Raw genomic sequence first — 144,179 nt, 5'->3', positions numbered from 1 at the left:
CTTTCACCAGTTGAAAACGTTTGGTCAATGGTGGCCGAGCAACTGGCTCGTCACAACACGCCAGTTACTACTCTTGATGAACTGTGATATCGTGTTGAAGCTGCATGGGCAGCTGTACCTCTACACGCCATCCAAGCTGTGTTTGACTAAATGCCCAGGCGTATCAAGTCCGTTATCACGAAAAAAAATGGCTCTGAGCAGTATGGGACTTAATTTCTGAGGTCATCAGTCCCCTAGAACTTAGAACTACTTAAACCTAACTAACGTAAGGACATCACACACATCCATGCCCGAGGTAGGATTCGAACCTGCGACCGTAGCGGTCGCGTGGTTCCAGATTGAAGCGCCCACAACCGCTCGGCGGAGTGGCCGTGCGGTTCTAGGCACTACAGTCTGGAGCCGAGTGACCGCTACGGTCGCAGGTTCGAATCCTGCCTCGGACATGGACGTGTGTGATGTCCTTAGGTTAGTTAGGTTTAATTAGTTCTAAGTTCTAGGCGACTGATGACCTCAGAAGTTAAGTCGCATAGTGCTCAGAGCCATTTGAACCATTTGAACTTCGGCCGGCGCCGTTATTACGGCCAGGGGTGGTTGTTGTGGGTGCTGATTTCTCAGGGTCTATGCGCCCAAATTGCGTGAAAATGTAATCTCATGTGAGATCTAGTATAATATATTTCTCCAATGAATACCTGTTTATCATCTGCATTTCATCTTCGTGTAGCAGTTTTAATGGCCAGTAGTGTATCTCAACTTTTCTCTATTTCTTTATTAATCACTCTCGAAACAAGTTGGACTGACGGGGTGGAGCAGCAATGCACCTTCATATGACACAGTGGTTGCTGCATTAGACGCTTCCGGTATGGTCAAGGAAGACAGACTGACAAAGAACGGAGTGGTAGGTCATTCCAAAAGACTGCCAAACACAGGCAACTATGTCAGGCCAATCTAGATTGCTCCTTTAGTCTCCTGATCGCTATGCTTGAGTGGTGGGTTCTTTCTGTTCCACGGCAATACCCCAGCTCATTCTGCTCAGGATGCAGCCAAAAACGTTTTTGCCTCGGTCTGTATAATTTTACGTCCTCGCCATATTATCTTTGAGTCAACGGCCTTGCCGCAGTGGACACACGGGTCCCCGTGAGATCACTAAAGATGAGCGCTGTCGGGCGTGGCCGGCACTTGGATGGGTGACCATCCAGCCGCCATGCGCTGTTGCCATTTTTTGGGGAGCACTCAGCCTCGTGATGCCAACTGAGGAGCTACTCGACGGAATAGTAGCGGCTCCGGTCAAAGAAAACCATCATAACGACCGGGAGAGCGGTGTGCTGACCACACGCCCCTCCTATCCGCATGCTCAGTTGAGGATGACACGGCGGTCGGGTGGTCCCGATGGGCCACTTGTGGCCTGAAGACGGAGTGCCTGCCTGAGTGCCATATTATCTTGACGTGCCACCCACTGACTTCTTTCTCTTAGCCCGGGTGAAGCGACTATTGCGTAGCGGGCATCGCCAGAGTGATAAGGTAGTGAGTGACCTTCAATGTAGAACGTTTCCTCAACAAACTGACGCGACGTATAAATATGGCAGCGAATTAGTCTGCTCCCGTTCCTTTTAGTTTACAAATTTAACAGTTCTTGGTGATCTGACAGTAAATTGATGAACATAAGGCGGGAAATGTGCAAAGATATAAAATTGATTAGGTATTCTAAGTGGGAAACTACCGCACGCATTTAATATATTTTTTTGCTATGGCACCCACTAAGATGAAAATGTACCTGTATTTCTAAAACCCAGGTCTCCGCCAAGTCATCCAGCGTTAGCTAAAATGAATTGCATTGACAGGTGAATAGGCAGAGAAAGACTGACAGCATCACTAAATCTCATTATAGGAGCTGGATTTTTTGGTGGTGATGATTAAATCTGTATGACTAACTCTTTGACCACGTTAAGTTGAAATTGCTACTGCGGTCGCAGTTTCCAAACCTGCCTCGGGCATGGATGTGTGTGGTGTCCTTAGGTTAGTTAGTAATTCTAAGTCTAGGGGACTGATGAACTCAGATGTTAAGTCCCATAGTGCTTAGAGCCATTTGAAGTTCCCTTCCCCGTTACATGAACGGCGTTCAGTAATTAGGTTAGTTGGTTAGGTTAGGTTAGTTAGTAATTCTAAGTCTAGGGGACTGATGAACTCAGATGTTAAGTCCCATAGTGCTTAGTGGCCATTTGAACAACCATTCCACGTTACGTGAACGGCGTTCAGTAATTTGTGAAAGCAGGTTGGTTTTATTCAGAATTCCAATTCAACGTATTGTTCCTCACTGTTTGGCTACAGAACCCTGTTTTTAAACATAATCTCCTTTCAATGCGACGGCCTTCGGCCGCCTTACTGCAGGGGGTGGGGGGGTGGGGGTGGGAGGGGCAGTGAGCCCGTATGGTACCATTCAGCCGGTCGACATTGGAACTAACGTCTTGCCGCATCAATAACCTTCCCATCACGCATGTATTGCTTCCCGTGGAGCCAAAGAGGTGAAAGTCGGAAGGTGCAGGAGTCACAACTGTGTGCGGCTGGCCCGGCCGGCACACAGCAGATCGCATAGGTTTGCGCGAGTTGGTTGCGAAGATGACAGACGCCTCGCCGAATGACTCGCCGTGCTTTTGTTCAGTGTCAGGTCTCCGCAGTGCCTGTGAATATCTGCGATGCTCTGATTTTTCGCAAAAAGCTCTCTGCTTGGAACATACCTCCGTTACAGATAGCATTTCGACGGCTATACATAGTGCCACCACCTGTTGGAACTTCATCTAACTATTGGGACTAAAGCGGAAATGTTCCATAATACCCCACAAAAAATTCCGCATTATCTTCAGCCGAAATTAGCCGAGGAAGAAAATGTAAAACGAAACAATAAGCAACCAGTTGCATAAAAGAAATTTAATTTCTTTACCGGTTTCGGCCAATTTGTGCCCTCCTTCAGAAGGTTATACCTATCGCATTATTTGACCTTCTGAAGAAGGGCACCAAATGCCCGAAACCGGTACAGAAATTAAATTTCTTTTATGCAAACTGGTGGCTTACTATTTTGTTACATACAATTACAGTTGCTGAGTATGGATCAAATACCAAAAAAAAATGTTGCATTACTTATTAACCCACCTCGTACTATAAAAAAGGATGTCCCAGGAGGAACGGGCAATATTCATGTATATGGCGGGAAGACCATTCAATGCAAAAAAATTCAGTAAACATGTGATCCAAAACGCATACCTAATGGTTACGGTCATTTTTCCATCTTTGATACTGTGCGACCAATCTATTCTGTTGCAAGCAGTTTGCTTTACATATTTTGAGAGCTGCTGGTACGGACAATAACAAGAGAAAAATGTCCAATAAACATGTGCTTTAGCTGCGTACCTTAAGAGCTATGAACACTTGTTTAGTGGAAGAGATGTGTTTCACATTAGCGAAAATAAACATGTGTTCGTAGCTTCAATACAAACATTTTGGAACCCATGTTGACTGGACTGTTTTCCTTGTTTTCGTCTATAATACCGCCTCTCAAAATACGGGAAGCAAAGAGCTTGCAGTAGAAAAGATTTGTTTCACATTATCGAAGATGAAGTAGTTCTCAAAGCTATTAAGGTAGGCATTTTAGAACCCGTATTCATCAGACTTTTTTCCTTCGAATGATCGTCCCTGTCATATCCCTAAAGACTGCACATTCCTCCTGGGAGACCTTGTACATGTCATACTCTTACAAAAGCTGCACTCGTCCATATGGAGTGCCAATGACCATACAAATGTCGTTAGTTTTTGATTATTTTGAAGCGTCATCTTCTTCATACCTGTAGTTCGCCCCTAAGTGTGCTAGGGGAATTTTCCCTACTTCAACAGAATTTGTTTTCTGGATAGTAATTAATATAAGCATCAAGTATGGTTGAATTTCTCCAGGCGGCAGAGAGGTATGCTCTCGTCACTAGTTTCGCAATCTCACAGACAGGGGACCGGTATACAGCTACACTCACAGTTTCTTTTTTTCTTTTTTTACACAGAGTAGTCGGTCACCAGGTTCTGATAACTGCAAGAACTTAGTTAATTACTGGTCAGAATTAGAAAAAAACGACCTGCAGACATTTTTTCGAAAGGATATACATCTACATCTACATCTACATATACATGATCACTCTGCAGTTCAGAATTAATTGCCCGGCAGAGTATTCATCGAACCGCCTTCAAGCCATTTCTTAAATCTCTCAGCGCGAGCTCTGATGATGATGATTTTTCCCTATGTAGATGGGCGCCAAAGAAATGTTTTCACACTATGAGAAGAAATCAGGTGTTTGACATTTAATGATTAGAAATGGCTGCAAAGAAAACCTCTTTTGTTTTAATGATAGCCATCCTAATTCGCGTGTCATATTCGTGCCACTGTCCTCCTATTTAGCAATAGTACTATTTTTCGAACTTGTCCTCCATAAGTCCTATCTAATGTAGATACCCCCGGCTCAGCAAGCAGTATCTTTAGTAGACCTTTTTAATTATCTAAGTGTTTCATCGATAAACCGTTTATGTAGATCAGGAACAGTAGAGCACATGTGACACCTCCTTGGAGAACGTCAGATATTACTTCTGTTTTAATCGATGGCTTTCCGTCACTTACTACGAATTATAACCTTTCTGACAGGAAATCACGGATCCAGCAGCACAACTGAAGTGATACTCCATAGGTACGCAATTTGATTAGAAGTTGCTTGTGAGGAACGTTGTCGAAGGAAGGCCTTCTTGAAATTTAAAATCATGGAATCAGTTTGACATCCCATGTCGATAACACTCATAACTTCGTGAGAATAAAGAGCCCGTTATGTTTCACGAGAATATTTTCTGAATACGTGTTAGCTATTTGTCAATAAATCGTTTACTTCGAGGTAATTAATAATGTTCGAACATATTATATTTTCAGAAATGTTGCAAATCGACGTTAGTGATATAGGTCTGGAACTCAGGGGATCACGCCTATTTCGTTTCATGTGCACTGATGTGACTTATGCAACAATGCAGTCTTTAGGTACGGCTCTTTCGGAGAGTGACTGTTTGCATATGACTGCCAGGTATACAGCTATTTTATCAGAATATTCTGAAAGGAACCTGACTGGTATACAATCTGGGTCGGAGGCCTTGCCTTTCTTAAATGTCTTAAGCTGCTTCACTACACTAGGGATATCTGTTTCTAAATTACTTGCTGGCAATTGATCTTGAGTCTAATTCTGAAATATCTACTACATATTCTTCGATGAAGGAATTTCGGAAAACCGTGTACAGTAACTCTGCTTTAATGCTACAGTCATCAGTAACCTCACCATTGTTATGGCGGAATGAAGGTATCGATTGCGTTTTGCCGCTGATGTACGACGACCAGAATGTCTTTGGGTTTTCTGCCAGATTTCAAGACAGAGATCCGTTGTGGAAGCTGTTAAAAGCATCTCGCATTGAAGTTCGTGCTAAAATTCAAGCTTATGTAAAACTTTGCCGATCTTGGGGATTTTGCGTTTTTTTAAATTTTAACGTTTGTACTTAGTCTTCTAACAGTTACGTTTTCAGAGAGACAACGGTTGTGGTTTATCCACAATCTGGAAAGACGTGACACAACTCTATTTTCCACGCCTCATACAACATTGCCTAACGTAAACATTTAATGAGCGATGGATTAGCCGAGAAGATCCAGTAGCATCCTGTTGCCTGCCACCTGTCTTTAATCCCTTATATTTCTTGCTATGGGGTCATTTATGCCACACTCATCAACAACGTGCACGCAGCAGTGCGTGTACAGTGCATATGAACGAATCCGACGGCATTCACTCGTTTTCAAACGAGTTCAAATTCTTTGAGAGAAATGTTTATGAATAAGTGCTACCACAGTGAGCATCCCTTATAGTGTCGAGAGATGGATACCACAGGACGAAATAGGCCACAACTCAAGAAGTATTTCTCGGAACGTATATTTATTCGCCTTTTTTCTCGTTTGTACCAGTACTATCTCCCGTAACAAAATGGAACACTTTATTTAAACACTCTGCACATAAGCTAAGACGTGACTCAACGAATTTCGTTAGTAAGAACACACCAACTGATTTGTTTATTCAATGATTTGTATTTTGTATAAAATTTCATTCCCTGTTTTGACTTTCGATCCATCTACCACAAGAGTATCGACATGTGAAGCATAACCAGGAGAATAGAAAGTGGGAAATAAGATATACCGAACACTGCGGGTACTAGACAAGGCTTTTGATTCTGAATCGTGAAGAATATGTTTGGAGTGCTAAGGAGAGTCGAAATGCAGCCTGCCAATCACCATCGATGACTCTTCCTGACGTCTTTTCTATGAACCAAATACGTGTATCTGCCGAGACCTGTCCCTGCGAATTATATGTAGCAGCTAGGAGTAGCCATACTCTCTGTTAACAGTCTAGCTGCTGTCAAAGGGGTTATTCCGTGACCACTTTCTCCTATTTTTTACAATCCGCAGCTTTAGCTACAGAACTTTTCTCATTGCCTGTTCCATACGCCGTTGTACGCCAAATAACTTGTGATTCTGTAGCCACTCCGATGCCCTTTTGAAGAATTGTACTCTCGTTTCTTGATTATGCTCAACTTTTGTGCTCTAATACGTGTATGGTGTATCAAAACAGAGAGCTTTGCATACTGAGGTAAGGAAAAATGGATTAATCAGTTGTAACAACAGATCACGTGCTTCTGCCAGGTGAGAACTGAACATGAAACTTTGTCCAGGCTAAAACAGTGTGGTGTACTGGGTCTCGAATGCAGATCCCTGTCTTTCGTGGCCATATCTCAGTGACTTATCTAAGTATTCCTTGCGGGATGGCTTTAAACAGAGTGTCTTTCTCACATTGCGCTTTTTTTTAAAAAGTTATCTTGCTTTGCCGCCTCACAGTCAGTTCAACCATTTATTTGTATACTATCACACGCAAAGATATCACCATATTTATTATTGTTTCAGCAGTTAGTAGGAATAGACAGACAGTAATGGCGCTTTTTGAAATTCTCCAAACGAGTGACCCCGCCGCTTCACGAGGTAGCGACGCATTCCTGAGAGCACGCAAGAGTGTCTTCTACCACTTTCCAGGGCACGCGGAAGTTCTCCTGCAGAACTAGCTTGGCTAGCACCCCTGGGACAAAGGATGCGGCAGACAATGGCTTAGAGCTAGCCCACGAGCTGCTCTCGTATGCAGCCGCCTCTATAGTTTAGTGGCTGTTGGAGACAGGTACTGGCAGCATGATGCGTGACGCTCTCGTCGCTGCAAAGTAAACTGTTCGTTGCAGATCACCAATGGCGATTCTTGGAATTATTATTATTGCTGTCAAAAATAATAGTTTTCTGTGTATTGGCGTCATCGAAACTCGTATCCGAATCATCATAGACTATAAAAGAAGAATATTTCATGCTATACGGCATCTCGTCGTTTCGGGATAAATTAATTGCCTCCCTACGAATTTATTACCTGGTATTCTCAGTTATCGATGTTGCCCAATTCAAGAAGTCGAAGACAACGCCTGTGCGATACTGTGATACGACGGGTGTATATAAGACAGAAACAATGTGGATTGTCGAATGACAGCGTAAACGCCTTACCGAGTTTGCAGAAATTTAAATATCACTCCAGCATCTTAGGTGTCACTGCTGATACCTTCGACCACAGCGGAGACCCAACAACTACAAATAATACGAAAACTTCCGTTCAGTAACGCACAGCCAAATACGTAAAGCTCTAAGCGGAAACAAGTCAAGGGATCCATGTGGTTAACGCCCTGCCGAGGTCGAGGATATTAAAGACGAAGAAAGTGCTTGTACTGTTGGAATGATGGGATACGAAATTTGAAGCAACCATTCCTGTATCAGTTTTTTCTTGATTAACTTAAGTAAATTGTGTATAAAACTAAAATCACGGATCTAAAGCGATTTGAGCTTCAGTTCCTCCGAGTACGAATCCACTGTACTAAAAACTGCACTACCTCAATCACTTAGAGAAATCACTTTTCTGAGACTGTGGTTAAAGCGGCTCCAAATCGATGCTATGTGGAACTAAAATAATTCATTAACCATCCCTCTGCAAACCTAAAAATGAAGGTGGGGAAACGGACATCTTGAGTTGTTCATTTATAAGATAATGACATTTGTTTCCGACACTTTTCTAACCGGAGCTGGGCTAATCACTTACAGCTGTTATCTAATTTGACCGCAGCTCGTGGTGGTGCAGTAGCGTTATCGCTTCCCGGGCCCGGGTTCCCGGGTTCGATTCCCGGCGGGGTCAGGGATTTTCTCTGCCTCATGATGACTGGGTGTTGTGTGATGTCCTTAGGTTAGTTAGGTGTAAGTAGTTCTAAGTTCTAGGGGACTGATGACCATAGATGTTAAGTTCAAATGGCTCTGAGCACTATGGGACTTAACATCTTAGATCATCAGTCCCCTAGAACTTAGAAATACTTATAACTAACCTAAGGACATCACACACATCCATGCCCGAGGCAGGATTCGAACCTGCGACCGTAGCAGTCCCGCGGTTCCGGACTGCAGCGCCTAGAACCACACGGCCACCGCGGCCGGCAGATTTTAAGTCCCATAGTGCTCAGAGCCATTTGAACCATTTTTTTGTTATCTAATTTATTCCTCTGTCATAAACTTGTTCAGTTTTTCACACTAGACTCGGTATCACCAGGACGATAATAAAGGTAACACTGAAAATAATTCGTGTGCTTGCTACCACTGTGACGCCCTTATACACATTCCTAGCTTTCTAATTTTGTGCCCGCTTCAGTGATCACTGTGGACCAGACAGTCGTGTAAACGTGTAACAAAAGTGACACTAGTTCCGTAACTAAACGGGTATATAACATTTCTCTCAATCTGAAGTCTAGAGAATCATGGTGAATTTGCAGCAACCAACACTGCTGTCAAAAATTTGGGTAGATCCCATATAATATAATTTTTGTTGCAGGAGCACATTGATGCTTACGACATTGAGAAAAGAAGAAATAGAAAATAGCAAAAGGAAGGGATAGAGAACGAAGATAGCCAGAGGCCCAGTGGTAACGGACATTTTTTTGTGAAGACTGTAAGACAAGATGTAAAAGAAAGATAATACTTATAACATGAAATGCTACTTTCTTTTGTACAGGGTGAACCAGAACTCCACCGACAAACATTTAGAGATGGTAGTACGAGAAAAGAAACAAAAAGAAATCTAGTGAACTTCGGATCCAATTTCCACACCTTAACAGCTATGGGCACTTTTTCATCTTCGACATTCTGAAACACATCTCTTCGACCGTACGCTCTTTGCTTTCCAGGTTTTGGAAGGAGTTAGCATGAACCAAACAAGGAAAGAATGTCCAGTAAACATGGACTCTAATATACATATCCTAACAGCTATGAGCACTTGTTCAATTGGAAAGACGTTTCACAGTAACGAAGATGAACGAGTCTCGTAGCCTTTTAGAGCCTATTTTCACTGGACGTTTTTTTCTTGTTTTGGGCCATGTTTCCGCTTGTCAAAATATGGAAAGCAAAGAGTTCTCAGTAGAAGAGATGTCTGACAGTAGCGAAGAAGGATATGTGCTCTCAGCTCTTAACGTATGCATTTTAGAGCCAATGTTTACTACATACTTGTTCTTCTTTTTTTCGACCTAAGAGTGTGTGTGGCTGTTGTAGAGGGAAGGGATTGGTGGGGGTTGTATTTACAGCGTTTCCCTGGAGGAATGTTCCATATTTAGCGATCTGATAGAAGCGACCATTCGAAGAAAGAAAGTCTAGTAAATATGGGCTCTAAAATGCACACCTTAAGAACTACGAGCCCTTGTTCATCTTCGACACTGTGAAAGACATCTCTTGTACTGTAAGCTCTTTGCTTGTCTTATTTTGTTCAGTAGAGGAGATGTTTTTCACCGTAGCGAAGATGAACAAGTGCTAACCCTCTTAACGTACGCACGTTAGTGCCCATGTTCACTGGTATTTTCCTTCTTTTGTTCCATGCTGCCACCTCTGAAAGTTTGTCGGTGGATTTATGGTTCAGCCTTTACAAATGTACGTGATTAACACGAAGGCAGTGTCACCTTAAAAGGAACGATGTGGACTGACACACTTAATAGTGAGCTTTCGTTTGAGGATCGGCACAACAGGACCGAAACCGCGATCATAGTGGATAAGTACATTTAATAACAGCCCAGGCGGCAAAATGTTGTCTTCTCTAAAACTGAAAGGAGATTTTAACTCTCCGTCTTGTATTCTTGTGTGTACTGGAGACCTCATATCAGCACCTAAATAAATATTGTTGCTACGAGGTACCCTTAATTCTGCAGGTTCCCATTCGTTGTTTCTCTAAGTGGACTCATGATTTGCTGATAAACATTCAGCATGGAAAATCATCGCAGACTGTCAAAGGGAAAGAAAGAAAGTTTTGCTGAAGAGTAGCTTGCGGGAAACAAAGTACATCATTACCTTCTCGAAATAGTCCTTAGTTCTCTTACTTAATTTTTTTTTTCCTTTCACTGGAGGGCACTTCACGTGCCGCTGGTCAGACGCTTACAGGTATAGTGCGAGTGACTGTTGTAGAGTAATATGTTTTAAGTACATTGATGATTCTGGAATTGAGACAATGGAAAGGGTGAAACAAGTTACCTGAACATAAAATAATCCCCATAATAAAACAGCCGCAAAAAAACACATCAACATCCGTCGGACAGTACGCCATACTTGATGAGACACTGCGGAGAGTTTTGGGATGTAAAAGAGGACACTGATACACAACAACTGATCATACAGTAACGCCGATGATGACACGCTGCAGAGGCTTCACAAATGGTTCAAATGGCTCTGAGTACTATAGGACTTAACATCTGAGGTCATCAGTCCCCTAGAACATAGAACCAATTAAACCTAACTAAGCTAAGGACATCACACAAATCCATGCCGGAGGCAGGATTCGAACCTGCGACCGTAGCGGTCGCGCGGTTCCAGAAGCGCCTAGAACCGTTCGGCCACAACGGCCGGCGCTTCTCAAATAATGATGATGAATAATTTATGCTGCGCGACCATTTCTAGCTTCCGCTTGTCACTGAAAGAAACAGTCCAACGGTATCCACTCCCTGAGCATGAAATGTTTTTTATTGGGAATGAGCGGTATTGAAAACATATTTCGACCATCCTCATTTAAGTTTTCAGTGATTTACATAATCAAGTAAGCTACACCCCGTGTTCCACCCTTGTTGAAATCGACCTTGTAGTTTCTGACTAACGACCTAGTTGCCGACAAAAGTCCGAACCCATTTCCAAACACATTCACATATACAGTCGCTGATTTACTTTTACTTACCTACTAAACAACAGAAAACGGATTTGTGTGTATTGGAAACCATATCTAGATTTCGACTCGGTCGTTTTGCTAATAACTCATCCAACTTTTTTACTCGTATTACATGTCTTCAAACCGATACTTAGTTGCCACTCGTTATTAACCATCACCAATATTGATAACATCAGAAACACCGACAGCACATTGAAGAGGAGAGATATGGCTGTGGCACTATTGATGGAACCGTTCCATGAAGCACTCAGAGTGGTTTGGAACATCCATGGAAAACCCGAGAGTAGCGGGACGGAGTACCGCAGTCAGCTCCACCCGATTCCATATTTTATGCAGACACTTCTGGAACAACTCTTAGCATCGGTGCTAAAGCTGTTCCCTTTGTCTACCTAAGGCCTTAAAACAATGTGGAAAATAGAGTTATGGTAAAGATCCCTGAACATACGGGAAGCATAAGAACAAAAAGTATCATCATTATTAAATGAAAGTTTTGAAGTCATATCACAATGTTCTTTCTTCTAAGAGAACACAAGAGTGGTGAAGTTTTCTAGATAGTTTTAGACTCAGTGTGCTTCGTTCACACACTGCTCTTTTCCATGTAGACGATTCTAAAATGATGATTGCTCTAATAAAGCAAACTCATACTATTTCTTATGATGAAATGAAATTTTTGCCTGTCATTCAGAAAGGTCTACAAAGGAAACCAGCGCTTTGCGGCGGAACAAATGCCAGTGCTGCACGCGGATCTAACGAGTTACTGATTACCTGGACCATAGCTTAGTTAATATATCTGCTCTGAAAACATGTTCTGGAATTCAGATATTTCAAAGATTGTCAGTGTGTTTGTGCAGATAGTGAGGTATGTCACTCAGCTGCAGTTCAGGCGATCGTTTGTTGGTTCGTGATGTTTTGCATGCTTAAGACTGAGAACATGTACGTGTAGGCAGCAAATATGGGTGGAAATAAGGCCATCGCTCAAAGGACAAGTATAGTTCGACATGCTCTGCCATCCACTCTCAAAGTACTACGTATGATAAAAAAGTGAACTTTCAAGTGTATGGACACGTTTTGGTGGAAATTCTTATGAGTAGATCTAATCTCAGTCTTAAGAGAATTGTCAGATTTAAAAGACGGGTCTCGTGAGGCGATTGTGTAATGACATCTGAATTGCCTTTCAGTAGTGAACGAACGTTTTCAGACGATTGCGATGACTAATCTGAAGCGACTGAGAAATTTCGTAACATATTTTTGTCTAGTGATTACGCTTGGGAGGTGTGAAGAAGATATTAACTACGTTCGTTCCCGTACGAGTACAGATGGAAATGAGATTAGACCCGTGGGGAAGTATAGCGAGGGGATAAGCACAATGTAGATCTATTGGGAAGCTTCTACAGAAATGTAAAACTGCTGAAACGAAGACCACGTACGAGAATTATGTGTAAGCTATTATTTATTCCTTAAATAAATATCTGGAACTCTCACCAGGCCACACTAAAGCAAGATATCACAGGAATGGTTCTAGACTGGGAAAGCGTTGGTTGTGACGTACTAGTGATTACAATTTCAGAGACACTGGATTATTTATTCAAGAGAAAATGGCTCGCAAATTGAGAAAGTCAATAATACGTCAGTACACCCGTGGCTCTTATGCAAGCAGTTATTAGGCTTGGCATCGATTGAGTTCTCCTCCTGAGGGATGTCGTGCCAAATTATGTCCGATTTGCACGTTAGGTCACCATAACCCCAATATGGTTGGAGGTCCTGGGACAAAATGCTCCAAACTTTCTCAGTTGGGAAAGGGTCCGCCCACCTCGCTGGCACGAAACGAAGCAGTAGAAACTTTTAACGTTTGCCGGCGGACAGTCTGTTGTTGAAATATAAACCCAGAATGGCCTGTCACGAAGGGCAACAGATCGGGGCGTAGAACATCGTCGAGGTACCGCTGTGCTTTATGTGTGGCACGGATAGCAACCAAACGTTTCCTGCTGTGAAAATAATTAGAGCCCGAGACATCACATCCGGTTGGACTGCCGTACTGTGAGAGACAGTCAGAATGGTAGTCAACCGCTGTCCACGGGCATCTCCAGACACGTCTTCACTAATCATCGGGGTACATTTCCAAGCGGGGCTCATCACTGAAGACAATTATACTCCAGGTAAAGAGATTCCAAGCCAAAGATGAGTCTGGAGGTGCCTCGGACAGTGGTGGGGTACTGACCTGATAGTTGCCCGACATGCAGCCTGGCAGCCGGGATTAATGGTCTGGTAAGCGGGACCCCTGTGGTTGTCATCTGCGGCACCCCTACAGCACAGCGGTACGTCGAAGATATCGTACGCCCTCTTTTGTTGCCTTCATGGTCTTAAATTTCAGCCCGTCTGCACACGGCGAGAGTCTCTACAGCTTGTCTTCTTGCTTGTCAAACCCTACGTAGCCCGGCAAATTTGCCGGACCCCTCCACAACTGAGAACGTTTCAGGCATTATTGGTAGGACCCTCCAACTCTCTCGCAATTTTGACGATTTAACTTTCCAAATGGACAGAATTTTGCACGACATCCTTCAGGAGGACGTCAGTCAATGCCAAGCCGAATAACTACTTGCGTATGGGCCAGAGGTGGACCAACGCGCTATTGACTTGTTCTCTTGGATAAATCATCCAATTTTTTGTGGAATTGTAATCATTTGCTTGTCTGTACGTGTAGATGAAGTCTACCGATTTCCGTCGAATTCGGATAATCCTTTCGTGGTGCGTCGTTTTCTTTGCCTTGGAGTGTATTTTACAACAAATTAAAGTATGAGGAAGAAGATAACAATCTTTGAGACAAGTATGTCTACTACTCTCACCGCAAACCTCCCGGAAATTATTATTAAGAATAAGATGAGAGATTAGGAATAAAACCGAGGGATGCTGAGACATTTTTCGCAGCCCACATCGCAAGTGAAAAGGCGAAGGTGAGAAATACACTCCTGGAAATTGAAATAAGAACACCGTGAATTCATTGTCCCAGGAAGGGGAAACTTTATTGACACATTCCTGGGGTCAGATACATCACATGATCACACTGACAGAACCACAGGCACATAGACACAGGCAACAGAGCATGCACAATGTCGGCACTAGTACAGTGTATATCCACCTTTCGCAGCAATGCAGGCTGCTATTCTCCCATGGAGACGATCGTAGAGATGCTGGATGTAGTCCTGTGGAACGGCTTGCCATGCCATTTCCACCTGGCGCCTCAGTTGGACCAGCGTTCGTGCTGGACGTGCAGACCGCGTGAGACGACGCTTCATCCAGTCCCAAACATGCTCAATGGGGGACAGATCCGGAGATCTTGCTGGCCAGGGTAGTTGACTTACACCTTCTAGAGCACGTTGGGTGGCACGGGATACATGCGGACGTGCATTGTCCTGTTGGAACAGCAAGTTCCCTTGCCGGTCTAGGAATGGTAGAACGATGGGTTCGATGACGGTTTGGATGTACCGTGCACTATTCAGTGTCCCCTCGACGATCACCAGTGGTGTACGGCCAGTGTAGGAGATCGCTCCCCACACCATGATGCCGGGTGTTGGCCCTGTGTGCCTCGGTCGTATGCAGTCCTGATTGTGGCGCTCACCTGCACGGCGCCAAACACGCATACGACCATCATTGGCACCAAGGCAGAAGCGACTCTCATCGCTGAAGACGACACGTCTCCATTCGTCCCTCCATTCACGCCTGTCGCGACACCACTGGAGGCGGGCTGCACGATGTTGGGGCGTGAGCGGAAGACGGCCTAACGGTGTGCGGGACCGTAGCCCAGCTTCATGGAGACGGTTGCGAATGGTCCTCGCCGATACCCCAGGAGCAACAGTGTCCCTAATTTGCTGGGAAGTGGCGGTGCGGTCCCCTACGGCACTGCGTAGAATTCTACGGTCTTGGCGTGCATCCGTGCGTCGCTGCGGTCCGGTCCCAGGTCGACGGGCACGTGCACCTTCCGCCGACCACTGGCGACAACATCGATGTACTGTGGAGACCTCACGCCCCACGTGTTGAGCAATTCGGCGGTACGTCCACCCGGCCTCCCGCATGCCCACTATACGCCCTCGCTCAAAGTCCGTCAACTGCACATACGGTTCACGTCCACGCTGTCGCGGCATGCTACCAGTGTTAAAGACTGCGATGGAGCTCCGTATGCCACGGCAAACTGGCTGACACTGACGGCGGCGGTGCACAAATGCTGCGCAGCTAGCGCCATTCGACGGCCAACACCACGGTTCCTGGTGTGTCCGCTGTGCCGTGCGTGTGATCATTGCTTGTACAGCCCTCTCGCAGTGTCCGGAGCAAGTATGGTGGGTCTGACACACCGGTGTCAATGTGTTCTTCTTTCCATTTCCAGGAGTGTACATTTCACCCTGATCCTTACGGTGCCTTTTAGAAAATATATGTGAATGTAAACCATGAAGTTCATAGGGAAATTGTGAGTAAAGAAAAAATGACATTTATTTGGAGAAACGATACTTACAGAGACGGATAAATCTAGTTCCTGGTCTGTCCCTCTTACGAGACATTAGACTGTGCATCACGCTTTGATTAGATGATGCATCTGATATGTACCACATTGCAGCGACATCTTTATAGGCGTTATAAGTAATTCAACGTACCTTCTATTGTTGTAGTCTCAGACTAAATTCCACATACATAATAAGCCACGAACATGGCATACATTACAAAAAAAAAGATTGTTTTCACTTTTGTGTAGCACCATCTTTGTTGGTTAGAGTGAAACAGTAATGCTTTGTTTACTTGTGATACATAACTGAGGATATTAGAAAACGATGCATAACTTATATTTTGGTGAGCACGGAAATAACAACACACAGAAAGCACGGGGCTGCACAAAAAAATGGCTCGAAGCACTATGGGGCTTAACATCTGAGGTCATCAGCCCCCTAGACTTAGAACTACTTAAACCCAACAACGTAAGGACATCACACATAGCCATGCCCGAGGTAGGATTCGAGTCTGCGACCGTAGCGGTCGCGCGGTTCCAGACTGAAGCGCCTAGAACCGCGCTGTCACAGCGGCCGTCGGGGCTGAACAAACAGTGATCTAAATTCATAATGGCATAACGCTTTTAAGTCTGCCTCAGAAGCTGTGTGATCAGCACAGATGGCTGCCATACGAAGTACTCGGGTTCGATTTCCGGGACTGTTGAGGATATTTCCTTGATGGGAGGACTGGTATAAGGTGCATTCAGTTTGGAGTGTATCCACCCTCCGCCTTCATCACGGCCTAACGCTGCTGCAAACACTTTCGATAAGAGTCTGAGTGTCTGTGGAGGATTGGCCGTCCAACCTGGACTCAGCAACCTGTCTACGAAAACATTAGAAAACCTGTACTAAGAAATTTTACAATTGGTTCTTAAATCTCCACCTTGTTTCGAGACGGTCATCAACCGCTGACATGTTACTCTGGTAACAAATATGGTGTAATGATGTGAATTTTAGGATTTGTTTCGTAATTACGTAAATAATATTCTACCCTTTCTTTACCGTTACTGGCCACCAACCTAACCTTTCTAAGGAAGCCATAAACTTGTTGTGTAGCTGCCTATGTTGTCTAAGAAACTTTTAGATAGTCTTACCGAATCACAGTGCGTCGTTACCGTAACCATCTTCCCGTTTAGGTTTCTGAAATTTAAAAGTAAGGGGCGTGCACAGTTTTGAAACTTCGTGGCGGACTGACAGTGCATGCCGAAACAAGATTTGAACCAGGAAACATGCCCTTACTGGGAGTGCTCGTACCGACCGAGCTACCAAGGCAAGATCCGTGCTCGCAATTTCATTTGTGTCAGTACCTCACTAATACTTCCAATATTTCACAGAAGCTCTCCTTGGTACCTTGATATACTACAATCCTAGAAGAGTCGGTTTACCCTCTTGCCTAAGGGTTATACGCCAAACGAATCTTTCATCTTACAAAGTAATGTATGCTATTTTGAAACTTCCTGGAAATTTAGAACTGCATGCCGACCGGGACTCGAACCCCGCCTATAGCAGCACTGCCTGTGAAAGGCAAGGACCCAGAGTTTTAAATCTGCAAGCAAGTTTCAGGACAGCTCTCCGTTTCCCTTTTAGAAACTGCATTTTCCGCATTTCCGTGTCAGGTGACGTGAAATGGTAGTTTTGTAACCGGTAATTCCTAACATAACTATAGTTGGAGAGAACATTTTGCTATAGGAAGATCTTAGATGTTACCATTTTAGGTGGGTTGTGTAAATAACTGCTTAAGACACCTTTCCACTAACGTACTAAGACGAATTTTGTACGAAGCCGCTGTCATAATCAAGTAGTTCATCCTTCAACAAAGCTAATTTTAATATGTCAGCTATTAACAAGTGACGGTCAGGGAGTTCGTCATGCTGTTCCCGAGACGATCCTTGACATACTTCGTTCTAGAAAACAGTTGGTGCAGGTGCCCAGTATACGCACTAGCTCCAGTTTTCTGCTCATGTTCTGGTAACTAGGATTATTTCATGCTTTCTGTCTTGACTGATCCCACTAGAGCACTTTGATTCTCTGACATCGGAGCTCACATCTTTTACCTGCGGTTCCAGTGCGTTAGTATTTTTCGTTTATTTTTAATTTGTTAACTGTTAGTCAACTCATAGTGTAAGTTCACTTTACAGCCCACGTTTCACTTCTCTGAAATGAAGGAACAGTACACAATATTAACCTTGGCCTAGGGCGTCAGCGTGTTGCACCAGTATATCTTCAAAGTGTGCAATTGCGAAAGGAATACTAACTGGAAAGATCATAATCAAAAATATTAAATAATGTCCTTACGTGGCTCTTACGTCCTGTCAGAGTTCAGCAATCATCACTATGAAGTGCATAGCAACGGGTACTTTACATTGCACCAAGTATTAGGGGTCCTTCTCATTCCACGCGTCTACAGAAAGCGGAGAGAATAGCTATGTAAGCGCTTCTGTCCACGTGATAGTCGAATCTTGTTTTCACAGTGCTTATGGAAGCGATAGGTAGGTGGCTGTAACATATTCCCTGGTTTGTTAATACTGGTTCTTGAAAAGTAGCAAGCAAGTTTTCACAGTATAGTAGATGTGTATCTTCAAACGTCTACATCTACATGGATACTCTGCAATCACATTTAAGTGCCTGGCACAGGGTTCATCGAACCATCTTCACAAGTCTCTATTATTCCAATATCGTATAGCGCCCGGAAAGAACGAACACCTATATTTTTCCGTACGAGCTCTGATTTTCCTTATTTTATCGTGGTAATTGTTTCTCCCTATGTAGATCAGTGTCAAAAAAATATTTTCGCATTCGGAGGAGTAAGTCGGCCATTGAAATTTCGTAAGAAGATTCCGTCGCAACGAAAAACTTCTTTCTTTTAATGATATCCAGCCCAAACCGTGTATCATTTCAATTAACTCTTTCCCATATTTCGCGATAATACAAAACGTGCTGCCCTTCTTTGAACTTTTTCGATGTAGTCGGTCAGTCCTATCTGTAAGGATCCCATACCGCCCAGCAGTATTCTAAAAGAGGATGGACAACCTAGCGTAGGCAGTCTCCTTAGTAGATCTATTACATTTTCTAAGTGTCCTGCCTGTAAAACGCAGTCTTTGGTTAGCCTTCCCCACAACATTTTCTATGTGTTCCTTCCAATTTAAGTTGTTCGTAATTCTAATTCCTGGGTATTTAGCTGAATTTACGGTCTTTGGACTTGAATGATTTATCGTGTAACCGAAGTTTAACGAATTCCTTTTAGCATTCATGTGCTAAAGTTCAAGTTCAAGTTTTTCAGCGTTTCCGCGAAACTCGACCGCGGTTGATGCGAACCTGTTACCATTCGTTCTGTCCCTTCTTTTTATACGTTCAGTGCACCCGGTAGATTTATTTGGTATGGGTTCTGCACACGAGAAATATACTTGGCAGGTGCACTCTCGTGGCTATCCCATGCGCCCAGACAGCAAATTAGTACGTCAGTCTGGTGATTCGGTCTGTTGTGCTGCCGTTCATGAACAGCATCCCAGAGGGCGTTTTCCAACAGGATAAGACTCGCCCACATACCGCTGCTGTAAGCCAATATGCTCTATAGAGTGTAAACAAGTTACCGTTGCCTGCTCGATCACCAGATCTGTTTCCAATCGAGCACTTATTGGAAATCATCGGACGATAACTCCAAAATCATCCACCAACTGCATTAACCACCCCTGTATTTATCGACCAAGTGCAAAAGGCATGGAACTCCGCCACAAAAACTAACATCCGGCATCTGTACAACACAAGTGAACACTCTGGCGGTTACGCCGGTTGCTAATGTAACACATTTGCAATGGTTTATTTCGCGCTTATATTAAGCTGTGATATCGCAATAATAGTTTGCAAAGTTTGCAAAGTAATATTTCAGAGCTAGATCAGAAATGTAAGGACTATGGTATGAAGATTAGCATCTCCAAAACGGAAGTAATGTCAGTGGGAAAGAAATATAAACGGATTGAGTGCCAAATAGGAGGAACAAAGTTAGAACAGGTGGACGGTTTCAAGTACTTAGGATGCATATTCTCAAAGGATGGCAACATAGTGAAAGAACTGGAAGCGAGGTGTACCAAAGCTAATGCAGTGAGCGCTCAGCTACGATCTACTCTCTTCTGCAAGAAGGAAGTCAGTACCAAGACAAAGTTATCTGTGCACCGTTCAATCTTTCGACCAATTTTGTTGTATGGGAGCGAAAGCTGGGTGGATTCAGGTTACCTTATCAACAAGGTTGAGGTTACCGATATGAAAGTAGCTAGGATGATTGCAGGTACTAGTAGATGGGAACAATGGCAGGAGGGTGTCCACAATGAGGAAATCAAAGAAAAACTGGAAATGAACTCTATAGATGTAGCAGTCAGGGCGAACAGGCTTAGATGGTGGGGTCATGTTACACGCATGGGAGAAGCAAGGTTACCCAAGAGACTCATGGATTCAGCAGTAGAGGGTAGGAGGAGTCGGGGCAGACCAAGGAGAAGGTACCTGGATTCGGTTAAGAATGATTTTGAAGTAATAGGTTTAACATCAGAAGAGGCACCAATGTTAGCACTGAATAGGGGATCATGGAGGAACTGTATAAGGGGGGCTATGCTCCAGACTGAACGCTGAAAGGCATAATCAGTCTTAAATGATGATGATGATGATGATGATGATCTCAATAATAATCAGTTAAATATGTTACCTAGAAATATTTGTTCCAGAAAGTTCGTTATTCCACAATAAATAGTTTTGGTGTTGCGATTTTCTTCCCTCAGTGTAGTTGACATACCTGTTGCCATTCACTGACATTGGAGTCAAAGGACACCATGTTTTGACTTTTTGCGAAGTGCACAATTTAATATTTCTATGCGTTTAAAGAAAGTCGTTGACCTTTTCATCACTATGAAATCTTATCAAGATATACCTGAATATCTGTACAACTTCTTTCTGATGATATTTCATTACATATAACTGCATCATCTGTGTAAGGTTTCCCTGTGACCATTAGTAACGGATACACGGAGTGACTCAGCTGCCCCTACCGATGTCTTTAATGTATCCCGCAATGTTATATCAGACCTTCAAAAATGACTTGCTACATTTTTATATTCTCTCACTCTCTACTCGGAAACTTTTAGTCCAAGGACCATGTTGAAGGAGGTTTAATGTAGTTAAATTTTGTCCTGAGTTACCGTTTTCACTGAAGGCCACGGTTACCGAGTCATTCAAGAGAAACGTAAAATATGACCCTCAAACTGACCTCTGCCCCCACACTCATCCCTCACGAGTCGGGAATTCGTTACGCTGACAGCTCGACACAAACTTAACCCTTACAAACACAGGTACTGACGAATACAAAGCAGAGGTACTGACGAATACAAAGCTGTAATTATTTAATTTATGCTGTTAAAGTTAACAAAAATGTTAGATCAAATTTACACAGAAATGAGTTTCACAATTTATAAGTGCTCGACTAAGACGGTGGCCCAGTTACGACAGTCAATGAAGAGCAAAGAAGGTGTAATGCGGGAAATTATTCGTGCTGTCGCAAACATCTGTACAGTGGTAGGAGGGAGTGCCACGATTAACATACTACAAATCCTGACCGATGGGGGCTGAGTGTGGGAGAGGGGGCGCTTTTGAAGGTCACTTTCTTACGTTTTTCTTGAATAACTCGTAATCTACGACTTGTAGCGGAAACGTATCTCAGTACAGGTACTGTTAATTTTTTTCTGTAGGGCTATCAGTCTGCGCATAGCAAGCGATAGAATATGAAAATCTCGTTTGTGGTTTTTAAAGGCCAGATATAACATCGCAGGCTGCATAAAACGACATCGTAGGGGCAGATGACTCATCCTATTCATAATCCCAAAAATACGAATTGCAGGTTATGTAAGATATATGGAATTACTTAATGTGGTCACTGTGGCTATTGCTTCTGAAGTTTCTTAGTTAATGTGTGCGCTTGTGGACTGACTGGTAATGAAAGTCTGAAAGCCAAAGTGGTGCAGCTACAGGTTCTCGCAAAAAACGCCGCCGAGCTCAATGTACCAGTCTGCGGGAAGGGTCAACACTGCGACTTCCACAACCCTTCAGTCCATATGACAGCGAGAAGAGGTTAAGAACCCATCTGAGAACATATGGCATTATCCACATTCTCTCTCCTTATTCTCAGAGTTCTGTCGATCAGCATTTCCCTTTCCATCTCATGTCCATATAAATATGGCGGGGTACAAAGCCATGTCGTTACAAAGACTACATGATGTCGGCTAAAAGGGCAGCTTTTGTAGTTTGGCACGACCTAAAGCAAAGACCGACGAGAAATCAGTTTTATAATTATATTCACCTTAACAAGAATATACTGATGTTCTACACTGGCGGAGTAACGGTTCTGAATCGTTGGTGTTGACTCGTCTGCGTCCTGAGATTCAAACTCATTCACTTTTCATTTATTGGTTTTTGGGAGTTATCATTCCTTTCATAGTTTAGTGATTTGAGCTCTTTTAGTTCCACAGTGAAAGCAGAACAGACTTAAAAACAGCTAAAAACTGAGAGTATTACAGAGTCAGTCATAAATCGCCTTGAAATGTCATGATATAAGATATTCTCAGTAACACCTGAAAACTAGAAATATCATCAGTTATTATTTATCATTCATTTTATTTTATGGCACAATATCCTGTTCCTCATGTTCGATAACACCACTTGGAGATAAAAAAAATCACAAATCGATGTAAAAGTAAAACTATAATTTATATCTGCCGAACAAGCATTTTTGCATTGAAAGAGGGATATTCCTTTTGGGAATACTGTCCAGATTGGTCTTAAGTGTATTCCTCAAGTCAGTTGTAGTCTTGTTGTTTGTTTAGAGCTGTAAATTGACGCAATCTTACACAAGAAAAGTGGATCCACAATCTTTCAAAACGTGTTCAAATGTGTGTGGATTCTTAAGGGACCAAACTGCTGAAGTAATCGGTCCCTAGACTTACTTAAACTAACTTAACGCGAAGGACAACACACACACCCATGACCGAGAGAGGACTCGAACCTCTGGCGGGAGGGGCCGCGCAGTCCGTGACATGGCGCCTCAAACCGCACAGCCACTCCACGCAGCACAATTTTTGAACTGAATTTATGAACTTTCGATTAATATACCATATTCCTTTTAGATAATTACTTTATTCCACAGAAAGCTCCATTTACCGGGATGTTGTATAGTAAATTCTTTAGTTCATAGCGAAAACGTTTATTGAGATGAAACGATCGACACAGTTTTCTCTTTTACCCATCATTTTAAGAGGAGGGAGAAACTTTGTAAAATGTATCGAAAAGCAAGAAGGCAACTAGCCACATCTAACGAGGAAAGCAAGTAAAGCACCCGAGCAGAACTTTGTAAATGCTGTGATCCAGAAACAGAAAGCCTGAAATATCAAAACAGATGCTGCACGACGGTGCAGGTTCCTAACTTTTTAAAGAATCTCACGGAGGATCCAGTTCCAGTCGTTAAGTGTACAATGTTCTATAAGCCTTGTTGTTGCACTTGTGAACATGAAGAGGTTTCTGAAGCAGAAGAGGCTTTCATAACGGGATTATGATGCTAATGTGAATTTGCTACTATCACTTTCTGTCGGGAGCGTAAAGGGTTAAGAATTCACTAACTCGATGAATTAACCGAACTATCATGTAAAGGGAAGGTAGAAATTATGGCGACAGCATTTAGAGAAATGTGTAAGCTTTGTCGCCGAGCTGAAAATCTGTTTCAGCTGTGAAATCTTTTAATAAGTGTTAAGAACCGTGTTATGCAATACACAGTTGTAACGGTATTTTGTGTTAGATACCATCGATTTCACTCTAGAATCAGACAATAAACAACGAGTCCAAAAACCATCGCAGACCCGAAGATGGTCTGATCCTTGATCTATATCGATTGTATCTAATAGAATATACTTTTAATAAATAGTGTGCTGAAGATGGTATCCTCTTGTCTTTAAAATCGCAGTAACGGGCCATATAGATCTTAACCCTTATTTCCTATGTTAACATTGTTGATCAGTAGGTATGAGCAACGGTTTTTAAAAAATGGCTCTGAATACTATGGGACTCAACCTCTGAGGTCATCAGTCCCCTAGAACTTAGAACCTAGAACTTAGAACTACTTAAACCTAACTAACCTAAGGACACACGCACATCCATGCCCGAGGCAGGATTCGAACCTGCGACCGTAGCGGTCGCGCGGTTCCAGACTGTAGCGCCTAGAACCGCTCGGCCACTCCGGCCGGCAACGGTTTTTACTTTGAAAATATGAGATGTGCTAAGTTCAAACATGAGTATGCTGCTAATAGCTTTCTGAAACATACTTGGTTCAGATTTTAGGTACGTTTTTGTGTTTTTATTGTTTCCATTCATTTTTGGCTACACTGCTCTTTTTCGACATTCATATCACTTCATTATTTCAATTATCCCTTCGACTCCACCACTGCCTGTCCAAGTAGATAAGAATGATCTGAAAAGCGTAACAGGTAGAGACATTCACAAAGTTGATCACTGGACGCAAAAAAAAAGGGTCGTCAGTCGCCACGAGAGCTGCTTAGATAAAAGGGACGCTGCTTGCGGCTTTAACTGAGACGTATCTCACATGTTACACTTGTGTCACGGTGTTTTCTTACCGAGTGAATCAGGACGTCACGCACCCCATAGATTTTTACCACAGAGTTACCCATCGACGGGCATGGTAGGGCACAGCAGGGCAGACTATGTGAATCCTGCTTCCTTTCCCGGCCCCTATAAGGAACTTCTTTTTCTGAATATCGCACCCTGACACGCCAAAAGGACGTATCGATTAAGTATCAGTCTGAAAAATACTAGAACATGTATAGCATATTAACTAGTAGCAGGGGATACCGAGGCCCATTGCTCGTGGAATCTCAAAACTATTTCTTCGTCCACGGCGTAGCTAACGTGGTCTCCCCATCTGTTCGCGACCTTACCCCCACCCCCCACCCGCGCCTCACCACGGCCAAAACCACCAGCTCCCTAAGGCGAGAGCCAGAGCACCCTCTTGAATGCGAAGTTTGTCAAGCGTTAGTAACCGTGCGACATGCTAGTTTATTCCTTCGAAAAGCACATATAAATATGGTCAGGAAATGCCTAATGGCTGCTGACTGACTGAGCACAAGTGATGATGGGCAGAATAGTCCTTTCTGCAACAACGTAACACATTCAACGTACAACATAGTGTTGTATTGGAAGAAAGGTAGCATATTAAAGTTAATTTTACAGCTGAACATGTCGCATTATGGGACTGAAATTTACACTTCTATTTACGACGACTTATGTGTTTCACAAAAAATCTCCACAATTCGTTGAGACAATATTACAATTCGTATCTACATAGGAGCCATTGCTTTTGGAAGATAGTGTTTACGGTGCGTCGCAGATAGTATTTTCGGTAAGCTGAACTTCTGAGAAATTATTACTGCTCCTCAAAGGCCTGGTTGATATCCAAATGAGTTTAGGTAAAATGTGGGATATTGCCACAAAATGTGTTTACGTTTGCGTTAGGGATAGATTGATCATACATAACACTACTTTGAATTTCTTTACGTTTTTTACAGCATTGATTCCTTCTAAATAATTCTGAGCAGTGGAAACGTATATTTTCCATTGTAAAACCAGCAGTTCACCAGTTTAGATGGTCACCGACAGTGTGTTCCTCCACTGCATTTTCGCGTTCACTTAGGAAGCACTATCTTACAGTGAAACAAGTATAACATTAACTGAATTAACATAAGGAGCGATCATAGGAGGATGTAGAATCAAACTAAATAATGCTAGTAATTGTAATGAAGAAAGGAAGGAAGAGCAAAGAGGAGAAATGAACCAAGGATATTGACAGACTAGGCTGTGGTTTCTGTTTCAAGGAAACAAGCCACCCAGAATGTTCACCTAGGAATTTAAAAAATTAGGTCCCGCGAACACGTGTCTAACTAGTGCCTGGACCTGTTGCCCACCTCATTGAGGGGGCGTAGAGGCAAACCCACTATACAGAAGTATACACACAACATTATTTGTCCTCCTCGGTCCTGCGCTTACATTTTTTGAATGAAACGTTTGTATTGGTGATCAATGCGTCAACGCATTATTCTTGGACAAAATAACATAAAATACCAACCTTTTAAAAAAATAGTGCGATTAACCTAAATTATGGAACATGCTCAAAGTGAATACTGTTACCGTTAGAAAATAACTAAAACATGCCGCGCGGAATTAGCCGAGCGGTCTACGGCGCGCAGTCATGGACTGTGCGGCTGGTCCCGGGCATGGGTGTGTGTGTTTGTCCTTAGGATAATTTGGGTTAAGTAGTGTGTAAGCTTAGGGACTGATGACCTTAGCAGTCAAGCCCCATAAGATTTCACACACATTTGAACATTTTTTGAACTAAAACATGTGCAGCACGCAGAAAACTCAATATTAAACCTCTAAAAATTATAGAAATAAGGTCACTGGATTTTCAGATTGGAACTGCCACATGTAGTCCCAGTGCTACATCGAAAAAAAATGTATCGCTGTATTATTGTAATTAAATAAATAATTTATTATTCGGTAGTGCACGTTCTAAACACAATGATGTCCAAAATTACTAAAAACAAACAGAAATTGCCTTTGTATCTCTAAAACACGCTAACATTGCGCTTAACAGTTTTCTTTAAGCAGCTGCTGCCACGAACTGGTAACATGCAGCAATGAAAACAAGTGATACAATGAAAGCACATAGTGTAAAGTATAAGCTACAATCAAGCATGCAAGTTAAGTTTATTCCCTGAACTAGACAAAACAATTTTGATGTAGCAAATATGGTACATACGCCAAGAAAAACTGTGGAGCTTATACACCGTAGTAGAAAAACATTCCCGTACGTTCCCTAGAAAATTACGAAAATTTTAGATATCGGATAGAGGAAAATTGCATACGTTTTCGTTTCTTGAATGTATTTCACGGAAGTTGATACAAAACATGAAACGTTAGAAGGCTGAAGGAATTCAACATTTTTCCACGATGTTCTGTTGAGTTGCAGCATAAGCTCTCCCAAACGTTAAATTTGACAACTCGTAATCAAAGAAAATACACACACCCATGCCCGAGGTAGGACTCGAACCTCCGACGGGGGCAGCCGCGCGGACCATAACAAGGCGCCCAAGACCGCGCGGCTACCCCACGCGGCTAACCAGTGAATCATTACACAGTTTCATTTCTTGAGATTCAGAGATTCACTGTTGGTTCCACAGCAGGTGAGTGCCATGTTGTTCTCTGATCAGGACAGGCTGCGAAATGCAGACAGCTTTCCAAGCAATAGGGCGAAAGTTGCATAGAAAATCGAAAGAGCTGCAGTAAGACGACATCAGTATGCGTTTGAAGATGAAGACCGCAGCATAAAGCAGAGCAGCTTTAACTACGAAGTCAGCTTCCTGGCACAGTCCTTTTTTCATCTTTACTTTTTCTCAGCTCCCAAGGAAAATAAAAACCTTAACTACTATGAAAAGTTTAATTCAGACACTGCAGATGTACTGAACCGCTTATATGATGATTACTTGAATAACAAAACTTTGACCGATGATAAAAGACAATAATCTCTCTTAAAAACAATGCTTATATGGAAAAAAGAGAACACGAGACTATAAATAGTATTTGTCAGCCTTTACAGGGTACACAGAATATAAAGAAATAGCTTTCGAGCTGTATTCCAACCTGATTATAGTGTACGGCTGTCAGTTCTACTAGTTTCTGTCTTGTTAACCAACAGTGCTAAAATTTTCTAAGTCATGTGTAACTAAACTTAATCCCGATTATGTAACAAGTAAAAAGGGGAAGTCCGTCTTGTTCTTTACTCCGGCGTAGAGCAAAAATTATGTCCGCAGGTCATTAATTACTACGGTATCAACAAGTACGAACTATTAGGGAGATGTGTATATGGCTGTCAAATATTTCCGGAACTACTGAACAGTTTGCGTCAAGATGGTTAGTAAGAATGTCCTCAGTAAATAACCAATAATGTAAAATCATGGCAGGATTATATAATATACAGATTTCATTATCAACTTTGTCTTTTTTCGAAATGGGTTTACAGTAATTTATGTGTTCATCGTCGTATATGACATGATATCAAGGGTGTGCGTGTTATCTGTCGACATCCGGAGAAATTATAGTGTTTAGATCTTGAGAGTCCACTGTTTTGAACAATAGGTTCATTGCCGTATTATGTGGATGTTCGAGGTTTTACACCCAAACTGTAAAATACATTGCTTCGGTTATTTAGAGAATGGGAAGTTGCGCTTCTACGAGACCGAGGTTCAAATGGTTCAAATGTCCCTGAGCGCTATGGGACTTAACTTCTCAGGTCATCAGTCCCCTAGAACTTAGAACTACTTAAACCTAACTAACCTAAGGACATCACACACATCCATGCCCGAGGCAGGATTCGAACCTGCGACCGTAGCGGTCGCGCGGTTCCAGACTGAAGCGCCTTTAACCGCTTGGCCACACCGGCCGGCGAGACCGAGGTAACGGGGACAGAAAGGAATTGCAGACTTGTATTCTATCAACTGTTTCAAAATGGCTCTGAGCACGATGGGACTTAACATCTATGGTCATCAGTCCCCTGCTCAAATAGCTACGTCAGTCCTAACGCTATCGTTCTGCGTATCATAATCTAATAAACAAGACAAAAATCTGCTTGATGTTTAAAACTAAATTCTAAAACCTTATTACTAAAATTTCTCCGATACGAGTTATTCGGTTACGGAGAGTGGAACGTTACTGAATTCATGTACTTCATATACACGATAATAGTAGCTTACATTTGTATAATTTTATTTTAAAAATCAAGGTTGATTCTGACATCATTATAATTAATCTATTGTTACAACATGAGACAGCAGTCGTTCAACTAGATCTTTCTTACAATTTGGGTGAATATGAAATCGCTGTATGGTGGACGGTTCCAGTACTGTTTTTGACCGTTACTGTATTTTTATGCCAAGTACCAAACTCGTATAGCAGTTGACGATTTTTCTGCTTACCACATATAAGATACGTATAATTTCGTATATGTGCGCATGTTTCGTGCTCATCTGCCTACTCAGTAGCGTAAAGTACGAACACAATCAACCTGGACACAGAACTATTTTAAAAGGACGTTTCGTAATGCAATAATATAACGGTTCATTTATTTCATGGTGCCACGTTCATGTTTTTCTCTTTTTAATGCCAGAATCGTTGATTCTGTAACTTCGTTTTTTTTTTCTTATTCAGGGGCTTGATAGGCTAACCAAATCCGGTGAAGTTTCAGTAAAAATTTAATTTGCTCCTGGTCTGCCCTATCGACCAGAAATTTTGTCCGTAGATATCAGTGTTTATGCACTTTTACGTACAAGTGTTACAAACTTTACTCTAGTGAGGAGTGATCGTGGGAAACCAGTTCTGTCGTTAGAAAAATTGTAAATTGTAATTCCGTACAAAACATGCCTTCCTGTTCTCTACGTTTTGGCTTGAAATACGGATACGTACTTACATATTTTCATAGAAAAATCGTAATCCTATGTAGATGAAGAATAGAGCAAAATCGACGTTATGGTACAGAACATTACTTATTACATGTATAAATGGCAAAAGACTATAGTTTTTTGGTAGAGGGATTATGTTTAGTTACAAATGACTTAGGAAACTCTAGCGCTTTTAGTTAACAATACAGAGAGAAGTTTAACTGCCAGCCTTACAGTGTTACATTGTTTGTGCTACTAAGTGACTACATTCTAGTCTGAATAGAGCTAGAGAGGTACTTTTTTACGTATTTTTTTTACTGTGTCAATGCTGAAAAATGCTATTTTATAGTCTCGTTTTCTCTTTTTTTTCAGATCATCAAATTCTTAAATAAGTTTGTTGCTTTTTGTAGCTTTTCAAATTTTTGTTCTACAGTGAGTAAATTATTTAGTACCTCTACAGTTTCTGAATAAAACTTCCAGAGGTAGTCAAGGTTTTTAATTTTTACGGGAGCTAAGAATAAGTAAAGACGAAGAAAGAAAAGCTTCAGGAAGCTGACTTTATAGTTAAAGTAGCTGTGCTTTATAGCTCGGGTTTTCATCTTCAAACATATCGTGATGTCTTCCCACTGCGTCTCTTCCGATTTTCCGTGCTTTTTTCGCCCTATTTTTTACAGAGCTGTCTGCGTTTAGTAGCGTATCCCGATCAGAGACCAACATGGCACTCATATGGAACCTACAGTGAGTCTTTGAATCTCAAAAACTTTGAGCTCTGTAATAATACATTGGTTAAATGATGCCATAGCATCGTATACATCAAAAGTTAATACCGACAAATATTGATCTTTGGGAACCATACTACATTTCATTGTTGACACACCCTAGGGTTCTTGTGCTCTCCCGCGAACAAATTTTTTCTGAAGGTTTGCTGCACACAGATCACTAAGCCTTAGTTTAATTTCTTCTTTTATAGGTTTTAGTAAATTATGGTGACAACCTGATGATGAGAGCATTGGCTCTCGAAATGTGTCGTTGTGTTGTGTCTAGGACATGAAATCGATGACTGCGACCACATATTACTGAAGAAGAAAATTCCGAAGAGGCCCTGGACATCATTGTGATCTGATATGCAAGAGCGAGGCTGATGAAAGTCAGTGGAGTATCCGTAAAGATAAACATATTGACTATTTGATTATCGAATAACTACAGGATCAAAATATAAAACTATGCTGAAACATATTTTTATGCCTTTGTCTCCCAGTCATGTACTTTGTGATCATCCACCTCTAATGGTATCGTACATATCGATGTTCTGATCTACGTTCATCCGAAAACTAATGAATAACGCTTACAATTACTTCATATTCTCGTGACAGAATAATTACTGTTTGCTTCTAACTAGAAGCCCTTACATAACTCAATACATTAACTATGACATTTTAGCATCTCATTCCATAAATACCGGTAGTTTAAATATTGTAACTGAGCCTTCTCATGTTTTACCGTTTAACTGAGTAAGTCTTTTCTAATTTCGCGAAAAGTGTTGCTTATCTTAAGTTCTGAGGTTGTATTCTTAGCATTCGAGAAGACGCCAGTCACAGAACGCTACAAGTTTTGGATTCCCTTTTTCATCACATACTGTTGAGGATATGTAGGAGTCGTCTGACGAAATGAACCATTCAACCGTGGCGGTTAGCCCATGGGACACATCGCGGTTAGCTGATTTTTAAGCCCGCCGCAGTCAGGAGAGACATCTGGGGGCCGCTACTGGAACTGCAGAAAGACGCTCTGCGGCGTCGGCACGATGCGCTCCCCTTTCCCTCGCGCACGAAGTTCATATGCGTGTCGCCGGAGAGCACCACAATCGCGCTCTTTTTATAGCACGCTTTTTAAAAATGGGGAACTTCTTGACAAACTTTGTATTATCCACCTATAGCGACCGAGTTCTCCAGATTAAGACACTCCGCCTGTTATCATTCTGGGACAGACGTTTGGAGCTCTGACATATTTTGAAAGTGCATGTAAAATAACTCGCGTGATTAAGTATACGCTTATTCTTCTAAAATTTTCGCCTCGCCACAAAATGTAAAACTTCACCGAAAATATTCTTTATGTAAATAACAGCATTAAGATACTGCTCATACACTTCGTGCAAGGGGAGAATAGGGGATATTGACTATTTTCTTATGTGTGCTAATTACACTGAGAAGGCAAGCCGTTTCCACGGCACTGCGAACAGTTACGAATAATGTCAACTGCGCATTATCTCTAATTGATCTCTCCCCGCCCCCCACCTCCCCTTCTCAAGTCGGCGAACGTTGTTCATCCAATCCCTTACGAAGCAGTAGAACGTTCAGAAGGTAACAGAATATTATTCCCTGTATTCTATGATTGAGTACTACATGTCAGTCACCAATGATTTTTTGTTTGTTGTGTTTTTTACAGTTCACAGGACTCTGTTCTATTTGATGGGTAGTTCTGTCTTTATGAAGCTTCTGAACGAAAACAGGAGGTTTAAGAGCCGTGCTGATTATTTGTAACTACGATTTCTCGTCTGGAAAACAACGCGATGCCGACCGTTCGTTGTGTCATCCTTTGTCATATTGCGCGGAGGGGCATGTTATCAGAAAATAGATTCTGCCATAGTTGTTGGCCTTCCAGAAATTGGAGCCCCTACTCCTTATTCAAATAACCCTCAACTGGCCTAACGAAGCTAGGTAAATCTCATTTCCCTCCTCAGTATTTCATTTTGAGTTTGAAGCTCTTCTGTCTGTGGTTGCTTACAATTATATTTACTTCCGGAGGGTCCATCTTGACCAAAACATAATTATATCTTTTCTCCTATTTCCCAGACATGTTTAGCTGAAGTTTCAGCGTCGTAAATGGGCTTTTATTTTCTTTCTATTAAATAGAAAAACTGCTCTTGACTACTTGTACACATATAAATTTGAGTTTTTTAGATAGTGTTTACAAATTTGAAATATACAAAGTTTTGTATGTGTACCCTGTTCTTAGATGCTGTGGTTTTTCTCTTTTCTTAAAAAAAGTTTTTTGTTGCAGTTGTTTTCTTTAACACTTTGTCATCTGCAAACATACGAAGAAAAATTGTTCAGTTCGAAGTTTCACGACTGGAACTATTGTGGTTAGGTTTAAAATTAACTAATTCTATGTGGAAGATTTTTTTTTTTTTTGCAACATATTTCACTTACTTTTCACTGTGACGACTTGCACTATGTATTCATGTACTGACGTAGAATTGGTGTGGAAGATTTGTTAACATTCTTCGCTTGGGGAAGTAATGGTGTAATGATGTATCCATCGGTTACTAGTGTACATGGCAATAATCATTTTATTATGATCAGTCCGGACTGCTACGCTTACGCTGAGGTAGAAAATACGAAAATGGATCCCAAGACAACCGATTAGTGACGACAAAGGCTCATACTTGAAACATTATATCGCACTGGTGATAAATACGATTCCTAACGGCAGAAAAACATTAGTATTTTACTAGAAATTTAAGATGAGTCTAATTTTACGCTCCAGTAACACTACTAACCGATATGGAAGATCTCAAAAATAAAGGGGACGTGTTTACTGCAGCAGCTGTTGTCTTACTAGCACACTAATCCTGGGACATGACTAGGAGAGCTCGTATTAGAATCTGATCGTTTATTTGGAGTAAGAGATGACAAGAGTCATTAACAGAGTAGGAATATTCGTCGGGTAAATCTAAGATTGTTGTAATTTGCAAACGGTTGGAAGTTTAAAAATTAAAGGCTTGTAGGAAGTATAGAATCCACCGTTGTGGTGTTTCAAGTCTCCATCATTCCAGTATTCGTTCGAAGGCCTTAGATATGAACAGAAAACCAAAATCAGGATGATACAACTGAGGTTTGAATTACAATCCTCAGAAATTACGGAGCCAATATCCCTAAAATTCCACAGTTCACAAAATTCAACGCTTCACTTGTCCCAGATCTTTAAATAACTGAATTAGGAACGAAATGATTAAAATGCTTTGGACACTGTGAAGTTAGTAAGTGTAACCATATTTCACAACCAAACAGCATCGCATTGTCATACGACGTTCTGAATAATACGACTGACGAGCCAATGCTCATAAAAATGACTGATAAAGAAGCTGAAAGTCTATAGCCTTCATTTAGTCTGAAGGAATTACCAGTGTTAAGTTGTTTTGTTGTTAATGTAAAACAACAGACTGCTTTGACTCCGCTGCTGTCGTTTCCAAAGATATCTTGTGCAGTTTAAAGACGTGTAAGATCGTGTGAAGAAATCAAACGCTACGTAGTAATATTGGAATCTGTAAAATCACGCAGTACACTCCGACATGCCGCGGAGGCGGAAAAACAATTTCCATTAGCGGAAGAAAAAGAAATGGAGGGTTGTTATTTTTAAAAGCCGTAACGTTTATGGGATCGGAGAAGATGGCATATTCGAGCTGAGCGTACCGGAAATGAAGGTTCCGTAGAAGCATTCGGTGCGATCTGCTTCGGGCAAAGTTCTAACAGCTGCAGAAGGAACCAGCTTTCAGCAGGAGCTGAGGGAGGAAAACGAAACGGTAGCGCGACCAGAGGGACGTGAGGACATAAAAGGGGGGTGGGGGGAGGGAAGAGGGGAGAGGGAGGGAGCGATGACTGAGACCACTCTCTATAAACGGCGCTATAAAGAAATAAATTTCTTACTTCGTTATACCGTAACACTTGCAAAGCATCGGCTGCTATTCCTGTGACTGGCAGCTGACATTCGAACATGTAAATGGAACGCACATTTCATAAGTAGGCAGAAACACCCATTATTGTACGATCACACTGTTAGATGAAAATCATTAATAACAATAAAGACCATAAAATGTCTTAGATTATGGATCCTCAGAGTGACATAAAGTGGAATGGTCACACCGAGCGAGGTGGAGCACTGGTTAGCACACTGGACTCGCACTTGGGAGGACGACGGTTCAGACCCCCGTTCGGTCATCCTTATTTAGGTTTTCCGTGATTTCCCTAAATCGCTCCAGGCAAATGCCGGGATGGTTCATTTGAAGGGCACGGCTGATTTCCTACCCCATCCTTGACACAATCCGAGCTGGTGCTCCGTCGCTAATGACCTCGATCTCCACGGGACCTTCAACTCAGTCTTTCTTTCTTCTTTGTTCTGAATGATCGCATAAAACTCTTTGCAACAAGAACAGGTGTCGTACTGAGAATCAGTGCTAGGAACCTAAAGAAAGATGCAGCTTACAAAATCCTCGTTCGGCTGATACTGGGTTATTCCCTTTCATTTGGGCCCGTTATCAAGTAGCTCACGCCGTACGATGGTTTTCTGAGTATATACGTAAATCTTCGCTCTGTTTCCTATTTATGTGTCTGTTTGTAGCTCGATCATTATACAGTAGTTCCACTTGGATAGATAGACCATTTTGAGACTTTTGAGCTGTTTGAAAGTAAAAAAAAAAAATCAATATAATGGTAGTTAGATGGTCAGTGCTACAGCCGGCTGCTGTGGCCGTGCGGTTCTAGGCGCTACAATCGGGAACCGCGCGACCGCTACGATCGCAGTTCGAATCCTGCCTCGGGAATGGATGTGTTTTATGTCCTTAGGTTAGTTAGGTTTAAGTGGTTCTAAGTCTAGCGGACTGATGACCTCAGATGTTAAGTCCCATAGTGCTCAGAACCATTTGAACCATTTTGTGAGTGGTACTGTTTCGTGAGAACAGTTTAAGTTGTGTTACTGTGAATGAGTTACCCCAAGTGGTTCTATTATTGCACTGAACGTATCGCAGTGCTTGAGTAAACAACAAACATTCGACTAAACGACAGCCGGCCGAAGTGGCCGTGCGGTTCTAGGCCCTGTAGTCTGGAACCGCGAGACCGCTACGGTCGCAGGTTCGAATACTGCCTCGGGCATGGATGTGTGTGATGTCCTTAGGTTAGTTAGGTTTAACTAATTCTAAGTTCTAGGGGACTAATGACCTCAGAAGTTGAATCCCATAGCGCTCCGAGCCATTTGAACCATTTTTTTGATTAAAGGACAGTATGATAAACAACGGTATCAAGATACCTGGTCCAAACTTAATTAATTCTGACTTCATGAAAAACTATCGTCTGTTGGGTCACGTTTCAATTAGTCGACTCATCACAACTCGCTAGTATATTTACCCTAACAGCTGACATCGCTCGACTTGTAACGTTTACGACTATTGTCAGACATTCGGCAAGGTGCTCATAAGCATTTCCTCTGCCGAAATGTTACAGATTCCTTGCGTATTCCACATAGCTTTTCTCTGAAAATAAGTCGCTCCCGAGTACAATGCAGTTAACAACGAATGATTAAATCCAACTCTGGAAGCATTGGACCTTTTATAATTGCACTAGTAACAACAACAACATTGTGAATTTTCTTGATGAAAAAGAAATCTGTTTAAAAAGAAAAAAAAGCAAGATTTACGTATTTTCGTGGCCCTTATTAACTCCAGCCATGGTACAACATGCTTATTTGTGAAACATTAAGCTCCACTTAGCTCAAGCGAGAAGGATATTGGAAATCCGAAGCGTCCAAGAGCATGCCGGTAGAGCAATGAAGGACTACATTCAGCTCTGTTTACGAGCAAGGGTATCCACAGAATTAATATTCGATTGTCATTAGCCTAACCACAAAAGTGGTTTTTACAGTCGGGAAAGTTCAGACTAGAATTTCACCCGTCTTTGCGTTCGTGATTTCCAAACACAATTCTACACAGTTGGAGAATGCTTCAGTCTCGAAGAAGGATACCAACTTCTTTCCCAACGCTTCCCAGGACAAAACGACCTCCTCACTCCTAATTTGGCATTGACGAAAGTGCAGACACCGATAGCGAGCAACATATCTCCCTACGGCTGTTTCTAAGATTTCTTGCAAGTCGCAGCTATTTGCAGATAGCTTTTATTCTGACGTACACATAGCAGAACTATACATGTAACATATCTTAGCCTAAAAGATAATAACAGTACCCAACGGAGACAGAACTATGAACGTTTAGAATAGTAGCCATTCACTTATATGCACGAAAAAGGAAAGATATAGCAAAACGTTTACCTGGAATTTAGAAAACAATTCTACAGGATGAATCTAGTTATAAGTGTCGCGAATAAGGGTTTTCTACTGCAGAAGACAGTGATCCCGAAGTTCATGTACTAGGCATATATTTGGCGTTTAATCTATTTATGGATATCATCTGGGCGAAGAAGATGTGGAAGACTGCCTAGAAGCTAGTTGGAAGTTACTAAAGATCCGCTACATCCAATGGATATTCAGGAAGAAGAGTGGACAGGTAGGAAATCGAGGACTTGAGAAGCAGACGGCGACGATCGTCGTAAAAGCGTTGTTAAAATATAGTTAGTTGATAGAAAATTTAAGAAAGGATGTAAACAGGTTTGCAGTAGTATATGCGTACAAATACTACATACAGTGACTGTAGATTAAAGCTTTCCATTCTATAAAATCTAGCAGTCATGTTTTTCATTATTCTCGAGACGCCAATTGAAAAAGCAACTTACATCATAGGGACTAATCAGTTCCACTCCACAAGCTCAGCATGAAATACGTGCTCCTGTCACGGGGTGATGGGTCACTCTGAAGAAATGTGACCCACACTACTCTGAGTTCCGGGTTACAAAAACACTTCCACTCGTTTCACTCGCACAAAACCTGACGCAGATTTCTACATCCTTGCATTTCTTCAGAACTCATAATGCCGCCTATGTGGTTTCATAAAATGTTAATCGTGAGCCATTAACGGTGTAGGGTTGGAGTGTGGCAACATTTATTTGCGTCCCTACGATTCACATGCAGTGTAAATTTAGCTTTTTTCTTTCAAATCCTGTGCAATGGGAATTCCGTCAGAGTTACCCTGTCTTTTTCAACGACACAGCCTTTCCAGAATGAGATTTTCACTCTGCAGCGGAGTGTGCGCTGATATGAAACTACCTGGTGTAAGTAGGCTGTTTATGTTTTCTTTATGTAAGTTTGCTGTTTATGTTATCTTATTGGCAACGTTACGTAGCGCTCTCTGTATGAAAATCACTGGCTGTGCTGTGTGCAGTATGTGGCTAGTTTGCATTGTTGCCTGCCATTGTTGTCATGAACTGCTATAGCTGGATGTGAACAGCAGATTGCGTTGCGCAGTTGGAGGTGAGCCGCCAGCAGTGGTGGACGTGGGGAGAGAGATGGCGGAGTTTTGATAATCTGTAAGACTGAATGTCAATTATGAATATTAAGGTAAATACATTGTTTGTTCTCTATTAATATCTTTCATTTGCTAACTATCCCTATCAGTAGTTAGTACCTTCAGTGGTTTGAATCTTTTATTTAGCTGGCAATAGTGGCGCTCGCTGTTTTGCAGTAGCTTGAGTAGCGAAGATTTTTGTGAGGTAAGTGATTTGTAAAAGGTATAGGTTAAAGTTAGTCAGGGCCATTGTTTTGTAGGGGTTATTGAAAGTCAGATTGCGTTGCGCTAAATAATATTGTGTGTCAGGTTAAGCACAGGCTTGTACAATTGTTCTAAGTGGACATTTCATATGTACAAATTGTTCAAAGGGGACGTTTCATATGTCGACCCTTAGCCTAGGATACCTCACTGGAATCTTCTGATTTTTTCTTGTAGTTTGTGTATTTAGTGCAGCTTTTGTTTATTGCTAGCGCGTAATTGTAGAGAGAATCTCCTTTGTAGTTGCAGTCTTTCATTGTTGTACAGTAAAACAGTTGTGGCATGCATGCAGCTTTGCGCCAAGTATTTCGCTGCTGCAATTAACTAGATATTATTTTCAGTGCTATGTTAATGTGTTCTCTTATTTTTTGCTCTTCAAATTGTGTTTTTGTGTGTTATCGTGTGAAACATTGTCTCAATAATGGCGTGTGAAAAACGTAACACTCGGCTCCAAAGTAAAATGAGAAACGACAGTGAAGACGAAAGCAATGTGTTAGCGCCACTGTGTAATGAGTTAACTAATGTTCAAAGTAGTAATTTGGTAACTGTGCATAGGGAAATGGAGCGGGCGTCAAACAATGGCGTAGACAGTCAAACAGGTAGTGAACAGGGAAGCATTATCGATCGATCGGTCGGCAACAGCTCGCCTCAGGAATCCGAAATGATAGGACACAATTTTGCAAATACTGTAGATTCAGGTTTTGCGTCCTCACCGTTTTCTCAAATGAGTCAAGACACATTTTCTGCTTGTCAAAATGTGAATGTTGCTGGTGCAAATGCACTGCCGAAAAGCGTAGAGGAACAGATTCCAGACACTAATGCATTGTTATTACAATTAATGCAACAAATGGGACAAAATCTCCTAAAGTTAGACACAATGGAACAAAATCTTAAGAAGTTAGACACAGTGGAACAAAATCTTAAAAAGTTAGACACAATGGAACAAAATCAGAGACAAACACAGCAAAAGCTTCAAAAGTTAGACACCACACTTGAACAAACACGTGAAGATTTAACTACTGAATTACATAACATTGAATCGAAATGTCAAAAAGTCTGTAATGACGTAAAAACACAAATTTGTGAGCATTTTCAGCCTATTTTTTCGCGGCATGAAAATGCATTACAGAATCACGAAGCAGCCATAAAAGAACTGCAAACTATTGTTCATGAAAATCATGAGACCTTGCAAGCTAAAATGGACTCAGTTGCATCTACCGATTCGGTTACGCAACTTGCAAAAACTCAGGAAAACTTAAAGGACACAGTAGAAAGACACATGGGGGAAATTAGTTCATTATCAGAGAAAGTAGCCGAACTTTCGGATCAGGTCACTAATTTATCTACAAAGGTAGATGATGATCTGAATGACACAAGACCCGTAGCCTTCACTGACACAGAAGAGTATGAACAAATAAGAAAATTCAAACAAAATCAGAATCAAATTAATACGCAATACAAAAGAGAAATGCGGGAAGTACAAGATCAGCTGACACAGGTAATACAAGAATTACGTATTTCAGAGGACACTCGCGCCCCAATAAGGGAAGAGGGACATAGAAATACGGAACAGCCACAAAATAATAACACAGAGCATTTCGGTAATTATGAAAGGAATTGGCAAGGTGCACCGAATTTTGAGATGGAACCGCCGACACGACGTAACAATGACCGATATGTGACTCGCCGACATGAGGATTTTGACTATAAGCTGTTCATTACTACACGTAAATTCAAAACATTTAAGAATTCTGCCAACGACATTCATCCACAAGCGTGGCTCCATCAATTCTCTCATTGTTTTCCTCCCAACTGGTCATTGGAGCACAGATTAGAATTTATGTGTGGCTACTTGGAGAATGAACCAGCTGTAAGAATGCGATCGGTCATTCACGATTGTCACAGTGAAGGAGAATTTTACCATGCGTTCCTCTCAGCATATTGGTCACAAGCTACACAAGATCGCGTAAAACATAGCATCATGATGATGAAACACTTCGAGCAATCTGAATTTTCCAGTCTTGTGAAATATTTTGAAGACATGTTGCACAAGAATCAGTACCTGTCAAACCCATACAGCCCCTCAGAACTCATCCGCATTTGCTTAATCAAACTGCCTGAACATTTGAGACATATTATTTTAGCAGGACGTTGCAAAGACGACATTGAAGCTTTTCAGGGACTGTTACAAGAACTGGAAATTGACACAGACAGTCGCGGGATGCGAAAACAGGAAAACAATCATTACAGGTCACATCTGTCACAACTCCGTGACGACAGAAACAATAAATGGCCACGACAAACCTATTCTTACAACGTAAATCGTGACCAAAACAGACACCACCCATATGACAACCACTGGCAGAGTAATAGTTACAGGGAAAGATCACCTTTCCGCGGTAATGACTATCACAGAGACAATCAGAGAAACAGACAATATGGGAACCAAAATAACTATTATCAAGGGAGACAGAATAACTTTAGACGCAACGGTCCAGCGCGTAGTTACGATTCAAGGAGAAATTCTCCACCATGTGACCGACAAGAAAGAAACTATGGAAACTACCGACATGACGACAGACGATATGATCGTAACGACAGACCTGAATTGCATCAGAACTGGCGAGATTTAAACAGAGCAGAGCACTCTCGTCACGATGAATTTGTAGAAGTTAGGTCTCCAAATCCCAATAACGACGCGCGCCAACAAAGAGAAAATAGGCGATGACTCACACCACTGGCAGCCACAAGACGTACTTATGAAACTGATGACGCAGCTGCCGTAGCTAGTAATTACGTAAAAATGGAAGACATTAGGGACATCTTACTCCAGGAACACGACGTAACACGTAACACCATTGCATATCCTGTGATTCACATTACTGTAAATGACGTAAAATTTACGGCAGTACTTGACTCTGGCAGTCCCATTTCAGTAATTAGTGAAACAGCTTTTAGTAAATGCAACAAATCGAACGATTGCCCCACACTTCCGTTACGTAAGATTAAATTACAAGGTGCAATCTTTGGAAAAAGTGTAGATGTACGCCAACAAACCAACTTAGAATTCTTTTGTCAAAGCCACAGCTTCTCTATGAACTTCCTTATTGTTCCATTATTGTCGACGGAAATTATACTGGGAGTAGACTTTTTGAATGAATACAAAGCAATCTTAAGCTTTCACGATGCTGAAATAAGTTTAGAGAAAGAAGGTAAGTCAATAGCTTTGAAATTTGAAGACTGGCTCTCAAACCATGATGAGGAAATTAATCGGCTTTACGTTCTGTTAGACAACAGTTCGGAATTTTCTACGGAACTAGACACCAACAATCACTCTGCAAGTACTGACAGGGATGACATCGACGGCATATTTGAAATTAATGAGTTAATTCAGAATAAAATTCAGACAATTGAGAATTGTAATGACACTGATAGGCAGGACCTTTTTGAGATTTTACAAGCACATTCCACAGTTTTTACTCACAAAACAGGAACAATCAAGGGATTTCAATACCAATTTCGTGTTCGTGAGCATACTAAATTTTGTGTTAGACCTTACGTAATTCCGGCGCATTATAGGGACCGTGTTAGAACAGAAATACAATCTATGCTTGTCGAGGGCATTATTGAGCCTGCAGTAAGCTCATACAACAACCCATTACATGTTGTTGAGAAGAAGAATGGATCGATCAGGCTTGTTTTAGATTCGAGACAAATCAATACTATCATCATTCCTGAAACAGACAGGCCGCAGACGATGGAAGAACTTCTTCAAAATTTTAATGGTGTAAAAGTGTTATCTTCCATTGATCTCAGATCCAGCTTTTATCAGATCGAACTTCATCCAGAATGCAGAAAATACACAGCTTTCCTTTGTTTCGGCGTTTGTTATCAGTTTCGGAAACTTCCTTTTGGTTTGAACATTTCTTCGGCAGCATTCATTCGTGGGTTAAATTCCATATTACCTGAGTTCTTAAAACGTCACATCACTTTATATGTGGACGATATTCTAATAGCAGAAGCTTCATGGGAACAACATAACCGCATCCTCAACAGTTTGTTACGTATTTTTGCAGAATCTGGAATTACAGTTAACTTGGAAAAGTCTGAATTCGGTAGGACAAAGGTGAAGTTTTTGGGACATATTATTTCTTCTGAAGGCATTCAGCCGGATCCAGAAAAGTTAGAAGCAATCAGAGCCATTCCTGTTCCATCCACAAAAAGACAAGTCCGCAGTTTTCTAGGTCTCGTAAATTTTTACCGTCGTTTTCTGAATATGCAAATTCTAGTTACACCAAAACTTTGTTCTCTCACTGGAAAAAATACTATTTGGAACTGGGACGAACAAGCACAGTTGGAATTCAATTCTTTGAAAGAAGCGTTACTTCACGCGCCAATACTAGCTCATCCAGATCTGTCACAAGATTTCTGCCTTAGCACTGATTCTTCCAAAGTTGGTCTTGGTGCCCATTTATTTCAAGAAGCCGTAGAAAATGACACTACTGTTCAGAAAACCATTGCTTTTGCTAGCCGAGTGCTAACAAAATCTGAAAAAAATTATTCCGTTACTGAATTAGAAGCTTTAGCTATCGTTTGGGCATTTAACAAATTCCGTTTCTTTCTTTCTGGTAAGCACGTAAAAGTATACAGTGATCATCGTGCATTACAATTTCTTATGTCTTCAAAATTAAATCATGATAGGTTAAAACGTTGGGCATTGTTTCTGCAAGAATTCCGCTTCACAATAGTCTACATTCCTGGCAAGGAGAACATTGTTGCGGACGCGCTGTCACGCGCACCGGCTGGGCTTGAGAAAAGTAACACAGAAGGCAACCTCGAGAAAAATTTCAGTATTCTTTACATTCAGAAAGTCGCCTTTGAAAACTTCATCACCACATCTTTAAAGGACATTGCTCATGAACAAGATAAAGATCCGATTTGGAAAGATATCAAAAGTAAATGGCATGAAAAGACACACACTCAGATTCGGCATTATTACCTGGTTAGAAACAACATACTCTTCAAACGCTGCACTGTTGATGACAAGCTATGGGTACTTTGCATTCCAGACGATTTTGTTAATAAGCTCATTTGGTACATTCATTTCAGCTACGCACATTTTGGCCCACGAAAATGTTATCATATTCTTCGAACGACTTGTTATTTTAACAATATGGAAAAGCGAATTCGAAGAGTCTTGTCTATTTGTAAACTTTGTCAAAAGGCGAAACCATCTACTATCTCACATCGTGCTCCGTTGTTTCCTATTATTCCTTCTAAATTAAAAGAATTTGCTGCTGTTGATCTCTTGGGACCCCTTGTCAGAACATCGAATGGATTTTCGTACGTTCTAGTCGCTGTTGAACTTACTTCAAAATTTGTTTCTTTCACTCCGTTACGTAAAGCCACTGGACGGTCTGTATCCAACGCCTTTGTTAAAAATTTCTTACGTGAAGTTGGACACGTTAGTAAAGTCATTTCAGATAATGGACCGCAATTCAGATCTGCTGTTTGGTCACGCATGCTTCGGAATCATAAAATCAAACCTGTTTTTATTTCATTGTATTCACCACATTGTAACCCGTCTGAACGGGTTATGAAAGAAATCAATAAACTTTGCAGACTTTATTGTCACAGAAAGCATCAGCATTGGGACAGATATTTACACTTATTTCAAAATGTGCTGAATGAAATGCCTCATGATTCCACTGCTTTACCACCTACTCTTGTGCTGAAGAATGAAGAACCTCCGAACAGAATCAGAGAGCTTGTACCTTTCCCGAATACACGTAAACTTCGACACAAAGACATAATTGATTTTGCTCTAAAAATATAAAATCTGCAGCAGACAAAAGGAGAAAACTACACGGTAAAGCAAATGCAAAGAAATTATATATTGGTCAGAAAGTTCTCATTAAAGCTCATTCATTGTCACATAAGAAGAAACACTTGAGTCACAAATTCTTTCTAGTTTACAATGGACCTTACAGAATCCGACGTATACCACATGATAATTGCGTTGAAGTTGAAACTCTGCGTACTAGGAAGAGTAAAGGTTTACACCACATTTCTCATGTAAAACCATTTATTGACAGATAATCTGCTTTTTAACTTAGTCTTTGCAATTTTCACTTCACGCTACTTGTACAATTTGTCACACTGAGAAACTGTTAACATGCAACATTTTGGTTTGCTTACGAGTGGATTCTGGATTTGAGGTGCTTTCTGTGAAATGCCAGATGACACAGTATTTGGTTTCTTTGACAGCTACACGATTATATCACGATGTTACTAATGAGTGACAATTTACAATGTGCTTTTGCGGTGTATCTGTTTTATATCTGCACAGTTTTTCCTGAATTCTTCTATAAAGTGAGACATGTTTTAGTGGTGACTTTTGTGCTATTGCTACAAGGAGACAGCCTTTTCCGTAGGACAACAATACGTTACAGCACAGTACTTTCCTCATCACGGCAATAAGCGTAATAAGTATGTTATCTATACGCAAAGCATTTCACTTTGTTTATCATGAGGTAAGTACATTGACTTCTGCAGAACTTAGCTTTCGGAGGACAATAACTACGACACTTCCCAGAGATTATCTTACAGCAAGACGCATATTTAGCGCTACAGGACACGTATTTGAGTGATTAATTTTGTACTTAAAACATCTATTTTTAAAGATTTTTGAATTACAAAGAAAGTTTTTCGTGATACATTTCATTCCATTGCTGTAATCTGTAACACCTGAGGGTATAATTACAATAAACCTCAGGGGGGTACACGCCTACTTGGTGTACCATGTGTTTGGCAAGCACAAGGAGCCCTAGCTAATATGGTATTTGCTTATACAATTTAACACATCGGTACCATATTTCTCTAACACATAAATTACACAGCTATCTGATCATTTAACAGAGAAACAAACATCTTTTTTACTACGTCAGTGACACATGTTTACACAATTACAGAGTTGGATAACTTCACACTTACGAAATTATATTTTGTCTGTACTGTGTGAACTCTTCATATTTTTTCGGAAACATTGTGATACTATGAGAGCTTTGAATGATGTATTTGGTGTGAGGTCATGATTTTTAAAGTACGTTTGAGGTAGATGACACTAATGAAATGAGCAGAGAATTTTCTTTAGGTTTTGAAATCATTGGAGGAAGCTACGACGTTTTTGACATTTGACTGAGGTGTTATGATGTAATTTTTACGACGACGATGTGTATTATGCTGTTGAGGTATGTTTATGTCAATAAGATGATGCTACCATATATGAGGAATGTGATTACGTGTTTATATGTATATGAATAATGAATAGTAGTTAGGGACTCTTGACTTGTGAAAAAGGATGTTTGAAACCAAGAATCGTACTTTAAGAGTTATGAAATGTGTGTAAATGCGTGAATGTATCACAATGCCGGCGAAAATTTTTTGGACACTGTTATATTCATAAGATTTTGTTTATACAGATTTGTAACGCAAATTCTTGACCTGTGAAGACTGTCACTGTAGCGGAAACTGCTGTCGTAAATATTTCCGTAAGAAAGTTAATTGACCACCTGCACGTGCGTCGTCGGGACACAGCTGTGTCAAACACCTGGAGAACAAGCCATTAGGGTGTGCCTTTCATCGCTAATGCGACACCCTCGTTACTTAAAAATTTATGATATTTACTGAAATGCCTAACAAAATGACAAGAAATATTTTTACATCTGCACACCTGATTATGACAAGAGTCTTTGTACGAGAGTTGAGAGCAATTAACTTATGAAATGAAATGTCACATGACTACTGAATGACATTTTTATGCTTTGGTTTGTGTAATTGCTTATTTCATTTGATGTCTGGTTTCCAGCTGTGTTGCAGCATTAGTTTTATAAAATAAAATAAAATGCATTTGCTAATGTGAACTCTTTCTGTCAACAGATCTATTAAATAATTATTTTATGATCCACATTCTTTAAAAAAGGAGCACTTGGAAAGGAAAGAACAATAAGAAGGAACTAGTAACTGGACACATAGTTTTCTTTTCAAGTACATGGTAGTATTTTTTTTACAATAAGTTGTTATGGTGCACCACTTTAATTACATAGACATTAGGATGTGAATAGACATTTCCCTTTTCTGCATTGTTGTTTTTACTGTAATATTTTTCTGCTTGAGCTATGTCATGTATAGATATAAGTTTTATATTTTTTATATTTTTATATTTGCTGCTGCTGTTTGCCAGGCATAGTGTTATTGAATTTGATTTTTGCTAATTTCTTAATGCTGCTTGCTTCGCAAATCTGCGTTTTTTTCATTGCTGTTTATATTAACTGTTTTATGTGGTGCTGCATTGGCTCGTCCCTTGATATATATATCTGAGCTCAGTAGATTTAAGTTAGCTTAAGAGGGGGTAGACTATATAAGACACTGACTACGGAGAATAGGTAAAGAATGCAATGCGAAGTTATATGTAAAAGATTTGGGCCCAAATGAGTATTGTACAATCAGAAATAATTATTTTGAAAGAAATATGAATAGAATACAGGAAGGAGGTATAGATAGGACCTTTTGGGAATAATGATGAACGAAGGGAGATCTCCATGCAAAATACTGCAGTAAAACAAACCCTGTCCTTTCCTTTTGTGTTATCCCACTATGTGTTTGGGTACCCTTGTGTATTTGTGTTTTTCCTGTCTTTATGTGTTTAGCTGATGAGAGCTCTGTTGTAGACTTTTTCTAATAATATGTTATTTACTTTGTAAAGATGCTTAGACATTATTTATTCTGTGTTGTTTTAATGCTCATGTGTGAAGTTGATGTTTCAAAAGTGATTCTGATCTTTTATTTTTGTACTCATGTCATAATTCCTGTAACACTGATGTATATGTTTATTTCTATTCTGTTGTAAAGCCTGTACTACAAATGTTATCTGTATTGTTATGTTTTTAATGATGTATTTTGTACCTTTGTAATCGTATTCTTATGTTATAAAATTGTAATTGACAGCAGTTCATCAAGTAACTTGTAAGTTCCATCTCACTGCACACATATCTGTTGGTCATAGTATATGGACAATATGTGAGAAGTAGGGACTGATAGTGTTTGCACGTGTGTTGATAATTCAGCAAGGGACTGGATAACAGCATTGCTGGTTCTAAGGACAATTCCACAAACTTTGTGAGTGCACAAGTGGGGGTATATGGACTTGCTATCTTCTCTGCAAGACTCTTCGATGGTGATTGTGCACCTGCACAGTCGCAACAGATGGCTGCTGGCCATCTCTACAAGGACTACAGTGGGCCTGTCCACAATTTCTACAAGGACTACAGTGGGTCTGCACCTCTGGTGGCCCACAAATACCACAATCTCTACCAGGACTACAGTGGGTCTACTCTGTGATGACCTACCTACTAATATTCTTCGAAACGTCGACTGACTCTGCTGTGGGTTTGCTCTGTTGTGGCCCATTACCTGTCAGCATGTCAAGAGTCAGCACTGTCTTACCGTTGGAAGGACAATACTACTTCTTCAAGACTGCATGGAAATCCACTACTTCTGTGTGCATTGTATTTTACTGCTCAGACTTTGAGCAAACAAACTGCAGGTTTACTCTTATGATGAATGATCAGGACTGTCTTTATTGACTGTGAAAAAAATTTTAGCTGTTGACCAACATTGTATCAATAAGTGTGTGCATTTGATATCTTTGTTATTGTAATTATGAAAAATTTTTTCAAATCTGTATTGGCCACTGGCCCAAAACATTTTGTAAAATTTTTTGTGGGGAGCATGGGGGCTATGTAAGTAGGCTGTTTATGTTTTCTTTATGTAAGTTTGCTGTTTATGTTATCTTATTGGCAACGTTACGTAGCGCTCTCTGTATGAAAATCACTGGCTGTGCTGTGTGCAGTATGTGGCTAGTTTGCATTGTTGCCTGCCATTGTTGTCATGAACTGCTATAGCTGGATGTGAACAGCAGATTGCGTTGCGCAGTTGGAGGTGAGCCGCCAGCAGTGGTGGACGTGGGGAGAGAGATGGCGGAGTTTTGATAATCTGTAAGACTGAATGTCAATTATGAATATTAAGGTAAATACATTGTTTGTTCTCTATTAATATCTTTCATTTGCTAACTATCCCTATCAGTAGTTAGTACCTTCAGTGGTTTGAATCTTTTATTTAGCTGGCAATAGTGGCGCTCGCTGTTTTGCAGTAGCTTGAGTAGCGAAGATTTTTGTGAGGTAAGTGATTTGTAAAAGGTATAGGTTAAAGTTAGTCAGGGCCATTGTTTTGTAGGGGTTATTGAAAGTCAGATTGCGTTGCGCTAAATAATATTGTGTGTCAGGTTAAGCACAGGCTTGTATAATTGTTCTAAGTGGACGTTTCACATGTAAAATTGTTCTAAGGGGACGTTTCACTGGCAGATTAAAACTGTGTGCCCGACCGAGACTCGAACTCGGGACCTTTGCCTTTCGCGGGCAAGTGCTCTACCAACTGAGTTACCGAAGCACGACTCACGCCCGGTACTCACAGCTTGAGAGTTTCTATAAAGTTTGGAAGGTAGGAGACGAGATACTGGCAGAAGTAAAGCTGTGAGAACCGGGCCTGAGTCGTGCTTCGGTAGCTCAGATGGTAGAGCGCTTGCCCGCGAAAGGCAAAGGTCCCGAGTTCGAGTCTCGGTCGGGCACACAGTTTTAATCTGCCAGGAAGTTTCACACAGCCTTTATTATACATACTTCTAGCAGTGGGCACATAGGTAAGTGATTCGTATATGTGGTCTTGAAAGTCAACTGTGTCTTACTCGGCACAGGGGCCTCCCGGGCACTTGAATTAAAAGCTGCTGTTGAGTTCTCGCATGGAGGTACGTAATTATCATCCCGCCCCTGTTTCCTCCGACACCCGCTAGATGGCAGCTCTTATTACTGGAAAAGACTTCACTACTTAACATGTGTCTTTCCAGAACACTTTATGGTATTCCTGCCTGTGTCAACCGGAAGAATTGTCAGTTCTAGATACAAATTGTAAATCATCTACATATACATGGATACTCTGCAAAACACATTTTAAGTGCCTGGCAGAGGGTTCATCGAACCACCTTCACAGCCCATCTCGTACAGCGCGCGGAAAGAGCGAAGACATATCTTTCCGTAAGAGTTCTGATTTCCCTTATTTTATCGTGATGACCGTTTCACCCTATGTAGATCGGTGTCAACAAAATATTTTCGCATTAGGCGGAGAAAGTTGGTGACTGAAATTTCGTGAGAAGATTCCGTCGCAACGAAAAACGCCTTCTTTTAATGATGTCCAGCCCAAATCCTGCATCATTTCTGTGACACTCTCTCCCATATTTCGCGATAATACAAAACGTGCTGCCCTTCTTTGAAGTTTTTCGATGTACTCCGTCAGTCAGTCCTATCTGGTAAGGATCTCATACCGCGCAGCAGTATTCTAAAAAGAGGACGGACAAGCGTAGTGTAGGCAGTCTCCTTAGTAGGTCTGTTACATTTTCCAAGTGTCCTGCCAATAAAACGTAGTCTTTGGTTAGCCTTCCCCATAACATTTTCTATGTGCTCCTTCCAATTTAAGTTGTTCGTAATTGTAATACCTAGAAATTTAGTTGAATTTACGGCTTTTAGATTAGACTGATTTATCGTGTAACCGAAATTTAACGAACTTCTTTTAGCACTCATGTGGATAACCTGTCTCTTTTCGTTATTTAGGGTAAATTGCCAATTTTCGCACCATTCAGATATCTTTCCTAAATCGTTTTGCAATTTGTTTTGATCTTCTGATGACTTTACTAGTCGATGAACGACAGCGTCATCTGCAAACAACCGAATACGGCTGCTCAGATTGTCTCACAAATCGTTTATGTTGATAAGGAACAGCAAAGGGCCTATAACACTACCTTGGGGGACGCCAGAAATCACTTCTGTTTTACCCGATGACTTTCCGTCAATTACTATGAACTGTGATCTCTCTGACAGGAAATCACATAACTGAGACGGTATTCCATAGGCACGCAATTTCACTGCAACCCGCTTCTGTTGTATAGTGTCAAAAGCCTTCCGGCAATCCAGAAATACGGAATAGATCTGAAATCCCTTGTCAATAGCACTCAACACTTCATGTGAATAAAGAGCTAGTTGTGTTTCACAGGAACTATGCTTGCTATACGCATGTTGACTGTATGTCAGTAGACAGTTTTCTTCGAGGTAATTCATAATGTTTGAACACAATTTATGTTCCAAAGTCCTGCTGCATATCGACATTAACGGTATTGGCCTGTAATTTAGTGGATTACTCCTACTACCCATCTTGAATATTGGTGTGACCTGTGCAACTTTTCAGTGTTCGGGTACGGATCTTTCGTCGAGCGAACGGTTGTATATGGTTGTTAAGTATGGAGCTAATGCATCAGCATACTCCGAAAGGAACCTGATTGGTATACAATCTGGACCAGAAGACTTGCTTTTATTAAGTGATTTAAGTTGCTTCACTACTCCGAGGATATTTACGTCTCTGTTACTCATGTTGGTAGCTGTTCTCGATTCGAATTCTGGAAGATTTACTTCGTCTTCGCTAAATTTCGAGCCTTTGTAAAATACCGCTAATCTTGGATATTTTGCGTCTGTTTAAATTTGGCATGTTTGTTTCGTTTTTTCTGCATCAGTGATCTAACCCCCTTTTTTGTACCAAGGAAGATCAGCTCCATCGTTTGTTAATTTATTTGGTATAAATCTCTCAATTGCTGCCGATTATATTTCTTTGAATTCAAGGCTCATCTGGTCTACACTTATATTATTAATTTGGAATGAGTGGAGATTGTCTCTCAGGAAGGAGTCAAGTGAATTTTTATCTGCTTTTTTGAATAGGTGTATTTTTCGCTTATTTTTGGAGGATTTTGGGATTACAATATTCAATCTCGCTACGACAGCCCTGTGTTTACTAATCCCTGAATCGGTTTTGATACTCGTTATTAACTCGGGATTATTTGTTGCTCAGAGGTGAAGTATGTTTTCACAACCGTTTACTGTTCGCATTGGCTCATGAACTAACTGTTCGAAATAATTTTCAGAGAATGCGTTTAGCACAATTTCGAGTGATATTTTACGCGTACCTTCGGAATTAAACATGTTGTTTCGCCAACATATCGAGAGTAAATTTAAGTCACCACCAACTATTATCGTATGAGTCTAGTACGTGTTTTAAACCAAACTCAAGTTTTCTTTGAACCTTTCAGCAACTGTATCATCTGAATGAAGTTATAGCTTCAAATGATTGTTAAGAGGCAGTGACAAATACTAAAACTAAACTCCTCCAGAACAGGCCATGAAGGCCTAACGGTACCGACCGGTCGCCGAGTCATCCTCAGACCATTGGTGTCACTGGATGCGGATATGGGAGGGGGGGGGGGCATGTGGTCAGCACACCGCTCTCCCGGCCGTATGCCAGCTTACGAGACCGGAGCCGCTACTTCTCAATCAAGTAGCTGCTCACTTTGCCTCACAATGGCTGAGTGCACCCTGCTTGCCAACAGCGCTCGGCAGACCGGACGGTCACCCACCCAAGTGCTAGCCCAGAACGACGGTGCTTAACTTCGGTGATATAACAGGAACCGGTACTACCACGGCGGCAAGAAGGTTGGCAGTGACAAATACGGGTGGCTATAATTAAAGTACTGCTTACTCACAGACGTCCAATGTGATCTGTAATTATGGTGTGGCAGTAAAACGTGGTATAATTCTAATGACTTAATGCGGAACCGATTAACTCTGGAAAAACAGTTGCAAACTGTTGTAGCGTTGCAAGACAGCCACGCCACTCGGAAGTAGCCGAAATGCACGCGTTAACTCACGCCGGCTTGCGTGAGGTCTGAAACAGGATACGTTATGAATGCTATAAAGAAAAGTACGTAGCTTCTTTAATACTTAACTTTAATTAATCCTTGTGGTACATCGCTCTTGATAATACAAGTGAGACTCTCAGATATGGTTAATGGCGCCTTGCTAGGTCGTAGTCATGGACTTAACTGAAGGCTATTCTAACTGTCTCTCGGCAAATGAGATAAAGGCTTCGTCAGTGTAGTCGCTAGCAAAGTCGTCGTACAACTGGGGCGAGTGCTAGTACGTCTCTCTAGACCTGCCGTGTGGTGGCGCTCGGTCTGCAATTACTGACAGTGGCGACACGCGGGTCCGACATGTACTAATGGACCGCGGCCGATTTAAAGCTACCACCTAGCAAGTGTGGTGTCTGGCGGTGACACCACACAAACAGTAGCCATTAAGTGCAAATCTGGAGCTGTGAACGCAAGAAAGACGTGTAGAAATGTTTCCATGTGTTGTGGACTTGAAACGGGACATGTGCAGAAAAGCTCAAGCAAGTTGGAATGGCATAATGTTGATTTTATTATTAACCAATACTGACAAATTTGTTCAACATGACCACCGGAGACAGCAACGAAATGCTGCATCCGTAAATATAGTGATCAACATTTGCTCGCTGCGGCTCAAGTCCAGTCTGAGCAACGTGTTCCTGTGTACTAGCCTTCAGATCAGGTAGAGACCAAACGTGTCCCTGGTAAACGCATTATTTTAGACATTCCGAGAGTTAAAAGTCTCCAGAGCAGATGATACTGCAGGCCATACATCTGGAAAACCTCTAGAGAGAATACATTTGTAGAAGGATGCATTGGACAAATGTTTCACTGGGCGAGTGGTATGAAGTGTTGCCCCATTTTGCATGAAAACAGAGGTTTCCACACAGTTATAGGGCGGATCCCCTCCACGCCCACATCATATTTGCTGGTTACTAATATAAGACTTCATGGGATGTGGGCCCGTCATGTTATCCGTACGTCTGGATAGGATTACACACTAAAACTTTCGCATGGGGAGATAGATATTGGATGAAAACCGGAAAGAGAGCCGGCCGGTGTGACCGAGCAGTTCTAGGCGCTACAGTCTGGAACTGCGCGACCGCTACGGTCGCAGGTTCGAATCCTGCCTCGGGCATGGGTGTGTGTGATATCTTTAGGTTACTTAGGTTTAAGTAGTTCTAAGTTCTAGGAGCCTGATGAACTCAGACGTTAAGTGCCATAGTGCTCAGTGCCATTTGAATCGGAAAGAGAACACCAGAACACTGGATAGTCTGGTCGGGCAGTAACAGCACTGGAATATTCAGATATATTTGTGATTTTAAATGAATGAATCCTAAGCGTCAGACAAACGTAGCTGATGATGTTTTAGGAAAATTCATGAGGGTTTACCCTCATAAAGTTTTTATCTCGATCTGATATTATCTATACTTGTTCTTGTTTTTATGCGATGAAGAGTAAGTAAGTAAGTAAGTAACAGTAAATACTGAAATCCTTTTGTAAGCTAATTCTAGATCTGACCCTAGTTGCAGATCCTCTCTACAGTGCACTTTGGTTCAAATGGCTCTGAGCACTATGGGACTTAACATCTTAGGTCATCAGTCACCTACAACTTAGAACTACTTAAGCCTAACCAACCTAGAGACATCACAGACATCCATGCCCGAGGCAGGATTCGAACCTGCGACCTTAGCGGTCGCGCGGTTCCAGACTGTAGCGCCTAGAACCGCTCGGCCACTCCGGCCGTCACAGTGCACTTTGTGCACTTACAGTTCCTGCAGGTTTTATCTTACTGTCAGTTGTCTGAAAGTAAGATGTCTGACTCTGAACCACTGTAGCGTTCAATCGTGAATTGCAAAATGACAATGTTCCTTTCTCTCACAATATAATTCTCCAGACAGACTCCAAAAATGTGGCAGCGGTATTCAGCGTTCGACATACTTCAAGAAAAGGTTATATCCTAAGCTGGCCAGAATCTTGACCGTCTTTAAACTAATATCAATTATGACACTCTCAGCTATTACTTGATGGTCTACATTTCAGTAATATAGCATACCTTGCAGCTTGAGGAAAGACTTTCGAATCGATAATATTTCGTTATCATGCTTGTCACCTCTGCTGCTTGCTTAATCAAGAAACGTTTCATTTGGTCTCAGGTCGGTTGCCCCAGCTCCAGGCCGTTCTACGGCAGAAAACTCTAACCTTGGTAGTAAATGAAAACCAAAGATAATCGTTAATTCGTGGAGATAACGTCCCCGTCGCAGCAGTCGACAGCATGAGCGTTTCCCAGCAGCGTTTTCACACAGAAAACAAGGAAATTTGGACGAGCTATGATATTTAAATGGTTTATGAAAAACTTGATACGACATTGCTGTACAAGAAGATCACATATTACACCATGCTGCATTTTAAAAGTTTTGGAACGATGTTTCATGACAATAAGGTAATATTTAGAGTTTTTTTCATTATGATTATTTTATTTTTGCACAAATCAAGTAATTACAGGGTGGCGCACGAAATGTGTTACCAATTGTTTCTTTCACAATTTACGACGCACATTAGATGTCCCGCTGGGATCTCTACAGCAGTACCAGCAGAGCTTGGAAAAACAAATGAGTTACGAAATGACGTGTAATTCACGATACTGCCGCAAGGAGACTAGTAAGCAGCAATGGCTAACAATGGAAGACTGACGACACAGCAACGATCGGCAATTGTGTTACTTCTTCATGAAACGAAAAGCCTTGCTGTGACTCAGAGGCGTTTTCGACAACAATTTAACACACGATGGGTCCCTTGCAAGAAGACCATCCACAGGTTGTACGATAATTTTGTACAGGAAGGAACAGTATTGGAAGCGAAGCGACCTCGGCCTAAGCCTGTTTGTTCGCCGGGGAATATTGAAGCGGTTCGAGTTGCTGTACAGAGAAGTCCAGGGAAATTGTGCAGAGAGGCAGCAGTACAACTGGGAATATCCAGACGCTCCGTTCAACGCATTCTTAAAAGTGACCTCCATATGTACCCATACAAGATGACCTGTGCACAGAAGCTCACTGAAGAACACAAGCAGCAGAGACTACTGTTTGCTCAGTGGGCGGAGGATAGGGAAGAAACTCTCACCAACGTTTGGTTTTCAGACGAGGCGCATTTTCATTTAGACGGTGTGGTTAACAAACAAAATGTACGCTTTTGGGCCACTGAGAACCCACAAGTACCTCATGAACGACAACATTATGCTCCGAGGATTACAGCGTGTGCAGCAGTTTCCAGTCACGGACTTAATAGACCCTTTTTCTTTGAAGAAACTGTGAACAGCGAGCGTTATTTGAGCACGCTTCGCAATAGCTTCATTCCACAGCTTCTTTCTACTGCCTTGCCCTTCAACACGCAGTGGTTCATGCAAGATGGAGCAAGGCCACATACTGCAAACACTGTGTTAGAGTTTTTACACGAGCATTTCGACATGCGGATCATTTTACTCAGGTTTCCAGGTCGCTTCAATGACGGACAAATTTGGCCCCCCAATGGTGCAGACCTCAATCCATGTGACGTTTTTCTTTTGGGTACCTAAAGGAAAAAAATTTCCCGAAACGTCCACGTGATTTAATGAAGCTCAGAAGACTTATTCTTCAAGCTTGCAGTGAAATTACGGAAGACATGTGCCGTAAGGTAATCACTAACTTCAGTGCTCGTTTGAAGGAAGTTAGGAAACGAAACGGTGGACATATTGAGCATGTGCTGAGTTAGAACAAATCTCCGTGGACGGCTCTTCATTGTAGTATACGTGCCTTTCAGATTGTATTGACAATAAAGTTTATACTCAAAAACAAAATGGTAACACATTTCGTGCGCCACCCGGAATTGGGAAACAGCAGGATACCATTGAATCTATGGCACTAGGTGCTCACTGAACTTTTTCTGTCTCATCCCAACCTGCAGAAAACGTTAAATCCGTACCAGCCAAAAATGAGTAGCTTTTACAGCTATCTTCGGTACCGCCAGTGCATTTTTGAAGAACGCGCGAAACAAAAAATTGTCTTTACAAATTACAATATATTAATAATTTTCATAGTCAAGGAAGGAATGCTACGCACTGTTGGTTGGCGGGTTTCTCGCCGCTCACAGAGGAGTCATCGTGACAGCGGAGCAACTGGTGCATTTCCACGGGTGACGTCACGTGCTGGCGGCCTCTTTGATGCAGCGTACCACAAGGCTCCTTCCTGTGCCCTATACTGATACTAACTGAAGCGGCCTAATCGCCAGTCCGACAACCAAATACCTCGGAGCACGAAGGAGGAGAATTCCTAATTTGGGATCTTACTATACAAGTTTCCACCGAATGAACAAACTCCAATAAACATAAAAACTAGGAGTCATTTGAAGTATATTACTTCTAACGCAAAGCAAAATCTTTGAAGCGAGGTGATGAGACGTACAAAAACAGCGAAATAAAGTATTATTTGAAATGCGGTGCTAGGAAATGGCGTATAACATTTTAGTAAGTGCACAGAAATGAAGAGGAGATTATGTCCGACTTTATAAGGAAAGGAAGCTCTCATAGCTGGCTTTCCAAAATAAGAGAAAGACTGATAGAAGTAGCAGGACGGTGAACATTAGGTACCACTTCGTTTAAAACATCAAATTTTATGCATCAGTTTACTCTGTGTATCACCGAAGTCACCAACGCACGCTAGTGACGAGGCATTCTTTTCGGCAATAACAAATCTAATCTAGTTGGGAGTAAAAATTTTTCCTATTAAAATTTAGCAAATAAGGGTAGGCGAAGTGATCCTGTCGTCACTCTCTGTCGCAATGTATTGGGATAAATTACAAACTTCCCTACAGTATCTCATGGAATGGAAGCATACGACACATTTGATCACGACTGCTTGCTAGGTGGGATTGTTAAGCTAAGTGGCGCTTACGGTGCTATTTCAGAGGATCAGTGTGCAGTGTATATTCTGACACCATCTTTCAACCATCCCTTCTTTCACGTATCATGTTCAGCAGAAACACAACGGTACAGCGCTTCAGCAATCGACAGTCATCCACATAGTTAAATTACATGTCTTACACTTTGCAAAAGCCTTTAGCAAACCACTGCCATTATAATGTTACATGATAAAATATAGAGGATGTTCAACATTGTCCCCATACTAACAAGGGATCCAAGACTCACGTGCCTACAAAGTGGCTCTTGCTGAAATCGTCCCTGTATTCGCCACAGCATATGGTTTAGAATGACAAAGTTACAGTAAATAAATAGAGGAATGATGCGGATTTACCTAACGTAATGGGCGATAAATGATGTCGATAACAAAACTTAGCAGACGCTTTTAAAGATTCGTGAAGCTTTCAGAGGACTGAGCAAAGAACAGCCGTTATAGCTATCGAGACAACAATTACAGATGGTGTAATTGCCTGAAATTTCGTACACACCCCTCAGAAAATTTTCCTAACAGTGGTAAACCTCCCGTAGTAACGCGGGTAATATATGTATTGTTCTATGAATCCAGCAACAATAAAAGCAAGTTGTTTCGCTCTCTGTGCCTTCTGTAAAGCACTTTATGTCGATGAATTAACTAACTTAGCATACTGTGGGTAAAGCAGCGCGTTAATGCTGTTCCAACGCTGCAAAAGAATCCAGAGCTATACGTGAAATTCAGCTCGGCCTCCAGAATAATGTTCCATTAACTGACGTTGCGTCAGAAAGCATAATTAGCTAAGTACAAGCGGCGTGTGGGCGGACTCGCGCATTGACACAGCTTCACTTGTTTCTCTCGGTTTGTGTTTGCTTTTGTGATTAATTTTTTTCACAGATGTTGATGTACTACAAAATGTCCTAAACGTGAGATTGTATTCTTTCGATGACCCCGTAGAATAACGATATTGGGTACTGTAGTGGAAGTGTGAGTGTGGCAGTAGGATTGTGCAGCAGGTATTGTTGAGACTCCACCTCTGATCACTGTGTGCCACTCCTAAGCCTAGCGTACACTCGAGGATACGAACTTTCATATTTTGCACTAATACTTTCGCCCTCACAAGAGTCGCAGCGCGCTAGCTTGAGAGATAGAAATGTGAACCTGAAGTAGATAGAAGCTGGGCGGCAGTTTGTGTGGTATATCTGGCAGCCTGATGTTTGTAGGCAGTTTCCCAGACTGCTCCCCAGTCACTGTCTTAATTAATCTAGGTGTACACGTGACAGTTTTCACTCTCAGAGAGCTTTTGAGAGTCATACTTGTCTTGCAAGCAGTACCGACAGTCAGCTCGCCGGCAGTGTCGGAGAGTGGGGACTACAGATCAGTCACTCTCTGCGAGTTCAGGTTTCACCCGTACACTGCAGCTCCAGCTTTCAAGAGCTGCTCGCCGTAGCTCTCAGAGAAAAACTAAATCGTCAATGTTGAGGCAGCTGAGCGTGCTCAGAGAGTGCTGAGCGGCCATATTGCACTCCAGATTTGTGTCGTATTTCACAGTTTCAACAATATCACACCATGGTAATACACTTTGCCGTAATCAGCCACAAAGAGTACTCACGAAATTGCGTGTGCTGAGTCATAAAACGTGGCTGAGACATGTTTCTGAGTGACTGTCGTCAGTTTTACCTCATAAGCGAACAGCTCAAGCAGTTAGCCTATTTCGAAAGTGCTGGACTTAATGCTGCGCCAGCAGTTAACACTTAAAAATATCATAGAGGCATTATACAGAATTAACAAAAGACATTGTCGACGAAGAGATTCAGTCCTAAGTCGACATCAAAATATGAGTGAATGACCAGGACGTTACCCGCTGCACCACCAGATCACTGCGACGAGCTGCCCTATAAACGTGTACCGCCATTGTAGCCACAAGGAAGTGAACTCAGGACGAAGTTGTGCGTTTAATTAGTTTGTGCGAGGAAAGGACAGCGTTGTGGAATGTAGGCCCACATACTCTGGGCTACAGGAACTGAGCAAAGTTTTTTGGCTGAAATGGCTCCAGTTTTGAAACCTCTACAGAAGACATTTCACTTAATATATACAATTCAAGGAATCAGTCAAGATAGTTTTATAGGACCAGATTAACATCTAGAGACAAGTAAAGTTAAGTTTGAAAATGTGGTTTAGGAACTCGGAAAACTGTCATCTAACTTCAAGTACTATAGCTATATCTATAATTTTATATGATGTATTAATTGATCATACTAGTATATGGGTTGCTGAAACACAGACTTTCAGGAGTTTATGAGTCGTCCCCTAAGTCAATAGCAGTAAAAATATTCAAATAAATGTCTGTTCTGAGATACTTCATTTATCAGATATCCCCCCCTGTTTGACTTTTGAACGTCTATGGTTATCAAGATGAAATTTATGTAATGTTATTTCATCGTAAACGTTATTTTAGCAGTTATTAAAAAGAACAAACGTACCAGGTGCTAGAAATATTAGTATCACAAGCAGTCTGTCTTTAATACTAATGGAATTATGCGTAATATTATCTAGACGCTCAATTTTGGATCAAATTATAATGAGTTACTTCCATCTCCACTACCGACAATCCCTTAAAATTTCGATATTGTGGGTTTTCCATCACAAGCTTTACAATAAGATTCTTGCATGCTCTAAAACAATCCCGCCTCTTAATCCGCTCTGTTATCCAACACGAACACGGTGGTTAACGTTCTCTCTTTGCTAGTAAAAGTATGAAAAGTGCAGTTGCAACCCGACGCTCTTCCATCGCAACCTCTTCTTTCACGCACAGAACAAGAACAGAAACATGACGCGGAGAGAGTTCTCTCAGCTCTCACAGACATTCTCTCTCTGCTGTGTGTAAATGTTTCCGACATCAACTCTCACAGGACTCAGACATCACAGAAAGTACACGCAAGGAACTATCAGACACTATCACTGAAAATTCGCGCCTAGTGTAAACCGTGTGCTGTCCTTAGGTTAGTTAGGTTTAAGTAGTTCTAAGTTCTAGGGGACTTATGACCACAGCAGTTGAGTCCCATAGTGCTCAGAGCCATTTGAACCATTTTTGTAAACCGTTCTGCGAATACTATCTGGGAGTACCAAACTATCTGAGATCAAAAAACTCTCAAGTATATCCCACCCCTTGATAATGCGACACAGTTAATGAACTGCCAAAGTACGATAATACACAGAACAGTGTTTACACGAATCACAGACAGATGTTGCACTCGACTTCTCTCGTCTACGTTGGCTCTGCTAGACAACTAACATAAAATAAATTTGCCAGATCATGAAAACAGCGGTATGAACGCTAGGAAAGAGAGCTTCCTGCCATGTCAACTCAAGACATCAATCTTAGCATGTTGTTCCTCCTTTGTACGTATCCACCTGAAACATAATTATTATAGCTCCCACTGCCCCAGATTCAATAAATGCGTGACTGTGACTTACTTTGTCTTTAAGTTTACTAGCCTATTGTTGTCCTGTAAGGGGTGAGTCAGTTTACAGTATTTTAGTCGTTTACGTTAGAGTAATTTTTTTCACCTATAAAACAAGAATTAGTCACAACGCTTACTTCTTCTTTTATTCGTGTTTCTGTACTGAAAAGATACACTTGCACGTCGGTCTTGTCTCTGTTTTCGAAGCGTAGGTAATGCTAATGAGTGAAAACATCCGACTTGGGAGTGTTATCCGCGTCTGTGAAAAAAATTAATCACAAAAGCAAACACAAACCGAGAGAAACAAGTGAAGCTGTGTCAATGCGCGAGTCCGCCCACACGCCGCTTGTACTTAGCTAATTATGCTTTCTGACGCAACGTCAGTTAATGGAACATTATTCTGGAGGCCGAGCTGAATTTCACGTATAGCTCTGGATTCTTTTGCAGCGTTGGAACAGCATTAACGCGCTGCTTTACCCACAGTATGCTAAGTTAGTTAATTCATCGACATAAAGTGCTTTACAGAAGGCACAGAGAGCGAAACAACTTGCTTTTATTGTTGCTGGATTCATAGAACAATACATATATTACCCGCGTTACTACGGGAGGTTTACCACTGTTAGGAAAATTTTCTGAGGGGTGTGTACGAAATTTCAGGCAATTACACCATCTGTAATTGTTGTCTCGATAGCTATAACGGCTGTTCTTTCCTCAGTCCTCTGAAAGCTTCACGAATCTTTAAAAGCGTCTGCTAAGTTTTGTTATCGACATCATTTATCGCCCATTACGTTAGGTAAATCCGCATCATTCCTCTATTTATTTACTGTAACTTTGTCATTCTAAACCATATGCTGTGGCGAATACAGGGACGATTTCAGCAAGAGCCACTTTGTAGGCACGTGAGTCTTGGATCCCTTGTTAGTATGGGGACAATGTTGATACACAGCGGAGGGTACACCGTATCAGTATTATCAATTCCGTATCCCGTCCCATGATCCTGACGCGAAATACCCAGGGAGTGGAGAAAAATATTGTCACGTAGAAGAACGAACACTAACTTCACTTAACGAAGGTTTATTCAGCACTTGCACATACATGAGCCCGGAGCGAACTGCCTCTGGCCAGAAACATACGATATATATACAGCTACAGAACGTTCCAGTACAATGATTCTTGACATTTGTGGATACTTCTAGAACGTACTGGAACCGAATATAGAAATTAAAATTTTACAATTGAGGGGAGTTTTGAACTCACAACCCTCCATGCAGTCTATTATCATAACCACTCCACCACCGTGACCGTGCTGTTCAGATTTTTCTACGACATTACCTGCTGCTTAGGAGAACAGCGACTGGTGTCACGTCCTCCTTGTCCGGGAACGAGTCATCGGTGACTGATGTTCGCCCTGGCGGTGATCTTGTTAGAACTTCCTCTCCCACTATCTGACGAAGAACACTTGTGAAATAAGTTCCTTCCTCCATCACAGACATCGATACGATGTTTGGAAGCCGTTAACTTCTTGCGTATAATTCTTTTTTGATGCATTGTCTCGATATACTGGCATCATTTTATGAAGTCTTCTGCTGTCGAAACGTCCTTCAGGAGTACGGCTTGATACATGTCCTCACCAACACGCTTCATGAGATGTGCAATCTTATCTTCCTCCTACATTCTAGGATCCACTATTTCACACAGCTCCAAAAAGTCTCGAATGTAGGATGCTGTCATTTCTCCTGGACGCTGTGCCCTGCACTTTAATTTATCTTCAGCCTTGCACTTCTGTCGTTGTGTGTCGCCGAAATACTTGTGTAGTTCCGCCAGGAATACTTCCAGCTTGTGAACTTCTCCTCGTTGTTCTCATACCGTTGCTTGACAGTGCCCTCCAAATAGAAAAATACTTTAGCCAAACACACGGTGTCACTCCATTTATTAAATTTGGCTATACGCTCATATACCTCCAGCCACTTGTTTGGACCTTGTTGAATATGACTCTAACCCGGGTTTCTCGCCACGTAAACGGCGGCTCTGTCGTGGTCTGACAGTAGCCACTGTGTCATCGATAATGTGCGCTATCACAAGTTCCAATACCCAGCGTCTCCGCCAGAATGATGTCACGTAGAAGGAGGTGTAATAAGATGAATGACGAACACTAACTTCACTTAACGCAGGTTTATTCAGCGACTGCACGTACAAGAGCGCGGAGCGAACTGCGTCTCTTCAGAACACATGCAGTATATATGCGGCTACAGAACATTCCAGTACAAGGATTCTTGACATTTGTGGATACTTCTAGAATGTGCTCGAACCAGAAACAGAAGTTTTAGAGTTCAGGTGAGTTTTGAACTCACGACCCTCCTTGCAACAGTCTCCTATAATAACCACTACGCCACGGTGACTGTGCTTCTCAGCTTCTTCTGCGACTGTATGGAAGCTCCAAACATACAATACCTTATCATGCCTAATACGATGTAGAAAACCTTTGGCATTCAAAATAGCTTCCATTCGTCTCGTAAGGAGTTAATTTTTTTTTTTTTTTTTGTCGTCAGTCTACTGACTGGTTTGATGCGGCCCGCCACGAATTCCTTTCCTGTGCTAACCTCTTCATCTCAGAGTAGCACTTGCAACCTACGTCCTGAATTATTTGCTTGACGTATCTCTGTCTTCCTCTACAGTTTTTGCCCTCTACAGCTCCCTCTAGTACCATGGAAGTCATTCCCTCATGTCTTAGCAGATGTCCTATCATCCTGTCCCTTCTCCTTCTCAGTGTTTTCTACATACTCCTTTCGTCTCCGATTCTGCGTAGAATTAATACGGGTCCTGCATGGGTTCCAAGGGAATCTTACACTATTCCTCCTGCAAAACAATGGCTAGATAAGGCAACAATGATGAACGTGGATAGCGACGATGCGCCCTCTTCTCCAAAGCAGGCCATATAATGTCTATAATAGTGAGATCCTGTGACTCTGGCAACCAGGCGATATGCGACAATTCGTCTTCGTGCTCACGAAACTAGCCCCGCCCGATGCGTAATCGAACAGGGGCCCTGTCGTCTTGGATCACAGCATCAGCATTGGGGGACAAGTATTCTACCATGGGATGGGACTGACAAGTCAAAATGGTCACATAATACTCGACAGTAATGCGACCTTGCAGGTTGCCCGTGGGACCCACGGAAGCCCACGACATCGCTGCCCATATCACCACCGAAACCCTCCGTCTTTTACTCTTGGGATGTAAACCCCGCCAATGATATTCTTCCTTTGCTCCATAGTCCAGATTTTGTGACTTCGATAGGCCCGCCATATTTACCGGTTACAGGTACAGGGTGTTTCAAAATTTCAAAAATGACCGGTATATTTGAAACGGCAATAAAAACTAAACGAGCAGCGATAGAAATACACCGTTTGTTGCAATATGCTTGGGACAACAGTACATTTTCAGGCAGACAAACTTTCGAAATTACAGTAGTTACAATTTTCAACAACAGATGGCGCTGCGGTCTGGGAAACTCTATAGTACGATATTTTCCACATATCCACCATGCGTAGCAATAATATGGCGTAGCCTCTGAATGAAATTACCCGAAACCTTTGACAACGTGTCTGGCGGAATGGCTTCACATGTAGATGAGATGTACTGCTTCAGCTGTTCAATTTTTTCTGGATTCTGGCGGTACACCTGGTCTTTCAAGTGTCCCCACAGAAAGAAGTCACAGGGGTTCATGTCTGGCGAATAGGGAAGCCAATCCACGCCGCCTCCTGTATGTTTCGGATAGCCCAAAGCAATCACACGATCATCGAAATATTCATTCAGGAAATGAAAGACGTCGGCTGTGCGATGTGGCCGGGCACCATCTTGCATAAACCACGAGGTGTTCGCAGTGTCGTCTAAGGCAGTTTGTACCGCCACAAATTCACGAAGAATGTCCAGATAGCGTGATGCAGTAATCGTTTCGGATCTGAAAAACGGGCCAATGATTCCTTTGGAAGAAATGGCGGCCCAGACCAGTACTTTTTGAGGATTTAGGGACGATGGGACTGCAACATGGGGCTTTTCGATTCCCCATATGCGCCAGTTCTGTTTATTGACGAAGCCGTCCAGGTAAAAATAAGCTTCGTCAGTAAACCAAATGCTGCCCACATGCATATCGCTGTCATCAATCCTGTGCACTATATCGTTAGCGAATGTCTCTCGTGCAGCAATGGTAGCGGCGCTGAGGGGTTGCCGCGTTTGAATTTTGTATGGATAGAGGTGTAAACTCTGGCGCATGAGACGATACGTGGACGTTGGCGTCATTTGGACCGCAGCTGCAACACGGCGAACGGAAACCCGAGGCCGCTGTCGGATCACCTGCTGCACTAGCTGCGTGTTGCCCTCTGTGGTTGCCGTACGCGGTCGCCCTACCTTTCCAGCACGTTCATCCGTCACGTTCCCAGTCCGTTGAAATTTTTCAAACAGATCCTTTATTGTATCGCTTTTCGGTCCTTTGGTTACATTAAACCTCCGTTGAAAACTTCGTCTTGTTGCAACAACACTGTGTTCTAGGTGGTGGAATTCCAACACCAGAAAAATCCTCTGTTCTAAGGAATAAACCATGTTGTCTACAGCACACTTGCACGTTGTGAACAGCACACGCTTACAGCAGAAAGACGACGTACAGAATGGCGCACCCACAGACTGCGTTGTCTTCTATATCTTTCACATCACTTGCAGCGCCATCTGTTGTTGAAAATTGTAACTACTGTAATTTCGAAAGTTTGTCCGCCTGAAAATGTACTGTTGTCCCAAGCATATTGCAACAAACTGTGTATTTCTATCGCTGCTCGTTTAGTTTTTATTGCCGTTTCAAATATACCGGTCATTTTTGAAACACCCTGTATTTGCATCAATGCGAAGTATTTATGGAATCCCAATTCGTGTTTTCGCGTTGTAATTCCCTGCTTCTGCAACTACCTTCGTGTTGGTTTGGTGCTGACAGTGTTCGCGAGTGCGTGATTCAGTGCTGCAGTGAGTTTTGTAGTGACCGTACGCTTAGTTTTCGCCACAGTCGTCGTCAGTGACTGCCCGTCACGACCGCTCTACACACATTTTCGCCCGCTCTCTCCCTGTATACAGTCTAAATCTTCGAAATGGTGCCTCTTGGAGCACCCAACACTTCGGCTACTCGGTTTCGGAAGCAACCAGCAGACGAGCACCAACAATTTTCTCACCTTCAAACTCACTGAACTCCGATATAATGCACTCAGTAGTACACAGAGGTGGAGTCGCAACAATACCTTGCGACTTATTGAGGTCATAGCACAGGTGGCGTTCGTACACAAATACAACAACGCAACCTACAGGTTTGGCTAGCATTTGAATTTATTTTCAAACACGCGTTTCTCGCGCTTTTTCCAACTTTTTGTCCAACCGCCGTACGTTTGTGTCAGTGTAAATGTGTAGCCAGCGGGTAGCTGGGAACGCTTAGGTGCTGCGTAATAAAACGTAAAATCTGTACCAAAAAGGACAACCATAAAAACAGATAAACAGATCTATGCAGTTACTGTTACTGTTGCCTGCATTAGCTTTTTTGTTATTTTTTTATTATCTAATTATTATATGTTTATCTATTTGTTGTTATATCTGCTCATGGCAGGCAATAATTCGAGCGTAATTGGGAGCTTTGCTGTAACAAATATGCAATCCAGCGCGGCTTCGTTGCGGGTATATAAGCGCTGACACGCAGACGAGGGGTTAGTGCATCTGAACTTGTGCAATATAAGACCACCACCCAGAGACTCAGTTTCCAGCTGTATTGGACACGCACATACACACTTCATTAGCCAAACTACTTGCTCATGAAAGTAACGGAAAAGAAGGTTTGACCATCAGCTCAGGTCAGACAGTGAGCCATAATTACGAAACACTATGAAAGCAATGTACACTAATAAAGATATGTACAAGTGCAGGTGAAGAAATGAGACCACAGTGGTAGCAGTAACACGTATGGGCACACAACAGGGGAATTTGGGAATGGTAAAATGTGTATGAAATTTTCCAGGAATGACGCCTAACTGATAACCATTAGTGAGCAATAACATTTCGCTTAACGATTAGCTTTGGAATCAGTTTTCCAATTAAGAAATCGCTATTAAAAAAACGAGCAAAACTGAAGAATGTATCAATAAATGAAAACGAAAGGCCTAGCTGGCTTCCACTAACAAAATGTTTTTACACAAACCAACAACAGCAAAAATCCAAACTAAATAAAAAAGGGTATATAAATACAATTAGAAGCAGAATGCTTCAGTAGCCTCAACTAAGATACGGAAGTTGAATTTGTCTGCTGAACACGTGTTTCAATCAGAACTCGAAGTCTTTGTGAATTATCCACAATGCACAGGTGTCAAACGCTACAGATGCACATAAGCGTGAAGTAAAATCAGATACCGGTAAACACTCCTTTGCAAATGGGTCAACTAAACCATATAGTGCAACCACCTTACAGCAAAAAATAAGTTGTTGACCAAGAACGTCCTTGTGCTTCCACTAATCCACTCTGCTTATGTGTCTACAGGGGTCAAAGAACAGACACGAAGCAAGGCCGTGTTATGTTCAATTGCCGTGTTTCCCAGCTGAGTGAGTTTGGCACTCAAAATAGACCTGATTCCTGCAGGCGCTTGTAGCCTTCATGACCCACGTAGTCGACACTCGTAGCTGCTCTGTGTCCTTCCTAGGTTAGGCTGTGCACAGCCAAGCATTCACGTTTCCTATCTGCCTTGTCCGGACGCCTCCACTCTTAACGACTGTCGCCCACTTTCCTCTCCGCGACCCAGCTCAGCCCCCTTCGGCCGAGTGCCACCTGGCAACTACGCAAATATTATTCTTTATACCTGGAAATCAACTTGCAGCCGCGCCGCCACGGCTCACACATTAATTCTCAAAGTTCAGTTGTGAATATAGAGTTCTTGTTAACACGCCGCTGGAGGGTATCGGGAATAAAATGACGTAAGAAAATGTTCAAATGTGTGTGAAATCTTATGGGATTTAACTGCTAGGGTCATCAGTCCCTAAGCTTACACACTACTTGACCTAAATTATCCTCAGGACAAACACACACACCCATGCCCAAGGGAGGACTCGAACCTCCGCCGGTACCAGCCGCACAGTCCATGACTGCAACGCCTAGACCGCTCGGCTAATCCAGCGCGGCATGACATAAGATGACGAAAAGATGGTGTAAGGTATCATCAATGTGGACACCATTATCAGCCAGGATAGTCGTTTCTGCCACAGAAAGATATGTACAGTAAGGATGTGTAGCGTTCTAACACTACCACAGGTAACGCACAATCAGGACAGCTTATATGTGAATGTAGGCTTTCCCGGTGTATACTGCTGATGAAAACTTCTCGGGCTTCCATCCGGGCAGAAGTCACTTCACCAGAAGATGATGAGAATGATACTAATCGAAACGTCGCGTATTTTCGACGCAGCTACCCGGATGGAAGCCCGAGAAGATTTCATCAGGAGAGCTCAGTTAGTAATAAGTTTTTTTTTATTCTGTATGACAGCATCTCGGTGGCGTGAATGGTTTTCCACGCAGTGGTTTCTTCTTCAGTCCCACTTGCGAGCTCTGCAGTGATGCTGTCTCAACGGAAGCCTGTATTCGGCGTGGCTGCCGTGATGACTTAGGGCAGGTGCCTTTGGCAGCCAGCGGGCTTACGCCAGAGTGGCCGTGAACCACAGATCAGACGCACAGATGCCCCGTGCCCGACTCTGGAGATGCCTGGAGGAAGACGCCCTAGAGGAAATCGTGGCACCAAGGGACGTCCTGCCACCGCTTAGCAGATGGCGCTGCTACGCGAAGGTGGTAGAGCAGCTTGCTCCCGCCGTCCACTGTGGTCGAGCAATTCTAGGCGGTCGCAGTTTCGAATTCTGCCTCGGGCGTGTTAGGTTTAAGTACACTACTGGCCATCAAAATTGCTACACCAAGAAGAAATGCAGATGATAAACGGATATTCATTGGACAAATATATTATACTAGAACTGACATGTGATTACATTTTCACGCAATTTGGGTGCATAGATCCTGAGAAATCAGTATCCAGAACAAAAACCTCTGGCCCTAATAACGGCCTTGATACGCCTGGGCATTGTGTCAAACGGTGCTTAGATGACGTGTACAGGTACATCTGCCCATGCAGCTACAACACGATACCACAGTTCATCAAGAGTAGTGACTGGCGTATTGTGACGAGCCAGTGGCTCGGCCATTATTGACCAGACGTTTTCAGTCAATGGGAACAAGAGGTGATCAAGACGTGTAACCAGTGGCACCCCATACCACCATGCCGGGTGATAAGCCAATATGGCGATGACAAATACACGCTTCCAATGTGCGTTCACCGTGATGTCGCCAAACACGGATGCGACCATCATGATGTTGTACAGAGAACCTGGATTCATCCGAAAAAATGACGTTTTACCATTCGTGCACCCAGGTTCGTCGTTGAGTACATCATCGCAGGCGCTCCTGTCTGTGATGCAGCGTCAAGGTTAACCGCAGCCAGGGTCTCCGAGCTGACAGTCCATGCTGCTGCAAACGTCGTTGAACTGTTCATGCAGATGGTTGTTGTCTTGCAAACGTCCCCATGTGTTGACTCAGGGATAGAGACGATCCGTTACAGCCATGCGGATAAGATGCCTGTCATCTCGACTGCTAATGATACGAGGCAGTTGGGATGCAGCACTGCGTTTCGTATTACCGTCCTGAACCCACCGATTCCATATTCTGCTAACAGGCATTGGATCTCGACCAACGCGAGCAGCAGTGTCGCGATGCGATAAACCGCAATCGCGATAGGCTACAATCCGACCTTTATCAAAGTCGGAAACGTGATGGTACGCATTTCTCCTCCTTACACGAGGCATCACAACAACGTTTCACAAGGCAACACCGGTCAACTGATGTTTGTGTATGAGAAATCGGTTGGAATCTTTCCTCATGTGAATTCTCTGAAAAGATAATCATTTGCATATCACAGCATCTTGTTCATGTTGGTTAAATTTGACGTCTGTAGCATGTCATATTCGTGGTGTAGCAATTTTAATGGCCAGTAGTGTATTTGGAAGTCCAGGAACCAATCATAGGATGAATACTAGTGCTGTTGAGGACTGAGCGGCGATTATTTATACTTAGTTTCTCTGCCCAGCCGTTTTGTGACAGAAGATCTCCTCCTGTCACATATGTGACCATGGAAATTCAGCATTGTGCCATGACTTCTGGAAATCAGCCTGCCCCCACGGCAAATTTGCCCTACTGCGAGGTGCCATGTCTGCAGCATTTTAACGCCCAAAAGGCAGGATTTCATAGGCAGCATACCCGTACGCCTCTCAGCGGGTTGTGAAGTCTGGACTGTGACTGTTGATTTAACAGTAGAGCGAAAGACTGAAGGATCAAGAGAGATCGTAAAGATAATGTTAAAACATGAAACATTATATGTACATGGTGTCGCTCGTAAGAGTCATCAGGCGCACTTCCTCTGGTGTTTCACCAGGTATTTGCATTGCGTAACTAGCGTCAGCCCAAACAAATAGTGCTCGTCCCTCCCTTCATGCGACGTCCAATGTCGACGGAAACCATCGGTTTGTTTCCCATTACCAACAAAACTAATTTTAAGCGGAATTTTATGTACCCTTTCGATAGAACGGTCCCAGATTAGTCTCGTGTGATATTTCTTTTATCGGTATATATTAACAGGGACAGTAACAGTCGAAGAATAAACAACAATCCAACAGCGAATCTATAGTGCCGCATGCTTGGCGGTAGCAATCACCACGAGTTTTACTGTCCCTGTTAATACATATCGATAAAAGAAATATCGAGCTAGACTAATCTGGGACCGCTCTGCGAATTGGGACGTAAAATTGAGCCTTAAAAAGATTGTTTGTCCCAGGAAACAAACCGACGCTTTCCGTCAACACTGGGTGTTGCATGAAAGAATTAATGACCACTATTTCTTTGGGCTGACTCCACTACACAACGCAAAAAACAAATTGTAAATATCTGTGGAACTATCCTAGAAAAAGCGCCTTGCAAATCTTTCGAGAGGTACCCTCCACATGTCCGAAACAACAGACACCTTGTTTGATCCAGCGACAGTACAACTAATTGCTGAAGAGTTTGATTGATCTTAACCATACTCGAGCAGTGAAATGGATCAATGATAAAAGGTCCAAATTTGCGCCGGTCCCGGACTCGAAGCCGAATTTCCCGTTTTACCAGATCGGTCGTCTTAACCGCCTCAGCAATCCCAGCATGTTTTCATTCTGACCCAAAGGGTCCAAAATAACAGACGACCAAAGGTGCGCTCTTTCAGTGCATATGTGCACCATGCCCAATCTCTTATGGGGATCATTGGCCTGAAGATAAGAGCTTCATGAGTAGGTGATGCTATATCAGCAGCGATCAGAAGAGAAGCATGTTGGGAACGCCTATGCAGTTAATGCGATCTCTCGCGTTAAGCGGGAAACTGGGTTTGAGACCCAAAAAAATGGTTCAAATGGCTCTGAGCACTATGGGACTTAACATCTGCGGTCATCAGTCCCCTAGACTTAGAACTACTTGAACCTAACTAACCTAAGGACATCACACACATCCATGCCCGAGGCAGGATTCGAACCTGCAAGCGTAGCAGCAGCGCGGTTCCGGACTGAAGCGCCTACAACCGCTCGCCCACTCCGGCCGGCATTTGAGACCCAGTCCTGCATAAATTTTCACCTCTTACCACTGAGTCATTCAGTGCTCAATTGAGGCTAACGTAACTGAAACCTTTGAACTACATCTGCAGCTACATCAGTACTCCACAATCCACCTTACGGCGCGTGACGGAGAGTTTCTCTTACCACTATTAGTCATTTCCTTTGCTGTTCCACTCGAAAACAGAACGAGCGGAACACGACTGCCTAAACGCCTCCGTATGAGCTCTACTTCGTCGCGTCTTTATGTTGGGAGGCAACAGAATCCTTCTGCAGTCTGCTCCGAATGAGGGTTCTCTAAGTCTTAGCAACAGTGTTCCTCGAAAATAACGTCGCCTTCCCTCCATGGGTTACCATTCGAGTTCCCGAAGCATCTTTGTAACACTTGCTTGTTGTCCGAACGAACCAGTAACAAATCTAGCAGCCAGCCTCTGAATTGCTTCGATGTTTACCTTTAATCCTACCTGCCAGAGATCCCAAACACTCGAACAGTACTCAAGAAATGGTTCAAATGGCTCTGAGCAGTATGGGACTTAACATCTGAGGTCATCAGGCCCCTAGAACTTAGAACTACTTACACCTATCTAACCTAAAGACATCACACACATCCAGGTCCGAGGCAGGACTGCGACCGTAGCGGTTTCGGACTGAAGCGCCTAGAACCGCTCGGTCACAACAGCCAGCGGTACACAGCAATAGGTCGTACTAGCATCCTATAAGCTGTCTCCTTTACACATGAACCACAATTTTCGAGAATTCTCCCTATAAACCGAAGAAGAGCATTCACATTTCCTGCCACAATCCTCATGTGCTCGTTTCACTTCACATCGCTTTACAATATTACGGCCAGATATTTAAACAACCTCTGCATGCTTACCTTGATGGTAAGGTGCTCGCCTCCTATGTGCCATTCATCACACTAACTGGAAAATTTGTCTAAGTCGTCTTGTATCTCTCTACAGTCACTCAACTTCGACACCCTACCGGACACCACGGCATCATCAAAAAACAACCGCATATTGCTGCCCACCTGTAGGGAAGCAACATACTCACGCATTATAAAATTCACATCAGTCTTTCCATTGTGTGCCAGCCTAGTCCGCTGTAACTAGCTTTGATGTCATAAATATTGCGCAATACTTTAAAATGAAGTAAATAACCTGAAACGTTTCTAGCATGTCAGGAGTAATACAAAATCAATATGTGTTCGATATCAGTTCAATAACTTTAACCATTTTCGAAATTTGGATGTTTTTCTGTAAAATTCATTGGCGCAACAGAAAAGAGCTAGAAACTTAAAAATTTATATTTAGATTCCTTTTGCATAATAATTTAGTAGAAACAGTATTCTGGATCTCACAAATTAAAATTTTAGTTGAAATTCATGATTTTCTGGTTTTTGTCTTAGACATTAAGGAATAGATTAAGTAGGCGAATAAATAAAGCTAGGATGTTTAAATTTAAGTAGAAGGGAGATCTGCTACAATTATAAAAATGTGAGAAGTTTCAACAGAATAACGATAAAACTATAGCTATAGCGTATCTGCAAAGAGAGAGCGCGTCTACTGCGTGTGGTGTAATTAAATTAATTCTCTCGCCCAAAGTATTTGACTTAGTCACGTCAGACTTTTATTGTGATTACTTACCTGTGTGCTGATTGCACATTTAAATTGAGAGCTTCATCGGCCATCAGCAAAGGAAGCAATGATTTATTCGATAACTTAAAGTGGTGCATTACTAGCCCAGCGGCTAGTCGGGAGAGCAGATTTGATCAGGTGTTCCCTTAGCCGCCCGCACCGCGGCTTTATATGTAAGAACGCTGCGCGAGAAAAAGGTGGGCCTCAGTTCTCTCCAGACGCTGATTAGCGTACCACGTGTGCCGGGAGTAGCGTCGCGTCGGTATCGTTGATATAAACAGCCTCGGATGCAGTAATAAGTTACTCGGGATACGCGTAACCAGTAACCATGAAATGGTAATTTTGGGATGACGTTAATGATCTACCTTTAGTTTGCGTATGTCGTATTTTCACGTGCCGCCGTAGGACAGACATTCTACCATTATTAGCGTGGCGTTTGATGAACATTATCATCAAATTATGGCGAGCATTCGCTTAAACATTTAATTTGAACAGCTATAGTTGCACCAGCGCATTAGACTCTGAACTGCTCTGGTAGTTGGATTGTGTGCATTCTTTTTGATCTGTGACTTTCAGAATATAGTGAACATTTTAGAGAGAATGGTTTTTGATTGTGAATCCCAGACAATCTCCTAATTCCTCAGAGCTATAAGCTGTAGCTATAAATGTATTTCTCAGATGAAGTGGGCACTAGGAATTCTAATTACAGGCTTCACGTTTTGCTAATCACTTTATGGTTGCCAATATTGTAGTTAGAGAGTCAGTGTTGAGAACGGCAAACAGCATAAATACAAAACATTTATACTATTATTCCACCCGCCGCCCCACATATGGTGCATCGGCCGGGAAACAAACTGAGTAAAAGTGAAAGTGATTTTTAAATATTCGTATTCGGAAGTGAAATGCGACACGAAACTGATCAATGGAACAGTGATAGTGTTACGTGTGCATGTGGACGACGCAATTGGATTAACAACGCATCTGGATTGACGGAGCTGGCGCTGAGTCAAGCTGCACTGCTGGCATCGCGAGAAGTCAGTCTCGCCGCACCGCAGTCTCCGTCGGAGTGACCGGAGCCGTATCTGCTGTTGCGGGCTACGCCCACAACACAGCAGTTGTCGAGGTGCCGTCTGCAGTTCAACGCGCCGCGTCACATCAGTAATCCTGGTGCGCCGCGCCGGCAACGCCATACGTCGTGCAGAAGGAACTAAGTTAAGTGAAAAGCTGTTAAAACTTTTACTAACCTGCACTAAAAGACTGTCGGCGATGGACCCGCAAAGAGAAACAGAAGTTAAACCTAAATCATGACCTATGTCTCTTGAAGGAACTGTAAATCCAGACAACGGTTCAAGTGTAAATATGCATGAAGATAGTAATGTTAAAGTGAAATCCGAACTAGTGTCTCCTGACAGTAGTGTGAAAAAGGGCAACGATTCAACAGTACAGACCCCTGTAGTAAAGCAGAAATCAGAAAGTGTTAAGTTATTGGATGATAGTTTCTCTGATGAATTAAAAATGAAACAGTCATCAGAGATGGTAGAGTTTAAAAAGGAGAAGTGTCATTTAGTTTTGATTCTTCTGGTGTTGGAGCTAGTTTTTCGTCACCTGAGTGTGATAAAAAGCCAGCTAGTGAGCAACCCAAAGATACTGGGGCTATTGATTTAAATGTAATATTACAAGCAATAGCTGCCAGTAAAGCAAAAATGTCAGCCAGTAATGCTAGAATGACAGCTGAGTTAAAATCTGATATAACTGAGGTAAATAACAGGATTGTGGCCAGCCAAACCAATTTTAATAAACGGTTTGAGGCAATGGACAATAAATTAGAATCCAATAAAGCTGAATTAGAAACTTCCTTCAAGACTGACTGCAATAAGTGGAAAGAGGATCTGGACAGTTTAAATTATAAAATTGTTTACAACCATGAGGATATTAAGAAAAAGGTTGCTCAACAGTTATCTGAGATGTATAAAACAGTAAAATCCGAAGTTGCTGAGGTTCGCAAAGACTTCCAAATGGAAGATGCGAAGCTGGAGCACAAGTTAACAGAAAAGATCGAGGCGGAATCTGAACTGTGCTCAGATAGGTTTAAAGATGCTAATATAAAAGTAAACATATGTCAAGCAGAAGTAGACGCAATCAAAACTGATACTACTCATATTGTGCAAAGAGTAGATAATGTTGAAATGAGAGTAGAAAATATTAGTACTAACATTGCTAACATTGAGAGTAAAGTAGCTTCAGTAACTTCTCGTAATGGTAGTATGCAACAAGTTGTAGCTGCAAACGCCGCTTTTATCGGGTGTCGGCAGTTCTTGCGGTTCGATCCAGATAAAAATATCCACTCGCTAGATTTCTGGAACGATTTTGAAGATGTGATTCCACCAACTTGATCTGAACGAGAGAAAATCTCATTTATTAGAAGCCAATTAGCGGGTGACGCCATGCGTTGGTCAGCTGATGTTATGTTGAAGTGTAAAACAGTAGCGGAATTTAAAACAGCTTTCATTAATGAGTATTGGTCTAGCAATAAGCAAAATAAAGTGTTGAGAGAATTTTGGAGTGGAAAACGCTTCAATGCAGTCAAGGATTCTATTAAAGAGTTTGCCAGTTCATGGATCTCACGTTTGTCACATTTGGCCGAAAAGCTAAAACCTGAAATGATAATACTAGATCTTGAAGCCAAACTGCCATGGTATTGGGAAACTAGAATTATATCTGCCCCTACAGACAATCTGGATCGTTTCATTGAATATTTGGAACGTGTAGAGCGTGTGGCTGCCAATGAGGAGCAAGCACGTAATAACAGAAATGCTAATAACACTAGTAGTAATTTTAAGAACGAGCAGAATGGCAATGTAAACATCAGAACAGTAGGTGTTCGCCATCCTAAGAAAGGTAGGAATTGGAGAAATAATTACCAGAACCAACAATGGCATCCAAATGATAGTAATTTTGTTCCTAACAAAAATGTGCAAGTAAACAACAGTGTTGAAAGTAATGCTGTGCCAGTTAACTACAATGCAAGTAAAGGTAACAGTAGTAGGCTGAGGCTGGAAAACTAGTTCCCGTCTATGAGGATACTGGCGCTCACCAGGCGGTTGCTTTTCCTAAGCCAGTAATTACAGTAATTAGTATGATAGATCAGAATACTCAAACTGAGGATTCGGATAATGGGTCGGTAGCATCCAATGATACTGCAGAAATATTAAACAAGTATTTGATAGATACCGTGTTAGAGACGCTTTCTGAGTGGGGAGAGAAAGAGAAGGCGCAGCAGTGTAACGGTAGGGAAAAGCTACAAAATACTGAATTGTCAGGTGAAGAAGCAGAAGAAATTCATGCTTATATTTACGATGAGGATGATGTGCTCTTATCTAAAGTGCCTGTGCAGGATGTTGATACTGTACTAATAGATTTAGGACAGTAGGTAAGTGAGAATGTAGAGGATAGCTTGTTGGGGTTCGATGAACCCAGTAGCTGTGAGCAGTTGTCACTTGAGAAGGAACCCGACGATAATAGTGAAAGTGGTTTAGCTGTAACTAGTGTTATGCCCGGTCTGGAGGCGCAGAATCGCTCAGACTACAGTGATTTGGGTCATGTTCAGCAAACTAAATGTAATGAAGTCGTGCGGTGTTTCGATTCAAAATTAATAGACCTACTGGAAAAGGCAGCTGAACATGTAATTCAGGAAACCCCTACACACTTTGACCTAAATGTAATGAAGACAGATGTCGATAACTTTAGTTGGAGACAAATCCAAAAGGAACTATTGGATGAGTTTGAGGAACCACCTGTACAACCTAGAATAAGCCACCCTATAATAATAGTGAATATGTTGGGTATCAATGTACTTTGTCTCTTAGACAGTGGAAGTGAGGTGAGTGCGATATCTCAGTCCTTCTTTGATGCACTACCTGGTAAAGACAAGCTTACAGTAATGAGGGTATCAGGACTAAGAATAATTGGTGCTACTGGAAAGGTGTCAAAAACGGTAAAGCAAGAAGCTTTACTGCCCTTTGATATTAATGGTAATTTAATTGATCATCCATGCTTAATTGTAAACAATCTCAGTATTGAGGTTTTAATTGGCATAGATTTCTTGTCGAAATATCAGAGTGTTGTTGACTTTGAAAGAAGCCAGTTAAAATTGGTCTTGCCGATAACCGGAGTAATTACGGTACCTTTTATTGATAAACATGTAGTAACTAATGATGAAACTTGGGAGCTGCCTATACGAGTTCTGAAAAATAGGAGATATTGGGACGAAGGTGTTAATCTTAGTGAAAGTAAGCTAAACACAGAAGAAGAAGAAGAAGCAATTATTTTGGACAAAATAGAAGCTAAATTGCAGGAAATCGATAAAATTTCAGCTAATCAGAAGGAAGAACTGAGACAGGTTTTAAAAAGGCATCATAAGGTATTTTCAAATCGACCTGGCGTGGTCAAAGGTTATGAATGTCAATTGAAGGTGAAACCTGGCCAAGTGTTTTACAGGAAGCCATACCAAATACATGTAGCTAGGAAGGAGGCGGTTCGAAAGGAGATACAGAGAATGCTAGAGTGGGGTGTGATTGAAAAAGCGGTCAATGAATACAATAATTCTCTTGTTGTTGTACCAAAAAGAGACGGAAGTGTCAGATTGGTCTTGGACGCTCGTTGGTTGAATGAAGTAGTGGTTAGGGAAAGTGATAGACCGTAGAACATGTATGAGTTATTGCAAAAATTCCGGGGAGTAAAATTCTTAACCTCTATGGACATCACGTGTGGATATTGGAATTTGCCACTGGCGGGCCGGCCGAAGTGGCCGCGCGGTTCTGGCGCTGCAGTCTGGAACCGCGAGACCGCTACGGTCGCAGGTTCGAATCCTGCCTCGGGCATGGATGTGTGTGATGTCCTTAGGTTAGTTAGGTTTAACTAGTTCTAAGTTCTAGGGGACTAATGACCTCAGCAGTTGAGTCCCATAGTGCTCAGAGCCATTTTTTTGCAACTGGCGGAAAGTTCAAGGAAGTACACAGCTTTCTTGTACGAAGGAGTTCGTTACCAATACCGTGTGGTAGCTTTCGGACTTAATATCTCTGTTTGTACTTTCGTACGTGTGCTGTGCCATGTTTTAGGACCAGCCTTAAGTAATAAAATAACAGTCTACGCAGATGATCTGTTAATAGCAACTCCTACCTGGGAAGAACACATAGTTTTACCAGAGGAAGTGTTAGAGGCTATTGAGAGAGGTGGCATGAAACTAAAGATTGAAAAGACAGAGTGCGTTAAAGAGGAAATAGGTTTCTTGGGATATATGATAAGTAGAAAAGGTATTCTGCCTGACCCAGGCTAGTTAGCAGTCATTGAAAAATGTGAGGCTCCCAGAAACAAGAAGCAGTTGAGATCGATGTTCGGTCTTTTCGGCTTCTATAGGCGTTTTGTTATTGATCAGGTTTTTAATGCACCCTGTCTTCACCTCCTGCTGAAAAAGAATACCCCTTGGGTTTGGACAGCAGAATGCCAACAGGCGTTCGAGGTGCTTAAACAATCTTTAATTACCAGTCCTATTTTACATCATCCTGATTTTGAAAAACCATTTTGTATGTCTGTTGATGCTAGTGGCTATGGTATAGCTGAGGAGATATTCCAAGTAGAAATAGAGAACGGACAAGAAGTGCACAAGACTACAGCTTTCGCAAGTCGATCTTTACAGGCAGCAGAGAGAAATTATGGCATCTCAGAACTGGAAGCATTGGCAATTGTATTTGGGGTACAGAAATTTGAGCAGTATCTATTAGGTCACAAGATAATTGTTTACAGAGACCATAAGGCGTTGACCTTTTTAAAGACCTGTAAGTTGAGGAATGCTCGTTTGGTAAGATGGTCATTGTATCTCCACCAGTTTGACCTTGAGGTTAGATATATTCAAGGGAAAGACAATCTGGTAGCTGATGGGTTATCTAGAAGTGCGGAGCTATGTGATGACGCGGGAATTATAGCAACTGACCTAAGTGAAGTACGAATGTTTGCGTTGCACGAAGTAAAGGAAGAAAGTGCATTAAAGAGGGTGATTAAGAACTTGAGACGTGAGCAGAATGCAGATGACCAGCTGAAATTAGTGAAGAGCTATTTAGGAAAGGTTTCGCAATACTATTGTCTGCATAAAAGTATTCTGTTTAGAAGGAAAAATGTAGGAGTTTCAGAGTGGAAGCTGTGCTTTCCCTCACAACATGTAGACTTACTAATCGACTATGTACACCTGAGGTATGGGCACTACGGTGCAAAGAAGTGCATTGCCAAATTAAAAGAAAAAGTTGTGTTTGACAACATGTACCGCCGTGTTGCCAAGCGTCTAGTATCTTGTGTAGTGTGCCAGAAAGTCCGTGCTGCTAACACAAGAATACAAGGGGATATGCATTCAGTAGAGCCAACTGAAACCCTAGAATTACTGGCTTGTGATTTGTTTGGCCCTCTTCCTGCTTCGATAGGTGGGTGCACCCATGTTTTTGTTGTTGTGGATGGATTTAGTAAATATGTTAAGCTATACCCAATTAAAAGAGCAAATGCAAAAACGTTGGCAGAAAAGTTGGAAAAAGATTTCTTCGTGAACGTTGGCGTTCCGAGAATTTGCTGTCAGACAATGGGCCTCAATTTACTTCTGATGGATTTAAAGAATGTCTGGATAAGGCCGGAGTGAAACATCTGAAAATATCTGCGTATTTACCCCAAGGAAATATGAGTGAACGTATTATGAGAGAATTTAATAGGCTTTGCATGACTTATTGTGCTCGGAAACACTCAAGTTGGGCAGAGCACATGAAGTATTTTGAGAATGTAATTAACAACTTAAGGCATGATGCAACTGGTTTTGCGCCCTGCAAATTGATGTTTGGCCAAGAACCACACAATGTGATTGCAGATATGGTAGAATTCCCTATTCTTGCGCAAATATCCTTAGACGAAAAGAAGTTAAGGCCTAGGGTAAATATAAGGAAAAGAACATTAGAAAGAAAGAAGCGTCATGACGCAAAAGCTGTACCCACCAGTTTTGAAATAGGTCAGTTAGTCCTTGTCAAAACCAAGGAAAAATCAAAGAAAATAAATGCAGAAACAAAGACATTCATGTTCGTATACCAAGGACCTTTCAGGATCATAGGAAAACCATATGCCAATGCATATAGGCTAGAGTGCCCTAAAAGTAAAAAGCTATTCGGTCTCAGGAACGTGATCGACCTAAAGAAGTTCTTAGGTAGTGAATGAATTCTGTAGGGAGGAGGTTGTTCTGTAACCTCTACACAGTGTGGCAGCTGTGCAGTCCCAGCTGTGTGAGATCTTCTTTCCTTTTCAGGTATCACTCATTCTTCATCTTTCCTATCCACCAAAATTTCGGCTCTAACTCTCAAATACTAAAATCTTCCGGTATGACTATCAAGCCAGCACTAAGCTAATGAATTCTGTAGGAAGGAGGTTGTTCTGTAACCTCTACACAGTGTGGCAGCTGTGCAGTCCCAGCTGGGTGAGATCTTCTTTCCTTTTCAGGTCTCACTCATTCTTCATCTTTCCTATCCACCAAAGTTTCGACTCCTTCTATGCAATACAAAAATTTTCCGTCATGGCTATCAAGCCATGAGTTCTGTAACCATTCTATCCACCGATTAGTGAAGAAAATACCTAATGTGACAAACCTAACAGTGACATAAACAACTGAGAAGTATGATGTAATTAAGATACAAAGGTATTTGAGTAACAAGTATGTATAGAACCCTGGTAATATTATAAGTACAAAGTTGTTGTTTTATTGGAAATGGTCCACCAACAGTAATTTAAAAAGATATACAAATTCATGTACAAGCAGGATCTGAAGTGGCAGTGAAACCTATTGTATGCTGTAGAGCTAACTAATTAATAGTAAAAGAGATTGCTTAGTGTTATGAAAAATATGCAGATAAGTTGTAAGAATGAACTCACCTTGTATAGCAAGGAATGGCAGTGTAATAGAATTGAGCAGTGTTTGTGGTTGAGACGTGAAGGATACGTCCTTGAAATATTTATAAGTTTGGAGCTCGCTGTTATTTGGTGTAGTGTGTGACAGGACACACCTACACGTATTGAGGTTATGAGTTGGAGGCGTGAATGCGACCATAGGTACCCTTATGTTGGATGAGACAGAGCAGCTCATGGTGTTCTATAGGTTTAAGGAATTTAGTATTACGCTCGGCCATAATTACTTAATGCACTTTAGTGGTAGGTCGAGAGAGACTACCTGTGGTTTCAGCATCCAATCAAGTGAAAATCGATTGCAACGTGAGCAAACTGATCAGCTGCAATACACTATAGATATGAAATAAATGTGCTATCCTATGCGTTAAATGTTAATAGAGTGAGTGTTAAATAAGTACATATACTAGCAACATAATTGCGTAACATAATGGCAGACGTGAAACATTAGTTATAGCTCAGCATAAATACACTTCGATGAAGTAAGTACTTAATTGCAGATGTGGAACTGACACAGCAGAAGAGGACCAATAAGTGGATTTAGTAGTCAACTAAACGTAGTGTGTTTTGAACACTCAGAACTGTACTATTACCACGAGTTACTCACATGTACAAAGAGGCAGAGAAGACAACTGCTAATCAAATATACTCATACTATCTCTAAGAATAAGGTAATCGAAGATGAGCCAGTTAAGTAAATAAAATACAGATTTGTCAGGAATGTACCGAGCATTGGTTCAGTGTTCCGGCCCAGAAATAACAAATTGAGATTAAATAGGATTTGTGATTGTATGCCTTGAGCATAAAGTTTCTCTAGTACGTAACTAACGGCGTTTTGAGTCATTTGTTTACCGATTTTATGACAGTTAAGTAACCGCGAGAGTAAAATTGAAAATGTTCTGTTAACTTTGTTCCAGTAACATATTGAAAGATAAAATGTATATAGCCCCATTTCATTGTGACCCACCCTTAGATATTAAGCTAAAAGAGTCTGAGGCACTCTTTATGTTTGTTCTACAGGACAAACCAGATAAGGGCAGCCTGGTAGCTGCATGAAAGCGTGGAGTGACTTGGACACAACTCCAGTGATCCCTCCCCTTTCCCCATGTAATTTAAAGTGAACGTGAAGGACGCACACCATAGCAACTTCCCCTCCTCTACCCTTGTGAATGGAAGTGTAGAACACCAGCCAAAGCGGCTACAACCACGTGTGTAAAAATAAAATTGTCATGATTTGTAAAATTTTCTTTCAGGTTTAGAAAAGACTGCTAAGATATAATTACCTGTTTATGTTTCATGAATAACTGTGTTATTTTCTTTGAATTTGTGTATGTAAAAATATTTACAGACAATTTAATGGATTTACGATTTTCATAATTTTACATATTTTTATGTGTTTGTCTGTCTAAGGCAATATGTATGCCAAAGTGTTTAATTGATTTTGCTTAAATTTTCAGTGATAATGTTGCTTAAGAGGCAGTGAACATGCCAGCAATCAAAATAGTTGAAGTAGGTAATAAGTTTTCTTTTAATATTTCTATATCTTTACATTTCACTTTAATTTTCATAGGGAGTTAAGCTGTAGTCTTGCTTCCCTTTTTGTAATTAATTTTTTTTCATTTACATTCAAAAAAATTAAGTAGAGGGTGATGTAGGGAAGCAGCATACTCACGCATTATAAAATTCACATCAGTCTTTCCATTGTGTGCCAGCCTAGTCCGCTGTAACTAGCTTTGACGTCATAAATATTGCGCAAAACTCTAAAATGAAGTAAATAACCTGAAACGTTTCTAGCATGTCATGAGTAATACAAAATCAATATGTGTTTGATATCAGTTCAATAACCTTAACCATTTTCGAAATTTGGATGTTTTTCTGTAAAAATCATTGGCGCAACAGAAAAGAACTAGAAACTTAAAAATTTATATTTAGATTCCTTTTGCATAATAATTTAGTAGAAACAGAATTCTGGATCTCACAAATTAAAATTTTAGTTGAAATTCATGATTTTCTGGTTTTTGTCTTAGAAATTAAGGAAGCAAGATAGATTAAGCAGGCGAATAAATAAAGCTAGGATGTTTAAATTTAAATAGAAGGGAGATCCGCTATAATCATAAAAATGTGAGAAGTTTCAACAGAATAACGATAAAACTATAGCTATAGCGTATCTGCAAAGAGAGAGCGTATCTGCAAAGAGAGCAAGCTGAGTTTCGCACGAGTGATGCTTCCTAAAACGAATCTGATTCGTGGACTCACTCAGATAAAGTTTATTATATTCGAAATGGGAATATGTTCAATGCTTCTGCAGCAGACCGGTGTTAGGGATATTGATCTGTAATTCTGCGGTTCGTTCTTTAGCCCTTCTGATACACAGGAGTCACCTGTGCTTTTATCCAATAACTTGGGAATTAGCGGTGGGCTAGAGATTAGCGATAAATGCAAACTAAGTAAGAGACCAAAGACGTAGCTTTGAAAAACCAAATTGGAATTCCTTTCGGACCTTTGTTTTAAACACCTTCCGTTGTTTCTCTATACGAGGGATGCATAGTACTAAATCGTCCATACAGGGGGTCTGTTCGATGGTCAAACGACGGTATGATTGTATTACAATTTTCCTGCATCAACGATTTCTTGAACGTGACATTTAACACTTTTGCTTTGGTTTTCTGTCTTCAGATGTCACATTAGACCCACTTAGTGATTTTACACAGGCCTAGAATTTTCTCGGTTTCCCTGTCAGATATTTTGCTAAGGTGTGGCGGTGGTAGTAGTCTTATTCTTCGCTCACTGCTCTTCTTACAGACGTACGACTCTCTACTAACCTTTGCTTGTCGTCATTTATGCATTCTTTTTTGAACCGGGTGCGTAACAGTTTCTGCTTCCTCATCACTTCCCGAATCTCGTTATTAAGCAATGGCGAGTCGTTTCCTTCCTTAATTCACGTAGTAAGCCAATAATTCTCCAGACCACGATTTGCTAAAACTTTGCCCATAATTTCTCTACATTCATCTTACTGCACTAAATAATGTCAGTTCACCGTATAAGTGAGATGCTAACAACTGCTTATATGCTCTTTCTAGCAGAAGCACTCTCCAAGACTTCATGACTGATTTATTAACTTTCGTAACCATATTTGCTATAATGACATCACGACTGCTAATCTCCGTTTCTATACTGACAATATCGATGAGGTCCGGCCTGTTTGTAGCTACTGTAGTGGGACGCGAAATTGAAGCGTCGCCCATCCACCAGTGTCAGCCCAGTGTGCAGGCGAATATAAGTTTAATTTAGTTTTGTTTATGTATTTTTGTAATATTTTGTAATGGTTGTGAATTGCCTAAAGTTTTGTATTTTTTTATGTTTCATGTACGGAGAGGGCGGCGCAACGAACGGAGAAAGCATCTTCGCTGCCGCGACCAGAGAGAAAATTGCTGGCCACTATACGTCGCGGGTCGACAGCCAAAGAGCAACAGAAGATCCTGGAACCGATTTGTTGCGTCGTGCTTCTAAAAATTGAAAATGAATTTTTTTGTAATCTTTTTGTACAACAATGACGTCATAGAGAGCTTAATCTTATTGAAAATGTCAGTCCTATTCTGTTAAGCCTCAGCTTCAGAACGTCTGTATGTAGGAAGTTAATAAAATAGTGGATACTACTAAAGTTGAAACACGTGTTCTGAGGATTTATTTATGGAGAATTATGTGAACTGATTAATAGTATATTTGGCAAGATTATCGAATTTTGACAGTGGTCATCGCAACTTTGAATCTAAAAAGTTTAGTCAATGTGTGATTCTGATATCGATTAAGTCAAGATAAAGTGTGTCAATATAAGTTCTGAGGAGAAACAAACGACGTCTAAAATTGCAAGAGTTTACGCAAACCAATTGGCCCAAGTGACGAAATTCTTTGCTTACGACTCAACTGATGTTTTACAGTTTCGTTCAAGAACCATTCTGTGACAATTTAAAAAGAATATAAATCATTTTGAAGTGGGTTGTAACTGACGTAGGTGACGAAGTCTGCACATGGTCATAGGTCGAAAGAAAACCATTTATAAACAAACCTATACGTCGTTACACTACACTACACGGTCGAAGATATTTCCATTGCTTATGGGCTGCCGAACTAGCTGCTCAAGACAGTTTTCAGAAAACGTGTTCGTAAGTACTTCGCATGACTGCCTGCCTGTGCCCCCAGGAACGAATCCATAAACACCCAGTCTGTACTCGGTAGACTAAAGTCGCCTCCCACTGGAAATGCATGATATGGGTATTTACGCGCTACTGACCACAGACATTCTTTGAATGACTCTAGAACTGTTACGTCGGAATCGAGTGGACGGTAAAAAATTCCAGCAATTAACTTGGGTTCATCTAGACTTGTTATACACGACTAGATTACTTCACTGTCACACTCAACTTCGGTCTGAATACAGATAATATTTTTGTTAACTTCAATGGACACTCCCCCTCCTATGGCCTGTAGTCTGTCTTTCCGATATACGGTCAGTGACTCTCTAAATATCGCAGAGCTTTCCGCTTCAGGTTTCAGCCAGATCTCGGTCCCGAGAATTTTCCCAGGGGGTAGTAAGTTCGTGAATTTTGTTAGAAATACTCCGACAATCTACTGATAAAATTTTGACAGTCGACATGTATTTACTCTGAACGCGGTCTGACTTCTCTTGTTGCTTTCGACTTGTCAGTGTTGATCAGAGTGCCTCAAACTATAAATCACTAAGCCAGATATGACGAAAGGACTCCACATTTATTGGTATGACAAAACACATTTCCGAGCAAAGAATGTATGTGCGAACTTGGAATATGTTTCAAGTTAAGAAGAAAGATGTTTCAAATTAGTATACCATAAGCAGTACGAATTCAGAGTTTGATTACCTCTTGCAGCAGTGGAATAATTCAAGTGCTGTGATTCTGTCTATCCTTGTGAGCAAATGTTGATTTAGCAATGGTCTCACAAGAAGAAAATACAAGCGGCAACTGTTGTTCTGCATCCGGCTTGCGTATTCACCACCTATAGTGTTTAACTGCACTTCGTTCCTTGGTTCTTCATCCCTGATGGTCTGCCAACACAAGATCGTGTGGTTGTCTCAAAACTTCTTCCCGTACCACAGCTGAAACCACAATACAAGGCGCGAATTTTGTTTGCTTATAAAACACTCCATCATACGCAATGAGCTGGGGGTGCAATGCAAATAGTGTACAGCCTTCGTCAGTTTCTTCCACATTCTGCCACTATGGTTTGATCGCCTGTTTGTAGCCCAAAAACCTTTCGACTGTGGTTATCCACATGACTGGTCGATGGATTATCTCAGAATCGAATTCACTGAGTTCTAGTGCCAAATGCGTTAATCTGCTCAAGTGATACTTCAACGCTAATGCCTGATTTAATGCTGAACAATCGGTTGTTAGCAGTCGTTAATTTGAAATTTCTGCCATATAAGTAACATCGACAATACTTGAGGCAATGTTTGAGGCTCTGGAATTTCTTTTCTGTTGTAGAATAACTCATTTTCACTTAATTCAACTGACATGCGGCATAGGCCACTGGATGCTCTGCACAGGCTACTTTCTAAGTAAGTACACAGTCAAGCTTCTGTAACATGAGAATACGAATTTATTCTCATAATTTGGAAAAACCACCACTGGACCACTTGCCCTAATACTTTTAATTTAATTATTACGTATTTGCACTTTGATGTCCAATGATATTTCACTTTCTTATATAGGTGAGTGAGGGGTCCCGATATCTCTGCAAATTTCAGTACAGTCTCCCAATAGTAATTTGCCCTGCCCAAGAAAGATTTTAACTGAAACTTCCCGTCAGATTAAATCTGTGTGTTGGACCGAGACTCGAACTCGGGACATCACCTTTCGCGGGCAAGTGTTCTACCATCTGAGCTACCCAAGCACGACTGACGACCCGTCCCCACAGCTTCAGCTCTGCGTGTACCTCGTCTCCTACCTTCCAAACTTCACAGAAGCTATTCTGCGAACCTTGCAGAACTAGCTCTCCTGGAAGAAAGGAGAACTGAAGCTGTGGGGACGCGCCGTGAGTCGTGCATTGGGAGCTCAGATGGCGCTGGCACGGTAGCTCAGCGTGTAACGGTCAGAAGGCTGCGTGCTGTCTGCAACAAACGAACTGAGTCAAGGAATCAACGATCAACTTGAACGGATGTCTTGTGACGTCCGCCCAGACCAAACGCAACGAACTATATCGAACAAAATGAAGAAAAAAAAGAAAGAAACAAAAGGTGGTAGAGCACTTGCTCGCGAAAGGCAAAAGTCCTGAGGTCGAGTCTCGATCCGGCACACAGTTTTAATCTGCCAGGAAGTTTCACATCAGCGTACACTCCGCTGCAGAGTGAAAATCTTATTCTGGAAGATTGTAATTGTTTATCCATACACAATGTTGGGAAATCCTGTTCAGCTTTTATTAAACTTCGGTTCTTTCAGAGTCCCTCATGAGTAACCAGTTGTCCTAAACATTGTACTTCTGTACACTTTCCTACATTGAGTGTCAGGTGAACTGCATGCAACTTCCTAAAAACCACTCTTATTCGTAGCACATTTTCTATATCCCTTGCACAGACAATTAAATCTTCAATGAAATCTTCTCGGTTAACAAGCCGCGTCATTTCGAATAAAACATTCGAGGTTTTGATAGGTGTCTCTGCCATAATCATCAGGAGTTGAAATCACTAACTGTGATGACTGATGACGATGGCGGAAGCAGCTATCGAAAGCTCGAGTGTTTTATTTGAAATGAAGCAGCTTTCAGACCGAGAAGATTTAATTGAAGTGTGCCACCGTGGAATACTTCAGGGATACAACTAAATCATCAAATATACTGCACACTGCTTTGATTTTAACCCCCACTAAACATCATTCAACAATTGCTGAAGCACGGGTGGTGAGTTCGTTAACCTAAAGGCACACACTAACACTGATAGTCTTCTGAAGGAACCATAAATACCGGTTTTGGTCAATTCGGCAATGCTAATTCTAACTGATGATAACCACTCCTTAGATTCAACATGAAGGAATACGTGCACTGCCCAGATTATCCAAAGTTTCTGTTATGTTTGATATTAGTTAACCTTCTGAAACTATACAACTATTCGAATATATGTAGTCACAACGAACCTTGCATAGTCTGGCACTGACAAAAAAAAAATGGAAATGAGCATACGGCATTGTGGGCCGGGAGTCCCCCCATTCGTGCAAGTTCAGCCACCGAGGGCAAGTACTTGTTGCATTCGACACTACATTCAGCGACTTGCGCGTCGGAGATGGGGATGAAATGATGATGAGGACAACACAACAACCAGTCCAGTTTCCTCTGGATAAAACGTGCCCCATCGAGTTACAGTATATCCCGCCCAAGATGATTTTCGGTGTGATGTTCAAGTAAGAAATCTAAACCTATGATCATACAGTAACCATCAGCTATGCAAGGCAATATTTACATTTATCCCCGAAATCGTTTTGTCCCAAGCTGAAAATCCAGTATCACTGTTCCTTGTGAATGCTCCTCACATCCTTACTCTGCAAACCACTGTGAACTGTGTGGCGGAGGCTGAAATTTAACTTCCACACCCCCTTAGACACGCCTATTTCTGCCGTCTAAAGGGAGCAAAATGTTAACGATAGGCCGCCGCCTATCTTCGAGCGACGACATCTCCCGCTCTCGGCGAGAACGAGGAAGACGCCTGGCAGGGCGGCTACCCCGCCGGACAGCTTCGTGGCGCGAAGGCGGCAGCTGCGCCTCGGCCGAGGTGACAGCGAGGCGCGCCAAAGGAAGCGGCGGCCTCAGAAGGCAGAGAGCTAGGGGGGGCGGGGGCAGAGGCAGAGTGGCAGCGCCGCAGGTGAGCCGGCGGAGGCGAGGCGGCCATTCAGCGCGCACAATGCGCCCGTCTCCGGAATTAGCGGCCCGCCGCCAGCCGCCTCCAATTAAGCGCCAGCGGCTTAGCCCGAGTGTCAGCCGCGCCGTCTTCACACGGCCTGCCCCGCTGCCTCGCTACCTCCGCGCCCTCCGTCCACTAAGCCGTTTTATACGAGTGACGTTCTGGCCAAAATCGACTGACTACTTGGTGGTGCGACAGGAAGTCACGTAGGAACCCACTGCGTAAGTGAAACAGTACTGCACAGCTGGTGTGTAGGTCACTCAATCAAATTTCACCATTTGAACAAGTAACTTCATTATTACACGGTTCTTGTTTACCCATCATCTGACATTCCGGAAATTAAGGACACTGTGCCATGAATTTTTCTTTTTCCACGTTGCTCAAACGAACTGAAAGACATGTTGAGCACATAACTCTCAGTGGCAGATTGGTAGTGCTAGTAAGGTGATATCACAATCGAACACAAACTACCGATACGGGGCACTCCTTGCCCTAGGTGGCTCTCTCACCGTCAAATAGCAAAGCAAAGGACAACATACACTACTCGACATTAAAATTGCTACACCACGAAGATGACGTGCTACAGATGGGAAATTTAACCGACAGGAAGAAGATGCTGCGAATACATAGAAAGAAAGATCCCATATCATTTAGTTACAACATAGCAGATCAGCAACTGGGAGCAGTTAATTCCATAAACTATCTGGGAGTACGCATTAGGAGTGATTTAAAATGGAACGATCATAGAAAGTTGATCGTCGGTAAAGCAGATGCCAGACTGAGATTCATTGGAAGAATCCTAAGGAAATGCAATCCGAAAACAAAGGAAGTAGGTTACAGTACGCTTGTTCGCCCACTGCTTGAATACTGCTCAGCAGTGTGGGATCCGTACCAGATAGGGTTGTTAGAATAGATAGAGAAGATCCAACGGAGACCAGCGCGCTTCGTTACAGGATCATTTAGTAATCACGAAAGTGTTACGGAGACGGCAGATAAACGCCAGTGCAATACTCTGCAGGAGAGACGCTCAGTAGCTCGGTACGGGCTTTGGTTGAAGTTTCAAGAACATACCTTCACCGACGAATCAAGCAGTGTATTGCGCCCTCCTACGTATATCACGCGAAGAGACCATGAGGATAAAATCAGAGGGATTAGATCCCACACAGAGGCATACCGACAATCCTTCTTTCCACGAACAATACGAGACTGGAATAGAAGGGAGAACCGATAAGGTACTCAAGGTACCATCCGCCACACACCGTCAGGTGGCGTGCAGAGTATGGATGTAGATGTAGATGTAGATGCTGTGATATGCAAATGATTAGCAAGCTTTTCAGAGCATTCACACAAGGTTCGCGCCGCTGGCGACACCTTCAACGTGCTGACATGAGTAAAGTTTCCAACCGATTTCTCATACACAAACAGCAGTTGACCGGCGTTGCCTGGTGAAACGTTGTTGTGATGCTTCGTGTAAGGATGAAAAATGCGTACCATTACGTTTCCGACTTTGATAAAGGTCGTAATGCCGGCCGAAGTGGCCGCGCGGTTCTGGCGCTGCAGTCTGTAACCGCGAGACCGCTACGGTCGCAGGTTCGAATCCTGCCTCGGGCATGGATGTGTGTGATGTCTTTAGGTTAGTTAGGTTTAACTAGTTCTAAGTTCTAGGGGACTAATGACCTCAGCAGTTGAGTCCCACAGTGTTCAGAGCCATTTGAACCAAAGGTCGTAATGTAGCGTATCGCGATTGCGATTTATCGTATCGACACATTGCTGTTCGCGTTGGTCGGGATCCAATGACTGTTAGCAGAATATGGAATCGGTGGGTTCAGGAGAGTAATACGGAACGCCGTGCTGGATCCCAACGGCCTCGTATATCACTACCAGTCGAGATGACAGGCATCTTATCCGCATGACTGTAACGGATCGTGCAGCCACGTCTCTATCCCTGAGTCAACAGATGGGGACGTTTGCAACACAACAACCATTTGCACGAACAGTTCGACGACGTTTGCAGCAGCATGGACTATCAGCTCGGAGACATGACTGCGGTTACCCTTGACGCTGAATCACATACAGGAGCGCCTGCGATAGTGTACTCAACGACGAAGCTGGGTGTACGAATGGAAAAACGTCATTTTTTCGGATGAATCCAGGTTCTGTTTACAGCATCATGATGGTCGCATCCGTGTTTGGCGACATCGCGGTGAACGCACATTTGAAGCGTGTATTCGTCATCGCCATACTGGCGTATCACCCGGCGTGATGGTATGGGGTGCAATTGGTTACACGTCTTGATCACCTCTTGTTCACACTGACGGCACTTTGAACAGTGGACGTTACATTTCAGATGTATTACGACCCGTGGCTCTACCCTTCATTCGATCCATGCGATACCATACATTTCAGCAGGATATGCACGACCGCATGTTGCAGGTCCTGTACGGGCCTTTTTGAATACAGGTAATGTTCGACTGCTCCCCTGACCAGCACATTCTCCAGATCCCTCACCAATTGAAAAAGTCTGGTCAATGGCAGCCAACCAACTGGCTCGTCACAATACCCCAGTCACTACTCTTGATGAACTGTGGTATCGTGTTGAAGCTGCATGGGCAGTTGTACCTGTACACGCCATCCAAGCTCTGTTTGACTCAATGCCCAGTCGTATGAAGGCCGTTATTACGGCCAGAGGTGGTTGTTCTGGGTACTGATTTCTCAGGATCTATGCACCCAAATTGCGTGAAAATGTAATCATATGTCAGTTCTAGTATAATATATTTATCCAATGAACACCCGTTTATCATCTGCATCTGTTCTTGGTGTAGTAATTTCAATGGCCAGTAGTGTATTATGTTTAATTGTGGTCTTCAGTCCGAAGGTTGATCCGACGTAGCCCTCCAAGCAACATTACCGTGTGCAAGCCTCTTCATATCTGAGCAGTTACTGTAACATACATCCTTTTCAATCTGCTTACTGATCTCTTGGTCTCACTTTACGAATAATTACCTCCCACACATACCACCAATAATAAATTGGTAATCCTTTGACGTCTCCCCAATTCTATTTAGTACCTCCTCATTAGTTACGTAATCTACCCACCATAGCTTCAGCATTCTTCTGTAGCATTACATTTCAAAAGCTTCCATTCTCTACTTGTCTAAACTGTTTAGCGTCCATGTTTCACTTAGATACACGGTCACACTCCAAACGAATACCTTCAGGAAATACGTCCTAGCGCTTAAGTCAATATTTGATGTCAACAATTTTCTCTTTTTCAGGAACGCCTTGCTTTCCATTGTTAGTCTAGATTTTATTTCCTCTCTACTTCAGTCATCACCAGTTATTTTGCTACCCAAATAACAAAGCTCATCTATGACTTTAAGTGTCATGTTTCCTAATCGAATTCCCTTAGCATCACTTAATTTAATTCGTCCACATTCCATTATCCTTGTTTTGCTTTTGTTGATGTTTATCTCATATCCACCTTTGAAGACACAATGCACTGCATTCAACTGCTCTTCCAAGACTTCTGTTGTCTCTAAAAGAACTACAACGTCATCGGCAAACCTCGAAGTATTTATTTTTCTTCCTGAACTTTAATTCCTAGTCCAAACGTTTCTTTGATTTCCCTTACTACTTGCTTAATGCGCAGACGGAATCACGTCGAGGATAAGCTACAACACCGTCTCACTTCCTTCTCAACCTCTGCTTCCTTTCATGCCCCTCCACTCTTATAACTGCCGTCTGATTACTATACAAGTTGTAAATAGTCATTCGTTCCTGTGCCATGAGTTTTTCTTTTTTCACGTTGCTGAGACGAACTGAAAGACAAGTTGAGTACATAACTCTCAGTGGCAGATTGGTAGTGCTAGTAAGGTGGCATCCCATGAAGCGAAAACTCCCTCCTTTGTTCAGCACTGGTTTTCCATCTCATCTTTTGCTATTCATTTGGCCTTTTCTTTTCTCCGTGGGACTCTTTGATTTTCGTATAATGAATGCCTTCAGAATTTCAAAGAGAGTAACAACATTGTCAAAAGCTTTCTCTAAGTCTACAAATGCAATAACCTTCAAAGCTTACGAAAGCTAAAGCAAGCTTTAATTTTCCTTAAGCTAACGTCTAAGATACTCGTAAGTCGTAGGATCAGTATTCCTTCACGTGTTCCTACATTTCTCCAAAATCCAAACATATCTTCCCCGAGATCGGCCTCTACCAGTTCTTCCATTCCTCTGTAAAGAATTTGTGTTAGGATTTTGCTACCATGACTTATTAAACTGAAAGTTCGGTAATTTTTACACATGTCAGGATCTGCGTTCTTTGGAATTGGAATTATTACATTCTTCTTGAAATCTGAAGGCATTTCGTCATGTCTCATACAGCTTGCACCCCAGGTGGACGATTTATATCTCGGCTGGCTCTCCCAAAGCTATCAGTACTTCTGACGGTACGTCGCCTACTCCTGGTGTCTTGTTTCGGCGTAGGTCTTTTAACACTCCGTCAATTTCTTCTCGCATCAGTATGTGTTTCTGTATCATTACGTTTCTCCTCTAGCCATTCCTGCTTAGCCATTTTGCACTTTGCGTCAGTCTCATTTTTTGAACATTTGTACTCCCTTTCGCCTGCTTCATTTTTATATTTTCTCCTTTCTTGAGTAAAAGTCAATATCTGCTGTCTTATCCAAGGATTTCTACTAGGCCTTGTCATTTTCTCTATTTGATCCTTTGCTTCATTCGATATTTATCGCTTAAAGCTACCCATTCATCTTCTACTGCATTTGTTTCCCTTGTTCTAATCAACCGTTGTCTAATGGTCCCTCTGAACCGCTCAACAGTCTACGGCTCTTTCAACTTATTCGCGTCACATATCTTAATTTTATATCTTTTTGCAATTTCTTCAGTTTTAGTCTACAGTTAATAACAAATAATTTTACTGAGAGTCTACATCTGCCCCTAGAAATGCCTTACAATTTAAATCTCTGTCTTGCCATCATATAATCGATCTGCCTTACCATAATGTAATCAATGCGAAGTCTTCTGGTGTCTCCAGGTCTCGTCCATGTATACAGCCTTTTTTCACGATTGTTAAACCAAGTTTTAGAAATGATTAAATTATGATCTGTGCAGAATTCTACCAGGCAGTTTCCTCTTTTATTCCTTTCCCCCTGTCTATATCTAACTCCAATTTTTCCTTCTCTTCCTTTTCGCAACATCGAATTCCACTCCCGAATTACAGTTAAGTTTTCGTCTCCCTTAACTATCTGAATAATTTCTTTCATCTCATCATACATTTCTTCAATCTCTTCATCATCTGCGGAACTAGCTGGCATATGTATTTGTATTACTGTGGTAGATTTGAGCTTTTTGTCTGTCTTGGCAACGATAATGCACCCACTACGCTGTTCATAGTTGCTTAACCGTATTCCTATTTTCTTATTCATTATTAAACCCACTCCTGCATTGCCCCTATTTGACTCTGTATGTATAACCCCGTATTCACGTGATCGGAAGTTCTGTTTCTTCTGCTTCCAAACTTCACTGATTCCCACCATATATAATTTCGACTTATTCATTTCTGTTTTAAATTTTTCGTAAGTTACCTTACTGATAAAGGGGTCTAGCATTTCACCCTATACAAATATGTAAATTTAAATAACAATTTAAACTACACACGTACTCAACTGAAGAGATTCGAAGTTCATATCTCAGATATAATGTGTATAGATAATGACAAAATCAAAGAGTCCTTTTTCTTTTTGATGGCTGTAAGGGCCACACAGTCTAACGATACTACTGGTAAGTCGAAAATCGTGAGACTTCTATGTCAGCTGTAGAGGCATCCAAGAATTTACGGAAATTGGGCCGGCAGAGAAGCTAAACAATTATCCCCACAATTGTAGAAGAACATAAGCATAATTTCGTTTATATTCTTCAAAACACTGCTTATTGATTTTTTATTATTTTTATATTACTTCAGGATAGGTAATTTTTATATATTGCAGCATTTCTTTTTTAACCTTGTTTTTACCATGTAGATTCGGCTTGGTTCTGGCTCCTATGTGAAGAGCTGTATTGTAGTGACTTCTATGGTTACGGTTCTCAGCTTCCGTGTTGTGAACAAACCATGACACTAAACAGATGTAAATGCTACTCCTGTATTTTAGTGTCTTCGATTAACTGAAAATAAATTGTCTAACAAAATATGGTCTGTATAACGAACATGTACAAAGTTACAAGCCTTTTTTATAGGACAATAATTAGTTTATCCTTAGGTTCACCTACAATTCCATGATCGCTGGTTATATTCTCTGCCGATTCAGTTTGTATAGGTTCTTATATGTCTGTATGTCTGTATAGCTACCACAAAGCTTTCGCTTTTTTTTTTTTTTTTTTGGACTGACCAATAGTATCTTTATACTGTGTGACTCTTACATTGTTTTTTTGTATATCTGTCAAAAAAGAAAACAAAACTATTTGATTTTATGATTAGCTATACATGTTATGCCTGAAATATGAACATTAATTCCCTTCAATGGAATATGAATATAATTTAAATTGGTATCTAAATTTTCATCATTGGAAATAACAAATTATACTTCGTTTTGTTATCTGACGCTGAGGGCGACCTCGGGCAAACTTGCGTCCTCTACCGGTAGTTTTCTTCTACATGGTGATGTCATCTTACTATCACTACGAGTCTAATTCTGACAGTTATGTACTCAACGTGTACTTCCAGTTCATCTGAGCAACATGATATATTTTGATATGTGTTCATTTCGTTGTGTTCATCTTCATGCGGTATGTCACTGCTGTAAAACGTTTTTTTGTTCGTAACACTGTATCCTTAATTTTCAGAATATCTGATGACGGGTGAACCGGAAGCACGTCTTAATAAAGTCGTTTACTCACTCACTGACGACATTCTACAGACTGACCTGTCAATCATTCAATCATTTGCACACTACTCTTTAAAATCGACATCTCCCTGGGCTCATTTATGTGAAGGTGTGAAGACCAGTCACGACATTTTGCAAACTGTCTCGAAACAAACCCACAGCTTCGTGATCGTCGTGACACGTTTGCGTCACTCGAACTTATGTTCAGTGTGTTCGTTGTTTGGCCACCAGTGGCACTAGTTAAAACCTCAGCTGCATATGCGTTACTCAAAGGTTTCCGCTTCCCGTTTGTGGTCGAGAGTTTTTGTACTGATCATCCAACCCGATGTGCAGCAGTGATACAAAATGAAAACTGAAGCAGTTCTGAAGAATTACCGTTGTTTCTCATATGCCTCATATGCCTCATTAACATTTGCTATTTTATATTAACTAAACGAAACAATTTCCTATCCTTATACCATAAACTCAATTATTGCTGCACGACCTACGTTTTGGGGTATAAGGCTATTAGTACTAGAAAATGGGCTTATAACCCGAAACCTGGGTATACCGTAATAATTTAATTTGTGAAACAAATCTAAACATGTGTTTCGTTTAGTTAACACAAAAACTCTGTGATTGGCTGACAAATTATACAAAATGCATGCATAACGACAATGTCAAATGAAATAACGTGTTAAACACGACAAAACAACGTGGAGAACCATGAGAAGCTGTAGAACGTGTGATATATTTAAAGCAATCACCATATATATTTAATAGCTTCATGTAAGAAAGAAAGTAAATAAAAATGCCACATTTAGTGCTGAAACATGTCTGGGTAAAAAAAAAAAAAACGTAAAACGGTTGCATAAGGAGGAATTCCTCTTCAGTTTTTATTAGGAAACACAGAAATAAGAAGAGCTGCAACACCCAAAAGATGATTACAATATACAATGTTTCACAAGAACCCACAGTAGAATCAGTTAAAATGATTCCTCATTTTTTACATATTTTGATTATTTTCTTATTCTCATTAATCTGACAAGATGGTCTCACTGAATTTCGTAACATACAATTTTGTTTCTCATTGGTACTATTTATCTGCTGTGTGCTGTCAATGATAACAAATTACAGTATCGCAAGTGATCAGACATTAAAAATGCTGGAAATCATCATATTTCAAGAAAAATTATCACCGGTTAAATTAACCAAGCTTGATTCTATTGAAAGTGTTGTACACAGCAACTGTAGTATATTTGAAGAAAAGGAAAGGAATTCAGTAATCAGTCGCAAATCCAATCCGTATTTTTTTCAGATCTCGATTTCAGCTATTGAATGAAGAGCCTCAGTGGACCGTACACTTTCTCCTGTAGAACTGCACAAAACACATTGAATTTTGGAGAGTCAGTCGTGTTGTAGAACTTCATGTGGTTGCTCTGCACCCCATATTCTCACATTCTGATGGTTCACCTTTCCAGTTAAATGGTATGTTGCCTTGTCACTAAACACTAAGCGTGGAAAAAAAGTGTTATCCTCCATCTTGGCAAGAACGAAATCACAGAACTCCACAAACTGATGATTATCACCTTCACGAAGACTTTGCAGTAGCTAAATTTTGTATGGTTTCATATATAAACGTCGATGCAACACACGTCAGACCGACATCGGAAGCATGTTGAGCTGCCTAGCTGCATGACGAACGGATTCTTGCAGACTCCTTGTGAAACTATGGGTGGATGCGTTCGACGTCAATATCATACACTCGGGGATGGCCCGACGATTCGTTTGTACGCAACAATCTGTTCCTCGGAATTGTTCATGCCATCGTCTAATGCACTGTGCTGTAGGAGGATCCATGCCATCCTAGTATGAAAGTGACGCTGAACAGTTATTACTGACAAGCACAGCGCGAAACGCAGAACACAAAATGGTTTCTGTTGTTCTGACACCTTTTTTGCTAGAACTGAAGTGGGCGCACATTACTGCTACCTAGCAGGAACTATGTAAAACTCGAGAGTTTGCTCTTTCCTACAGTGTTTACATGCATATCTCAAATAACAATAGCTATGATTTTTTAAAATCGGGCTATTCTTTCCGATACACCCTATACATTAATAGTCGTTTGAAGGTTATATTGGAACCTTAGTTGCATTACATTTATAGGAATCAGAAATAATGATAAATTTCGCGACATTTTATATAAACCGTCGATATCGTTTAATGTCGCTAAAAATCTACGATTTCGCGTTATTTGTTCGTATCTCTTAATTGAAGTTTTCATATTCCTAGCCATAGTACCACGCCCATAGCAGCAGCGCTCCATAAAAAAGCTCTTGAAATAAAACGAAAAAAATTCGTTGATGGGATGCATATGGATGGGTGGTAGCGGGGAGTAGATCGATGGAGAGAAGAAAAAGGAGAGGCGGGTTGTTTGAGCCCCATGATAGAACTGCCAATTGTAGACTCCCCAAAAACTGTTCTAGAATCAACTGAATTACTGTTCTAACTTTTGCTTTAAAAGTGAAATGGAGGAGATATGCTGTTGGCTACATCATTTATAAAAAGGAATAATAGTTAGCGTCCCATACGCTTCGGAACATTTCACTTAAATGGCGAGGAATAAAAGCATGGTGTGTAACTACACCTCATAACAATGCGGACTCCGTTAACAATCATGTGCTGACCCTGTACCGATGTTAGACAAAGACACAAGAAAATAAAGAGGAAGAAGAACTTCAAAGTCGGTTAACTGGCGGCGTGCCACCGTCTAGCGACACAACTGACCTTCTCAAATATCTAGTCTACACTTGTAACACGATAGCTCTAATGCTCTACTGATTTATTTTGCCTTTTGTTTTATTTAATGTTACATCGCTGAGCTTCTGTAAATGTGTTTGAATCGATAACACAAAATTGTATACTCTTTTCTTCGTAAAAACTCTGATGTCATGGTTTGATTCTATGCAGTGTAGTGCATCTGTCATTTAAATTCTTTGTCTCAATTGGAGGGAGACAAAACTTATCGTATATAATTTTAATTTTGTTTAAATATTTTTATGGAAATGTTAATATGGGCAAATGTTCTGTTTTATTTAAAATGTTTGTTTGTTGTTATGTAAACTGCTGACCTTCGCTTAGGATTCTTGGCTAACTTTTATGTAAAAGGTGTTGTGGTTCCCCTCGGGAACGGAACTGTGTAGCGCGCGCAAGTTGTGGTTGGCCTAGGTAGAAAAGGTGGAACCAAGAGTCAGTAAGGGACGAGCTACCAAACTGTGTACTGCCCATGTAAAAGTTGTATATTGTGCTGGTTCCGAGAGAGGCTTCTCCTGATTCTTTCCAATGCCTCGGATGGATGGATGAAGAGCTGGAATTTTTCTGAAATTGGTATCTATCATCGCCATCAAGAAATGGCAGAGTCCATCAATTCTACCTGCAAATCCACCTACTAACATGCAATCGCCACCACATTGCGCAATCACTGTAACGGAATACTATAATAATGTACAGTGAAGGATCAGCTTATTGGATGTGTTAGTGTGCCCAAATATAAGGTAATATATAACTGAATTTATGTACCTACCTTGATTTTTTCCTTATCATAACACCTCTCAGGTCCCTCTCCGTTTGAACTAAAGTTATCACCGTGTGTCCCTACTGAAAGAAAATTAAAGCCCAGTGTTTTGCTAATTAATGCCTTTTGAACATAGTAAAAAGAAAGTTAATGTTAATGTGGCAAGAGAGTGAGTTAAAGTAAATGATGCTTGCTGAAAATAATTTTCCTGTTAAAACTGCTTATTAAAGTGTTGTTGCCAACTTCAAAATTAAAGGTTCTTAAGACTGAGGCTTATAAAGTTTTGCTTAGTAAATGATCATATTGCTGTCTGTTGTAAATCGCAGAAGGTGAGTCAGTATCTTACAAATATGTTAGTTTTGTGTCTCACTGTAGTGAAAGTGGAAAACTGCAGTTGTGGAAAGTTATATACTCATGCTTGCTAAGCACTTGTTGCTTTTGGGTATTGAAAGTGTATTGATAGTGTAATAGGATCCACAGGTTACGCTTTACGCTCATGATAAATAACAATTAATAGAAAGACCACTATTCATGAAAACAAGAATTTCTTTCTTCAATAAAACAGTGAGAAGCAACCTGTTAGTGAATTCCATTTAACTTTCATTCTAAATAGAAAACTATTAAGCTGAGAGAGGCTTAACCTGTGGCCAGTTCATAATTTTGCAATGAACTACATTTACAATTTTATGTCAGCTAGGAAAATGTTTGGAAAGTAATACTGAACATATGTCCGATTTATGATTCTACAGTGAATATTAATAGTAATGTTATAAAGAACATTCAATTTGAATAATCCATGAAAGTATTAGTGTGTATTGTTATCTGTTATATTTATGTCAGTAGTTTGTTCTGCTCTGTTAACTCCAACCTTAACCTGAACACACTGTATCCAGGTGCCATAGTTCATTACACTCGCGTGTGGCAAAGTATAGGTCGTGTTTGTCCGTTGAAGTTACTCATACCTAATTTCTTAAACAAGAATGTTAATCATTCTCTTTCCTAATTAGTCTAGCGACCGTTTTCTTTACTCTTTAAACAGTGTAGCTAGGTAAATTATTATTTGTTACTGTTTAAATGTTTACGTAATTCTGACTTTCGCTTCCGATAAGCCACCTCCGTCAGGTAGAACACGGTCAACATAACAAAATTCCTCTCAGAGGGTAACACTACTCTGTTGCGTTATACCATAATTGCTTTAACAAGATAGTTTTATTTCACGAACTGCCTTCAACTTTAAGGTTATCTACATCTACATCTACATCCATACTCCGCAAGCCACCTGACGGTGTGTGGCGGAGGGTACCTTCAGTACCTCTATCGGTTCTCCCTTCTATTCCAGTCTCGTATTGTTCGTGGAAAGAAGGATTGTCGGTATGCCTCTGTGTGGGCTCTAATCTCTCTGATTTTATCCTCATGGTCTCTTCGCGAGATATACGTAGGAGGGAGCAATATACTGCTTGACTCTTCGGTGAAGGTATGTTCTCGAAACTTTGACAAAAGCCCGTACCGAGCTACTGAGCGTCACTCCTGCAGAGTCTTCCACTGGAGTTCATCTATCATCTCCGTAACGCTTTCGCGATTACTAAATGATCCTGTAACGAAGCGCGCTGCTCTCCGTTGGATCTTCTCTATGTCTTGTATCAACCCTGTCTGGTACGGATCCCACACTGCTGAGCAGTATTCAAGCAGTGGGCGAACAAGTGTACTGTAACCTACTTCCTTTGTTTTCGGATTGCATTTCCTTAGGATTCTTCCAATGAATCTCAGTCTGGCATCTGCTTTACCGACAATCAACATTATATGATCATTCCATTTTAAATCACTCCTAATGCGTACTCCCAGATAATTTATGGTATTAACTGCTTCCAGTTGCTGACCTGCTATTTTGTAGCTAAATGATAAAGGATCTATCTTTCTGTGTATTCGCAGCACATTACACTTGTCTACATTGAGATTCAGTTGCCATTCCCTGCACCATGCGTCAATTCGGTATAGTAGTAGCAGACAGAAGTGTTTTATGTGGCTTTTCCGTGACAGGACTATTTGTTCTGTTGGGGCACAGTACGCAATAAACCAAATTTGGTATTTGATTGTATAAGCTACGTAAATGCAATTGCAGTGTTATACACTGACACGCCACACTGCATCTAACAGCAACATTGGAGTGTCATACAAGACAAGTTTTTAAATAGGACAACACTTCCCATGACTATTAGGCACTCATTTTATAACCATGTAATATAATTTGTGTAGCGTAATCAGTAACACAAGTAGTCAAAATGGAACTTCAGATAGAAATTTATGAGGATGTAAATTTATGCTATTACTATACCGTAACAAGTGATATTCCTCTATATTCTTTTTATGCGGTCGTACTGCGTTTCGTCACGAGATTTACATTTCCTGCTGGCAGTGGACTCTAAGCACTGGCTTTTCCCCGACTGATAATGATAGACGGAAAGCGCGGAAGAGCAGACCCCTACCAGCATGTCACACGTTCATCAACGTTCGTAAAGAGTGACGCGACTACATTCCCACCTTTTCCGCGTTCTTGACGCATGTCTCCCGTACGCGTGGCCCACACTCCCATTTGCGGTTCGGGCTTCATGGCGCACACCTCATCCATCAGTAGACGCCTTTCTCATTAGGCGTGACGCTCTGACGTCAGATTTCTGGAGAGGCTTTCGGGGCTCAATAGAAGCTTACGATATTGTGTTTCGAAACAGATATACGTTCTTTTACTCCATCGAAACTATGCTGTTGCAGAAACGGAGCTAAAACATGAAAATTAGCTCTATATTTTAGGACATTTATTAAATGGGGGAATGAGCAAAAAATTCTTTCATGGGTACCTGTTAACGCCAGATATACATTAATATACGCCGTGTTTGATAAATATTGTTTGACTAAATAGTATAATATGGAATAATAATTGGTTTTAAACTTTAGCTCTCCTATAGAAAGTCTGACACGCAGGAACCGATCCACACAGGTAGAAGAAACTAATATTCACATATACTGCGAGGACGTAGAAGTTTTACCAATATTCTATATCTGGTTATAAAATGAGTGCGTAATAGTCACGGGAAGGATTGTCCTATTTAAAAATTTGCCTTGTCTGACACCCGAATGTTGCTGTTAGATGCAGAGTAAGGCGCGGGTGTAGACTAGATATCTGGGAAGGACAGTTGTGTAGCCAACACGGTAGCATGGCGCGAGTTAACCGAATCTGAATTTCTTCTTCTTCTTTATTTTCTTATGACTTTGTCCCACATCGGTACAGTGTCAGTACATGATTGTTAACGGAATTCGCATTCTTAATTTAAGGGGTGGCTGGGTGCCGTTCGTCTGACCATTCCACTTCCCTGCTGCCCAACCCACTCCATACACAACACACACAAACACACACACACACACACACACACAAACACAAAGACACACACACACACACACACACACAAACACACATACATACACGCACGCACGCACACACACCTGGGACAGAGTAAACCTCAACCTCTGGGTGTTGCATTATTCATGTGAAAGTGAAGGAAAGATTTTCTAAATGCTTGCTAATCGTGTAAGTGAGGTGCAACTTGGTCAACTCCAAGTATCCGCCTAGTGGGATGTGGGAAACCGCCTACATACCACATTCAGGCTAGCCAGCACACCTACCCTCGTCGTTAATGCGCAGGGCGGATTCAATCTGGGGCCGAGGCACGTCCCCATCCTGTGGAAGAAGCACTTTAAGACGCTTAGCTATCCTGGCCGGTTGCTAACCGACTTTGAACGTGGGATGATAATCGATGCAAGACATATGCGTCATAACATATTGGAAATTACTAAACAATATGGATTTCCTGGCTCAACTGCTTCTAGGACGGATCCCCGATGTTCGAGAGACAATGTTTACATACGCGTAAAAAGCGGGAGAGGACGACAAGTGTTTGACGAACCTACGTCCACGTCACCTCCACAGAGCTACACAGGGTACATGCAAGACAACCAGTAGACTACATACTCAGATTGTCCCCGACGAGATTAAAAAGAGGTAACTTTGCCTATTTGAAACCTTCTATTTTGAATTTGTATGTCCATCCTTTTAACAGGAGGTCTCTGGAACGGCGGCCGTTTACTATTGTGACAAAAAACAGATACACCTACAGCCCTCCTTATGATTTTATTTTATTCTGTCGCTACCAGTTTCGAAATTTCATTGCGTCATCTTCAGTCCGTTTTGATGCGGCGCAGGTTGATATGATCCCCATGCATAACCCATCAACTCAAAGCTGATACTTGGAGTGCTGACACATTATCTACGTATCCAGTAATGCTCGCAACTGATGGGTTATGCATGGGGATCATATCAACCTGTACCGCATCAAAACAGCCTTAAGATGACGCAATGAACCATTGAAACTGGTAGCGACAAAATAAAATAAAATCATAAGGACGGCTGTAGGTGTTTCTATTCTTTGCCACTTCTATTTTGTGGCTATAATGATGAAAAAACGTCAACACACAGCATCTCTACTTCTACATCAACATCCAACAAACCAGTTAGGTGTATGGCAGAAGGGACTTCCCAGTGCACCAGTTATTTGGGTTTCTTCTCGTTCCATTCACTTATAGGAGCAGTGGAAGAATGATTGTTTAAACACTTCTGTGAACAATGTAATTAGTCTAATCTTATCTCCGTAATCTCTATAGGAGCGACACACAGGGAACTGTAGTTTACCCTACATCTGTCACTTAAAATTGGTTACAGAGAGTTTTTCAGCAGGCTTTCGTGGGACAGACTGCGTCTGTCTTCACGAGTCTGCCAGTTCAATTCTTTCAGTATCTCCGCCACACCCTTCCAAGTGTCAAACAAACCTGTGACCATTTGTGCTGCGCTTTTGTATGTACGCTCACTGTACCCTTATAACAAGTTTGCTAAAGGCCCCACACATTTGAACAATATTCTAAGATGGATCACACAAGTACTTTGTATTCGGTCACATTCGTAAACCGATTGTATTTCCCTAGTATACTGCGAGGATGTACAACATTTATCAATATTCTTTAACTGGTTGTTAAATGAGTCCCTAACGGTCATGGGAAGGGTTGTCCTATTCAAAAATTTGGCTTGTATAATACCTGAATGCAATCCACCACCTTCCTTGCCTATGACTGAGCCTAGAAATGTCCCTGGAAATTATTACACCCAGTTATTTGTATGGGTTGCTTACTGATATTGGCAACATAAGATACCATTTCTTCGGTGTGTAAAGCCCCAAATTTTACAGCTCTGATCATGTAATGCAAGTTGTTAATCTTTTCACCACCTTGAATCTTATCAATATTGATGCAGCTATTTTTCAGACAGTAGTTCATTATAAATAATTGCATCATCTCTGAAAAGTCTGAGGTTACTACTAATTTTGTCTGCAACGTCATTCAAGCAACAGTTTGGTATTTTTTCCTATATAAGTGACGCCTGCGTAGTTGCCAGATCTGTCGCCACCCACACACAAAGACTCCCTCTGGCCCTCTGCCAGATTTTCTCAAGACAGCGGAACGTCAAAGCATCACCAGGATAGGCTCTACGATAGTCTATTAAACTTGCCCTCCTGCTCCTCTGCAGCATTTGTTCTATTCAGAGGCAGTTGTCCTATTGCCAAATGATATAACTCAAGCCTGCATGGTTGCCAGATGTTGTCCAAGCGGATGGTTCAAGATGCCTGTCAGCCAAGATACAATCCAAGCTGGTGGACCTGTAGGTATGTTTTCAGCTTGCTATGTTGCCAGTCCAAAATAATTGCTCTAATTTCAATGGCACTGTAGTCGCCTACCCATCCATTCATCCACACCACCCAGGCTTACTCCCCATCAGGCAGACTTGGCACTTATGGTCTGAGCACCAAAGGTTGATCATCATGAAGCATCGTCAGAGATCTGTCACTTCAGAATTGACTTGCACAATCAAATGTAAGCATTGAAGCATTCCTCTCTCTCAAAGTTGATTATTCATTCATTGTGTGTATATGTGTTTTCATCCATTTATTATATTTCCCTCAGTCCAACGGCTCCCTAATGAATTGGAGCAGAAATCAACTGAGCAGGCAGGCAAACTACTTAATACTACTTAATACCTGTGCACCCAGGTAATACTACTTAATACCTGGCATATTGCAGCAGGACACAAAATTATATCCAGAATTCGATTTTCACAATATGCTATGTCTGGATCGACCATCAAGGCATCAGCGCTGCACGGTGCAATTAATATATTCGGACAGAAATCAAATCAGTATTCAGAACTGTTTCTAGACATTAGCTTCCACTACCTGAAACGTTTGCACCTGTTCTCTAGTTGCAACTACGTCGTTTCAGAATGCTGCTGTTCACCACTATACATGACATGACTGACAGAGGTGCCGGCAACAGACAAGTGAAAATGTTCAGCGCGGTGTGGTGGTGGCGTCAGTTAGCGAGGAGTGCGGAAAACTTCACAGGAATCTGAAGTACACTACTGCCCATTAAAATTGCTACACCTCGAAGATGACGTGCTACAGACGCGAAATTTAACCGACAGGAAGAAGATGCTGTGATATGCAAATGATTAGCTTTTCAGAGCATTCAGACAAGTTTGGCGCCGGTGGCGATACCTATAACGTGCTGACATGAGGAAAGTTTCCAACCGATTTCTCATACACAAACAGCAGTTGACCGACGTTGCCTGGTGAAACGTTGTTCGGATGCCTCGTGTAAGGAGGAAAAATGCGTACCCTCACGTTTCCGACTTTGATAAAGGTAGGATTGTAGCCTATCACGATTGCGGTTTATCGTATTGCGACTTTGCTGCTCGCGTTGGTCGAGATCCAATGACTGTTAGCAGAATATGGAATCGGTGGTTTCAGGAGGGGAATACGGAACGCCGTGCTGGATCCCAACGGCCTCGTATCACTAGCCGTCGAGATGACAGGTATCTTATCGGCATGGCTGTAACGGATCGTGCAGCCACGTCTCTATCCCTGAGTCAACAGATGGAGACGTTTGCAAGACAACAACCATCTGCACAAACAGTTCGACGACGTTTGCAGCAGCATGGACTATCAGCACGGAGACCATGGATACGGTTGTAAGTTTGCTGTTTATGTTTTTATGTAAGTAGGCTGTTTATGTTTTCTTTATGTAAGTTTGCTGTTTATGTTTTTTTATTGGCAACGTTACGTAGCACTCTCTATATGAAAAGTTTGAATTGTTGTCTGCCATTGTTGTCATGAACTGCTATAGCTGGATGCGAACAGCGCGTAGCGCTGGGCAGTTGGAGGTGAGCCGCCAGCAGTGGTGGATGTGGGCAGAGAGATGGCGGAGTTTTGATAATTTGTAATACTGGATGTCAATTATGAATATTAAGGTAAATACATTGTTTGTTCTCTATTAATATCTTTCATTTGCTAACCATCCCTATCAGTAGTTAGTGCCTTCAGTAGTTTGAATCTTTTATTTAGCTGGCAGTAGTGGCGCTCGCTGTATTGCAGTAGTTCGAGCAACGAAGATTTTTGTGAGGTAAGTGATTTCTGAAAGGTACAGTTTAATGTTACTCAGGGCCATTCTTTTGCAGGGATTTTTGATAGTCAGATTGCGTTGCGCTAAAATTATTGTGTGTCAGGTTAAGCACAGTCTTGTACAATTATTCTAAGTGGACATTTCATATGTCAAAATGTTCTAAGGGGGCGTTTCATATGGCGACCCTGCCAGAGTGAGGGCCTTTCCGGAAGCACAGGTAGAAAAACAAAAAAGGGGTTAACCAATGCTATTGACAATCCTTTGTAGAGGGCATCGCTAATGCGACACGCTCGTTACTTGAAAACATATGATTTTTGTAATGCGTTGGGGGCACACAGCTGTGTCAAACACCTGGAGAATAAGCCATTAGGATGTGCCTTTCATCGCTAATGCGACACCCTCGTTACTTAAAAATTTATGATATTTACTGAAATGCCTAACAAAATGACAAGAAATATTTTTACATCTGCACACCTGATTATGACAAGAGTCTTTGTACGAGAGTTGAGAGCCATTAACTTATGAAATGAAATGTCACATGACTACTGAATGATATTTTTATGCTTTGGTTTGTGTAATTGCTTATTTCATTTGATATCTGGTTTCCAGCTGTGTTGCAGCATTGCTTTTATAAAATGAGATGCATTTGCTAATGTGAACTCTTTCTGTCAACAGATCTATTAAATGATAATTTTGTAATCCACATTCTTTAAAGAAGGAGCACTTGGAAAGGAAAGAACAATACGAAGTAACTCGTAACAGTAACACTTAATTTTCTTTTCAGGTACATGGTAATATTTTTTTACAATAAGTTGTTATGGTGCACCACTTTAATTACATAGACATTAAGATGTGAATATGCATTTCCCTTGTCTGCATTGTTGTTTTTACTGTAATATTTTTTCTGCTTGAGCTATATCATGTTTAGGTATAGGTTGCTGCTGTTTGTCAGGCATAGTGTTACTGAATTTGACTTTGTGTTACTCTTCTAAGCTAGTTTTTCTTGTTTCCTGCATTGCCTTATATTAGTTGTAATATTGCACTTGCTTTGCTAATTTATGCTGCTTGCTTTGCCATTTCTATTTTTTGTCATTGATGTTTGTGTTAATTATTTTTTTTTGCTGCATTGCCTCGTCCCTTGGTATATATATCTGAGCTCAGTAGATTTAAGTTAGCTTAAGAGGGGGTAGACTATATAAGAAACTGACTATGGAGAATAGGTAAAGAATGCATTGCGAAGAAAGATTTGGGCCCCAATGAGTATTGTACAATCAGAAATAATTATTTTGAAAGAAATATGAATAGAATACAGGAACGAGGTATAGGTAGGATTTTCTTGTAAATAAATGATGGGGTAAGCAATATGTGAACATATAAATACAGAAAGCATGCTTGGATAGGATTTTTTTGGTGGAAGCAAAGGTTGAAATAAGACGAACGATCTATGGAATGAAGGGAGATCTCCAAGCAAAATACTGCAGTAAACCAAACCCTGTCCTTTCCTCTTTGCTGCTTTTTCCAAATATGTAATTGTGTGTTGTCCTTTCCTTTTGGTGTTATCCCACTATGTGTTTGTGTACCCTTGTGTATTTGTGTTTTTTTCCTGTCTTTATGTGTTTAGCTGATGAGAGCTATGTTGTAGAATTTTTCTAATATTCTGTTATTTTCTTTGTAAAGATGCTTAGACTTTATTTATTCTGCTTTGTTTTAATGCTCATGTGTGAAGTTGACGTTTCAAAAGTTATTCTGATCTTTTATGTATGTACTCATGTCATCATTCCTGTAACACTGATGTATATGTTTATTTCTATTCTTTTGTAAAGCCCCTATTACTACAAATATTATCTGTATTGTTATGTTTTTAATGATGTATTTTGTATCTTTGTAATTGTATTCTTATGTTATATAATTGTAATTGACACCAGTTCATCATATTATTAACTTGTAAGCATTCATTTCACTGCACACATTCTGTTGGTCATAGTATATGGACAATATGTGAGAAGTAGGGACTGTTAGTGTTTGCACGTGTGTTACTAATTCAGCAAGGGACTGGATAACAGCATTGCTGGTTCTAAGGACAATTCCCAAAAACTTTGTGCGTGCACAAGTGGTGGTTTATGGACTTGCTATCTTCTCTGCAAGACGCTTCGATGGTGATTGTGCACCTGCACAGTCGCAGCAGATGGCTGCTGGCCATCTCTACCAGGACTACAGTGGGTCTACACCTTTGCTGACTCACCAGTACCACAGTTTCTACAAGGACTACAGTGGGTCTACACCTTTGCTGACTCACCAGTACCACAGTTTCTACAAGGACTGCAGTGGGTCTGCACCTCTGGTGGCCCACCAATACCATACTCTCTACCAGGACTGCAGTTGGTCTGCTCTGTGATGACCTATCTACCAATATTCGTCAGAACTTCGAATGACTCTGCTGTGGGTTTGCTCCATTGTGGCCCATTACCTGTCAGCATTTCAAGAGTCAGCACTGTCTTTCCGTTGGAAGGACAACACTACTTCTTCAATACTACATGGAAATCCACTACTTCTGTGTGCAATTTCTTTTACTAATGAGAAACTGTAATTACTATTATGATGAACAATCTGGACTGTCTTTATGGACTGTGAGAAAATTTTAGCTGTTGACCAACATTGTATTAATAAGTGTGTGCATTTGATATCTTTGTGATTGTAATTATGAAAAATTTTTTCAAATCTGTATTGGCCAGTGCCCAACACCATTTGTAAAAATTTTTTGTGGGGAGCATGGGGGCTATGTAAGTTTGCTGTTTATGTTTTTATGTAAGTAGGCTGTTTATGTTTTCTTTATGTAAGTTTGCTGTTTATGTTTTTTTATTGGCAACGTTACGTAGCACTCTCTATATGAAAAGTTTGAATTGTTGTCTGCCATTGTTGTCATGAACTGCTATAGCTGGATGCGAACAGCGCGTAGCGCTGGGCAGTTGGAGGTGAGCCGCCAGCAGTGGTGGATGTGGGCAGAGAGATGGCGGAGTTTTGATAATTTGTAATACTGGATGTCAATTATGAATATTAAGGTAAATACATTGTTTGTTCTCTATTAATATCTTTCATTTGCTAACCATCCCTATCAGTAGTTAGTGCCTTCAGTAGTTTGAATCTTTTATTTAGCTGGCAGTAGTGGCGCTCGCTGTATTGCAGTAGTTCGAGCAACGAAGATTTTTGTGAGGTAAGTGATTTCTGAAAGGTACAGTTTAATGTTACTCAGGGCCATTCTTTTGCAGGGATTTTTGATAGTCAGATTGCGTTGCGCTAAAATTATTGTGTGTCAGGTTAAGCACAGTCTTGTACAATTATTCTAAGTGGACATTTCATATGTCAAAATGTTCTAAGGGGGCGTTTCACGGTTACCCTTGACGCTGCATCACAGACACGAGCGCCTGCGAGGGTGTACTCAACGACGAACCTGGGTTCACGAATGACAAAACGTAATTTTTTCGGATGAATCCAGGTTCTGTTTACAGCATCATGATGGTCGCATCCGTGTTTGGCGACATCGCGGTGAACGCACATTGGAAGCGTGTATTCGTCATTGCCGTACTGGCGTATCACCCGACGTGGTGGTATGGGGTGCCATTGGGTACACGTTTCGGTCACCTCTTGTTCGCATTGACGGCACCTTGAACAGTGGACGTTACATTTCAGATGTGTTACGACCCGTGGCTCTACCCTTCATTCGATCCCTGCAAAACCCAACATTTCAGTAGGATAATGCACGACCGCATGTTGCAGGTCCTGTACGGACATTTCTGGATACAGAAAATTTTCGACATCTGCCCTGGCCAGCACATTCTCCAGATCTCTCACCAACTGAAAACGTTTGGTCAATAGTGGCCAAGCCACTGGCTCGTAACAATACGCCAGTCACTACTCTTGATGAACTGTGGTATCGTGTTGAAGCTGCATGGGCAGCTGTACCTGTACACGCCTTCCAAGCTCTGTTTGACTCAATGCCCGAGCGTATCAAGGCCGTTATTACGGCCAGGAATGGTTGTTCTGGGTACTGATTTCTCAGGATCTATGCACCCAAATTGCGTGAAAATGTAATCACATGTCAGTTCTAGTATAACATATTTGTCCAATGAATACCCGTTTATCATCTGTATTTCTTCTTGGTGTAGCAATTTTAATGGCCAGTAGTGTATATCGAGGATCAGCTCGACTGCAGTCAATTGTCTCAGAACATCGATGTCAGGAACTTCATTGTACCTGTTCAATGTACACAGCGTCCTGTTGAAGTTATCATTTCAAGATTCGATGCAGAGTCTATATTCAAACATCGGAAATGTTGCAAATCTACGTTGTTCGAACGACGCCTTATGGATCGTCACAACTAAGTTGAGTCTATGGCAACTGTATATCAAAGCTCCATATAGCGATGCCGCCCAGTGGGATACAATGTTCAAATCAGACGATAGAGGAGTTGACTTGTGTATAAATGCAAGTATGTGTATTAAACTCAGATCTACTAAATGTACCGCTATAAGCACAGATTCAATACAAGATGAATTTACAGATGCTATTCCTGAATCCATCATTCATCCAATGGCCTTGAATTCAATTGTTGGGTTGATTTGATTGAAGAGACCAAAGAGGAAAGTCATCGGTCTCATCAGGTCAGAGAAGGATGAGGAAGGAAGTCGGCCGTGCCTTTTCAACGGAACCATCCCGGCATTTGCCTGAAGCAATTTAGGGAAATCACGGAAAACCTAAATCAGGATAGCCGGACGCGGGATTGCACCGTCTCCCTCCCAAATTCGAGTCCAGTGTGCTAACAACTGCGCCACCTCGCTCGGCTCTTGAATTCAATACAATCTGTATATGAAGCTAAAAGACAATTATTTCGAAACTACTGCAGTCATTTGTTGGTTGCTGATGCAGTGTGGAACAATAGTGAGTATCTTCAAATAATTGTGTAAAAAATATAATAAAACAATATGTCTCACAAAACTGTGTTTTTACGTAATGATTCAAAAGTTTTATACTGATGGTTTGCATGTCTTGCAGCTTTGTAACCCTCTTACTTTCTACTTGCAAGAAACATCTTCACATTCAGTCATTTCGTTTCTGCAGGCAGCATTTAGAGCAGCACTGTGTCATTTGGAACAACATATAAATGCATTTGTTTATGGCGGGAAGGGTGAACGATATTAAGACTGAACACTCCATCTACCGGAAACAATATGTATGACTGCCAGGACATGGCACGAGGGTCGGCTCCGTATCTTAGAGAAGTTGAATCTTGTTAGGAAAAATACGGTTGTCGTGCACCTGTCAATGAACAACACCATTGCAGACAGATTACTAGGAAGAACTGCTGTTGACGCAATCAATCAGGGAAACCTAAAACTCGATCATTGTATACTTACACTCTGATGTTATAACAATACTGTACGCGTCTGCTCTCTCAGGACAGAAAAGTTACACACTCGCACAAAATAAAGTCACATTCAAAAAAGAGTGTGTGTGACTCAATAATAACATCGGTTTCAAATAACGATAAAATATAAATAATTTCACATTTATGTGATATCAACTCTTAATACTAGTAACGTAATAACAATTTCTTGTTCATGGATGACTGATATTATTCAGTACTGGAAAGCTGCACCACATACGGTGCAATTGGATAGTGTTCACAAGTTATTAGTATTAGTTCATTTAACTACTTGCTTTCCAGTTTATTGCTATGTTTCTTGCATCAACTATGTACTACACAGCGTTAAATCTGCGGTGCTATTGGCGTATATGTGGTGAGCCTCCGAAATAACACTGGACTTTATACTGTTACCACGTCCCCTTACTTGTGTCACTCCGTAAACAAGGCTGTGCCACCACCTTGACTAGGTCTTCATTTCATCTAGCGAAGTAATACGAGGGTTATTCGGAAGGTAAGAAACGATCGGTCACGAAATGGAAACCACAGTGAAAATCCGATGAAGTTTTGCACACGTGTGTTGGACAGTGTCTCTAGTATGCACGTCGATCGCGTTACGTCGTTATTTTTAGTTCTGAGCACACAGGGAGCACATAAAGATACCTAGAACAACAGTGTCTCCCGCCAAGTACGAGGGCCTGGTGAGAAATTTCGCCTGAAGCTATGCAGCCAACATTACATAACTGTCGTGCAATTTCTTCTTCAAGACAATTCTCAGCCGAATTCTACAGGGTCAGTGAAGATGCTCCTGTATCGTTTTCAATTGGAAATGTTTGATTACCCACAATACAGCCCGTAATTGTCTCCCTCTGATTTTTATCCCTGCTCACATGAACGGCTCGCTATGAAGACAACATTTTGGCACAGACAACGAGCCTTAGACCAGCGTAGAGAATTGGCGGAAAGCAGTGGCGACTGCCTTCTATAACGAGGGTATTGGAAAGTTGGTACAACGCTACAACAAACGTCTAAGCCGGATCGGCGACTATGGAGATAAGTAGCTGGAAGTTGTAGCTAACTGTTGCAAATAAAACAGTTTTGATTTTCACGGTGGTTTCCATTTCGCGACCTATCGTTCCTTCGTTTCTGAACAGCCCTCGTAAATAATGTAGATATTCTAGGATCGCCCCTTTCCCCCTGAGCCATGAACCTCGCTATGCTGTGGTTCCTGAAGAGAGGGGGGGGGGAATAGTTTGGATGATTTACTGATCTGGCCTTGTAACATTAACCAAAATATATTAGTAAAGCTGGTATTGCGAACAGCTGAAAACAGGTGGAAACTACAGCCGTTATGTTTCCCGAAACTCTTCTGTATGGTTAAATGAAGTGGTCATCTTCTTGGGTAAAATATTCTAGAACCTAAATTTTCCCCATTTCTTATCTCTAGGTGGAGGTCGCTCAGGAGGATATCGTCATCAGAAAAAATCTAACTGGCGCTCCACAGGTGGAATGTTAGATCCCTTAATCACGAAGGTAGTTAGAAAATTGGAAAACGCATAGGTTGAAGTTAGAGACAGCGGGATGTAGTGAAGTTCGGTGGCAAGAGCAACAGGACTTATGGACAGGTGAGTACAAGGTTATAAATACAAATTAGAGTAGGTCTAATAACGAATAAGAAAATAGGAATGCGCGTAAGCTACTATGAACAGTGTAGCGAAAGCATTATCGTAGCCGAGATAGATACAAAGCCAACATCCACCACAGTAGTAATAGCTCACATGCCAATTATCTGCTCCGGTGATAAAGAGATTGAGAAAATTTGTGATGAAATGAAAAAAATTATTTGGATACGTAAGGAACAGGAAAATTTAATTGTGCAGGACTGGAATTATGGAATACGAGAAGAAAGAAAATGAAAGGTAGTTGATGAAAGTGGACTGCGAGGAAAGGAATAATAGAGGAAGCTGCCTAGTAAAACTTTATACAGAGCATAATTTAATCATCGTTAACTCTTAGTTTAACAATCATGAAAAAAGTTCACTTGCGTGGAAGAGACCTGGAGACACCCTATGATTTCACACTGCTTTTATAATGGTAAGATACACATTTCGGGGGCATATTTCAAACTAAAAGATATTTACAGGGGCAGATGTGGACTTAGACAACAATTTGCTGCTTATGAACTGTAGATTAAAACTGAAGCAATCGCAAAAATTTAGAAAATTAAGGAGATGGGGCCTGGATAAGTTGAAAGAACCAGAGATTGTTGAGGGTTTCAGAGGGAGCTTTAACCAATAACTGACTGAAACAGAGGAAATAAACGCAGAGAAAGCCGAATGGATAGCTTTGCGAGATGAGGTAGTGAAGACAGCAGAGGATCATATATGTATAAAGACAAGGCCTAGTAGAAATCCATGAATATCACAGGAGATACTAAATTTAACTGATGAAAGGAGAAAACATAAAAATACAGCAAATGAAACGAGCGAGAGGGAATACAGAAGCTTAAAAATTGAGGCTAATAGAAACTACAAAATGGCTTAACAGGAATGACTATGGGACAAATGTAAGGACATACGAAGCATATATAACTAGGGGAAAAATAGATACCACCTATGGGAAAATTAAAGAAGCCTGAGGAGAAAAGAGAAACAGTTGTATGAATAGAAATAGCTTAGATGGGAAACTAGTGCTAAGCAAAGAAGGGAAAGCTAGAGGGTGGAAAGAGTAAAAATTTTGGAAATTTGTGGCATGTTCTGTGGGACCAAAATGCTGAGGTCATCGGACCCTAGGCTTAAACACTACTTAAACTAACTTACGCTAGGGACAACACACACACACATCCATGCCTAGGGGAGGAGTCGAACCTCCGACGGGGAGAGCCGCGCGAACCATGGCAAGGCGCCCTAGACCGCACGGCTACACCGTGCGGCCTGGAAAGAGCACATGGAGGGGCCATACAAAGGGAATGTACTTGAAGGCAATATTATAGAAACAGAATGAGCTGTAGATGAAGATGAGATAGGAGGTATGACACTGCAAGAAGAATTTGACAGAGCACTGAAATACCTAGGTCGACACAAGGCCTCTAGAATAGAAGACATTCCGTCTGAACTACTAACAGCCTTAGGAGAGCCAGACACGGCAAAACGATCCACCAGGCGAAATACCTTCACAAGGAACCCCTTGAGTGAGAGGCCTCAAAAGACCAATGATATTTACGCCGTTCGACGCCCCATATAGTGCCTATATTTCAACCAAAATATTGGCTGCAAATGGCATCAGGAGCCGGCACTGGAGGTATCCGATGGTGACTACAGCCTGAGGCTACGTAGCGTAGTTCAAATGCTTTGTCGACGAGTAGTTCACAACAGTGCTACAGTGCTACGGGTGTTGACACAAAGCAGACCAGTGGCGAAGATAAACAAAGCAAACATTGCATTATATGCACAACAACATTTGCCGAAGTTGGCATTTCGTCAGAAAGGAACACAAGGAATTTCGCAGAGTGAAAAAGAAGTAGCAGGTGAAATACTAGCGTTTCTGCAAAGTAAGTCAGTGAGATGTATGGTGTCGCATACGATCGAATGTGCGGACAATGTACTTGACGATACGTGCCTAACAGGTGAAAGTGATATTGGAACTTTGTGGTATGTACTATAGGACCAAACTGCTGAGGTCACCGGTTCCTAAGCTTAAACACTACTTAATCTATCTTAAACTAACTTTGAAACGCACTAAAGGACAATCGTTGACTGAGGATCAGGTACCAAACACAATTACTTACATGGAAGATCAGCAGCAGCATAGTAAAAGACATTTATGAACAGAAGTCCACATGAATGCGACCGTGTAGTTCCGACTGTGTGGTAAACTGGCTGGAGAGTTATTTATTGTGCTGCGATGAGTCGGGGGTGCTCTGCCCCCTACGGTTCTTTCTCGTGTGCGTGATCTTGCAGGCAGTAGGGAATATTTACGTCATGCAAGCAAAAGTGTAGAAACGGCGTAAGAGAATTACAGTTCCGGTACGACCACTGCTTTTGGCAAGTAGGTGGTCAAAATAACTTGCTTTTGCTTGGTTGCTGGTATGTATATAAAAGTCATACTTCTTTAGAGCAAACTGTCCCTCCTGAAAATTCTGTGACACTGCAGTTCATACCACGTGGAACCACTGAACAAACTCAGCCTCTGGATTTCTTTTTTTTTTCTGCCATTCAAATACAGAGATATGTATATAGGCAGAATACGGTGCTGCGGTGGGTAACACCAATATAAGACAAGTGTCTGGCACCGTTGTGAGATCGGTTACTGCTGCTACAATGGAAGGTTATCAAGCTTTAATTGAGTTTGAATGTGGAGTTATAATCGGCCGACGAGCGAAGGGGCACAGCATCTCCAAGGTAGCGATGAAGTGGGGATTTTCCCGTACGGCCGTTTCACGAGTATACCCTGAACATCAGGAATCCGTTAAAACATCAAATCTCCGACATCGCTGAGATCCTGCAAGAACGGGACCAACGACGACTGAAGGGAATCGTTCATCGTGACAGAAGTGCAACCTTACCGCGAACTGCTACAGATTTCATTGCTGCGCGATCTACAAGTATAAGCGCGCGAACCATTCAACGAAACATCAGCGATATGGGCTTTCGGAGTTGAAGGCCCACTCGTGTACTCTTGATGACTGCACGACAGAAAGCTTTACGCCTCGCCAGGGCCCTTCAACATTGACCTTGATCTGTTGATGACTGCAAACATATTGCCTGGTTTGACGAGTCTTGTTTCAAATCGTATCGAGCGGATGGACGTGTACAGGTATGGAGACATCATGAATCCATGGACCCTGCATGTAAGAGGGGGACTGTTGAATCTGGTGGAGGCCCTGTAATGGTGTAGGACGTGTGCAGTTGGAGTGATATGGGACCAGTGATACGTCTAGAAACGACTCTGGCGGACGGACTTGGGCAAGTCCAGCAGGATAATGCGACATCCCAAACGTCCAGAATTGCTACAGAGTGCCTCTAGGAACACTCTTCTGAGTTTAAACACTTCCGATGCCCACCATACTCCCCAGACATGAACATTTTCGAGCGTATCTGGGATGCCTTGCAACGTGCTGTTCAGAACAGGTCTCTACCCCCTCGTACTCTTACGGATTTATGGAGAGCCCTGCTGGATTCATGATGTCAGTTACCTCCAGCACTAATCCAGACTTTAGTAGAGTCCTTGCCACATCGATCGGTGGCACTTCTGGCTGCTGGCCACGGCTGTACACGATATTAGGCAGGTGTACCAGTTTTTTGGCTCTTCAGTGTATTTGTTGTTGCGCGCAGGTATTTGCACGGCTAGTTGGTGCTTTTTTTGGGCTCAATCATTCGTTTCTTCTCCTCATATTAGCATAAGGACACCATTTATCGTCGCCAGTAACGATACAGGATACGAATGGTCGGTGTTGTTCACGAGCCAACTGATGACGAGCAAACAGAGATGCACGTATGGTCACCCACCGATTTTTGCGATTTTGGCTTAGAACGTCGGTACCCATACACCCGACTTTTTTGAACCCCCCCGATTGCGTGGAAATGTCGCACGATGGAGGAATGATCACTGTTTATCAGATTTTCCAATTCTCGACTACACTGACATTGATCATTATGGGTTAATGCATTTAAACGATCTTCATCAGACATCGAAGGCCTCCTGGACAGTGGAGAGTCAGTAATGTCAAAACAATCAACAAGTAAACCATTTTCGTTCCATACAATTGCCCAGTGGAATTATCCCCTTACACGGCGCAGATGACTCTGGCTGCCTTCGCTGCTGTCAACCCTCTATTGAACTCAAACAAAAGAATTTGTCGAAAACGTTCCGATTTCTCCACTTGGCACTCCATTTTTTAGCGCCCACAGCTCCACTCGGTATCTCCAAATGACAAAATGACAATACGTAAACTCAAATAGCAACAGTGAAATACAAACAAAAAATGGCATTCGATAAATAAACCTATAGCAACCGGAGCATCAGCATTCAAAACAAAATCGCTATGAACTAATGCACCAAATAAACAACAGACATACGCACAAGTGGCGTACTGGGGAAGGGGTTTGGGGGGGGGGGAGGGGAAGGGAGAGGGGAGAACGATGACAAGTGCTATTTGGTCACGTAAAGCTCATAGATCATTGTCAAAAATGGTTCAAATGACTCTGAGCGTTATGGAACTTAACTTCTGAGGTCATCAGTCCCCTAGAACTTAAAACTACTTAAACCTAACTAACGTAGGGACATCACACACATCCATGCCCGAGGCAGGATTCGAGCCTGCGACGGTAGTGGTCGCGCGGTTCCAGACTGTAGCGCCTATAACCGCTCGGCCACTCCCGCCGGCTAGATCATTGTCCTTGTACATACATAACTCCCATACTATCAGCATACAGTTCATCGTGCTGTCGTCGAAGAGGCCTGTTAAGGTGCACCCGAAACTGCGAAAAGCAATGCGCGATGCGTGTTAATAAATTCGCTCCCGTTAGGTGAATTGGCTGCCCTGATCTAGTGTCCGAGAAAGAAGCGGTCCGTTAGGTATCACACCATATCTGACAATTAATGATTCTGGCATACAGAGTAACAACTAAATTATTTTATTTCAAATATCAGTGACTCCAGATGATACACCAAATCCCTATGTATAAGTACGACGGAAAATCGATATCAGTATGTGCAAAGTTATTCACTACATTGTAGTTACGAAATCCCAAACACCCTCGAAGAAAGGCACATAGGATGAATGTAGAACAAAGTAAAACTTTTTGTTAATGTCTGGACTGGAAAATGGAAACAGCGACTACTAAAAAGTAATAAAGAACTTCAGAGAAAGAATCTGAATCTTTCAGGCTGAATCCGGATAAGACTTCCTACATTTCTTTTCATCCACGCAAATAACAGCTTCGGATCGACGAAGGCAGTTTTATCTTATTTCAAGAGTAAGAAAAATATAAATCAGCGACACCATAGAATTCAAGATCGAGAAGAATTTAAAACATAACGTAAAATAAAGTAAAAATACAGAAATGTTAAATCTTTCTCAGCGTTCAAAGAATGTAAAAGAAACAAGTGAAGGAAAGTAAAAACCTAAGAGTGAAAGGACACATTCGATTGAAAGTTATTATTTCGTGTGGTCAGTTATTCCTGGATGCGAATAAAACAGAAGAATTGAGGGAATAAAAAGGCAACTCAAAAACAAAATTTGAGAAAAGTGGGAGAGGAGGAGAACTTATTAAGTCATAAGGTCAAGAAGCGTACAACTATACGATCATTACCACTCGAAGGTGTGGATGGGTGGCGTTTGCAACTGCCAATTCTTGACAGTGCTTTTCCTTATAACTTATAAAGAAATCGTATTCTTCCCTAAGCGATGAAGTAAGTATAAGGAAACGACAGTCTACGAGCGGAAGCGACTACATGGGTTTGGCCTTCAGAAATTTGCTCAAATGGTTAACTGATACACTTGGTCGCAAATTTTTGACGTAAGGCGTGCGGACAGATAGTTTCATTGGTCATTCCACTTTTGGTATAGGTTTCACGAAAACGAATTACTTCTAATCTCCTGGTTAAGAGAAAAATATCACCCCCGTTCTCATCAAACCGACGTCAGCCGTCCTGCAATTCCCATTCCTCAGACACTGTCAGAACGGTCCTTCTGAAGCTCGCTTCAGTCGTAAAATAAATGAGATTGATGGAAGCAATCAGCCGACAAACACGTTTACGACCAGCTCTTCTTAATGCGTTACGTTTCTTTGAATTTTAGAGCTTCACTCTACGATATTTCCGACAGCTGCGTATCGACGCGACGCGCCGGGCCGCACAAGTTCAGGAACACGTGTCCCCCGTCAGAGAAATCATTTTTAATCACTGGAGCGACATTGAAAAGCTATTTCTCGGCTGATTAGTTAATGCGAGCTGAGCCTTAATTTCGTGCGTGCTCGTTAATAGGAACTGTGGCGCATGCGCTGTTGGACGTCTCCTGCCCCGCCATCCGACCACACAGCTCTCTGGCGGTCATCGCTGCACTCACTTCTCCATTGGCCTTCCCCGCTGAATATGAATACGTTTTGTCATCAGTTACATTGGCACCGTTTCAAACTTTTTCTTTCCGTTCCTCATCTAACAATTTCTCTACCACGAGTGGTTGATTATCCACTTTCACAGCGTTCTTGATTGATCTTCAAACAAGATATGAGAGATTTTTTTTTTTCATCCGCAGTTATTGCGTTTCTCTGTTCCAAAGGAATTTTCATTTGCTGTATGGAAGAAGCTGTGAGCCGAGTGACGTATATCTACTGTTGCAGCGGACTTGCATTCGGAAAAATCGTGATTCCGCCGTCATGGTTTAGGTTCTCCATAGTGTGTGAAAGCAGGCATAGTTCATTTTACAAAGGAACCTCACATTTCAATGAGAGTATCTCAGAGTCTAACGGCCAGAGAGACAGTGATCTCTACATTAATATACAGTATCAGTACGTAAGTACAGCATAACAGAATGAATCAACCATTGCAGATTTTATTGAGGCAGCAGGTACGGGAGCACACGCGACAACTGCCCATAACTTCATTGAATGCATGATTTATTTATGTGTACTTGTTTTGAACGAGAAGCTCAATTTCAGATAGTCGTATACATCTTTTGTGCCAGATCTAATGTATCTTCCACAAAACGAAACAAAAAATTGAAAGTGCGTAATATTTTAAAGAAACTTATTCTATACAGGGTTTTACAAAAAGGTACGGCCAAACTTTCAGGAAACATTCCTCACACACAAATAAAGATAAAATGTTATGTGGACATGTGTCCGGAAACGCTTAATTTCCATCTCGATTCACCGCCAGTTGGCCCAATTGAAGGAAGGTAATGTTGACTTCGGTGCTTGTGTTGACATGCGACTCATTGCTCTACAGTACTAGCATCAAGCATATCAGTACGTAGCATCAACAGGTTAGTGTTCATCACGAACGTTGTTTTGCGGTCAGTGCAATGTTTACAAACGCGGAGTTGGCAGATGCCCATGGATTAGCACGGGGCAATAGCCGTGGCGTGGTACGTTTGTATCGAGACAGATTTCCAGAACGAAGGTCTCCCGACAGGAAGACGAAAAAATGGTTCAAATGGCTCTGAGCACTATGGGACTTAACTTCTGAGGTTATCAGTCCCCTAGAACTTAGAACTACTTAAACCCAACTAACCTAAGGACATCGCACACATCCATGCCCGAGGCAGGATTCGAACCTGTGACCGTAGCGGTCGCGCGGTACCAGACTGTCATGTGCCTTTACAAGTACGACACAACATGTGGTTCATGCACGATGTAGCTCCTGCACCGGTACCAAATGTAGAGACTCTTCGTGCTCGTATTGTGGACGGCTGTGATACAATACGCCATTCTCCAGGGCTGCATCAGCGCATCAGGGATTCCATGCGACGGAGGATGGATGCATGTATCCGGGCTAACGGAGGACATTTTGAACATTTCCTGTAATCAAGTGTTTGAAGTCACGCTGGTACGTTCTGTTGCTGTGTGTTTCCATTCCATGATTAATGTGATTTGAAGAGAAGTAATAAAATGAGCTCTAACATGGAAAGTAAGCGTTTCCGGACACATGGTTCAAAATGGTTCAAATGGTTCAAATGGTTCTGAGCACTATGGGACTCAACTTCTGAGGTCATTAGTCCCCTATAACTTAGAACTAGTTAAACCTAACTAACCTAAGTACTAATAGGTTTGTTTATAAATAAATAATCTGCTACCAGTCACGATTTTTTCTTTATTTTATTATTCGCACGACGCGTTTCGAGAAATAATTCTCATTTTCAAGTGCGTTTTTTATGTGTGTTAATATCTTGAAGATATTTTCGATGTGTAAAGTGTACAAGTTGTGTAAGATGTTAAGTGTGTGTGAGACTCTACACAAATGGACCATTAGGAAACTTAAAAGTCAACAAAATGAAGCAGACTCACACACACTGACAACATCAAAAGAAATGGCTTAACACACATAAAAAACGCACTTGAAAATGAGAATTATTTCTCGAAACGCGTCGTGCGAATAATAAAATAAAGAAAAAATCGTGACTGGTAGCAGATTATTAATTTATAAACAAACCTATTATATCTACAGTCGCAGGCTTTCAAAAACCATTTATAATGGATCTAATCAGATAACCTAAGTACATCACAAACATCCATGCCCGAGGCAGGATTCGAACCTGCGACCGTAGCGGTCTTGCGGTTCCAGACTGCAGCGCTTTAACCGCACGGCCACTTCGGCCGGCTCGGGATACATGTCCACGTAACATATTTTCTTTCTTTGTGTGTGAGGAATGTTTCCTGAACGTTTGGCCGTACCTTTTTGTAACACTCTGTATTTAGTGACTGCGGTATGAAATACACCCGATGGTTATAATTAAAGTTCAGGTACTCGTGGAGGTGTAGTGTGGATTGTAATTATCGGACGGCAGCGAAACTTCGTAGATATGCTAACACTTAAATGCGGAACCGCTTTACGCTTGCAAAAATTACTTTTAATTTTGGCCACCAGTTGCAAATTTGGCGCTGTGCAGCATCTCTCGACGTCCCTGCTGCTAACATTAAACAAATTGTGAAAGTGGCAGTTAATAATAAAATCGAAATTATACCTTTCTCGCTTGTTTGACATTTTGTGCGCATGTCCCGTTCCTAGTCCATTACATATAAAAATATTTCTATATGCTTTTCTTAGATTCACAGAACCAGATTTACACCTGGCGGCCATAACTGAAACTAATTATTTTTGTCCTGTGTAAATCGGTTTCGCATTAACACATTAGACTAACTACCAAGTTTCGATGCCATGTCATAATTACAGCTCACAGTGGACCTCTGTGAGAAACTGCACTTTAATTATAAGCACCCAGTATTTAGAACTGATAAGTTTGTAGGCAGGATTTATGTGTGCCTGTATTTAGCTGAAAGATCCTGTACCATTGTAAAACGATCCTTGGTCGAATAAATTAATATAACGACTACTACTATTATTACTACTATTCATAGGGTCAGCAAATAGAGTCAGCGACACACTTCCATTGCATACAGACGCCACTGTGCTCTACAGGAAAGTATTGCCGCTAGAGTGTCGTAAGTAAATGCAGTATAACTTGGACAACAATTAAATTTGGTGTAATGAACAGCAAATCTCTTTAAATGTGAACGTAAAATACTTTATAATATCCGCAACAAATTGGAAGAACCCGGTAGTACGCACTCAAAAGATTAATGGTTGAATTCTGGAGCCTTTCTTATTGGTGAATATTAGTTAGTATTATGACAAAGCTATGAAAAATGGAACGATTAAGTAAAATCGGTAGTAGAAAAAGCGAAAGGAAGAGGAAACATCGGTGAATGTGTATTAAATCTGTAAAGGAAACAAATAGGCAGCTGGATCAACTCCAAAATGCTCTTTTTATACAGATGGTATAGCCTTGGGAGAGCCAGTCCTGACAAAGCTCTACCATCTGGTGAGCAAGATGTATGAGATAGGCGAAATGCCCTCAGACTTCAAGAAAAACATAATAATTCCAAACTCAAAGAAAGCAGGTGTTGACGGATGTGAAAACTACCGAACTGTCAGTTTAATAAGCCACGGTTGCAAAATACTAACACGAATTCTTTGCAGACGAATGGAAAAGCTGGTAGAAGCTGACCTCGGGGAAGATCAGTTTGGATTCCGTAAAAATATTGGAACACGTGAGGCAATAGTGACCCTACGAATAATCTTAGAAAATAGATTAAGGAAAGGCAAAACTACGTTTCTAGCATATTGATAGGAATACTCTGTTTCAAATTCTGAAGGTGGCAGGGGTAAAATACAGGGAGCGAAAGGCTATTTGCAATTTGTACAGAAACCAGATGGCAGTTATAAGGGTCGAGGGGCACGAAAGGGAACCAGTAGTTGGGAAGGGAGTGCGACAGGGTTGTAGCCTCTCCCCGAGTTATTCAATCTGTATATTCAGCAAGCAGTAAAGGAAAAAAAGAAAGATTCCGAGTAGGAATTAAAATCCATGGAGAAGAAATAAAAACTTTGAGGTTCGCCGATGACATTGTAATTCTGTCAGAGACAGCAAAGGACCTGGAAGAGCAGCTGAACGGAATGGACAGTGTCTTGAAAGGAGGATATAAGATGAACATCAACAAAAACAAAACGAGGATAATGGAATGTAGTAGAATTAAGTCGGGTAATGCTGAGGGAATTAGATTAGGAAATGAGACACTTAAAGTAGTAAAGGAGATTAGCTATTTGGGGAGCAAAATAACTGATGATGGTCGAAGTAGAGAGCATATAAAATGTAGACTGGCAATAGCAAGGAAAGCGTTTCTGAAGAAGAGAAATTTGTTAACATTGAGTATAGATTTAAGTGTCAGGAAGTCGTTTCTGAAAGTATTTGTATGGAGTGTAGCCATGTATGGAACTGAAACGTGGACGATAAATAGTTTAGACAAAAAGAGAATAGAAGCTTTCGAAATGTGGTGCTACAGAAGAATGCTGAAGATAAGATGGGTAGATCACATAACTAATGAGGAGGTATTGAATAGGATTGAGGAGAACAGAAGTTTGTGGCACAATTTGACTAGAAGAAGGGATCGGTTGTTAGGACATACTCTGAGGCATCAAGGGATCACGAATTTAGTATTGGAGGGCAGTGCAGAGGGTAAAAATCGTAGAGGGAGACCAAGAGATGAATACACTAAACAGATTCAGAAGGATGTAGGTTGCAGTAGGTAGTGGGAGATGAAGAAGCTTGCACAGGATGGAGTAGCATGGAGAACTGCATGAAACCAGTCTCTGGACTGAAGATCACAACAACAACATACAGATGGATGCAAGACGTCGGCTTTTCAAAAAAGAATGTTGAATCAAAACACCTTTCAGCCGCCTAAATTTCCAGTTGTTATTTTATTGAGTTATTAGTTTCAGCAATATTTATGCCATCTTAAGGCCCACTGACCAACGTGTAGGAAGGTTGCCACCTATTTTCCAGTCAGAATAGAGGCCAGCATTCAATGACTTGTGTCTTTATGTTTATATTAGACACAGGGATCCCTTCGATCATCGGTTGCGGACTGTTAGACAACCATGTTTGCCTACCAGTCGACATGTGGGGACCGAAGCGATCGCTGTGTCTAGTAAAAATGTACGGATACCAGTCATTCAATATTTTGACTAGACCAGAAGTGAGAATGTTAACACATGTCGGTAATACGGTCTGAAAATGGCGCAATGTAACGCTGAAACTGACTGCTTAATAAAACAACAATTGGAAATTTAGACAGATGAGAGGTGTTTTGCTTCCACATTCTCAGTTCTTGAATACTGTTTGAGCATCCGGGCAATTATGAGGGTTTAGAATCATAAGGACGTACCAACAAAACTGGTAATTTTGACATATCTGCTTCAACACTGTCTTGGGGAGCGGACCTGTTCGATAAGAAAACTCTAAGTTTTATGGAGGTAAAATATAGCTTATCTACAAACTGACTTTAATATTTGGTATAACAATAGCATATCGCCTTCTACACCATTCTGGCCCCCTTTGCAGTACAATAGTGTAAAAAGACACAGTAGCAAATACGCTGTTTTGCCACTGAACAACAGCCATGATTTTTTGATCCGTATCTAAAATGTAGAGCAACCTGTACTTAACACATCCAATGTTGACGAAACGCTTGCAATAAACAAGGTCTACAACACTGCGTGTCCATTTTTCTGATGCATGGAACACATAAATCCCTTAACTATAAAACGTCATTCAAGCCATTATTGTTATGCTGTCAACATGCTTTCTAGAGAATAAAAATTCATAATCTTTTAAAGAGTCAAAAGTGCGTTAAGGAAGAGAATTCACGCCCACTTTCTTACCGCAGTATTCTTTCATCATCAGGCAGCAACGCTTTTGCAATGTGTATTAAGTTATTACCCACAATAAATACCTCATTTCAGAATTAATAGGTTAAACATAGATATTTTAGTGAGCTGAACATACTAGCTGCCGAGTTAAAGATATTTTCTATTGTATAATCCTCTTAATGCACTGCATAAAATGACGACTGTAGTAAGGAAAGAAATCTTGTGAAAGCCGAATAAGCTGACAAACCGCTCAATGTTGCCAGTGACTCATATTTGAATCTGCATCTGAAAACTCTTTAAAGGATCCCAATTATCAGCCAAGAACAATTGACGACATTGTTGGAATGTATAACTCATGAAGCGTTGACACAAAGTAATTCATAGGAGATAAAATCATAACGATTATGACCGAGCGGTTCTAGGCGCTACAGTCTGGACCGCTACGGTCGCAGGTTCGAATCCTGCCTCGGGCATGGATATGTCTGATGTCCTTAGGTTAGTTAGGTTTAAGTAGTTCTAAGTTCTAGGGGACTGATGACCTCAGAAGTTAAGTCCCATAGTGCTCAGAGCCATTTGAACCATAACAATTATTTATATGTGTATAAGAACGAACGAAATTTTTTTTGTGTTATTGAAGTTTCATTCCTCTATATTATACAATAGTATGAAAGGGACTAATGTGGGCAGAAATAATTTGCAAGTAGGATTTTTCTTTCTGTAAAAAAACTACATAAACGGAAGTATCTTTTAGCTTTTTATAAGTTTTGTTTCTCTACCTTACTTGTCAACAGAAAATTATAGTTTTTACTTTTTTTGATCGGCCTTTGACCTTCTTCAGAAATCTTTAAATATTGCTCTTCTGCGAATTGGCTCTGAGCACTATGGGACTTAACATCTTAGGTCATCAGTCCCCTAGAACTTAGAACTACTTAAACCTAACTAACCTAAGGACATCACACAACACCCAGCCATCACGAGGCAGAGAAAATCCCTAACCCCGCCGGGAATCGAACCCGGGAACCCGGGCGTGGGAAGCGAGAACGCTACCGCACGACCACGAGATGCGGGCTTCTGCGAATTATTGAGGGACAAACCGCTGCTATTGGCAATCAGTATGTATTCTTTGAAGATGGGAACCATCAAGTTGAAAGCGCTTCTACTGCGTATATATCCGTACAGTGCGTGGCCAACTATTCTTTTAAACTTTATTCATAGTTCCTCTCATGCTCATGTCCTACGCTAAAAGTTTCAAGTTCGTCACTGAGGTATGGCACTACTGCTATTTTTCATCCAGTTTGTTGAACATGTATACATTTCTACTTATTTTAGATTTCCATTGTACTTTGGTAATTATTGTCACCACAACCGACTCATGGTCACCCATATCAGTTTCAATGTGGACGTCCTCAAACAGATCAGGTGTACTTGCTGCCATTAGATCTAACGTATTTCTATAATGAGTGGGGTTCCGAACGTTCTGTCGAAAGTAGTTTTCAGAGAACGCATTCAGTAGTGTTTCACAGGATGTCTTGTCACGCCACACAAAACTGTAATTTTCCCCAGTGACTGTTGGATGATTATAGTCTCCACCGAGGATTACAGTATGATTGGGGACCTTAAAGTACTTGCAAAAGAAATATTTCTTTTAAAGCTTTCGGTTACATCACGAGGTGAGCGTGGTGGAAATTCAGCAACTGTCAACCATGCATGTGGAGATACGGAACACCCTACCACAAGAATTTCGTACTAACTTTATGGCTGTCTTATGACTATCACGAGAGCACGTTGCAGGGCATATATTGCCATCCATAGTGGTCTCACACCCTGTTAACAATTAAGAACCATGTTCCACCTTTTGTAATATCTAGGGATCATAAAACGCGGTAACTTCAATGCAAGTATTGTCTTTCAATAGACGTTTCTTTTCCAATCATCTCATTAGATATTTCTTTCAGTTAACTTCTGTAGTTTATTGTTGAAGTTATTTCTATGTATGCTCCAAGTTTCACCGAGTTATGCTTTTTGTCAATGATTCATCATACAAAAGTTGCTTTCCTCTTTTTGTTTTGCACACTAGTGTACATCCGGAGGATCAGTTAAAACAAAAGATGGCTCAAAATTCTGAAGGGAACCCAGCTTCAGTTTCGTGGAAGCTGACAGCTTAAAAGTGCATGGAGATTGTTGGAACTTATATTACACAGACAGTATTTGACTATGCGTCAGTTCTTTTAGAAAATGTGGATAAGCAAAAGCAGTCTCGTCCAGGAAAAAAATCACAATCAGGGACTTAAGTTTCAAGGATATCAGTCCTTTCTTGCTACTTTTGATTTGATTGAATCATTCATACGTCTAGTACTATTGAAAGAAAATAAGCAAAAAATAATATCTCGAGGTGAAAGAGGATGGCTCAACCGAAAGATAACCAAAACAAATTTTACCAAAGCGTGAATTAGACCTCACATCAACAGCATTTCATAATTTCCTTTACATTATGCTGTGATGGATTAGAAAAAGTACTTTCCCAAGTGAGTTACATCTTCCAAAAATGAACCTGGGAGAAGTGGGAACTTGAAAAAATGATGACAGCGCCACGGAAAGGAATCTTGGTATCGAAACATACTTAATACAGAATTGAACGTATCTTTCCATGTGTCTAAAAGTGATTTGTGTGTTCAGTGCTCTAAATTCCATTGTATGAATACGAAAGAGAAAGAAATTCAGTGTTCATAATAGAATGTTCTGAAGTATTAATCTAGGTCTTTGAAATACAGCATCAAAACGGAAGCCGACTCAGAAGAATACGCTAATCTGGAGTCTGCTTGCTGTAGTTCAAACACAATAACAGGTATTTTTTGTCCGTCTCACGGCAACATAACGCATTCCATGTGAAATACAAGCTGTTAATATTTTAAACATACTTAATCCTGATTCCATATGTTCAATTCCAAATGAAATTTGATGTACCTTGCACATTATATTATTTCGAATATTCATTTTGATTGTATTCCGTTTGTGTGTAAACAACATATGGTTTGGTCCGGTATATTCTTCTTAACGAGGAAGTAACGAGTGACATAAATTAGTCGGTGCTGGGACTCGGTAACGTTAAGACGGATGGAGGCATGAAGAGTTAATCGTGGAAGAAAGGCGAAACTAATAATGTTATGAATTATATTAGCGTGATAAAGACGTACAGTTATTAATAAATACGATACTGCTCTCCCTGTGTTATTCCGAATTACCATGCAATGTCCCTTCATATACGCATGCATTTCTGGAGGATGATTACATCGTAGTTCGGAGTAACACAGGCACTGCATATCGTATTTACCCACTGACACTGGATAAGTGACTTTCAAGTTAAATGTCTTTCTTTCTTTCCTCCTTTTGCTATTGCCTTTATCCCGCATTGTGCGCAGGGTCGGCAGGGTTAAGTACGGAATTGGCATGGTTAATTTTGAGGGGTGGCCAGATGCACTTCGTGCCGCCATCCCATACCCCCTGGGACGGGTCGGAATTAGAGTACCTCAGCTGTCTGCGTCTAGTGGAAATCGTTAAATAGTGTGAATGTGTTACAAATGTCTGCGAGTCGTGTAGCTGAGGGGGGACGTGGGGACCAGCCTGGTATTCACCTAGTAGGATGTGGAAAATCGCCTAAAAACCACATCCAGGCTGGCCGTCACACCGGCCATCGTCGTTAATCCGTAGGGCGGATTCGATCTGGGGCCGGCGTGCCTACCCAAGTCCAGGAAGCAGCGCGTTAGCACTCTTGGCTATTCTGGCGGGTTTTCAAGTAAAATGTCTTTCCCACTATGGAAATATAAAAAATGGGTTTACTACTGCTGGTTGTACACACATGGTAGACGATATATAATAGATTGGGCCTGGCCGTGAGTCGTGCACGGATGAAAAACGGCAAGGCCAGCGCTCGCGATAAGGTGGAAATCAAGGCCGGAGCCGATCGGGCACAAATTTTCACTTCGTCAATCCATTATACGACTGATGGTTGTCCATCCTCGTTTACTCGCAACAGAGAATACTTTCTTGTATTACTAATCAATGTGTTTTTCGATAAAAGGAAAGGGCTGGGGGGAGGGAAGGGCAAATTGTGCTCGAAGTTGAAGAAGTCAGTTCGCATTTCCGCTTTGTTCCTGGCTGGTGTACAATTTAGGACCAGGTCCCAGATGTACTGTGCAGACTGTTGAGCCAAAAAATTATGACCACCGGCCCAGTAGCTTGTTTGGCAGTCCTTGGAACGAAATACGTCACTGATTATGCGTATGACGGATCCGACAGTTTGTTGGTAGGTTTGTGGAGCCATGTGCCATTAGATGTCTACGCACAGGTCACGTACTTGGCGTAAACAACGGGACGCTGATCTGCGTACTCAGCGACGGCGCCCCACAGGGATCCTGATGGGCTCTATAGGATTTATACAAAAGGGGAATTTGGTGGCCAAGACATCAACGTGATTTCACTATCATACTCTTGAAACCACTGTAGCACCCACGATTCTGGCTTCAGACACAGACAGTTACATTGCTGAGAGATAAAATCGCCGACAGGGAAGGCACCTAGTATGAAGGGATGCAGGTGCTCTGCACGTGGAATGTCATCTTAGATTACTTGTACATGTCCCATGCAACCGCAGGAGATTGTCTTTCGTAGCATAATGCTGTTGATAACAATCTGGGTCCGCGGCAAAGTACACGTTCCGAGCCGCCGTCTGCCTGGATGTGGAGACGTCAACCGACCTGGTGTAGCCAGAATCGTGACTGATCCGCCCGGGTGAAGTTTCTATTGATCCACGGTCATATCCAGCTGATCCCTTGTCCACTGCAATAGTAACAGACGAAGTCGTTGAGTCAACATGATAACACGTAGCAGGTGCTGAGCTCAATGTTCAACAACGTGCGCCGAATCTTGTGTTCAGAAACGCATGTGCGAGCACCAGCACTGTTGAGGTGCCACAGATCGCCATCTATCCTGCTTTACCGAGCAGACAAGCCTCCGTACCCCACGTTATGCGAAAAGTCGTGGACGTCCAACCATTTAGCACCTAGTGGTAGTTTCACCGTCCTTCTACCACTTCTCATAGGTTCTCACGGCTGTAGCACGTGAACATTCGACCAACTTCGCCGTTTTCGAGTTTCTCGCTCACAGGCTACGTGCAATAATCACCTGTACTTTGTCAACGTCGCTTACGTCAATGGATTTCCACATTTGCAGTCCATATCGTAGCTAGAATGATCCCCAGTCCGCCTGTGTTCCGCCTACGTACTTTCCTTACCGCATCACCTCGCGCAAAGCCACCAGGCGGCATCGAAGCTCACGGTGGACGGTGCTCATAATGTTTTGGCCCATTAGCGTATTTCCAAGACAGGGCGGACGCATTCCGTTTGCAACAGTGTCGGCTGTGCGGTGTCCGCCGTCGGCTCGCAGCGATCGGCAGCGTGGCAGGCAGTCGGGCCGGCGTCTAGCTCCTGGTTAGTATCGACCGCGGCGCGTTCGGAGCGTAATAATTTGCGTGACCGAGATGTGGCCGTGTTGCGGCCCCCGGGGGCGCAACTTGCGCCGCAGCTGCGGGAACACGAGACTCTCTGATTGACGGCCGCACCGGGGTCGCAGCTCGACTCTTGCTCCGGCAGTCTTCACGTTTCAAGGCGGAATCGCCCTACCAAGCCCGAAACTCTACGGTAACTTCGGTGGCGCTGTTTCTCAGGCAAGGTTATCACCTGCACTAACCGTGTATTCGACGGCTACACAAGTCGGCAAAACATCGTCTTTCCCTGCTAACCCCTCCTGTTCTCGTCACCACTCACCTTCTCTTACAGTGTGTGTGTGTGTGTGTGTGTGTGTGTTTGTGTGTGTGTGTGGGCGTGTGTTTGTGTGTGTGTGGGTGTGTATGGTTTTTCAATGGGGTATGGGCTGTCTGTGGGTTGATGTTGTCTGATAGTTCTCTAAGGGCACAGAACGGAGTTTTGCCCTCAAAGAACTATCAGATGACACCACCCCATAAATACCCCAAAACTCCCCCCCCCCCTTCCAAACACACACCCATACCACAATTTTCCACATAGTATGAGCTAATGGTAGACGTAACCATAACAGGCCCAGTAGTAAATCTTAGAATTAAATAACTTTTCTACATGAAGTTGCAGATGAAACAAAACAACGGCATTAAATTACATAAAATCCAGGAATTCCACAGCATGTGGTAACGAGGTATGTCTACAAAATTTTGTCCGTTTTTCAGATACAGAGTGACAATATTGAACTATATGAGAAAAAGTAAATCAGAAACTACGACTTGTACACACTTTATTCAACATGGAAACGTCCCTACAGATATTCGGTTCTAGGTTATGATATGTTCGATATGCCTGCCACCAATTGTCGATGATGTGGCGTAGACGAATAGTGAAATTCTGCATGACCCGCTTAAGTGTCCGAACATAGCTGCTGTCCGTAACCTCCTGAATGACTGTTTTCAGCTCAGTAATGGTTTTGGAGTTATTTCTGTAGACCTTGCCTTTAGTACAGCCTCACAAAAAGCAGTCGTATGTCTTCAGATACAGAGAATATGGCGGCTAATCGAGGCCCATGCCAGTGGCCTCCGGGTACACCACAGCCAGAATACAGATCCCAAAGTCCTCTTCGAGGACATCAAACACTCTCCTGCTTCATTGGGGGTCGAGCTCCGTCTTGAATGAACCACATATTGTCGAAATCAGGGTCACTTTGGATAATGGGGATGAAATCATCTTCCAAAACCTTCACATTCCGTTCGATAGTCACCTTGCCATCAAGGAATATGGCACCGATTATTTCGTGACTGGACATTGCACACCACGCAGTCATCTGTTGAGGCTGAAGAGACTTCTCGGTCGCGAAATGCGGCTTTTCAGTCCCAAAAAAATGTTCAAATGTGTGTGAAATCTTATGGGACTTAACTGCTAAGATCATCAGTCCCTAAGCTTACACACTATTTAACCTAAATTATCCTAAGGACAAACACACACACTCATGCCCGAGGGAGGACTCGAACCTCCGCCGGGACCAGCCGCACAGTCCATGACCGCAGCGCCTAAGACCTCTCGGCTAATCCCGCGCGGTCTTGTCAGTCCCCCAAATGAGCCAATTTTGCTTACTGACGAACCCGTCCAAATGAAAGTGGGCTTTGTTGCTAAAATCTTTCACCCCGCCCCCCCCCCCCCGCCCTTAAGGGTATATATGCATTGAAATCGTAACATCCCCCGTCAAATCCAAACATGTCCTTACGACAGAACATAGACTTTTCTTTCCACATCTCTGAATACTGACCACAGTAACTTTACACTCCAACACGTACTTTACAAGCCTGCCGATCACAGGGATTCTGTCACACATCCCCTACTAAGGATAGTACATCGACAGTAACTGAATGCTGGTCACACCAAACAATACTGAGCGAAGATCAACGATAGATGGACATGCCTCATTTGTTTTTCTTGCGAGTGGTACCAATGTGTCTTAGGAAGAGAGACGTAAACTTTTTATAAGCGACCACCTTTTAAAAACACAGTCGCAACGACTATGTTACTATCACCTTGCACACCTTGTTTCTGCAGACACACACTAGTATCACTAACTGTATCTGCATTAAAAACTATTTAGGTTCTATAAATCGAGAAATGCTATTGCCTCCAAAAGAAGTGGTCTTCCAGACAAATACCGCAATATTGAATACAGACGGTGATCGCTGGGGTGTGTATTAACAGACCGAAAGCGCGGGTGAACGTCACCGGTGGTGTAAGTTCGTAATTAAATCGCCATTCTCATCGAATTTAGAAACTGATTCGGCTAAGGAACGTGGTATTAAGCTGACAGTTTCAACTCCCTCACACCGCCGCTAGATGTTTCACACGCTACAAACACTATTTGTAATGCATTCTATCTTGATACAATGTCAGAGGTTCTGCGATATATCCATTGCGTTATAGATGAGGATGATGATTGATTGAGAATGATCGCGTACAGTAGATGGTGTGCTAAATGACGAATGATGAAAGAAATGCAACGCTAGATTGAGTTCGTCATAAATGTACAAAATCCTGTAACCAGATCTATAGTGTTACGCTCTCTGATAGAACTGATGTCTGCAATTTTGAATCAAGTCCTTCCAGTCAGTCACATACCTGCGTTGGATCCTATGGAGATGTCTTTAAATAAATACATCGACTAGTGAATCATTTTCTTGACACTCTCATATCTGGACACTAATCGCCTTTTTCGAACGTAACTGCTAAGGGCTGCATACAATAAAACTCTAGCATGTTTTAGACAGTCCATCTGTATCTTGTAACTGTTCCTCAGTCTCTGCCCTGCTCTTCCTGCAGCTTTGTCCTTGTGATCGTCCCAGTTTAAGTCGGAAATTAAGTCTTAGAGCACTATATCTACCATCATCTGCAACCTGTGATGAAACGGTGCTATCTGCGTTAATGAGACAGGACTGTGTTTTGGCTACTCATAGGAAATGTAAACATGTTGTCGTAGCTCTGGCAATCGTTTTCGGTCTGTATGGTCAGCACCAAATGAAGCTTTCTCCTGCAACATGAGGTAGCAGAAAAGACAGAGGAAGCAGTTTTGGTAACTGAAAAAATACAAGGATTTTGCTGTTGCACTGTGACGCGTCTTCGAACTACCTACAGGTACTGCAGGCCGAAGGAGATCTGCGTCCCTCAGAATGCGTTCACGTCTGTCACCCAAACATTCCCTCCATCGTTGTCATTTTGTACCATCTGACAGAGAGACTGCGAACCATAAAAGCTCCGCTAACGTCACCCGGTAGAGAACTGGATACCACCACGTCCCTGCCTTCGACATGTCGGAAACAAATACCATCTGCATGCTGGCATTGACCACACGTGATGATTACATGAAATATACATGTACTCACCCACTGGAGCAGGTGACCAGTGATCGAAGTCACTTCCACAGACAAGTGTAAAGTTTTGTCGCCTGTATTGTAAGAGGACCATAACCCACAGACTTCCAGTCGCAAGAGAGGGTCTTTATGCTGTTGCATCATACAACAAACATGACAGCAGTGTATGACTGCAGGTGTGTACACAGCCATACATTTTGATTTTCTATCATGAGTTTGAGGGCTGTGTCAGGTGCCAAACCGACATTAACACGTCTCAGTCCATTGGCTCTGAATGAAAGCTGGAGATCACACGATAAAAATTATACTTCTGTCACTCTCACAACACACAGGCTGACTGAAATAAGAAACAGAGGCTGTGGTTCTTATTGGCCAAAAATGTGGTACACTTCCCAACATATGGAAACTGAAAGAGTTTGCGGCATTGTGGGGCGATTTCAAACACTACCTGAAGATATTTGATCATCTCTACATTTACAGTCATCTTCCACAGTAAAGGTGTAACAAATGTCTCGGTTTTCCGTTTTGATAGATTTCTTGTACTGCTGTCATATACGCGACCACTGCTCTGTCTCAAACAAATGATGTCAGTCAGTCATTATGTGGTTATCAACAGCATACCAGTGGACAGATGGGATGAAAAAGACACCATTGGCATGGGACGATGTATTGTAATAAGCATCACAGTTGATAGTGCGATCAGTTTTAGCAGTTTAACGACTTTTTCAGTAATTTCGGTGACACGGCAGCATGCTTCCCGGTTTCTATATCATCGCTAAACCAACCCTCCACTACTTTGCGATCACCACATACAAGATTGCAAACGGAGATAGATGACTGTCAACTACAACCATTCATTGTTAATTCTCGAACATGTATGTACCAAAGTATACCAGAATGTGTCCTATACCGAAGCAGTTATGTCATCTACATATTTCAAGTACTTTGATCATAATTTGTAATTTATTATTACAATAGCTCATCTTTCCCTAAGTGAATGAGAGTCACAGAGCATTCTCATATTCTTAGCATAAAGTTAGAGATATAGAAAGCTCCCCACATTATCTTTGATCAAGCCTCCCTGCAAAACAGTCACTGATTTCATTTGCAGTTCATCAGAAGTAGGAAACTACTATATACACTACATTCCACGTCTCATGAAGGAACAGAGTGGGTAGAATTTGTAACTACCATTGAGCGAAGACTGTTCTGCACCAATCGTAGTCATACCACTCATCCAAGTGCACAAGATCTCTCCAGATGCATGGATATCTATGAGGTTAGCACCCTTTATCGGTGTACAGTGGATATGAGAGTATTACGACGATGGTTACATCGTTAGCAAGAAATGTGTGGGTTTTTTGCATGGTGGAGTTCCAATCAGATGGAGTTTGAAGTGTTTTACTGGAATCGATTGCGCTGTCAATTCTAAACTATAGGACTAGTGCCAGGGGTCAGTACCAAGAAGGTATTTGTAAGGGAGAAATTGTCATCGATCATAAAGCCAGGTCAGTATTCCAATTGTAGAAATATATTTCCAGCACATTCCCCTGCATGTTTCTCTTCGATAAATTATGGTGACAAACTGTAAGATGTAACAACTGCCTTCTTACACACCGAAGAAAACATCGAATCTTTGTAACACAAACACTACATAGGTTCCCAGAGGTGTATGACGTCTGCTGTTTGCGTAGTTCAATCTCGATTATGATTTTAAAACTATTATATGTTCGAACAGTCCTATAAAGTGAACGTCGGCAGCCGAAAATGCATACAAAGCAACAGTGACATCTGTTGAGAATGACCTTTCTGATCATGGTGCTCAGCTAGTTACAGTATATGACATAGCTCCATTCAGTAATTCCAAACTACACTCCAAACTTGTGGGTTCAATTAATGACTCAACAATTAGAAATTTCGGGGAAAATCTTCAGCAGTTAGACTAGGATGAGGTGTACAAGGAACCCAATGCTAATTTAAAATATAACTTATTTCATGATACACTTGTAAGAGAATTTGAAAACTGTTTCCCCAAGAAAGTAGTTAAATATAATTATAAGAAACCATGCAAAAAACCTTGGGTTACTAAAGGAATAAAAATATCTTGTAAACACGAAAGGGAACTGTATCTAACAACAAGAAAGAGTAATGACCCAGAAACAGCCAAATATTATAAAAACTACTGTGCTACATTAAGAAAGGTTATTAAAAAGTCCAGAAGCATGCGCGTCATGTCTGACATTAATACCTCAGATAACAAAATCAAAACAATTTGGAATATTATTACGAGGGAGACAGGGCATTCAAGAGTACAGGATGACGGCATTACCATCAAAGTGTATGGAAACTTGACAAACAACAATCCGGAAGTCGAAAACATTTTGAATAATCATTTTTTAAATGTTGTAGAGAAAATAGGATCTAAAGGTTCATTAGAAGAAGGAAGGCAGTTAATGGAAGAGGCCTTACCCACACAATTTGATAGAATAGAAATTCCACCCACCTCTCCTTTTGAAATTAGGAAGATAATAAACTCTCTCAAGAATAAAAGCTCACATGGGATTGATGGCATTTCCAGCTAGATAATAAAAGCTAGTTCCCAAGAGATAAGTGGGATTCTTAGCCACATATGTAATAGCTCTCTGAAGCAGGGTATTTTCCCGGATAGCTGAAGTATTCGTTTTTTAAACCACTACATAAAAAGGGGATACATCTGATGTCAACAACTACTGCCCAATCTCTCTTCTGACTGCCTTATCCTAAATTCTTTAAAAAGTAATGTATTGTACAGTAGCTTCACACCTTTGTAAAAATTAAGTTTTAACAAAATGTCAGTTTGATTTCCAGAAAGGTTTTACAACGGAAAATGCTATATATATTTTCACTAATGAAGTATTAAATGCTCTGAGTAACCGGAAGTCACCCGTTGGGATTTATTGTGATCTCTCAAAGGCTTTTGATTGTGTAAATCATGGAATACTTCTAGATAAGCTCAAGTGATGTGGTATGAATGGAACAGCGCTCAAATGGTTTAAATCATACCTAACTGGAAAAGTGCAGGAAGTTGAAATAAGCAATTCACATAATATGCAAAAAACTGATGATTTCTCAAACTGGGGAACAATCAAGATGGGGCGCTGCAAGGTTCAGTCTTGGATCCTCTGCTGTTCGTAATATATATTAATGACTTGCCATTCTATATTCACGAAGACGCTAAGCTGATGATACAAATGTAGCTATCACACCCAACAGGCAAGAATTACCTGGTGAAATTGTAAATGATGTTTTTCAGAAAATCATTAAGTGGTTCTCAGCAAATGGGCTCTCTTTAAACTTTGAAAAAACACAGTATATACAGTTCCACACAGTAAATGGACTGACACCATTACTAAATATAGACTTCGAGCAGAAATCGGTAGCTAAGGTAGAATATTCAAAATTTCTAGGTGTATGCATTGATGAGGGGTTGAAATGGAAAAAACACACTGAAGATCTGCAGAAACGTTTGAGTTCAGCTACTTATGCTATTAGGCTCATTGCAAATGTTGGCGATATACATCTCAGAAAATTAGCTTATCACACCTATTTTCATTCTCTGTCTTCGTATGGCATCATATTCTGGGGTAACTCATCATTGAGTTAAAGAGTGTTCATTTCACAAAAGCGTGTAATCAGACTAATTGCTGGAGCTTATCCAAGATCATCCTGCAGACACTTATTTAAAGAGCTAGGGATCTTCACTGTAGCCTCAACAACCCGAACGAATTTAAAAGTAATAGTAATGTACATGGCTACAGCACTACGAGAAAGGATGATCTTCACTACTCAAGGTTAAATCTAACTTTGGCTCAGAAAGGGGTAAATTATGCTGCCAGAAAAGTCTTTGGTCACTTACCTAATAGCATCAAGAGTTTGACAGATAGACATATAGCATTTAAAAGGAAATTACAAGAATTTATTAATGGCAACACCTTCTACTCATTAGATGAATTTTTGAATATAGTAAGTGGGTAATTTCCCCACCCCCTACCAAAAAAAACTTCAAGTGTCTTGTAATATTTTGTGTAATGTAATATCTTGTATGGACACCTTTTATTAACCTGGCACGTTCCATATCATTATAAAGTGTCGTATTCATGATCTATGGAAAAAGTACTAATCTAATCTAACCTTATGGCTGTTGCAGTGCTGCAGCTATCAGCTATGCTTCAGCTGGTGATGCCTTAGTCGCTGAGACTAGAGGATTTCGCTGACCATAGCAGCAGTGATACACCACTGCTTGGCTGTCAGCATTGAGGGGTGTAACTCATATCCATGAGGGAGGCAACTGGATTCCTCAGCTACACTGTCACTGTTTGAAATGTGTCATGGAGATGAACAGCAGTAATTGGTCTTATCATTGATCTTACACAAATATTTTTAAAAAAAGTTTTTAATGGTAAGTCATATTAATAATTTTTTTAAGCATTGACGTTTCGAAATGCTGAATGAATCTGGAGAGGAAAACACAGGAAGTTTAGTATGATAAAATAAGAAATACAAAGTCTAGTGCAGAACTCATACAAGTAAATTCGATTTTTTTAGGTTAATACAGATGGTCTGCCTCTGATATTATTTAAGCATATCTTCAGAAGCTGATCATGAAATCAAAGAAGGAAATCGAAGAAAGTAGCAAAAAATATTACGTTGTTGAAACATGTTTTACTGCCTATATTTTTGTATTATATCTGAGGCATCTCCCACAACGTTCTCCCAATGATATTCACTGTGGAGTGTGTGATTTAACCACTGGACTGAGGCATGAAAGGGAGAAAAGTCAGTAAGATTTTTTGGAGTGTGGCTCCAGCCAGTGATGGTCGTTTCTGTTGTGCAGATAATGACAGGAGTGTGGTGTGGGTGTGCAAGCAAGGCGGCTGGTGCCAACAGAAAATCTGTAATATGTAAAGGAAGGCACACAAATCGAGAGTAACCATCATGGATGAAGAAGGGAATTGGTGGCTGACTGCATTGGACAGATATACAATATGATGACCTTAGAAGATTTCACACACCATTTGCTAGAGGCACCTTATTGATGTTGAGGCCAGGCAGAGATGGACTGAGTAATTTAGAAACTGAATGGTCAGAAGGATGCATAAAGACAAGTAATTATTTGTTTGCCACAGAAGAATGTAACAAGCTGGGTATGAAGTTGTAAGTGGAAAAATCGTCAAACAATAATTAATGTTTTCTTCTAACATAGTCTGCCTTACTTGACTAACTTTCCTCAAATGATGTTCTGTAAGTTTAAAATTTTTGTATTTTTAAAAGATTAATTTTTTTGTATTTTTAAAAGCTGGGAATATTCGAAGATACAACGTGTTAATGGAGATTATGATTAATTATTAATGAATTTACATTGATACAGAAAGGCTTTATATTTCTGGAAATTTGTTCAATAGCCTTGAGTGTAATACTGATGGTCAGAGAAGTCAAGCATTACATCAGGTAATTTTAGAAGCTTTTTAAAAGTAAGCATACGAAATGCTAATTTAAAGTACAATTATGAAATACCTTAGTAGAGCAAATAAAGGGTTAAAATTTCTTTTGGTGTTCAGTATACCACCAGTTAAATCCACTTACCAAAGATCTATGTCTCTAACCTGTACATGGTAGCAGAGCATGGTTCAAGGGATCATAGCTGAGCTGTAAAAAAAGCGAGGAATTTTATTTGTGATCCCTCTGTTACCTTTTGCAGAGAACAGAAACTTTCACGCAGTTTTGTTTTAGGGAAATGGCTTGCAGAGACATTTCTGTGGTTAACCTCACGAAAAAGGAAAGCCTGATGTATGAGCTTCGAATTTGGGATGAGGATTCATAATGAAATGTTGAAAAGCTGGTACACCAGCAATGGGGTGTAGCTGATTGCACTGTAAACATTCAGACAGTGCATCCCAAAAATGCATGTGAAAAACTTTAACAACAGATATGGCGAAGAGCACGCACTCTCACATAACACTGGTAGCTGAGTTGGTTGATGTGATGGGCAAGAGAATATGGTATGAAAGCTGTGCTTCATGCTACGCCAGGTGGCTTTGCGGTGTGGTCAGTAGGTGGCAGTACCTTTGTCATGTGATGATTAGTGGAGTTTGAAGTGTGAGGAATCCTGACTGTAGTCAGGTGGCCTGATGCTCTGAACACGCAATGAGGGAAACGTAAATCTTTGGCTTGACCAATGAGGGCAGTCACCATGACCAAATCAACAGAATAAAGGAAATATGAAATAAACGGAGCTCTAAATGAATGCGGAACAAAACCAGTAACAGCGAAATGAGGCATGTGATTTTAAAGACAAAAATCGGGCAAGTGAACACATGTCCTCACTACCAGATTTAGTTTTACAAGTTATTGAATGTTAAATGTTCTAGACTTAAAATAAAAAAGCTGCACTCTGTCTTCAGGCCACAAGTGGCCCATTGGGACCATCCGACAGCCGTATCATCCTCAGATGAGGATGTGGATAGGAGGGGTATGTGGTCAGCACACTGCTCTCCTGGTCGTTACGATGGTTTTCTTTGACCGTAGCCGCTACTATTCGGTCGAGTAGCGCCTCAGTTGGCATCAAGAGGCTGAGTGCACCCCGAAAAATGGCAACAGCTCATGGTGGCCAGGATGGTCACCCTATCCCAGTGTCGGCCACGCACGACAGTGCTCAACTTCGGTGATCTGACGGGAACTGATGTATCCACTGCCACAAGGCCGTTGCCATTAGACGTAAAATGATCTTTAAACATTAATAACCCAGTAACGCCTTAAACAATTCAGACAAACGCAGTGTCTTCGGGTAGGGCGCAGTGAGCGCTAGCTAACTGTTCGAACAGAGTTTCTGTGAATTCTGTGTGTTTCAAATTACAAGGAGGAAGATACATTCCACACATGAAAGAAGTTAATTTTCTAGCAAACAAAACACGAAACAGTGAAAGTAACTGCAGAATTAATAAGTAGACATAATTATAGATGTATGACTGTAGTTATTTTAATTTTAATGTCTATTAGTCTCACAACGTCGCAAAACAGCGTCCATATGAACAAAGACACTATTTGTGAGAAAACCACTAACTATATCGAAAAATTCGAGCAGCGTTGAAAATCTGATGAAATTTAGTACCAAATTCATGTGTATGTGTCTATATAACATTAAATTTATAGTTTATATATGTTTACGAAAATCGGAAATACATGAACTGACTCACGTTCAGTGCGATGCAGCAATTGTCACACTGTCATTTTCGTACGACACGCTGGGATTGCGGCGCTAAGTTGGAGTTGAATTCGTGTACATACAGGACGTACATGCGACTAGGAGCCGCCTCTTGTGTGTATCCGAAATATTTTCTAGGTAGTCGGTCGAAACTTGTAAAAATTTCGGGTATGACGATCGAGGTATATTCAGAAATAATTTTAGCTTTTCCGTGCGTGGAAGATATTCACGTCACGTAAATGGATGGTTGGGATTTGTAATTACACTCCTGGAAATGGAAAAAAGAACACATTGACACCGGTGTGTCAGACCCACCATACTTGCTCCGGACACTGCGAGAGGGCTGTACAAGCAATGATCACACGCACGGCACAGTGGACACACCAGGAACCGCGGTGTTGGCCGTCGAATGGCGCTAGCTGCGCAGCATTTGTGCACCGCCGCCGTCAGTGTCAGCCAGTTTGCCGTGGCATACGGAGCTCCATCGCAGTCTTTAACACTGGTAGCATGCCGCGACAGCGTGGACGTGAACCGTATGTGCAGTTGACGGACTTAGAGCGAGGGCATGTAGTGGGCATGCGGGAGGCCGGGTGGACGTACCGCCGAATTGCTCAACACGTAGGGCGTGAGGTCTCCACAGTACATCGATGTTGTCGCCAGTGGTCGGCGGAAGGTGCACGTGCCCGTCGACCTGGGACCGGACCGCAGCGACGCACGGATGCACGCCAAGACCGTAGGATCCTACGCAGTGCCGTAGGGGACCGCACCGCCACTTCCCAGCAAATTAGGGACACTGTTGCTCCTGGGGTATCGGCGAGGACCATTCGCAACCGTCTCCATGAAGCTGGGCTACGGTCCCGCACACCGTTAGGCCGTCTTCCGCTCACGCCCCAACATCGTGCAGCCCGCCTCCAGTGGTGTCGCGACAGGCGTGAATGGAGGGACGAATGGAGACGTGTCGTCTTCAGCGATGAGAGTCGCTTCTGCCTTGGTGCCAATGATGGTCGTATGCGTGTTTGGCGCCGTGCAGGTGAGCGCCACAATCAGGACTGCGTACGACCGAGGCACACAGGGCCAACACCCGGCATCATGGTGTGGGGAGCGATCTCCTACACTGGCCGTACACCACTGGTGATCGTCGAGGGGACACTGAATAGTGCACGGTACATCCAAACCGTCATCGAACCCATCGTTCTACCATTCCTAGACCGGCAAGGGAACTTGCTGTTCCAACAGGACAATGCACGTCCGCATGTATCCCGTGCCACCCAACGTGCTCTAGAAGGTGTAAGTCAACTACCCTGGCCAGCAAGATCTCCGGATTTGTCCCCCATTGAGCATGTTTGGGACTGGATGAAGCGTCGTCTCACGCGGTCTGCACGTCCAGCACGAACGCTGGTCCAACTGAGGCGCCAGGTGGAAATGACATGGCAAGCCGTTCCACAGGACTACATCCAGCATCTCTACGATCGTCTCCATGGGAGAATAGCAGCCTGCTTTGCTGCGAAAGGTGGATATACACTGTACTAGTGCCGACATTGTGCATGCTCTGTTGCTGTGTCTATGTGCCTGTGGTTCTGTCAGTGTGATCATGTGATGTATCTGACCCCAGGAATGTGTCAATAAAGTTTCCCCTTCCTGGGACAATGAATTCACGGTGTTCTTATTTCAATTTCCAGGAGTGTGTTTCACGAGTGTTTGCGAAAAGTTGGAAACGTTGTTCAGCGTTTGTTCTCTGGATAATATTTGGTCAGGCGACTTTGTCTAAACATCTGTTAACTGTTCTGTAGTTAACTTTGATGGTGATTTACAATTAAAAATATTGTTAGTTCGCAATTGCAGAACTTCAGATTAGAAGTGTTCTAGATTTTCCAAAGGTTAAGCGAACATGTGATGCTGCTCGACCTACTTAGCTTCACAAAATGGCAGATATTATTTTAATAATAAACTGTTGTGAACAGTGTGAAAGGGTATTTCGTTTGTTTTTCTCTGGAATTAATTGAGTCTGTGAAAAGTGTGAAGTGAACATTATTTCACTGGAAATTCCTGACTACTATTTTAATAAAATTGTGACAGCTCTCACTTAGGGCTAATGCGATGGATGCATTGGTTGGTTCCTGGACAGTGACAAAGCCAGTACTTCGAAATCCACCCAATCATCGGGAAATCCTGCAAACAGTGTTCTTCTGGTTTTATTTAAGTGTTCATTCTTGCTAATG

The sequence above is a fragment of the Schistocerca cancellata genome, chromosome 2 (genome assembly GCF_023864275.1).
Source record: "Schistocerca cancellata isolate TAMUIC-IGC-003103 chromosome 2, iqSchCanc2.1, whole genome shotgun sequence".
In the NCBI taxonomy this organism is placed as follows: Eukaryota; Metazoa; Arthropoda; class Insecta; order Orthoptera; family Acrididae; genus Schistocerca; species Schistocerca cancellata.
This window is presented reverse-complemented; position numbering follows the sequence as displayed.